At 51.2% G+C, this 136,587-nt stretch overlaps 9 protein-coding genes across 20 annotated transcripts in view; 3 read left to right on the forward strand and 6 right to left on the reverse strand.

Moving 5' to 3' along the window:
- The first annotated feature begins 240 nt into the window (after positions 1-240).
- Positions 241-6,747, forward strand: LOC146299502 (BRD4-interacting chromatin-remodeling complex-associated protein). The gene is made up of 12 exons (XM_084683158.1): positions 241-281; positions 427-469; positions 685-750; positions 1,001-2,485; positions 2,664-2,891; positions 3,538-4,009; positions 4,132-4,274; positions 4,356-4,417; positions 4,577-4,725; positions 4,849-4,943; positions 5,504-5,606; positions 5,999-6,747. Exons 1-12 carry the CDS (start codon positions 241-243, stop codon positions 6,745-6,747), a joined length of 3,636 nt encoding a protein of 1,211 aa, XP_084539284.1.
- A 2,168-nt stretch (positions 6,748-8,915) lies between these two features.
- On the reverse strand, positions 8,916-14,821 carry exd2 (exonuclease 3'-5' domain containing 2). 3 transcript variants are annotated; one of them, XR_014729802.1, is made up of 10 exons: positions 14,685-14,821; positions 13,678-14,102; positions 13,322-13,578; positions 13,075-13,201; positions 11,988-12,295; positions 11,734-11,840; positions 11,418-11,553; positions 10,885-11,250; positions 10,491-10,763; positions 8,916-9,111 (listed from the first exon to the last, which is right to left on the reverse strand). XR_014729802.1 is itself a non-coding variant. In XM_084673016.1 (9 exons), exons 2-9 carry the CDS (start codon positions 14,032-14,034, stop codon positions 10,547-10,549), a joined length of 1,860 nt encoding a protein of 619 aa, XP_084529142.1. In that variant the 5' UTR covers positions 14,035-14,102; positions 14,685-14,821; the 3' UTR covers positions 9,151-10,546. The 3 variants fall into 3 exon arrangements, 2 of the variants coding, with proteins under 2 accessions (XP_084529142.1, XP_084529130.1); XM_084673016.1 differs by lacking the exon at positions 8,916-9,111 and having other exon boundaries at positions 9,151-10,763; positions 13,693-14,102; XM_084673004.1 differs by lacking the exon at positions 8,916-9,111 and having other exon boundaries at positions 9,151-10,763.
- A 2,021-nt stretch (positions 14,822-16,842) lies between these two features.
- Positions 16,843-46,569, reverse strand: numb (NUMB endocytic adaptor protein). Of its 3 annotated transcripts, XM_084672973.1 has the most exons (11): positions 46,421-46,569; positions 33,209-33,345; positions 30,265-30,339; positions 24,650-24,682; positions 23,951-24,025; positions 20,003-20,143; positions 19,221-19,422; positions 18,617-18,919; positions 18,232-18,375; positions 17,836-17,967; positions 16,843-17,622 (listed from the first exon to the last, which is right to left on the reverse strand). In XM_084672973.1, exons 2-11 carry the CDS (start codon positions 33,332-33,334, stop codon positions 16,859-16,861), a joined length of 1,995 nt encoding a protein of 664 aa, XP_084529099.1. In that variant the 5' UTR covers positions 33,335-33,345; positions 46,421-46,569; the 3' UTR covers positions 16,843-16,858. The 3 variants fall into 3 exon arrangements, with proteins under 3 accessions (XP_084529099.1, XP_084529108.1, XP_084529117.1); XM_084672982.1 differs by lacking the exon at positions 24,650-24,682; XM_084672991.1 differs by lacking the exon at positions 17,836-17,967.
- A 1,490-nt stretch (positions 46,570-48,059) lies between these two features.
- On the reverse strand, positions 48,060-64,947 carry galnt16 (UDP-N-acetyl-alpha-D-galactosamine:polypeptide N-acetylgalactosaminyltransferase 16). Its single transcript, XM_084673028.1, has 15 exons — positions 64,619-64,947; positions 61,885-62,066; positions 61,576-61,674; positions 61,143-61,210; positions 58,963-59,028; positions 58,056-58,177; positions 54,573-54,660; positions 54,269-54,353; positions 54,010-54,113; positions 53,443-53,569; positions 53,166-53,258; positions 52,218-52,301; positions 51,498-51,624; positions 51,033-51,149; positions 48,060-49,001 (listed from the first exon to the last, which is right to left on the reverse strand). Exons 1-15 carry the CDS (start codon positions 64,823-64,825, stop codon positions 48,858-48,860), a joined length of 1,713 nt encoding a protein of 570 aa, XP_084529154.1. The 5' UTR covers positions 64,826-64,947; the 3' UTR covers positions 48,060-48,857.
- A 4,946-nt stretch (positions 64,948-69,893) lies between these two features.
- On the reverse strand, positions 69,894-86,363 carry vps39 (VPS39 subunit of HOPS complex). 2 transcript variants are annotated; one of them, XM_084673048.1, is made up of 24 exons: positions 85,770-86,363; positions 85,427-85,492; positions 85,203-85,267; positions 85,005-85,047; positions 84,796-84,890; positions 84,448-84,546; positions 84,195-84,287; positions 83,748-83,931; positions 82,938-83,058; positions 82,436-82,556; positions 81,324-81,450; positions 80,954-81,096; positions 80,711-80,851; positions 79,891-80,032; positions 78,628-78,714; positions 78,323-78,396; positions 77,907-78,123; positions 77,049-77,177; positions 76,731-76,833; positions 76,490-76,535; positions 75,136-75,285; positions 73,298-73,432; positions 72,474-72,565; positions 69,894-71,277 (listed from the first exon to the last, which is right to left on the reverse strand). In XM_084673048.1, the coding sequence occupies exons 1-24, from the start codon at positions 85,840-85,842 to the stop codon at positions 71,196-71,198; spliced, it is 2,628 nt and encodes an 875-aa protein (XP_084529174.1). In that variant the 5' UTR covers positions 85,843-86,363; the 3' UTR covers positions 69,894-71,195. The 2 variants fall into 2 exon arrangements, with proteins under 2 accessions (XP_084529174.1, XP_084529165.1); XM_084673039.1 differs by having other exon boundaries at positions 81,324-81,453.
- Positions 86,364-86,524: 161 nt separating this feature from the next.
- LOC146299507 (transmembrane protein 87A-like) lies at positions 86,525-94,913 on the reverse strand. Of its 3 annotated transcripts, none has more exons than XM_084673098.1 (21): positions 94,784-94,913; positions 94,432-94,487; positions 93,765-93,822; positions 93,531-93,628; positions 93,120-93,236; positions 92,367-92,414; positions 92,209-92,265; positions 91,678-91,828; positions 91,492-91,553; positions 90,891-91,074; positions 90,605-90,704; positions 90,100-90,193; positions 89,921-89,994; positions 89,569-89,675; positions 89,257-89,315; positions 88,599-88,702; positions 88,113-88,189; positions 87,967-88,031; positions 87,745-87,797; positions 87,321-87,351; positions 86,525-87,172 (listed from the first exon to the last, which is right to left on the reverse strand). In XM_084673098.1, exons 1-21 carry the CDS (start codon positions 94,875-94,877, stop codon positions 87,131-87,133), a joined length of 1,731 nt encoding a protein of 576 aa, XP_084529224.1. In that variant the 5' UTR covers positions 94,878-94,913; the 3' UTR covers positions 86,525-87,130. The 3 variants fall into 3 exon arrangements, with proteins under 3 accessions (XP_084529224.1, XP_084529239.1, XP_084529231.1); XM_084673113.1 differs by lacking the exon at positions 94,784-94,913 and adding an exon at positions 94,678-94,739; XM_084673105.1 differs by lacking the exon at positions 94,784-94,913 and having other exon boundaries at positions 94,432-94,624.
- ganc (glucosidase, alpha; neutral C) lies at positions 94,871-105,698 on the forward strand. 4 transcript variants are annotated; one of them, XM_084673062.1, is made up of 24 exons: positions 94,871-95,010; positions 95,206-95,268; positions 95,358-95,460; positions 96,832-96,962; positions 97,287-97,463; positions 97,610-97,625; positions 97,722-97,788; positions 97,870-97,966; positions 98,110-98,293; positions 99,500-99,644; positions 99,949-100,184; positions 100,377-100,503; positions 100,668-100,747; positions 100,833-100,976; positions 101,072-101,168; positions 101,329-101,430; positions 101,715-101,958; positions 102,131-102,195; positions 102,545-102,621; positions 103,738-103,812; positions 104,534-104,647; positions 104,834-104,946; positions 105,160-105,263; positions 105,532-105,698. In XM_084673062.1, the coding sequence occupies exons 1-24, from the start codon at positions 94,976-94,978 to the stop codon at positions 105,642-105,644; spliced, it is 2,709 nt and encodes a 902-aa protein (XP_084529188.1). In that variant the 5' UTR covers positions 94,871-94,975; the 3' UTR covers positions 105,645-105,698. The 4 variants fall into 4 exon arrangements, with proteins under 4 accessions (XP_084529188.1, XP_084529198.1, XP_084529206.1 ...); XM_084673072.1 differs by having other exon boundaries at positions 105,535-105,698; XM_084673080.1 differs by having other exon boundaries at positions 99,503-99,644.
- Positions 105,699-106,028: 330 nt separating this feature from the next.
- On the forward strand, positions 106,029-118,701 carry capn3a (calpain 3a, (p94)). Of its 2 annotated transcripts, XM_084673148.1 has the most exons (22): positions 106,029-107,854; positions 108,314-108,383; positions 110,095-110,213; positions 110,370-110,503; positions 110,760-110,928; positions 111,215-111,298; positions 111,377-111,471; positions 111,786-111,863; positions 112,177-112,337; positions 113,053-113,222; positions 113,337-113,348; positions 113,714-113,922; positions 115,523-115,559; positions 115,772-115,849; positions 116,039-116,096; positions 116,263-116,327; positions 116,991-117,059; positions 117,224-117,302; positions 117,477-117,593; positions 117,707-117,765; positions 117,855-117,908; positions 118,122-118,701. In XM_084673148.1, the coding sequence occupies exons 1-21, from the start codon at positions 107,603-107,605 to the stop codon at positions 117,879-117,881; spliced, it is 2,142 nt and encodes a 713-aa protein (XP_084529274.1). In that variant the 5' UTR covers positions 106,029-107,602; the 3' UTR covers positions 117,882-117,908; positions 118,122-118,701. The 2 variants fall into 2 exon arrangements, with proteins under 2 accessions (XP_084529274.1, XP_084529264.1); XM_084673138.1 differs by lacking the exons at positions 106,029-107,854; positions 108,314-108,383; positions 110,095-110,213; ... (6 more) ...; positions 113,053-113,222; positions 113,337-113,348 and having other exon boundaries at positions 113,709-113,922; positions 115,724-115,849.
- A 231-nt stretch (positions 118,702-118,932) lies between these two features.
- The window catches only part of znf106a (zinc finger protein 106a), an 18,789-nt gene continuing 1,134 nt past the window's right edge, over positions 118,933-136,587 (reverse strand). The window contains exons 2-22 of the mRNA XM_084673126.1: positions 135,497-135,577; positions 135,196-135,257; positions 133,524-133,718; positions 130,460-132,559; positions 129,116-129,617; positions 128,949-129,018; positions 128,285-128,439; positions 128,036-128,096; positions 127,333-127,629; positions 126,400-127,183; positions 125,247-125,296; positions 124,221-124,369; positions 123,871-124,005; positions 123,649-123,765; positions 123,290-123,481; positions 123,092-123,154; positions 122,192-122,311; positions 121,694-121,765; positions 121,523-121,594; positions 120,816-120,962; positions 118,933-120,690 (exon numbers count right to left, since the gene is read on the reverse strand). Coding sequence (XP_084529252.1) covers positions 120,637-120,690; positions 120,816-120,962; positions 121,523-121,594; positions 121,694-121,765; positions 122,192-122,311; positions 123,092-123,154; positions 123,290-123,481; positions 123,649-123,765; positions 123,871-124,005; positions 124,221-124,369; positions 125,247-125,296; positions 126,400-127,183; positions 127,333-127,629; positions 128,036-128,096; positions 128,285-128,439; positions 128,949-129,018; positions 129,116-129,617; positions 130,460-132,559; positions 133,524-133,718; positions 135,196-135,257; positions 135,497-135,550 — 5,451 coding nt within the window. The 5' untranslated portion in view covers positions 135,551-135,577 and the 3' untranslated portion in view covers positions 118,933-120,636. The remainder of the gene's footprint in view (positions 120,691-120,815; positions 120,963-121,522; positions 121,595-121,693; positions 121,766-122,191; positions 122,312-123,091; positions 123,155-123,289; positions 123,482-123,648; positions 123,766-123,870; positions 124,006-124,220; positions 124,370-125,246; positions 125,297-126,399; positions 127,184-127,332; positions 127,630-128,035; positions 128,097-128,284; positions 128,440-128,948; positions 129,019-129,115; positions 129,618-130,459; positions 132,560-133,523; positions 133,719-135,195; positions 135,258-135,496; positions 135,578-136,587) is intronic.

The raw sequence follows: 136,587 nt of genomic DNA on the forward strand, positions 1-136,587 counted from the left end.
CTCTCTCTCTCTCTCTCTCTCACACTCACACTCTCACTCTCACTCTCACTCTCACTCTCACTCTCACTCTCACTCCTTCTGTCTGTCTGTCTCCCTCCCTCTGTCTCTTTCTCCTCTCTCCTTCCATCTTTCATCTTTCTCCTCGCTTCCCCCTCCCCGTCTGCTCCCCCTCTCTCCTCCCCCTCTCTCCTCCCCCCTCTCTCCTCCCCCCTCTCTCCTCCCCCCTCTCGCTCAGTGGACATGGAGGATGAAGATGGGACTTGTCTACTTGATGTTTTGTGGTGAGTGTGTGAGGAAGGTAGGACCTAATGTGTGTTGTGTGTGTGGTAGAGAGGTACTCGCGTGTTGTGGTGTGTGTGTGAGGTAGAGAGTACCCAGTATACAGAGAAAGGCGGCTGGTTTGTAACAGCTCTTCTTCTGTCACAGCGATCCCCAGGCCCTGAACGACTTCCTCCACGGAGCTCATGAGGTAAGGACATCCACAGGTCTCCCTCCATCAAGACCATCAGGGAGACACACAAACACACACACAACATTGCCTTTCACACAGCCAGTACCAGCACATGTATGTAGAGAGGAGGTGTTTGGTGAGGTGGAGCAGGGAGTACAGGACATGATAGGACAGTCATAGTTACTGAGTGCTGATTAGGAGCATGGTCCATCTAACCCTGGTTCTGCCCCCAGCTACAGGATGAAGACGTGCTGCTCAGCTCCTCCTCTGGGGAGCCCTCCCTGCTCACCGACGCCCCGGTGAGTCTGTCAGGTCCTCCAGCCAGGGTCACATCGGTGTCAAACTACGGTCACACCAGGGTCAAACTATAGGGTGACACCAGGGTCGAAGGAACCTCTGGGGTCTTGCTGTCTGTCTGGGTCTTGATGGTCTCCTTTTCTCCTTGTGTTCCCCCCTCTCTCCCCCAACCTTCCTCCCCCCTTGCCCCTCACCCACACTCCCCCTTCTTTTCCCCCTCATCCCTGACCCACTCTCCCCCTCCACCCCCAGAGCCCTGTCTCTCTATTGGCTGAGGACAGCCCCTCCCAAGACACGCCCCCCCCTGGCTGTGTGGATCTGTCCTTCCTGGAGGAGGCGCTGCTGGCGTCCCCGGAGCCAGACGCCTCCCCAGGGGGAGTTGGGGGGGCAGCGCAGGCACGGCGTGCCGAGGACGAGGAGGTGGCCTGTGACATCCTCCAGCAGAGTCTCCAGGAGGCCGACATCACGGAGCAGACCATGGCTCTGGAGGCGGGCCTGGATCCCCCTGGGGAGGGCCTGTCTCTGTATGCCCCCGGCCCCCTCCTCTCCCCTCCTGTCATGCCCTTCCTCCCTAAAGTGGTTCCCTTCCCCCCGGCCCTGCCCAGGGACACCCAGGCAGCGGTGGAGCCTCCCCAGCCCTCCCTGCTGGCCGTGGGGCCGGGCTGCCCCTCTCTGAAGCCCACCGCTCCTCAGCTCATGGGTCTCCTGCCTGGGAGCGTGTTCCCCGCCCCTCCCCCCGAACCCTCCTTCTCCCTGAGTCCTGTCCAGGCCTCCAGCATGCTCCTCCAGAAGGCCCTCCCCAGCTTGACAGGGCGCCCCCTCATCGCCCCCAGCCTGAGGACCACCCCGGGCCCGGGAATCCTGCTCCAGAGGGGTCCACTCCCCATCCAGTCCAAGCTGCCCATCAGCATCCAGCCCCGTCTGGTACAGATTAGCCCCAAGCCTCCCGGGCACAAACCCACCTCGGGTCTCACCTTCGTCCCTGGGACCACGTCTCCCAACATCCTGCTGTCCCCTCCTCCGGGCCCCCATCCCCCCTCGCAGCCCCCACCCGGCCCCCAGCCCCCCAAGCCTGTCAGCCTGCAGCTCCTCAACCAGGGGGGCTCCTTCGTGCTGCAGCCCCAGGGCCTCTTTCAGGGCCAGGGCCAGTTCCTCCTCCCCAGCCAGGCCCCTGTCACCCTGTCCCAGCCTGTGGGTGCCCCTCGGTCCCTCCTCACACCTGGCCCCCAGGGCCCTCCCATCCAGGGCGTGTCCTCCTCGGCAGGCCACCTGGTTGACGGCTCTCAGATCCTGACCGTCCCCCACCGCCACCTCAACTTCAGCCCCGTGTTCACCACGCCGTCCGGGCAGCTGACTCTGCGCCAGGGCGCCCTGCTCTCTGGCCCCTTGCAAATCCAGCCGGCACCCCCTACAGTCTTCCAGATGCCGGCGCAGCTAGCGTCTGCCTACGCCCCAACGGGGCAAAGCCAGCGTGCCACGCTGGTCCACAACCCCGCCCTGGGGAACCACATCACCCTGATCAACAGCTCCACCATGCTGCCCCCAGACCTCACGTCCATCTCCATACTCAACGGTGGCCCCGTGGTGCAGGGGCTGCCCTTCGCCGCCCCAGCCCGGAGGGCGGCGGTCACGGAGGCCCAGCTGAGCCTGCAGCAGGCGTCTGTGGTTCTGCTCCCGGAGAGGCCGTCTCTGGAGGGAAGGAGAGGAACAGACGAGCGGGAGCAGCACCGGGGCCAGGTGAGACTCTCCACACGTCAAGGGTGTGAGGAGGCAGAGATGAGGGGATGCTGAAACTAGAATGAGTTTATTTTGAAGACCCTTTGGTCCCAAATCTACGTACAGGGGGAGGAGCTTCTCTTGCCAGAAAACCTACGCACAGGTGTTGATAATTGCTTTGTTGACTTTGTCCTTACAGTCAAACAGACACGTTCTCCAACACGCCGCTCAGCAGTCTCTGGTCCCAGGTCTCCAGCCCCCCTCCCCCCCTGTGGTGACCCTGCTGCCAGCCCCCCAGGCAAGCCCCCCGGGCCCCGACCCCCCACCTGTTGCGGCCCCCCTGCCCGAACACATGCTGCCCCTGAGCGACAGGAAGCTGGAGGAGGTGCCCCTGGGGGCCCAGACCTTCATCCGCCACGTTCTGCAGGTCTGTCCACCTCTCCATCATGTTGACTACCTGTCAAGTGTAACTAAACGCCAAAACCAGGTCAACTCCCATGGTTAATACTCACGCACTGAGAAATTCATCAATGCTGGGCATAATTCCGACAAATCTTTGCAAAAGCAATTTTTGCCCAGAGTGGTTAAAAACGTTTTTTACAAAAATTTCTTACAAATTAGAGCTTTTTTGAAGTATGATGTTGTGGATGATAATTGGCCATGTTCACTTCGAGGGTTTGAAGAAACCTTACATTTACACATTTAGTCATTTAGCAGACGCTCTTATCCAGAGCGACTTACAGTAAGTACAGGGACATTCTTCCCGAGGCAAGTAGGGTGAAGTGCCTTGCCCAAGGACACAACGTCATTTGGCACAGCCGGGAATCGAGCTGGCAACCTTCAGTTACTAGCCCGATTCCCTAACCGCTCAGCCATCTGACTCCCTGAAACGTTAAATGTTAATAAATGATCATCAAAAATCCCCCACTCACACCTTTCTCTTTATTAAATATGAAAGGGCAGGCTAAGGCTGCCATTTAGGTGTGGCGGTACTCTGTCATGCTAAATATCAAAACAAGCTGAAAGGATAACCTGCCTGTGCCATTTCCATGTGATGATTCTCTCCACCCCAGCAGAAGCATCTGTGTCCCAGCCCATCAGCTGAGGCAGTCAGGGCTGCTCTGCCCCTGGAGCCCGAGGAGCCTCACACCTCACCCCTGGCCAATCAGACAGAGGACCCGCCCCCCACGCCTTCACTCATTGGTGAGGCCTCCGGAGCCCTACCTCTCCTGACCAACCAGGAGCTGACCGGGGGACTGTCTGCGCTGACCCACCCCTGTGGGATGACCTCTCCTCTGGGGTCTGAGAGCCAGGACCCGGCCGTGCTCTGCTCACCCCTGGACCAGGCCCTGGACATCACCCCGCCCCCCAGCAGGGCTTCTCCAGCTGCTGGAGGGGGCAGCTCAACTCCCCAGGCCCAACTGGCCGAGTACAGCAGCCCCCTCGCTCTGGCCCCCAGCGTCTCCGGGCCTCTGGGACAGTCGGACCCCCCCTACATGTCTATGGAGGGGGGGCCCCTTGCTGTCCCGCAGCACACACAAAACAGTGAGTGTGTCTTGAGAAGCTCAAATGAATCCCTCTGTAGACGTAAAGCGATCTCCATTGTTTCCCTCCCCTAACTTCATGATTACCATTGTTGTCGTCCTCATCATTTTCATCTTTGGCAGCATCTTACATGCCACCAGCTGCTATCTCGGACATGGAGGGTATAACCTTTAGTCTTGAAGTCCACCTGCCTTCCCCTCCACCCCTGCCCCCCAGTCACCACCTCCACCATCCCCAGGCCCAGGATCTGCAGTCAGGGGTGAAGGTAAGAGAGACACAGTCTGAAGATGAACTACATTCCCCCGATGTGTTTGTCCTATAACGATGTCCTTGTAATGTCCTCCAGGTTCCAGGCCCTGCGGAGGAGAGATGGGAGGAGATCCTTACACCAGCCATGCGCAGACACAGGTAAAGAGAGGGGGGGGGGGGGGGGGAGAGTAGGGAGAGAGGGGAGGTAAAGCACGATAAAGTAGGTGCATTTCTTCAAGACGATTTACGTGATAGTTGTGCTGATGTGCGCGTGTGGTGTGTGTGCGTGTGGTGTGTGTGTGTGTGTGTTCTACCCAGGCTCCAGCAGCAGATGTTCTTGGACCAGGAGGCGGTCCACAACCCTAACCCTTGCATGCCCTTCTCCAGTCTAGAGGAAGCTGTGAGAAACCTGCTCCCTTACCACACCTGTGCTGGCCTGGGGCCCACACACACACACTTCAGCTCAGGTAAACCTGGAACCTGTATGTTCCAATGTTTCACTATTGGTTCAGTCAATAGTGAGGAATGCCCATGTTAGCCATCACATCGTTTGACTCCTGTGTGTTTGACCTGCACTGTGTTCTCTGCAGTGGACGAGCAGTTTGATTCGGTGTCGGCGTTTCTCCTGAACCGCACCAAGGACATGGTCAACAAGTACAGGCAGCTACTGGTGGGGGAAGCCCAGGTTAGAACAGCCCACCAGCCCCCCCCCCCCCCCCTCATGAACCTTCTCCACTTGCTGCCTGTTTGTCAGCAAGACATTCATGTTCTCCCGAGACTTGTTCTCACTGATTACAACATTAAGCTCTCTCTCTCTCTCTCTCTCTCTCTCTCTCTCTCTCTCTCTCTCTCTCTCTCTCTCTCTCTCTCTCTCTCTCTCTCTCTCTCTCTCTCTCTTTCTCCCTCCCTCCCTCCCTCTCTCTCTCTCTCTCTCTCTCTCTCTCTCTCTCTCTCTCTCTCTCTCTCTATATATATATATCTATATATATTTTTGTATTATTATTTAAAATTCTAAATGGCATTACCATCTTTGTCAGATCACTCATGAAATGCATAGAGTCTGACATTTACATGCCATTCTTCAGAAGCTATTTGCAGAAACATACGTATGGGCGTGTGTAAAAAGTACAGGCCAGAATCAACAGACTTTCTATTTTCCTGACAACTACAGTATTGTCTCACTGGTTGTGCTGTGAACCACCAGCACATCAAGTTTAGGTATGTTTGTTTCATGTGTTGCCCCAGCAGGTGAGCCCATCTGCAGAGATGGTGATGCTGGAGAGGCTGTTCCTCCAGGCGGAGCGCCTGGCGCTGGGAGAGGAGAGGAGGAGGGCCCGCAGAGACCCAGGTCAGGACCCCAGTCACCCCACCCAGCCCTGACCCAGCCCCGACCCCTGACCCAGCCCCCACCCCTGACCCAGCGCTGCCCCTTGACCTAGCCATGACTCTACCCAGCCCTGACCCAGCCCAAACTCCTGACCCATCCCCAACTCTTGACCCTGATCCTGACCCACCCCTGACCATGACCCTGACATAGAACCTTGACCCAGCCCTGACCCCTGACCCTGACATTGCCCTGACCCCAACCCTGTCTTGATACTAAACCTGACCTGATCCTAACCCCAAGCCAGACTCTGAATTAACACTGAATCCGACCAGAACCCTGACCTCAACCTAAATCCCACCATGATCCAACCCTAACCTATCCCACCCTAACCCACCCTAACCTTCTTATTACAGAGTCCTTCCTGATGGACCTTTGTGCACCATCGTCCGCTCTCCCTTGTGCCTACACCCCCTCCCCCGTCGTCCCCTCTGACAGCCCCCCATCCTCCCCTGCCTGGATGCGCCTGTCCACCCGCCCGCCCGGCCTCCGGACCTACCGCTCCAGCACCAGGGGGGGTCTGAGGCTCACCATCAAACATGAGTCTGGCTCCCGGAAGGTTGTCCTCAACTCCGCTTGTGACCCCTCGCGACGCTCAGCCCCCTCCGGCCTCAAACGGAACCACGCCGGGCAGCTGACCAATGGGAGCTTGATCGTCAAGGAGCAGAGCCCTCACGGGACCAATGGGACACCCTGTCCTCTGCCCAGGGCGGGGATATCCAATGGCGCCCCGCCTCCGAACGCTGCTGAGGAGGTTGGGCATCCCGGACGGACGGAAGTGCGGGCGCAAGCGGCGCCGCGAGCGCCCCCCAACGCCCCTCCTCTGTTGGAGCGCCGCACCGCCTGTGGGGCTCCGCCCCCTCCAGACTCCAGCGGCCCTACACTAAAGAGCTACAAGCCCCTACCCCGCCAGCCCCCGCCCGAGCCCCACGCGGCCGAGCGCCCCCCCCCAGAGGACCACATGCTTAGTGAACACCTGCAGAGTGCCATCGACAGCATCCTGGAGCTTCAGCGTCTACAGGGTCCTAGCGCCCCCACGCCCCGTGGCCAGCAAGCTCCCGCCTTGGACCAGGGGGTCACCAGCATCCTGGAGGGACACCTGTAGGAGGGGGGGGGGGCACTGGGAGGGGGGGGCTGGGAGACTCTGGGTTGCCAAGGGGGATAGGGGCACACGACAGCAGCACTATTTATGTCCTGTAGTTGTTAGATACTTCATTTGATGTACATGTTTGTGGAAAATCTATTTAAATAGGAGATATTTACAGTTTTAGTGGTAGTGTAAGGTCATCCACAGGTCAAAAACAGAGCAGGTGTAACCTTCATCAGCATATAGTATATAAGTAATAGTAAGGTGAAGAAGGAGAGGGGTAGACTGAGATTATTTAATAGTTTTCTAGAGAATTCCGTTGAAATGTGAAAGGTTTTGTTTTTTTGCTTTGCGCTAAGCCGCCAGGGTACTTACTTTGATCATCTGTGCCAACTGTGTTCAAGATGAGTGACGTTGATCAAGAAAAGCAGTGTGTGTGTGTGTGTGTGTGTGTGTGCGCCTGTGTGTGTTTCTTAATGTGACTATGTGTGCCTGGATGTGAGGGGCTGGGGAGGCTGATGACAGTTGAGATGGAGGGTGTCAGGGACGTTGCACTCTTCAAACCTGATCCCCCCCTCGGCTTGTCAGACCCCAAAGAGGTCATGTGACCTGCTCCATCCCATATACACCAGCGAACGTTGTGTCTGCCGTCTCTGGAGCACAGGAGCCTGTCCATCACAGCTCCTGGAGGAGGAAGCCAAGAGGGGGGAAACTCACAGACAAGGAGAGAGTTGACGTTCTGTCAATCATGCTGGAGGCTAACTGTGAACTCAATCTATAGTTTTCCATTTGGTTTCTGAGACAGGAAGAGCTCCTGTATATGTTAACCAGTAAGCAATAATGAGCATGGAGGAGGGGAGGGGGGGGGGGGGGGGTAGAGGGCAGGATGAGTTTGGGAAGGGAAGATGGGAGAAGAAGAAGAGAAGGCAGGGAGTGGGCGGAGGCAAAGGGGAGAGAATTGGGGGGGGGGGGGGGGGGGGGGAGGCTTGTCCTGCTAACACAGTTCATCTGCCCAGTACCAGGTCCTTTCTGTTCAACACATCTTTAAACAGCCTTTGACCAAAAAACGAGAGGTAGCGCCAGTTTCACAGACACTCATGAAGGGTTGTACTCTTTATAACATGCCTTGGTTTCCTTATTAGAATCTGGTTGAATAATCTGGTTTCAGATTTGGCGAGTTTTTTTTCATGTTGATTTGACAATCTCTTGAACGACCGGTAATTGACATGAACACGAGACCGCTGATCCCACCTGTGTGTGTTTTAAGGACGACTGCTTGGTGTGAGTGTCAGCACCTCCCACAGGAGCTGCGGTGTGGGTAGACAAGGAAGCACGACAGCCATGTGACTTCAACCGAGAAGATTACACCATCTGGTTTAGCTTTAGTTCAGCTTTATAACTTTAAGGGAACGCTATTTAACTGAACGTGTTGAAGCATTGCAATATGATAAGTATGTTTTTATGCGTGCAGTCATTTATCCTCCTTAATGGCGTTGAGTCCATGTGTGAACGCAACGTCAATGCATTGTATTGTTGTTTTTGACTGTTTAGAAACCATAGATACATTGAAATGAAATAGCGCTCTGAGCAAAAAGAGTTGGTGTTTCAGGGTTGAAACATTGTCCGTCCCCTCCGGTGTGACTGAAGGGTTGAGAGGGCGTGCGATATGCAGTAGCCTAATAAGCGGCGTTATGATCCCTGGCTGGTGATGCCAGGGAAACAGGAGTTTTGATGCAGTACTGACTTCTTGAGGGATTGAACCCCCAGGTACGGACTAATGTACGAGATTTTGTTCCAGATGTTCCGTCTGTTCATCTGCTGTGTTTAACACTGAATCTGAATTTAGGAAATGTGCCCATGTTTGAACTTTAATAGTGTCTTGAGAATGTGGTCATGTCTGCATGTTGAGCCATTTTGCATTTTTATATTTATTTCCTTATTTTTGTTTGTATTTGAACTGTGAAAGCAGGACACTGGAGCTCATGTTCTTCTAATTCAACAAGATCAAACCATTTGACTTCAGATTGTTCTAATGCCAAAATCAAGAGGCCTTAATTCAGCAAAAACAGATTGTAAACAAACAAAAAAAAAGTCATTACTGGTAAGAATCCTAGACTCCTTTGACCTGAAAGTTATGACGGTGATTCATATAATGTTAAGAACAGCTTTTGTACCCTTTTTACAGACTTATTTATTAAACTGTGATTTTGTACAAAATAAAAAATACGAAAATTGGGAGACCCTTTTTTTCTCCAGGAAATGCGTTGATCTCACCAATATAATATTGAATGATCTCACCAATATAACCGCTGATATCCTAGTCTGGTTCTGGGTGGTTCCATCCTCAAATGTTTTCCTGGCTATACGGTTTTGACAAATCAACTATGCAACATACGACAAAAAAAAAAAAAGGGAACAATATTAGAAACATGATCTTTATTTATGTAATTGACAATTTAAGGAAACAACAGCTTCAAGGGTTACACCTGGATAAATGTAAATAAATACAAAGCTGACAGTTTCTGAACAATAAATAAATGCCATCATGCTGGAAAACATGGAAATCTCTGCCTTGCACATGGGTTAGGGTTTCTTAAGGCCATCTTTCTAACCAGCAGAGTGAGTGACTAAGGTCATCAGGGTTGGCACTTGACTCTTGTTCAACATGGAGGACAATGGAATGGGATGAGGGTGGAGCAACGGTCCAGTCAGGTGGAGGAGACACATTAGCATGAGTGTCAGGAGGTGTCCCAACTGCAGAGACTCTGTCCAGGACGCTTACGTACCGGGGCCAAGGAAGGTTACGTTTGGCATGGCAACTAGTCTGTCAAACACTTCACCTCCATCAACCTGAGTGACTGGTCACCGTGACCCTGTCTGATCTGCTGTAGAGTGACTGGTCACCGTGACCCTGTCTGGTCTGCTGTAGAGTGACTGGTCACCGTGACCCTGTCTGGTCTGCTGTAGAGTGACTGGTCACCGTGACCCTGTCTGATCTGCTGTAGAGTGACTGGTCACCGTGACCCTGTCTGGTCTGCTGTAGAGTGACTGGTCACCGTGACCCTGTCTGGTCTGCTGTAGAGTGACTGGTCACCATGACCCTGTCTGGTCTGTTGCAGAGTGACTGGTCACCATGACCCTGTCTGGTCTGTTGCAGAGTGACTGGTCACCATGACGCAGTCTGGTCTGCTGTAGACTGACTGGTCACCATGACCCTGTCTGGTCTGTTGCAGAGTGACTGGTCACCATGACCCTGTCTGGTCTGTTGCAGAGTGACTGGTCACCATGACCCTGTCTGGTCTGCTGTAGAAGAGGCTGCTACTGTGTGCCAGAAGGGGACCTCAGAATACTGTTTACATTTTAAAATGACCTAAGATTCTTTGAGGAAAAAAGTATTGATTTTTTTTTTCTTTTTACACAAACACAAATGCATAGAAATGATTAAGGCCGTTCACCTGCAGTTCAAAGTTAGAGATTTAAGAGCAGGTTTCAGCTCGTTTTAAAATACAATTTCCATAAATTTGTGAAATCAATATTCATTTTTTTGTCTTTTTTTAACATTATTTCCCCCCCCCATCCATTTCTATTAAAAAAAGGTCCATATGCAAGTGTGTTCTCCAGACAGCGGTGTCAAGTTAAGAGTTCTTGGTGGCATGTCTGGTATTCAGTTGGTCATCAGGAGGCGGTTCGGTCAGTCTTTTCAGGGCCTGGATGCCAGGCTGGCATCACGTTTGGCACAGTTCTGTGTGACACCGTCTCACCTCGACCAAGGACGCCCACAGTGCCCTCTCCTGGTGCCTCCGGGCGCAGCAGGGGCTCAGTTTAACTGGATGGGGAGGTCCTCTCCATACTTCCGCAGGAACTTGTCGTGGTTGTGGTCGACGGCCCAGAGCGGAGGGAGGTGGCGTGGCTGCATGGCGGACAGGAAGTGTTGCCTCCAGCGGCGCTCCAGGTCCATCAGGCCCCTGAGGCCCCCCGCGGCATGCGCCCGCACCACCTTCAGCCCATGGGCCACGTAGCTCTCGTTGAAGATCCTGGGGACAAGAGACCAGGCGGGAGGTGAGGGCTCACGTGTGGGATTAAGACGGTCAGACACACCAGCTCACTCCTCAGTGGTGAGTCACAAAGAAGTCTCAGGAACACACACACACACACCTGGTCTCCAGGCCCGCGGCCTCCTGCAGTGCCTCCTCGCCGACCTCTCCCTCCTCGTCACCGTAGAAACTCCTGATGACGGCCTGCAGCTCGTCGCGGCGCGCCTCCGGGAGCCCCTCCCCCGCGGTCAGGAGAGCCCGGGCGGCGGAGCGCACGCGGCGCCGCTCCGAGTCCTCCAGCGTCCGCACGCCCTCCTCGCACCCCTGGGGGGCGCTGTGCTCCTCGGCCAGCTGCTGCTTCAGGAAGCCGTCGTAGACGTTGGACGCGGCGTGACAGGAAGTGCACAGCAGCAGGATGTCATGGGAGTTGTGGTCCTTCATCTCGATGGGGAAATGGCGTCTGTATTCGTGCGGGACAATGTTCTTCCTGTAGGCACCAGACAGAGTTATTAATGCTGCTGAGGGATGAAGGCAATAGACAAAAAAAGTTACTGATGGGATGATAGAGACATGTGGCATAAGGGCAGCTGGAAACATGCAGGCAGAGTTCTTGATGTGTGGATGGATAGCAGACATGTGTGGATGAGGGCAGACCTGATGTAGGAGTCTGCTTTACCACAGACTACACACAGGTTCTCCTTGGCAGTCAGGTAGTAATCCTGCTGGGAGTCTGGCCGCCCCGACGGCTCAAACAGCAGACGCACGATGAAGGGGTCCTCACTGAGCAGCTCTTTCAAGGTCAGATTCAGGGAGTCAGAGTCAAAGAGTTAAGAGTCAGATTCAGGGAATCAAAGAGTTAAGAGTCAGGCAGCAGACCGTTTCATCTTTCTATCCTTCATTCCAACACACACCTTCCGAAATGCCCAAGGCCTAACTTCCTTCCTAAAATGGTTAGAGTTGGTAAGTGTACCTCCTATTCCTTTATCAAGGTACCACTTCGCCTTCTTCTTGTCGCAGGTGCAGAGGGGCTGACCATCTGGTGCGTGTAGGAAGCAGTTGTCATAGAGAGGAGACTTCCTGTGAGATGCACCCAGCACACGCACACAAAGTACAACAATGAGGCTAACCCAGCCCAGATCTCACCTGGAGTTTCCCAACAATAATAATAAAAATCACTCGTCTGGCAGAGTATAATAATAATACTAAAAATAATAATCTCCTCACCTGGCAGAGTAGCCCACACCTAGTGGTTTCCTCTTGTTCTTGCGTGGGTCTGGAACTTGCTGGTCTCCAGACACTGGGCTCTCCACCGTGGGTTTCCTGCTGCGTCGTTTCCTCTCCCCTTCCTTGTCCTCCCCCTCTCCTCCGGCCCTGGCCCTGAAGGGCACGTCCACCAGGCCCTGGCAGCGCCCCCACAGCTGGGTGTGGACACTGCCGCCGTCGTCGTCCAAGGCCTGGACCTCTGAGCTGAGGCCCAGGAGGTGGAAAAACAGGGCGATGGAGACCTGGGCGTCCCGGGCAGCATAGGCCATCTAGGGTCAGTGAACCACCAATCAGTGAACCACCAATGTTTATCCGATGGCCCATCTAGGTTTTACTCGCCAGAATCATCTGGTTTATACCTTTGGCTCTCCATTGTTGATTTTAAATGTGCTCTATGAATAAATGACTGGTGGACTGACTGGTAAGGGTCGAGGGCCAAGGGTCATAGCTACGGCAACCTGCTCCAGGATTGTTGCTATTGCTACCTGCTCCAGGGTGAGGGTGCTGAAGGGTTGTTGCTATGGCTACCAGCTCCAGAGTCATTGCTATAGCTACCTGCTCCAGGGTGAGGGCGCTGAGAGGGGGGGGGGGGGGGGGGGGGGCGCTGCTATAGCTACCTGCTCCAGGGTGAGGGCGCTGAGAGGTGGGGGGGGGGCGCTGCTATAGCTACCTGCTCCAGGGTGAGGGCGCTGAGAGGTGGGGGGGGGGCGCTGCTATAGCTACCTGCTCCAGGGTGAGGGCGCTGAGAGGGGGGGGGGGGGGCGCTGCTATAGCTACCTGCTCCAGGGTGAGGGCGCTGAGAGGGGGGGGGGGCGCTGCTATAGCTACCTGCTCCAGGGTGAGGGCGCTGAGAGGTGGGGGGGGGGGGGGGCGCTGCTATAGCTACCTGCTCCAGGGTGAGGGCGCTGAGAGGGGGGGGGGGGGCGCTGCTATAGCTACCTGCTCCAGGGTGAGGGCGCTGAGAGGGGGGGGGGGGGCGCTGCTATAGCTACCTGCTCCAGGGTGAGGGCGCTGAGAGGTGGGGGGGGGGGGGCGCTGCTATAGCTACCTGCTCCAGGGTGAGTCTGTCGGCCTCCCAGTCACTGCAGCGCAGCTCTAGAGATTTGTCCAGAGAGACGCTGAGGAGGTCGGCTGCCAGAGACTTCAGACTCAAGCCGTTGTTCAGCACCACCTGCCTGTGCACAAACACAGCATATACAGATCTCTGTCCCTTCATGCATCAGTATACATGCATCTCTAACACACACACACGCACGCACGCACACACGCGGTTAGGAAGCAGAACGTGGGCGTACTTCTGTCTCAAGGCGAGGTATCTCAGGTCCAGGGTGCAGCCCAGGGACAGGCCGTAGTCTCGGGTCAGTCGCTTGCCATCCTCGTAGCAGCCGACGCCCACCTTCAAGACGCGGGGGTCGCGAAGGACCTCCGTGAGGCTGAGGGGCAGGGCCTGCTGACCGCCACGGAAAGGCTGCAGGCGCACCAGGACACAGCGGCCCGAGTAGGACGCCATCTGGAGGAGGGACACGGCCGAGGTGCGGCCCTTCACGGACACCTGGGGAGGAGGGCAGGACCAGTGTCAGGGTTAGAATCCCTCACAGCACCGATTGGTTTCCTTGGCCTTTTCTGGAGGACATGCAAAAGGTATCCTTACGCCGTTGAACTTAACCCATTCGCAGTCCAGTCCCAGGACAGGGAAGAGAGCCAGGTCGCTCTGCAGCGAGGGCCACAGCTTGTCCCAGTCCTCCTGGGAGTTCACCATCACGGGGGTCCCCCCCAGCAGCTGCTCTGGGCAGGGCAGGGAGGCGGGCAGCCTTGAGGGCTGGCGCTCCATCACCGGGGGGGCAGGCTCCGGCGTGACGGGTTCTTCCAGGGAACCCGCCTCCTTCCGTCCCTGCGGAAGTGACTTCTTCTTCTTCTGTGCCCGCAGGGTGCGCCATATGAGCAGACCTCCTAATGCTGCCCCCAGCAGTGTCACAACTGCTGTGGTTATGGGGCTGTGTCGGGACATCTTGCTTTCTGACTAGTGGAGGGAGGGGGTGTCTTGGGTGATGCTGTATGATTGTGAAGGGCTGGTCTCTTAAATAAACAAACAAATCACACAAATGAGGAACACGAAAAACATGCATGTGGGGTTTGTGTTCTTATTCAAATCTGTCTTAGATAGGCTACAAGGTTCAGGTCATCGGTGTAGTTAAAACACTTAACTTTCAGTTACAATGTTTACCAACTTCTGTCCAATGTCAATACCATCACACGTTGAAGTTATAACTGACGTGGGTTGCTAGTCACGTCATGCGTACCCGCATCAAGTCAAGGCAACACATTCATGATGAGGCCAGTGTTAAACAGAGAGCAAGAAGTATCCAGGACGATGAAGCGCAACTCATTTCATTTGGTTGGTGTCATCAGTTTCAATACATGTACATGCGAATTGGTTTGCCATAACAGAAGAATGTCACTACGTTAGGAGAACTAACGGTTCACCCGAGTTTGAGCTAACCAGCTGAGCTAGCAGGCTAGCTTGAGTAGCTAACGTTAGCTGCGTCAGGAGCTTGACAACAGGACTGTCTCACTCCGTTGCTCCAACATTCATTAGGCTAACACAAGTTAATAAGTGCGTGCATGTCTCACGTTTTGCAAGTTTCAAGTCTCACTTACCTGTGCGGTTACGGCGACTCCATAACACAACGCCAGCTGATAGCTTGCACATGTACACTCGATTCTCGTTGCTGGTGATCCATTTCCTCCGGCTCTATTTATGATGGTGACGGAAGCCAGGCGCGGGCGCCCCCACGTAATGTTCGGTGCTTAAAGGAAAATTATTCTCTGCGTCACTGCACCTGGCCTACTCATTTATTAGGTGTGCTTACATTACTATCAAAGTCACTTCAATATGTAAAAGACCCCAAAAATGAAATACGACAGCTTCTTTACTGTAACCCCTGTACCTTTATAATGACTTTATAATCCATTTGTATTCATTTTACTTCAAATATTGTCTTTATATAATATCTGACTGTATCTTATGTTTTTATACACACACACACACACACACACGTTTTTACACTTTTGTTCTTGTAATAAAAAAATAAAAAACAATTTAAAAAGGTGTGCTTGCCTTTGGCAACACAACCTATTGTAATCTCACATTTATTTATTATAATTTTCCCACCCCTAAAGATTTCTCAATATTTTCTTGAGATTTAAATTCATACAAGCCAGTGATTAGGTTGTTTCATTCAACAGGACTACAGTTTGTCACGTGTGAGCGAGTGACGTCATCATTAGACAACACATGAAGAGGCAAGAAAGACAAACCGTTTTCCTCTACCACCATCAATTTATTCAATCTTTTTAGCTTCAATATTTCTTTAAAGAGATGGAATAAAGTAATGAAATAATTACAAAATGGAGAAAAACTAGATCAGAGAATAGATCATATTCACAGGTTTGATTAAAAAAAGATTGACAGATTAGAGTGAGACCAACAAATGAATATCCTCCTCTCCTTCCACCGAAGCCTCAGATCCACACAAAGTTCAGAGGTCAGAGCGGTACTGTGGCCTCAGGGTGAACCTACCCACATCCACAGCCATTGACCCCTGGTCATCATTATCACCTGTGTGGCCAAATCATCCACTACTTTAGTGCTTGTGCAAAACCGACGGATCAACTCATGTAATGCAAAAAAAAAATGAAATACAAATAACGCTATGAAACGGGGAGATGGCAGATGACATTTAAAATATAAAAAAAAAGGTTGACGCACAAAAAGAAAATTAAGATGAGGTGCAGGGGGTACAATTCAGTGAATACTAAAAAGTACTACACCAGTAAAAACAATAAAATCCACGGCATGAAAGGAGAGATCAGTGGTAGTCGAGGCTGGCTCCACAGTGATTGTTGCAGCAATGATAACCTATTTACAGTGACATGCACATCCAATCACCGGACCCAAACAAAGCAAAAATACAGATAAAAAAAAGATAGTAAAACAGCTGTCCCTTCACTCAATCTCTCTTTACATCACATTACAAATCAGCACGGTCATGGGCTGTGTGTACAGTATAGATTCTTTATAGATATATATACATATATATATATATATATATATATTCATGTCTAATATATGGTCATTTCTCTTGTTCGCACACACATCCACTCAATTCATTGTAGCTAGCCTGTGCCTTTGGCAAGATTACTTACAACTCTTCTGTTAAGATTCCAAAGCTATTTAAAATATACTTAATGCATAAAAATAAAGATTTTGGCATTCTCTCTCTCTTCCCCTTCTGATTTTGAAGGCGAAGGAGAGCTTGTCGTCTGGAAGCTCAGTTCTCTACAGTGCTGCAGTCCTTCTGCCAGGTGGCTGAGAGCTCCCCCTCCAGCCAGCAGGGGGCGCTGTGAGCAGCACCTGGAGGTCAGGGGGAGCAGCTGCAGGGCGTGGAGGAAGTGGGGTGTCTCCAGAGATGGAACGGGGGTTCCCCTCCTCAGGGTCATGACGACGCCAGCCCCGGAGCTGAAGAACAACCATGAGGGAGGAGGCGGTGACGACACGCCGGGGAGCCACGCTGCTCGTTCCCCTTATGCTGGAGAAGCACGGCAGAGGACGCACCCTCCTCCCCTGTCCCTGCTCACCTCCTCTCTGCTCGGGTTGTCCCTCCAGACCAAGAAGGGAAGGAGGGAGGGAGGGAAGGGTTTGAATCTCCTCCCCCTCCCCCATCCTCCCCTCCTCCCCTCCCGCTCAGTGCTACAGTCTGTGTATCCAGCGCATCCTTCCCCCCCCCTCCCCTCCCCCCCCGCCCCCCTCCCCTCCTCAACACTCTCAGTCTCTATAGCTGGATCTCGAAGGTCTTGTGCAGCTCGCTGGAGAAGGGGTTTGTGGGTGAGGGCGTGGTGCGCTGGCGGGAGCGGCTCTCCAGGGCGGCCCACTGCGCCTCGAAGGCGTCGGCCTGGGGCGGGGCCGGGGGGCAGGGCGCGGGGGGCTGGGGAGCGCTGGAGGCCCAGCTCTCGGCGCCGTTGAAGGCCACACTGCCGTTGGGAGGCTGGAAGGGGCTGGAGATGGCGGCGGAAGGTGGGAGGGGCTTGGTGAAGGGGCTGAGGTGGCAGGGCGCCAGGCCATCGTACGTGGGTAACGAGGCCGGGGGGGGAGGGTAGGGCTGGGGATGCCCGGCCGAGCCGAACACGTTGGCCACCATCTGGGAGGGCGTGATGCCCACCACGGGTACGCTGGGCTGGGCATAGGCCAGCCCGTTGGACATGGGGTAAGGACCCGGAGGCTGGGGGTGGTAGACGGGCTGGCGGGGAGGCACCAGGGGCACCGCGGAGGGCATGAAGGCCACCTGGGTGGGGGCTGTCATCACGGGGGTGGGGAAGGGCTGGGTGGCGTGGTGGGCCGGAGCCAGGAGGGGTGAGTGCTGGGGGGCGGGTGGGGCTGGGGTCAGGAGGGGGGAAGGCTGGGGGGCACGGACCGACTTGGTGACTTCCTCCAGCCAGCGGTCGGCCTCTGACGGCGTGCGCCTGTGGGAGGGCAGTGCGGGCGAGGACGAGGGGGGCGGGGCCACGATCACGGGGCTCGTCCAATCGCCTCCTGCGGCTGGGAATGAGAAAGTGAATCAGGTGAATACATACGTTCCATGACTCCGACCCCAGAAATACTGTGAGAACGATGCACGTCTGACCCGTGATGATCTGCTGTACTTTCACCGTCTAATTCACGATTTGTGTGACGAATTAAATGTCAAATCTCCACACACACTGAATGGGTCAGACGGTTTATTGGCAGGGGGCCTCCCTCCGGACTCCTTACCTGGGTGGGCCGAGGCAGGGGCCCCCGCTGGGGTCTTGGCCCAGGGGTTAGTGTCTCGGGCAGGCAGTGGAGGGGGCAGGGCAGGGGGGTTAGCTACAGCAGCAACAGGGAAGGCAGGCGCTGTTCCACTCACTACAGCAGAGAAGAGATGGTAGCTAGTATAGGCAAGCAGGTGTATGTCGTGTACTGATCGTGTTAGAAAGAAACATCGCTCACATGCAATGGAAAATGTACAGATTAATAGTTGTGACGGAGATAAAAAGGATGAATAAATAAACAAAAAGGTTAAAAGCATGAACTCAGACAAGACTTTAGAGGCATCCTCACACACACACAAGCCCTCTCTCGTGCTCACACACAGGGTTAGGGGTTAATTGGCGGGGTCGGCATGGTTACCTGGGGCGACGGGAGACTGGGGCGAGGTGGCAGGTCTGGGCATGGGCGCTGAGGAGAAGGGGTCTTCGGGCGGCCCGCTGAACGCCGAGGTGATCTGGGTGCACAGAGAGCTGATGCTGTCGCCCTCGCCCTCCACCTCCGGCACTGCAGCACAACACAGCAGCCGTCAGCAACACTCACAGCTCTCACGCTCACACACACGTAGTCTCACGATCACACACACACACACAGGCACACGCACACACAGGCACACACACACACACACACACACAACTGTACGTGGACATACCAGAAAGCCCTCAGACGGGCTAAACAGACCTGTATGTGTGTGTGTGTGTGTGTGTGTGTGAGAGAGAAAGAGAGACAAGCTGGGGCCGGGTCTCACCTGTGTTCTTCATGGGGAAGTCGGACTTGCGCTGCATCGTGGACGGCAGCTCGCCGATGCGCAGTGACATCTGGCGCTTGAAGGGCGAGGTCTTCTGGCTGAGCGCCGGAAAGCCCCGGAACGAGCCCTGGCGGGCCAGCGCCTCCACGGGGGCGTGCCTGCGGGGGATGGCCTGGGGCCCGAGGCCATGCGCGGACAGGGGGGGAGACGAGGAGGGGGAGGGGGGCCCCTGGAGGGGGGCCGAGGAGGGGGGCACGCTCGGGGCCGAGCTCACAGGAAGTGACGTCTTGACGTCCGTCTCGGCTGGGGGGGGGGGGGGGGGGATCAGAGCTTCAGGAATCGGACACGTACGGGTACAGTAGTATACTGACATAGTTTTCCGTCCATTAATAAGGACTCAGAAGTTCAGTGACGCTCAGCTAATAGAATGCATATGAATGCATATGACCAGTCAGAGCAGACGTTTCAAAACTGCTAAACGGTAGCCTATCAGAGCAGAGTACACCCACCCTGTGTGGACAGATTGGTCGAAACACAGCTGCAGTGACAACCCATCGTGAGTCTGTGCCGTCAGAATGCTTCCTGGCGTCCCGGACACACTCACCTTTCTTCTCCTGCAGCTGTCTCATCACTTCCTCCCGCTCGGCCGCCTCTGTCGCCGTGGTGACGCGGAAGGAGCCCTCGCGGGTGAAGGTGGTTCTGTTGGCGTCGAAGGTTGCCGTGACGCCGCACTCCTTCTCCCTCTTCTGCTTGCGCTCCAGACAGGCGGCGAAGGCACAGCCCACGGCATGGCTCAGACGCTCTCCCTGGGGGGAACACGGAGCTGAGCTGGGCTGGGAGGAGGGCTGGGGGGTGGAGGAGGAGGGCTGGGGGGTGGAGGGCTGGGGCGTGGAGGAGGGCTGGGGGGTGGAGGTGGAGGGCTGGGGGGTGGAGGGCTGGGGCGTGGAGGAGGGCTGGAGGTGGAGGGCTGGGGGGTGGAGGGCTGGGGGGTGGAGGGCTGGGACGTGGAGGAGGGCTGGAGGTGGAGGGCTGGGGGGTGGAGGGCTGGGACGTGGAGGAGGGCTGGGGGGTGGAGGTGGAGGGCTGGGGGTGGAGGAGGAGGGCTAGGCTGGGAGGAGGGCTGGATGACCTGGTATCTGGTGGAGGCTGTTCTTGAGTTTTTTAATCTTTGTATTATTTTTTTTCTTGCATTTATTGTCTCGCTGTACTTTTTAATAATTGTGTTGTGTCCACTGTACTGTCCTGCCTGCAGTGTTGAATGTATCTCTGTTCTTAAGCTCTTGGTGCAAAACAAATTCCCCTCGTGGCAATAAAGGTTTTCATTCATTCAACATTCAAACGAGGCCGTGCTGGAGGCCGTCGTTGTGTTGGGTGCTGATCTCTTACGGAGTCTTTGATGGCCATGAAGCAGTGACAGATCCAGCGGCGCGTGGTGCCGTCCCTGCAGATGTAGGAGAACGCACGCTCAAAGTTACGGTCTGGAGCGCAGAACGACACCTTCTCTATGGTCTGGTCCAGGATCAGGTCCTGTTGATGGAAAAAAAAACCCATCAAAACACGAGAACGTCAACCACACCATCAGCATGGTGGATGGGTACAGCTTAGCGGTAGAGAATGTGACTGCTGATCCAGAGGCTGCAGGTTGAAATCCCCCTTTGTACGTCACTTTGGATGAAAGCCAAATGAACGCGGGTGTATCTCCAAATCAGCCGTGGGTTATGCGCCTTGTGCCGTTGACCAACACATCTCGTGGGTCATTGGAGAATGGCGATATAGCACACCCTATTGGGGTTTATTGCTTTAATATTGAACTGTTGCATCAGTGGGACATTTCTGTTACAGTTGTTGGAATCAGCTTTATTCAAAGGGTTTTCTAAATGAATGAAATTCTGGCAAGCTAACTTGCAGCAAGACAATATAAAGTGGATACTTAATGTTTTAGTAACGATGCTTCGAATTGTATTGACATGTTACATGAATTGACGCGTTTACTGATAATCCATGTGTATGCGCAGTAATATCTCTTATCAAACTGTGAAAAGCCTGATTTCCTGGTTGTAACTATACATATACTATTTATTAATATCAATCTATCAAATTCATAACACCCTTACAAACACTAAACTATCCACAGCATTTAGCTGACTGGAAATCAAGATGCAATGCCAACTTCTGCCTGACAGGGGTCAGCACAGCACAACATGTAAGAAGTTTCATGTTCATGTGTGATGGGAGTGTTTAACTGTGTCGTAAGGAGTAATGGGATGTGAAAGCGGAACCATTAAACGGTCACTGTCATGGAGCAGAGAAAGGCCTTAGGAAGAAAAGTGGCGCAGCTTCGTCATATTCAGAGACCCAGAAACCCAATCCTGTTCTGGATCTATAGAAGGGTTAGGACCATGACGAGAACCAATGAGGCTCAGGCCTCAGGACCAGGCCTCAGGACCAGGCCTCCGGACCAGGCCTCCGGACCAGGCCTCCGGACCAGGCCTCCGGACCAGGCCTCAGGACCAGGCCTCAGGACCAGGCCTCCGGACCAGGCCTCCGGACCAGGCCTCCGGACCAGGCCTCAGGACCAGGCCTCAGGACCAGGCCTCAGGACCAGGCCTCAGGACCAGGCCTCAGGACCAGGCCTCAGGACCAGGCCTCAGGACGATCGCTTGGATTTTTACGATACCGGTGTCGAACCGGTACTTTTAAAACGATTCTGATTCCTTAACGATTCTTATTCCGATTCTTGAAAAACTGAAGAATTACATCAAAGAAAGGCTCTTTTAGATTTTTTTTTTCTCAAAATTATTTAAATGTAACAATATATTAATGGTTAAAAGTAGCCTACTTAAATATATAATAAGTAAACCTATAGCCTAACAAGTAACAACAAAATAAATGTGGAGTTGGTATGCTAACTAAACCAGCTTCAAACTTTAGCAGTCCTTTTGCAGATATCACAGGTATGAGTACGCAAGGGAAGACAAATTGGGGAGGCGGTCTAGGGTGACCAGAAGCATGACCCTGTAAAGGAGGACAAAGGGTCAAAAAGTTTTCGACCGGAGGGGATGGGGGCCATTAGTTTGAAATGAAGACAATAACATTAGTCATTTTAGTAAGTCAACACTGCAGTCTAAACTCCTGTGAGAGTGGTGATGTTTCACAGCATGAAACCACCTCAGCAGCGGTTGTTTTATCATCCGCTGTTGTTGTGTTTGGAGCTAAATATAATGTGAAGGAAGAGTGGCCGGCAGAACTGGCATCACCCTTGTGCCGTTCTGTAGCGGCATGCCGCTCTAAAGCCCCTTTCCCCCGACTACTCACGTCTATATCAATGTGACAGAGCTTACAGAAAGCATGATATGGATCTGTGCTGCTCGCGTCGCAAAGTGGAGTTCTGAACTCCACGTAGGTTTGAAGGAGGTCTTTCTTTTTGGCACTAAAGCCCACACGAGTGGTAAACTGCGACGGTGGACAGGAAGGATCACAAAGGAGGACAAAAGGGGAAAAAAGGAGGACACGCAACAGCGGTCCGGACAAGGGGCTGGAAAACCGGACAGTCTGGACGAAATCCGGATGTCTGGTCACCCTAAGGCTGTCCCAGGACCAGGGACAGAACACGGTGCATCCCTCTGTTTTAAGAAGTATCCCGTGTGTTGCCACATGTTTCAATTCATTCGACTTTGTGGCCCAGTTGATCAATAGTGGTTGCTCTCAGACCACCATTGATCTTCTTCCCCCTTTGCACGTAATCGTTTTGAAACATTTGTCGCGTTTTGAGAATGTCCGAATCCTTGGCTGTGAAATACAGCCACACTTTCGCAGGGCTCTCAAGTTTTGAAGACAGGCAAGAGTGACACTCTCTCTCTCCCTCCCCCCCCCCGCTGCGATCTTCCACCTGGACTGTCTCCTCCTCTGTCTCCGCCTCTGTCTACGCCTCTGTCTCCGCCTCTGTCTCCGCCTCTGTCTCCGCCTCTGTCTCCGCCTCTAATGGGCCTACCCTTTCCACCACCTTCTCTGGGCCAGCATCCCCTAACCTGGCCTTTTTAGGGGGCTTTCCTCTCGGGGCTAATGAGAGGATGCTTGATTGCTTTTTACCTGACATCGTTGAAAGACAGATGCAATGATTAATGCATCCATGGCCATGATATAATTATAAAATATGACATGATTTGTGACCTATAACATCGACTATGCAATACACTTTAATTTATTTAGTGCTAATACAATTACTAAGTCTATTTGGAAAGAGATGTTTACAATGTGACAATATGTCAGTCATTGTGTGATCACGGAAATATAACTAGACCTAGACTACTTGTTCTGAGCAGTTTTTGTCAGTGAACAGGCAGTAAAACTGTTGACTACGTTAGAGGCACTCATGAAAAACTGATCCTAATTATCTGGGAAACAGTTGTCACAACAAAGTTGTCATTGTATGTGTCAAACAAGTTGTGAATTTGTTGCAACAATAAAACAGGAGATCATGACTCTGTGCTCAAAGTGATGGTCAAGCTCGAGTGGTTTCCTCTGTGGGTGAACAAAACTTTCGGAAGACGTTGTAGCAGAATCAGTGAACAATTCCACGATATGCTTTTTTTCCATTGGTTGTTGCGTTAAATCTTACCCAGATACAATAGTACTATTTTCTGATAGTTCCATAGTGAGAGTGGCGCGGCGAGAGACATGGTTGGGCGCTGCGGCATGTTCAATATAATAAATATATATTCAATAGTTTTCCGTGAGAAATACAATGTGTGGGTTAGGGTTAGGACCAGGCCTCAGGACCTCAGGCCTCAGGACCAGGCCTCAGGACCGGGCCTCAGGCCTCAAGACCAGGCCTCAAGACCAGGCCTCAGGACCAGGCCTCAGGACCAGGCCTCAGGACCAGGCCTCAAGACCCGGCCTCAGGACCAGGCCTCAGGACCAGGCCTCAAGACCCGGCCTCAGGACCAGGCCTCAGGACCAGGCCTCAAGACCAGGCCTCAGGCCTCAAGACCAGGCCTCAGGACCAGGCCTCAGGACCAGGCCTCAAGACCAGGCCTCAGACCTCAAGACCAGGCCTCAGACCACAAGACCAGGCCTCAGGACCCACCACCAGGCCTCAGGACCAGGCCTCAGGGCCAGGCCTCAGGGCCAGGCCTCAGGACCAGGCCTCAGGACCAGGCCTCAGGACCAGGCCTCAGGACCCGGCCTCAGGACCAGGCCTCAGGACCAGGCCTCAAGACCAGGCCTCAGGACCAGGCCTCAGGACCCGGCCTCAGGACCCGGCCTCAGGACCCGGCCTCAGGACCCGGCCTCAGGACCCGGCCCTGCCCCAATAGCTTAGACTTGAAACGTTACCTTGGTTTTGTCATCAACAACACGGAGGCCATCTGCAGACACCCACAGCACCGCCCTCACAGCCTTCTTCCCTGCCTGCAGAGAACACATACACACTGGTTAGAGAACACACACAGAAAGTTTAACCAACCAGACATCTCTTCAATCAGCTCCCTCAGCTGAAAATGACTCACCCGGCCCTAGAAAGACACACACACACACACACTTGTTACTCACTCACTAACTCACACACACATTTACTTGTTACTCACACACACTGCCTGAAAAGGGTTGAAAACAACAGTGTGTCAGAGAGAAGAGAAGTGCTGATGAGTTTGGGTGTTGTGAAAGTGGCCAAGCCGAGGCAGAGGAGAAGAAGACGGAAGGAAGAGGATGTGACACGAGACCCGCTCACGCTGGAGTGACCCGGAGCTGAACCGACCCAACAAGGAAACGCACATGGGTGCTCACACACACACACACTTAGAAATGTTGCCATTCATGTTTCGTAGAGGTAACCTGAGACACACACACATCAAATAAACAAACACACAGTGCCCCCCCCCCCCCCACACACACACACACATGCAGGCGTGGTCTGCTGCTGCTGGCACAGAGCAGGCCCTTCCAGACGGCACCCAGAGGATTTCCCAGCGAGGTCACAGTGTGAGGGGTTACCAGTGAGGGAAGATACACTCAGACACACAAAGCACAACTTACTTTTGTAAAGAAGCCCTTGAAGAATTTCCTGTCCTGGAAGGAGTGGAACGGGGGCGGGGGGGGGGGGGGGGGGGGGGGGTGGTATAGGGAAGTGGGAGGGGGAATGGAAGGGACAAGGCAGGAGATTGTTACCGATGAGGGCTTTGGGAATATCCTGCGCCCAGATGAGTGTGTGTGTGTGTGTGTGTGTCTCGGTGGGAGAGCGGGAGGACTTGAAGCCTGGTTATGAGTGAGTGGCGAGGAGGGAGGTGACGGTGAGGTGATGAAGGCAGATTGGGGGGAGGGGGGGGGGAGGTCATCTAGAACCATTATTAATGCTGTGATCTAGGTTAGTCATGATACTCTGCTAGCCAGCCTGGCAGGAACCCAAACACCACTCACACCCCCAGATTAGACACCCAGCCACCCCCAGAGCACCCTGCAGCCCAGCACCAAGCCTCCCTGCTGGGTCACACATGCCTCAGTCCCCCACCTTCACCCCACCAGGGGCTGGAGAAGGCCCCAGGTGGTACAGAACTACAGGCTCAGCTGTGACCTCATCAAAAGTGGCCTGACCGGGAAGAGAGGGCAGGGATCCAGGAGCGGGAGATAATCCCAGATGACGTTTTCTATTCTGGGACGGTGAGACACGCCACTCTGTTATCGACAAACACTGATTGGCTGGCTGGCTGGCTGGCAGGCAGAGAGCGCCGGGCCTGGGAGCAGGGTCGGAGAGCGACCACCATTGATCAACAGGGTCAAAGGTCAGGTTTAGGCCACTGCAGAGAAGAACCAGGGCCAAGCAGGTAAAAGTGAGCCGATGTTGCCCATGGGTGAGGCTGGGGGCTGTCAGCAGCATGATATATGGTTGGTAGCTCCGTGGAACATTTGACTCCAGATCAAGATACAAATCCCCCCTCTGTACATTGCTTTAAATAATAGCATGTGCTAAATGAATACATGTATTATTATTACGATGATCATAAAGCAGGTCTCCCAGCAGCAGGTCAAAGCAGGACTACCAGCAGCTTGTTCAAGCAGGATTGGACAGTAGCTATAGATGGAGTCCACAGGCAGGGGGCAGCATTAGAGAGTAGAGACACATGCTCACATTGCTAATGTCTGGATGAGGTAAGGGTTCATTCATCGAGAGTTAGTCTGGGTGAGGTCAGGGGTCACACTAATAGAGTTAGTCTGGGCGAGGTCCGGGGTCAGGTTTCATTCTGCTAGAATTAGTCTGGGTGAGGTTAACGGTCAGAGTTCACACTGCTAGAATTACGCTGCGTGAGGTCAGGGTTCACACGGCTAGATTTAGGCTGGGTGAGGTGGGGGTCAGAGTTCACACTGCTAGAGTTAGTTTGGGTGAGGTGGGGGTCAGAGTTCACACTGCTAGAGTTAGTTTGGGTGAGGTGGGGGTCAGAGTTCACACTGCTAGAGTTAGTTTGGGTGAGGTGGGGGTCAGAGTTCACACTGCTAGAGTTAGTCTGGGTGTGGTGGGGGTGGGGCTGGGGGGGGGCATTAGGGTGTGTCACAGGGACGTGAGGACAACCTGCTTAAAGAGACAAAAAAAATGCAATCCAAATGAAGACAAAAAACACAAGTCAGGCAACATACAGGAATAAAGAGGAAACATTGGAGGAGCAGCCCAGTGGAGGAGGAGATGGAGCAGGTCAAAGAGAAATGGTGTTTAGTCTTTAGAGAGATGGTCTCTAGACTTTACAGAGATGGTGTTTAGTCTTTAGAGAGATGGTCTATAGTCTTTAGAGATGGTCTTTAGTCTTTAGAGATGGTGTTTAGTCTTTAGAGATGGTCTTTAGTCTTTAGAGATGGTGTTTAGTCTTTAGAGATGGTCTTTAGAGATGGTGTTTAGTCTTTAGAGAGATGGTCTCTAGACTTTACAGAGATGGTCTATAGTCTTTAGAGAGATGGTCTCTAGACTTTAGAGATGGTCTTTAGTCTTTAGAGAGATGGTCTATAGTCTTTAGAGATGGTCTTTAGTATTTAGAGATGGTGTTTAGTCTTTAGAGATGGTCTTTAGAGATGGTGTTTAGTCTTTAGAGATGGTCTTTAGAGACATGGTCTTTAGTCTTTAGAGATGGTGTTTAGTCTTTAGAGATGGTCTTTAGAGATGGTGTTTAGTCTTTAGAGATGGTCTTTAGAGACATGGTCTTTAGTCTTTAGAGAGATGGTCTTTAGTCTTTAGAGATGGTCTTTAGAGACATGGTCTTTAGTCTTTAGAGAGATGGTCTTTAGTCTTTAGAGATGGTCTTTATGCTGGGTACACACCACAGGATAAACAGGCCGATTTCCCCCCTTCAGACAATCCTAGGTAATGTCCCGATTATCTTGATGGTTCTACATATTATTTTATCAGATGTTCCCATGGTGCGAGGCGTGTTAAGAGTGACCGAACGTGGTCGGGAAGGACGTCAACATATTTACAATCAGAAATCTTGATGTGTGGGGGGAGCAAAACGGTTAAGTCTAGGATTTTAAAAATCTATTAGTGTGTACCCAGCATTTGAGAGATGGTCTTTAGTCTTCAGAGATGCACTTTAATCTTTGGAGAGAAGGTCTTTAGTCTTCAGTAAGAGGGTCTTTAGAGAGATAATGATGGATATATGGTTAGGACATAAGGGGGATAGAGGGATGGCGATGAGGATATCAGGACTAACATGGAGGAACGCAAGGAGACCATCAAACACTGTGACTTCATCCTCAAACCACCCCCTTACAGGACCCTGGTCCACATGAGACAGGCCATGCCAGGAAACAGGAAGTAGAACGCCACCATTAGCACAGTTCCCTGGCCAACACAGGGGCACTGGCCAAAGTTGACAGGAACTGACATTGCAGGGACAAAGGGCAGCCTGGAGGTTGGTGGTGCAACAGTGCCGTTATGCCCTCTCTCTCTCTCTCTCTCTCTCTCTCTCTCTCTCTCTCTCTCTGAGTCAGGGTTCACTGAGGAGTGGGGAAACAATCGTTGGCCCCATGCAGACCAGTTAGCATGCTGGGAGGGATTGCAGGCACGGGGAGGTGTTTGTTTGTGACTTATATGTCAAGGTTATAATGATCTGCCTTACTACCTGGTAGACAGGTGCACAACCAGGTTACCTGGGAGACAGGTACAGGGGTCGCAGGGGACGGCCACACATACACAACATGCCAAGTTACAGAACCATTCAGAGAGACTCATAAACCGACACCATCCAAACACATCCGCCTGTGTACAGTGAAGGGTGGAACACACACAGCCGGATGAAGGCGGGAAGGCTACGTTATGGCACAGGAAATCTAATTAGAGAGGGATGAGGGTCAGGGACTCTGAGCAGGCCGGGGCAGACGGACGGGAGACAAGAGTGACTCTTTGGTGCGCTTGGTTCGTGTCTTGTCCCGTGGTCCGTGTTAGCGGCAGGGTAACTCAATAACACAGCATGCCCTCAGGGCCTGGGCCACATGTTTACATGTGTGTGTGTGTGTGTGTGTGCGTTTGTGTGGTGGGGGACTGTGGAATGCCTGGAGCTCCGATTAAAGTCTGGGCCAAACAGCACTGCACACCTGCAGGTGTGACAGACTTTAAACCTGCCTGGTTGAGACCCCTGGAGAGAGACCCTCCTGGATGTGTCCCAGGCTAGAGAGACCATCCTGGATGTGTCCCAGGCTAGAGAGACCCTCCTGGATGTGTCCCAGGCTAGAGAGACCATCCTGGATGTGTCCCAGGCTAGAGAGACCCTCCTGATTGTGTCCCAGGCTAGAGAGACTATCCTGGATGTGTCCCAGGCTAGAGAGACTATCCTGGATGTGTCTCAGGCTAGAGAGACCATCCTGGATGTGTCCCAGGCTAGAGAGACTATCCTGGATGTGTCCCAGGCTAGAGAGACCATCCTGGATGTGTCCCAGGCTAGACAGACCCTCCTGGATGTGTCTCAGGCTAGAGAGACCCTCCTGGATGTGTCCCAGGCTAGAGACACTCCTGGATGTGTCCCAGGCTAGAGAGACTATCCTGGATGTGTCCCAGGCTAGAGAGACCCTCCTGGATGTGTCCCAGGCTAGAGAGACCCTCCTGGATGTGTCCCAGGCTAGAGAGACCATCCTGGATGTGTCCCAGGCTAGAGAGACCCTCCTGGATGTGTCCCAGGCTAGAGAGACCCTCCTGGATGTTTCTCAGGCTAGAGAGACCATCCTGGATGTGTCCCAGGCTAGAGAGACTATCCTGGATGTGTCCCAGGCTAGAGAGACCATCCTGGATGTGTCCCAGGCTAGAGAGACTATCCTGGATGTGTCCCAGGCTCTCTAGCTCTTTCTCTTCCACCTTGCACACTTGTGTTTTTGGTGGATGTTTGCTACTTGTTTGTGTACCTTATAAACAGACAACTTTCACTTTGTAAAAGAAAACATGCAAACAATCGTAAAACCAAGTTCCAAAAATGTATTTCCAGTGAAATCCGGTCTAATCCAGTGAAATCATACATGATGACAACAAACTATGTAGACATAAATCCAATTAGAGGCCAGATTTAGCTACCGTAATCTTGCCATCCACCGTAATGCATTCAGTTAGCCAAAGCTGACACCAGTGTGCTGTCCAAGAGCTATTTGCTTCTGCTACATTCTCAAAGGCTCATGGGTGATAAGTGAATGTGTCTCATCCTTCTTGATCCTAGGACTTCATGGACAACCTTCAGAACTCCAGGAACATGCTGCTAAATCTCAGCTGCCAATATTCCAGTCACGAGTGCAGCTTGTTATGACAGAGTTGATGGTGGTGATGTCCCGGCCCCCGTATACCGATCATCACAACATGTTAACATGAGGGTATTAGCTAGCATGGGGAGGGGTGCTGGTACTGTACTGGCTGACTCTGAGCCAGACACTGAGGGGTCAGTGCTGTCCGCCCTGGAAGGGGGGGGGGTAAATGGTGGGGGGTCACTGCAGTCAGAAGCAGGAAGCCGTCGCCCAACGGCTTCCTGTTCCTTCCGCTGGAATCTGCTTTACGTAACTCCTCTGGAACGCACGGACACAGGATAAGCCGGGCTGACAGACAGGAAGTACGTACGCTGTCTATCTGCCGGGCTGACAGGCAGACAGGAAGTACATGCTGTCTACCTGCCGGGCTGACAGGCAGACAGGGAGTACATGCTGTCTACCTGCCGGGCTGACAGGCAGACAGGAAGTACATGCTGTCTACCTGCCGGGCTGACAGGCAGGCGTGTGAAGAGACAACAAGGTTGATGGGTTGGCTACAGCTCAGTGATAAGACCTTCTGACTGCAGATCAAGGGGTCAAACAGGTTCAAAATCCCTCCTGTACGTTGCTTTGGATAAAAGTGTCTACTAAATAAACACATTTATTTGTAAATGAGACACATTGTAATTACATCGTTATAAATGCCTCCACACAGCAAAACTACCTCCGCACAGCGGAACTACCTCCACACAGCAGAACTACCTCCACACAGAACTTCCTCCACACAGAACTTCCTCCACACAGAACTTCCTCCATAGAGAAGCAGGAGGAGAGGATGAGAGGAGGAGAGGAGTGGGGGTCACTCCAGGGTGAGTCCCCAGGGTAAGGTGGTGGTGGTGGGGGAGGGGTGGTGGTGGTGATGAGGCAGGGTCTATCTACAAAGGACCTACCGTCTTCAGCCTCTTCACAGCATCCTCACAGATGTGCATCCCTCTGGACTCCTCCACCTCCACATGGCCCAGGTACTGCAGACAGAGAGGGAGGGAGGGAGGGAGGGAGGGAGGGAGGGAGGGAGGGAGGGAGGGAGGGAGGGAGGGAGGGAGGGAGGGAGGGAGGGAGGGAGGGAGGGAGGGAGGGAGGGAGGGAGGGAGGGAGGGAGGGAGGGAGGGAGGGAGGGAGGGAGGGAGGGAGGGAGGGAGGGAGGGAGGGAGGGAGGGAGGGAGGGAGGAGTGAGTGTTTTAAGTGTGTGGTTTCCTGGTCAATGAGTGAGGTTTAGGGTTAGTATAGTCAATTATTTATTGCCATCTGTATATTTAGGAAGTTTCACTTATTTAAGCTCAGCATAGATGTAAAGTATGTTCTGTGTACCTGACAAATAAAAGACTTGAACTTGAGGTCAGTGAGTGACTGGCTCCTGTGCTGCTACTGTGACTGAGCCCCATCCTCTCTCTCTCTCTATCGCTCTCTCTCTCTCACACACACACACACACACACATCAGATGGAAGGAGCAACCCAACCCCCTCATACCCCCCCACCCTCTGGCGTGTCACCGAGGTGCCACGCCATGCTCCCCCCCCTCTCCCCCACCCCATGGGGACCATTGTGCATGGTGGCCAGAGGGGAAGCCCTCCCTTCCTGAACACGCCCAGCCCGTGACCCCAGCCCGTGACTCCCCCCCCTCCCCCCAGCCCGTGACCCCCTGCCAGGCTATACTTAGCCCCTGACGTCAGACCTCTGACTCACACCCTCAGCACTTCAGGGAGGAAAAACAAGGACTTACGATTATACGGCGTTAATCCTAAACTGTACATCAAGTTTGACCTCAGGTTACCTTATTCATGTTTTACATTACTATTGATTTTATTGCAGTCTTGCATCCTCTCCCCCATCCAACCCATGATTTACATTTGATAATATACTGAGGGCATTAGGAGCCGGCACAGCTAGCGTCTTACAGAGAGGAGACCAACCTGCCTAGAGCCTGGGGACATGGTAGCAAGACAGGCTGGCTGGGTGATACAGGTTAGAGGCTGGGTGGTAAAGGTTAGAGGCTGGGTGAGGCAGGCTGGCTGGGTGATACAGGTTAGAGGCTGGCTGGTAGAGGTTAAAGGCTGGGGGGTAGAGGTTAGAGGCTGGATGACGCAGGCTGGGTGGTGGAGGTTAGAGGCTGGGTGAGGCAGGCTGGGTGGTAGAGGTTAGAGGCTGGATGACGCAGGCTGCGTGGTGGAGGTTAGAGGCTGGGTGAGGCAGGCTGGGTGGTAGAGGTTAGAGGCTGGATGACGCAGGCTGCGTGGTGGAGGTTAGAGGCTGGGTGAGGCAGGCTGGGTGGTAGAGGTTAGAGGCTGGGTGGTGGAGGTTAGAGGCTGGGTGGTAGAGATTAGAGGCTAGATTTGTCCAGCTGGGTGGTGGAAGTTAGAGGCTGGGTGGTGTTTTTGGGGAGCAGGTGGGAGGCGCTTGGATGAGTTGAAACGACAACTTATAAAAAGGGAAGGAATCTCGACACACACACACACACACACACGGACACACACACGGACACACACAGTTGACCAATACAACCTTCCTTGAGCCAAGTCATCTTCTGTATTACTCACTAGTGGAAACTCCAGAGTCCCCCCTCTCCTACCCTTCCTGCTCTGATACCTACCATATGATGTGTGTGTGAGCATGCGTGCGTGCGTGCAAAGGGCCAGTGACGTGGAAAGAAGAGGTGTTCTATCGAAACAGTGTTTGGTGGTGTGGGGTATCAACACACTGTGGAGCTCATCTACTCTGTCTGGTACACTAGTCCTGGTTCTACACCCTACCACCACCCAGAGTATGTGAATATGCCTGTGTGTGTGTGTGTGTATGAGGTGTGTGTCAGTGTTTCCTCTGCCGCCGCGGTATCAGAAATAGGGCTGTACAAAAGGTCGTCTATCAGCAGTGATAGTGCATGCGCGAGCAAGCCACTGTGTGTCCTTGACAACTGTAAGTCGTATAACTGATGTTGTCAGTTCATTTAAGCCTGTTATTGTATACGTCTATAGTTCTTGCAAATTTAAATTAAGTTAACTGGTGATTTTCATTGTTTGTATTCTTCACCTGCTAGCTAAATTGCACATGGCTGTTGATTCAATAGCGATTGCTGAACGCCCTTGCTCACGTTTGTATTTTAGGTGCACTATTACTAAAGTAGTCACACTGCATTAAGATAATGTAATTAATAGTGGGTTTATTGTTATTATTTACTACAGAATGCTTAGCCTATATGTCAAGATCAAATTAAGCAGACAATGGACACGTGCTTTAGAGTGGTCTACCTTAAATTGATAGGCTAGGGCGGCTACTGACCATTTTCAATAAGTTGTTACGTCAATTATTAATTGGCAGCATTTAAGCAATTTAGACCATACTTCGAGTGGAAGGGTTGTCTTTAAGTAGCCTAACCTTATTGCTTTAGGGCAGAGGTCTTCAACCCTGGTCTTCAGGGACCCCCTGTCCTGCACGTTTTAGATGTTTCCCTGCTCCAACACACCTGATTCAAATGAATGGTCGTTAACGGCTTCTGCCTAACTAGATAACGACCCATTCATTTGAATCAGGTGTGTGGGAGCAGGGAAACATCTAAAACATGCAGGACAGGGGGTCCCTGAGGACAGGGTTGAAGACCTCTGCTTTAGGGGAAATAGGACTAAAATATGTGCAATATTACATTAACCTGCTCCGAAATAGAGAGAACTTTGTCTCGGCTGGGGGTGGGGGGGGTTATTCGGACAGACCCTGCCACCAAAAAAGGCTAAAGGAAACACTTTGTGTGTGTATGTGAGAGAGGTGTGTGTGTATGTGAGAGGGGTGTGTGTGTGTGAGAGAGAGGGGGCGGTGTGTGTGTGTGTGTGTGAGGGGTGTGTTACCTTGACAGCGAAGCTGCACTTGCCCGTGCGGACGGCCTCCTCATCAGTCTGCCACTGGTGCGGCCGGCTGGACTCGGGCACGTACACGTCTTTCTTCCTCCGGAAACTCTGGCGTAGCTTGTTCATCACACAGCCTCCTGGGGAGGGAGAGACCACGTCAGATGGCTGAGCGGTTAGGGAATCAGGCTATTCATCTGAAGGTTGCCGGTTCGATTCCCCGGCCATGCGATATGACGTTGTGTTCTTGGGAAAGGCACTTCACCCTACTTGCCTCGGGGAGAATGTCCCTGTACTGACTGTAAGTCGCTCTGGATAAGAGCGTAAATGAACACAAAGTGAATGACACAGGGACAGAGACACTCAGACAGAGAGTTACAGAGAGAGGCTATGTTCACACTGGAGCTGAATAGGGCCCATATCCTCATGTGACACAGGTCTGTTACTTGGATGACAGTGTGACCGGCCCAAATCGCATTGAATCTGACATTTTCAAATCAGATACGGGCCACTTTCATATGTGGCTTTAAATTGGATGCAAGTCTGACATTTGGCAATGCAACCCTCAGTCTGAACTTTTTCGTCACCCTTGATCGACACTCGTCACAGTTCTGCGCTGAACTACCTCCACACAGCAGAACTACCTCCGCACAGCAGAACTACCTCCGCACAGCAGAACCATCTCCGCACAGCAGAACTACCTCCGCACAGCGGAACTACCTCCGCACAGCGGAACTACCTCCGCACAGCGGAACTACCTCCACACAGCAGAACTACCTCCACACAGCAGAACTACCTCCGCACAGCAGAACTATGTCTGCACAGCAGAACTATGTCTGCACAGCAGAACTACCTCCGCACAGCAGAACTACCTCCGCACAGCAGAACTATCTCCGCACAGCAGAACTACCTCCGCACAGCAGAACTATCTCCGCACAGCAGAACTACCTCCGCACAGCAGAACTACCTCCGCACAGCAGAACTACCTCCACACAGCAGAACTACCTCCGCACAGCAGAACTACCTCCACACAGCGGAGCTACCTCCACACAGCACTGGGTGAGGCAGGCTGGGTGGTAGAGGTTAGGGAGTCACGATGCCACCACTCCTGGCTCTGACTCCACACTCACCTCTGACATGAACAAGCAGCCGCTGCTGCACCAAAAGGCGTCATAAGAAAGGTGGTTCTCCTCCTCCTCCTCCTCCTCATTATCTGCTCACACATTCTGCTGGCTTCCACAAAAAAAAAACTGCCTTGAAAACCTACTTCCCTGACCTCCACGTTAACAGGTGTGAGGGCGTCACTGCGTGTGAGGTGGCTGTTTTTCTTCTTTTGCCCATGCGGGGCAGTTCAGGACCGACGACCAGTTCACACTGGAGTCTGATATTGACCACATTTAAAATGACAATGTGAACGGATCGCCAACAGATCGGATCTGATCAATAAATCGGAGTTGAGAATGAAGGCTTGCAGTGTGAACGTAGCCAGACAGACACAGAGCGAAACAAAGAGAGAGTTAGAGTTCATACAGAGAGTCTATTGGTTTATGCAAACTATTCATACTGTACACTGTTTGCTTTGGCAATACACTGTACTTAACATGCCAATAAAGCTCTTGAATAAATGTTCTGCTGCTGTGTGGAGAGAAAGAGAGACCCGAGATAGAGAGAGGTTATTACCAGATAACACAGGATGTATTAACAGTTCTGTTCTGACAAGGCAACCACACTATAGCCTTGACTACTATCTGGAGAAGCCAAGACAACAGAGAACCCGCACTGCATCCTCCTCTTTTCTCTCTCTCCCTCTCCCTACCTCTCCCTTCTCTCTCTCTCTATCCCCTCCCCCCCCTAAGCTCCACCCCTCCCACCCCTCTGAGACCATGTGAGCCTGCTTCTTGACTAACGAGTTGTAAAAAAGCAGCCTCACAGAGTTGTACCAACTTCTTAGTTGATGAGGATCTGGTGGAATTAGAGCCTTTAATCCTGCAGGTCTGACTGTCACACAGCAGAGAGCAGGGAGTGGGGGGGGGTGCCGTGTGTGTTCCAGTCATAGTGAGTGTGTGTGTGTGTGTGTGTGTACCAGGCGTGGTGTGTGTGTGTATACTAGTCATTGTGTGTGTGTGTGTGTGTATATATACTTGTCATTGTGTGTGTGTGTGCACCAGTCCTGGCTCCAGGAGAAAGTCCACACAGCAGCTCTTATCTCTGTCTCACAGGCTGAAGTTTCAACACACACACACACACACACACACACACCCCCCTGATCAAACCAGACCCTCCTCTCCCCCCCGGGGTCAGTGCATGCACAGGTGAATGTGTGTGTGTGTGTGTGTCTAATTGGAATGACAGGTTCCATGCTCGACAGACACCTGTTCCATATGCTGCCCGGGGCAACGACACGGTGATACTAGGAGACGAGACAGGGAGGAGAAAGACACTCCCTCTCCCTGCCTCTGTCTCATGCTCGCTCGCCCTCCCTCGCACGCCGCACATTTATGTGGGTCATATCATGTCTCAGCTTACTGCAGGCTTTAGACGGGAGACTGTCACTGCAGAGACGAGGAGAGGAGGAAGGAAAGAGGGAAACCGATTCTTGTGCCCCCCCCCCCCCCCCCACCATTTCTCGATGACACATGCATATCCATAACAGAGAACACCAAGAACAGTGATGGCTTTACAGGCGCTGGGGGGTTTCGAACCGGCAACCTCTTGATCCGCCATCAAACGCTCGAACCGCTGAGCTAAACCTAGTGAGTATGTGTGGCTGTCCCAGCACTTCTAACAGCCCTTTCATCTATGTGCATGTGTGCGTGCATGCATGTGCCAGTGCATGTGCATAGGTCTGAATGTGTATGTGTGTGTGTATGTGTGTAGAGCGTCCGCTCTACTGGGGGGGGGGGGTTTGTGAACGACTGGTCATGTGAGACAGCTTTACACTGGACCACCAGACTAGCCAGATCTGACAGGAGGGAGAGAGAAGAAAAAAACTCTCAATTTTTTCTCTCAGCCTTGTCACCAGTCCCCGGGAGGCCAGTGGGGTTCTTTGTGGAGTGAACCCATGTGAGCATGGGGAGGACATGCAAACTCCACGCAGAAAGGCCTGGGACATAGGCCACCTGAGCACCGACAGGCCCCAGGCGGGATTCGAGCCCAGGACCTTCCTGCTGAGGGGCCGTGTGCCAGCATGCCACACTCACATGGAGAGAGGGAGTGAAAGATGCACTGACAAGCTGCACTGCGTGGAACAGAGCAGTTCAGACACTCCAACACTGCTCTCATTCCATGTTACAGCCGTTATTCATTAACAGACGCTTTTATCCAAAGTGACGTATGGATAGTGCCTACAGTAAGTCCACCAGAAGTGCGTACTTCAGTGTTTTGGTGGTCAGAGTTGGAGCAGTGAACCAGAGACATGGAGTGGGAACATGCTACCTCAGCAGGGAGTCAGTCACCAGGTCTGACAGAATGGAAATCCCTCACAGGGGGTTTGGGGGGAGAGAATGATGGGCTTCTGGAACACCAGAGCCCAGCATCACTCCACTCTTAATTACCACTAATCACAGCATGACTTGAAAGGCTGAACACCGGGAAGGAACAGCAGTCTGTAAGCCGAGTAAACATCACACCGAGCTAGTGAAGAACCAGCCAGTAAAAAGCACACTGAGCCAGCGGAGAACCAGTCAGTAAACAGCAGTCGGAGCTAGTGGAGAACCAGTCGGTAAACAGCAGTCGGGGCTAGTGGAGAACCAGTCGGTAAACAGCAGTCGGGGCTAGTGGAGAACCAGTCGGTAAACAGCAGTCGGAGCTAATGGAGAACCAGTCGGTAAACAGCAGTCGGGGCTGGTGGAGAACCAGTCGGTAAACAGCAGTCGGAGCTGGTGAAGAACCAGTCGGTGAACAGCACTCTGAGCTAGTGGAGAACCAGTCGGTAAACAGCAGTCGGAGCTAGTGGAGAACCAGTGGGTAGAGCTGCTGATGGGAACGCCTCTATGCTGCCTTGTCTGATGCACAACACAGTTACTAACCCCAGAGGAGAGACAGGAGAGAGAGAAACTAGCCTGTCCTACCAGACTCATCCGTTTCATTTGTACAGAGTCTGGGCTCGCTCCATAGACAAGCGTTAAAGATGCTGAAAAGTGGAATTGAAAATGATGGGTGGTTGTTAACTACCCATCCAAATTCTAATGAACAAAAAAAACACTGACAAGTATGTTAAATTGGGCTTTAAAATCGTGAGAAAAGGCGTGTCGCCTGAAGGAGCTGAAGTTCCGGCCCCTTGAATTTAGTAACAACAGCAACACTAACTAAATCAATAACAGAAACCAGAACAGCAGTTTCTGGGTGTTTCATGTGTTAATTACTTTGTCTTTGCATCGTACCAACTGAGTAACAGAATGCAACCGTCGGTGATCTGACATAGATAGGTGGCTGTGACGTAGCTAGGTTGGGTTTCTGCCCCGCCTATACAAAACCTGAACTGAAAACGGGAGAGAAACTGTTCAACGGTTTAACTCCACAATTTGGTGCGACAACGTTTTTTGTGCTTTGCACATGCTTTCAGGAACTCATTTCACACGTATATAATGTACTGAAAAGCAAATCATGGAATTTGCTTTACAGCATCTTCAACTTCCTTGAAGGCGGGTACTCTGTTGAAGTTTAAAACTATTGGATCTGCCAAGAGCCACTCTGGATCTGCCATAACCAATCGTTAATATTCGCCTAAGCCAACTCCTTCACCACTAACAGAGCTAGCTGGAAAATATTTTCCCAACCCTTGTGGGAAGGAGGGCCACAACATCATGGCCACCAACAAAACTCAGCTTTAACTTCTGGATATTCGGCAGCGTTGCCACAACAGACCGAATGGCTTCACTCGCACCTTTCTCCGCCGCCATTACTGAACTACAACTCAAACTAGCGCACGACATCAACGTCATCGTTCTCAGTCACTCCCTCTGTTCGCTGATTGGACCGCCAAGAATTTGGCTGGAAAAAAACAGCTAACATACTGCAAACCACAGAGTACTGAAGGAAAATGAAAATTGAGCGGAAGAGCGTAGGAGGGCGGAGCCAGGCTAGAGAAAAACAGAGGTGGGAAGAAAGAGGGTGGAAGAGAGAAAGAGAGTGAGAGAGGGTACAAGAGAGACAGAGAAAGAGAGAGAGAGAGAGAGAGAGAGAGAGAGAGAGAGAGATGGTATGAATGGGTGGTCTTCATACCCAGAGGAAGGAAACAGTGGGAACAGGAGGCTACTTTACCTCCCTCTCTCTCTCCCTGCCTCTCTCTCCGCCCCCCCCCGCCCCCCTCCTCCTTCTTCTCAAAGTGGTCAGGGGGCTCCAAGACAGAGATAAAGATTTAGTGTTGAGTGTGTCTGTTAGCATGTGTGATATGGATGTGTGTGTGTGTGTGTGTGTGTGCGCGCGCAGGGGGCGTTTCGACACACCTCTCTGTGTGATTCTATTCCTGTAGGTGTTGAGCAACGTTGCAGCTCCCCAGAAACAGCCAACCAGCCAGCCAGTGAACTAGCTAGCCAACCAGTCAGCCAGTGAACCAGTCAGACAGGTCCAGCAGCCCTCTGCACAGGGGCCTTGACCCTGTCCAGAAACACTGAGGCTTTGTGTAAACCTGGGATGCAATCAGCTACTCTGCTCCCCCACCCTCACCCTCACCCTGCCCTCCTCCTCTCTCTCTCTCTCTCTCTCTCTACCCCCCCCCCCACCCACCCACCCCACCCTGCCCTCGTACTGACTGTCTCTCTCAATTCAATATCCTTTAATGGCATGAATGTTCAGGTTACACAATGTCGCCAGGGCAGCAGACAGTGAAGCAACAACAACATGCCAAAGAAAACATACTTTATAGTACACCTACATACTGTGAACATACATGCAGGCCACATCTACAGGCACATTCTGTATTTATCTATACACACACACACACACACAATGCTCATTCTAATAGTCATTGCATAGCATGAATAAAACTGATGAAAAAGATGACTAAATGGAAATGAATTCCAATGTAATTCTAATGGAAAAGTATTCTCTCTCGCCCATCCTCACCCTACCCTCCTCTCCTGCTCCAGAGACACTACTCACCCTCTCTCTCTCCCTCTTACCTACGCTCCATTGCACCCTCAACCTCTGTTCCTCCCTCAACTTCACTCCCTCTCCCCCCCCCCTCCCCTCCCCTCCCTCTCCCCCCCCACCTCATACACACAATCTCTTTCCCTCCCCCTCTCCACGTCCCACAATTACTCCCACAAACCCTTTTCTCCCTCTCTCTCTTTCTCCCACGCTCTCACACAAACACACACACACAGTTCCGTTCCAAGGTAGCTGGCCTCTCTCGTCCTCCTCCCCATCTTGAAGCCAGTGAAAGCCCATGAGCACGAGCAGCCTAACCCCAACCCCTTCAGCCCGGACGACCGTCCATCTTCCTCCAGCCGACGCCCACACTGCCCCGGCCTGGCCCCCACCGTGCTCATCCTCCCAAGGACCGGCCCAGCGAGGCTAATGAGTCACCTATCACCAGACCAGACGGACTCGGCGGGGGGGAACAGCTGGAAGGGGAAAGGGGGCTTGATCTCCAAACGGGCCCGTGTCAGGGGGGGCTTCTCTCCTCCAATGGCGTTGGGTGCTGCTCTAGGCACAGTGTGGGTCACATAACTGTTCCTCGCTGTCTCGTCTAACCGGTCTGTTTATGTGTGTGGGTGCGTGAGAGAGTGTGTAAGACTCCTTTGTGTGAAAGCATACACGTGCAAGCACGTGTGTGTGTGCGCGCGTGTGTGTGAGCGGGCATGTCCCTATGCACACTCTCTTCTAGAGCAACCTCCCTACTAAAAGGACTCAGCCCAGACCACAGCCCCCCCTCCCCAGCACATATCTCCAGTACCCAGTAAAGCCACACCATGTTGGGGCTTCAGTCCTCAACTCACCCCTGGTCCACGCCCTGGCCGCGTTGGGCCAAGTGACGTGGCCCAGCTCTGCGCTAACAACACAGGCCAACAGGAGGAGCAGACCCTGTCACTCCTTCATCACCAGCTCCCTGCGCAGGGCCAGCTTCCCAAACCAGCGCGAGAACATCCGGACAACGTCCGGACGTTTACAACATCGTCAAACTTAATGGCGGGATTATAAATGATGAGCCGGCAGGAGTGTGGATCGGACCGGGGTGACAGGGGCGCATTTGGACTGGAGTTGAGATGCTACAGCGCGCGAGCGTGTGTGTGTGTGGGGGGGGGGGGGGGGCTGTGCTTGAGCAGCAGCAGGAGTGGTGACAGGATGGAGGGGAACAGGAAGCTCCTGCTGGGAGGACAGACACGCCAGCAGACCACAGACCAGCTCCTCACACCTCCCAGAGCAAACATGGTGCTCTGCTCTGCTCACACACACAAACACGCACGGTGCTTGGACGACACTGAAACGGCCAGGGAAGGCACCGAAGACTCCCAAGACTTCCCTCCACCAGGCACCATGGGCTATGTGTGTGTGTGTGTCTGTGTGCGTGCGTGTGTGTGTCTGTGTGCCCGCCCGTGTGTTGGTTTGGATTGAGGTGTGAGCATGTTTGGAGCATATGTGAACTCCTATTCCCAGAATCCTCACATTTACAGAGAACTCAAGATTCCCAGAATGCCGTAGGCGCTAGCGGCGGTTAAAGCGGAGGCTAGGTAGGGTAGCTAACAGTAACAGGAGACAGAGCGTCACGCAGCCAGACAAACCAGTCAGGCCACCTGAGCAACAACAAGGCCTGTGGTAGTGACTGACACACACACACACACACACTAGTGCTCAAGCTTTTTACTCAATGGATCTGCTGTGTGGAAGAGGAGGATGATGATGACTTGTGACAGATACGCCAGCCAGGAAGAGTTTGCATCACATGACCAGAGGGCAGGGGGGGGGGGGGGTTGTGGTTAAAGGAAGTGACATCACCATGTTCTTTCTTCTGCTGTTCGCCTGTGTACTTCATTAGTCAGGCAGACAGGCCGGCCAGCAGGGAGACACTGCAGAACAGAGGCTGGATAATGGCCAGGCCCCACAGTCAGCCTGGCTGCTTTGATGAGGCTGAGCCCAGGCCCCAATTACTGACCGGTGCTTCTGAGAGGCCTGGCAGGCTGCATGCCGACTAAAGACTGGACACTCCAGCTCCTAACCAGCACTGCAAAGGACCCTCTCTACCCAGCACTGCAAAGGACCCTCTCTACCCAGCACTGCAAAGGACCCTCTCTACCCAGCACTGCAAAGGACCCTCTCTACCCAGCACTGCAAAGGACCCTCTCTACCCAGCACTGCAAAGGACCCTCTCTACCCAGCACTGCAAAGGACCCTCTCTACCCAGCACTGCAAAGGACCCTCTCTACCCAGCACTGCAAAGGACCCTCCCTGAATGTGGTGTGAGGGCGGCCTGGGACGGTTGGCACAGCAGGCACATTGTTCTGGTGCTGCCGACTCAGCACTGTGGCACTCGGACAAGCCGGACAGTTCCCTCCGCCTGCTCAGGCTGTGTGTGTGTGTGTGTGTGTGTGTGTATGTGTGCACATGGTGGCCATATCTTTAGAGTTCTCTGTCTTTGGCTTGATTTCTCTCTCTTTCACACACACACACACACACACACACCTCCGGCCGTGTGGCTCAGATAAAAGACTGCAGTGCTGGAGGCAGGCCTTGCTGCACCCTGACGCAACACACAGGAAACAACCCCCCCCCCCCTCCACCCCTCTCCACCCTCCTCTCCTCCTTGCCAGGAACAGAATCCACATTCTTTCTACCTGACTTCAGCTCATCTGGGAGAGTGCGGACTGATGAAATACAGCGCGTGCGCGTCTGTCTGTGTGTGAGGCGTGCGTGCCTGTCACCCTCGTCGAACGGGCGAGTGGCAGAGCCATGTCTCCCTCTCCGCGAGGCCGCGCCCACCCAGCCAGCCCCGCCTGCGACAAGTCCAACCTGTTCACGAGCTCGTCCTCCTTCCCCGAGGAGCGCGCCAGCCCCCCTTCAGATGACGACGCCAGCGTGGGGCCGTGCCCGGCTCCGGGGAGCCCCGCGCGCGCGCCTCCCTGCCCTCCGCTGAGCCCTGCGGTAAAACAAACCCACCCTAGCCTCCTGTCAGCGGTCAGTAGCAGTGTCTCGTATGGCTCTGGCGTAGAGCAGGCGGGACCTGGTTATCTAACAGACCCTGGAGCCGCCTGGCTGGCTGGCTGGCTGGCTGGGCGACGGAGCTTGGACCAGACTCTTCTGTTACACAACACAGTGCTCCGATCCAGGTGGAGCTTCCGAACAGAACATGACTCAGCGAAACCCCGGCGGGGGCTCATGACCGGACTGCGTCTGGACGGGTGAGATAGCCTGCCGGTGTGTTTATATACACACACACACACACACAGGCCCGAGGCCAGGCTGCAGGAAGGGTGGAGCGGTGAATGGGTAGGAGAGAGCAGAGGAGGAGGAAGAATAGCAGGAGGAGAGGATGAACAGGAGAATGAGAGAGAACGCCAGAAACCCAGAAAGAGAGAGAGAGAAGCAGGAAGAAGAGCAGGAGGAGGAGGGGGAGGAGAGGTACTGCTCTCGGAGTGAAACATTCGCTGCACGGCTGGGTCAAATGCTCTCATCACTGCATCGCCCGGCAACCACCACCGTTACCAGGGAACAGGAGCCGTGGCGATATCACGCGCAGTCATGGCGATGAGGCCGACAGCCAGGGAGGCCAACAGGAGAAATCAGGAGAGACACTTCGTCCTGCCTAATCTGTCAGCCTTCTTACCTTGCTGGGGGATGGACAGCAGGTTCATGAGGCGCTGGTTATAACACACACACACACACACACGTATAAAGACACAGGCACGTGAATCCAGGTCATATCAGTCCTTGGACTTGCGTGATAAGACAGAGAGGCCTTGATCTACACTCTCCATGCTGAGTGGGAGGGCTGGGGGTGGAGCTGAGGCTGGGGCGGAGGCTGAGTGAGGCTGGGACTGGGCCTGGGGCTGGGGTAGGCCTGGGGCTGAAGCCGAGTGAGGCTGGGCCTGGGCCTGGGCCTGGGTCACTCCTCATTAACGCAGAGATCAGCAGGCTGAATAAAGCATGAGCCTCTCCACCACACAGGGCTCAGGTGTCTCCCTATAGGGGCCAGGGCTCTCCTGCTGACAATGAAGCCTCAGAGCGCCGTAGCGTCCACGGAGAGACAGGGGCTGAAAGACAAGGCGGTCCCTTCCTCAGAACGACATCACCCACGGCTGAGAGGGCCAGGCCAGCGAGAGGCACCGAGCCACCCGGGACCTCATTAAAGCTCCCAGACACCCTCCTTTCAAAAGGCAGGCCTACAACTGCATTAAGGGTGGTTGGATGAGCGCAGAAAATGCTCGATAAAAGACTCTTTGTTCTTAAAAAAAAAAACAGGTTGCTGACTTGTCATAAAAAAACAAACAAATCCCCCAAAATGATTGCCTACTCTGTCAACAAAAATCTGAATAAGGCTCCTGGCGTTGCAGCGCCTCTGTGGGATGTATTGATGTGTCGGCGCTGCGCTGTGCTGTGTCAGGTGCACAGACCTGACCGCTGTTCTGGTGGGCGCTGGAGCAGAGCGCGCCGGCGGACCTTGTGGGCCGCGCTTCCAGGAGACCTACTTGGTCGCTGGCTGCGCTGCGGAGAGCGAGGCCAGCGACAGAGGACGCGACGCTAACCGACGGCTCGCAGGGACAATACAAAGGCGACTATTCAGAGTCCCTGTATAGAAAAAACAAGATGTTTATGTTGATAGAACCTGTGGTTCTGGTTTGATGCAAATGACCTAGTAGTAGGTATACAGTAGTTACTGTATCACATAGACTTAGGCCTGTATGTAGGCTGTACGGATTCTTATAACCATGGAATTCATGCATGGTCTTCATGGATGCCTTTATCCAGAGCAAGGTACTGTACAGGGGAGGGGAGTCAAATGCTCTCCCACTGAGCTGTCCCCACCACAACCTGACACCCACTCAGAGGAAACATGTCCCCCCCCCCAGGGTTAGCCCAGCTGGGGGAGAGGGCGGCCACACAGACTCTGACAGGCCCAGCCGTCTCTTGAGAGCCCTCACTGACCTGCTCCACTTCAGGTCACTTCCCCATTCTTCCTCTCTGAGAGGTTATGGGGGGGGAGTTCTTCTTCGTCTTCTCTGAGGGTTTACATTTACATGTAGTCATTTAGCCGACGCTCTTATCCAGAGCGACTTACAGTAAGTACAGGGACATTTCCCCGAGGCAAGTAGGGTGAAGTACCTTGCCCAAGGACACAACGTCACTTGGCACAGCCGGGAATCGAACTAGCAACCTTCAGATTACGAGCCCGATTCCCTAACCGCTCAGCCGCCTGACTCCCCGTAAGCCCGCTCTAGGGCCTGATCTGTGGGCATCGGTGAAGCCCCGCTGTGACATTGCTGGTGAAAAGAGCTCTACGAAGAAGACAGGATGCCACATGAAGTCGTACACGGCTGCAGGCGAGGCAGGTGAGTGACAGACAGGTGAGTGACAGGCAGGTCCGCCTTAATCCAGACGCACACGTCCCTGGCCTCCTCCCTCCTCACCTTAAGCTCTCAGTAAGACCCTGGTCTGGTCACACACAGGACCGTCTGATTGAACTGAACCAAACTCGCTCAACGTGGTGCCACGCCATAGCAGAGCAGGCAGATCTGTCCAAGTGCTGCATCACCCACGTGTCACGTGCATGGAGCTTTGCCAGGAAAGAGGCCTACTGTCTGAACAATACCCCGCCACAGAAAACTCTCACGGTGTCAACTTCTACGCACCAAACCCTGGCCATGCTGCCATCCTCTGATGGAGAAGAGCACCCAGCACCTCCTCAATGTTCAAAGACAAACTTTTATATGAACGCTGCTTGTTTAGAATGAGGCCAGCCGAGATTGAGATCTAGGTTCATACATCTAGTAGGTGAAAACAAACCACCTCTAACAGAGTGCCGGAAGAGAGGAGGCACTAATTGCTAACTGGGGCACGATTCGTGGGGCACGATTGAACAGGATGTTTCAACAAAATCAATGCGTTATTGGTGTGTGTTCATCTCGGCAGACTATTAATAGCAAACAGTCAAACTTAATCAGAACACGCGAGGAAACTATCTTTGTTGATTATACGTTTAGCTAGTAACAGCAGCATTCACAGCATGACAAATGTTTATTACATAGCAATGTTCATGAGCATATTAACATTAATATGGCATTTGCAATTAGGTAGACGTTGCGGTATCCTAGCATGGCACTACAGGTAGGCAACAATTTATCAAAACGAGGGATATTCGGACTCTAAACACACACCGCCAGTTACCTATTGAACGTATTTTCAATGGCAGGTAGACCCTTACCTCGCTAACTCTAGCTAGCTAACTCACCTAACCTGTTAATTATTCTGGATACGTGTAAATTCGCTACCTTCCAATCAGGCAGTTTGAATGAATATAGCAGTCAGACAAGGTTAATTATTAGCATCTCGAACTAATACCTACCTGTCAACCGTTAGGAATCCCGTCTTTGCTGATTTGATTAACAATAACGTGAGCTGACTGGTCTCTGATGTTGCAGCAAGGCTGCCTAGGAAGCCAACTAATTTTAAGCTGCACGCAGAAGCTGAAAATGCAAGCTACCTAGCTAGCGCCGTATCATATTGTCGACTTAGTTAAACCTTCCAGGCACACATTGTTTCTACCATACAATACTGTCTTTCCATCAGGCCAACTAGCTAGCTAACCTGCAAGATCGCTAACTTTGCTCAGCTACTTCCTCAAACAGAAGACTCAAACGTTTCATGGGAAATGTAAATAGAGCTGGTCAGTCTAATGTTGGATCCTGTCTTTTATACACTAGCTAATTAGCCAGCTACATACAGTACATTCCTTCATATGCAGATAGTACATACGTACATACACCACCATCTCACGATTACATATGTATCTATATATATATATATAGAGAGAGAGATTTACCAGGCAATCTCCAGCATGGAGATTACAATTTCACTGGAATACCTTACGATTAGCTGGACCTTCAAAATAGACGCAACCACTGAAGCTATGAATGCTGGCCGAGTTTGCTATCGCTAGTAAGCTAGCTAGCTACGCTGCTAGGCTGGCTAATGAGCCGTACATCCAAAAACACCAAAACAACGTATCTTAAACATCTTGATTTTCTAGACGTGAAGCATATGTTACTAACATAAACGTACCTTGGGTCAGCGTCACGGTCCGGGAACTGTAATATGCTATCACCTGCCGTAAAGAACCGAGCCAATGTAATTAAAATTCCAGAAAAGTGTTTAGAATCACCACTTGCAGTCCTGTGGTTCACCTGCTAGTAGCGAGTCGTAGTGCTGATGATGATTCAACCAAACCTCGCCCTTAGCAACGGACCGCCCCCTGTCCATATCTATTGGATAATATATTCAACATCGGAATGAAATCTCAGGTGCTCGATTGGTGAGTACCTATGACAGACATACATTAGTGTCAAAGTGCAAAGAACCTAGGCCAGTAAATTCATAAACTAGTGGTGTTAGCCTAATTACTCATCATTTTTCAGAGACATCCGGCTTGGGTCAACACATAATATTGTAAGATTAAAAAAGAAACGTATGCATTTTTTAGTAACGTGTTTGAGTTTTGTCGTATTTCCAAAATCGAATTAAAGGTCCACAACTTGGATCAAACAAGTCCCATGTATCCCTTTATGTAGGCTATCAGTACAGGTTCAACAAGTTAACTGAAATGTTGAGTTTCTCTCTGTCCACCTTCTCCATGGAATTCGTGTGACCTATATTCATATTTTTACAACAACAAACGTCAAACATTTAAAAATAACACAGATTTTAGAGAAATTATGCATAGAGTAGCCTATGGTTAATCTCACACAGTCTACAACGAAACAAAATAACGTTTTGGATTATTTTAAAGTGATTGCAATTCACCACTATGTCGGGTTGTAACTAGTTTATACAACTAGTTATGATCAGCCCACCCCCTATTTTGATGAGAAACTGCCCTCTTTAAAGGCCAGTAGTTTATCAGTATCAGCCTGCATTCCACACATAGCTATGAGCGGGGATTGAGGAGTTGAGCTTCAAACCGGAGCCCAGTGAAAGGTTCTGTGGAAAATACTGTGGAAAAACAAAAAGAAGTATGATTGACAATGTTACAAAGCTGGATATGCTGTTGTGGGTTTATTTGTTATTCCCTCTCATTAATTACACACATGGGCTTGGGGCCCATGGAAGCGAGGGTCACAAAAAAGTGCATAAGATATTAGTAGCTTCCCTCCCTCCCTCCCTCCCACACACACACACACACACACACGCACACGAACACACGAACACACTCACAAATCTGGTCAAGGTCAAGGAGCAATGGAAATCAAGTAGGTTGGAAATCAAGTAGGACGCGGTCATTTTCTGTATGTTGGGTAAGTCTGCACTCTAGTGGACATTTTTGGCATTGACGATTTTCTGACAAAGTGAAGGGATAATCACGTTCGGGACTGCTTAATTTTAAACAGCCTCTTTTGGCTTGGCTTCCCAAGACGTAAAACCAATCTAGGTTAGCTAATTGCTTTGAACTCTAATTAGTTACCCACTCTGCTGTTAAAAGTATATGAAAAGGAGAATGAAATTACACGAATAACAATTAAATCATAATTGCTTTTATATAAGTATAGATAGATCTAGACTACATACTTTATGACCAAATACAGTGTCAGTCTCACACTAACTGGCATTTCCTCACGGAGTGAATCTCAATTGTATGATTTGCAGTTACATGGCTGCATGTTCCAGCAACTCTGATGAACGTTTGTGCATTAACAACTGTAAACACTTGGTGTCAGCACATTTTATTTTTGAAACCACATATGGATACTTTACACAAAATCCAAGCAGTTTGCATCAAATTTTTGTGCATCAAATATGTTCAGATATTTACATACAGGAAAAGCAAAACATTCTTGGGTCAGACCATGCAAAACAATAAATTATGTGCTTGACAACGTTTTGCACGGTGATACTTTTCAGCATGAAAGAAAGTCCAGATTTATGCAGACCATACCCACCTACAAAGCCCACCCAAAGCTAGGCAATAACAAAACAAATCAAAAATGGTGGTCATTGTTTACTGCAAGTGCACCCCAGTACACGTTCTATGGTATAATTAGCACTTAACCGTGAGGAGATGGTTATCATTCCTACTGTGGTCGTTAGTTGACCAGGACAGATACAGAACATGAAACATGAATTGTGTACCAGTTTTCAGCATAGACAACCTAAAAAAAACACCTCACCCAGGACAATAAAGAAGTGTACATGTATCCTCTCTCTCTCTCTCTCTCTCTCTCTCTCTCTCTCTCTCTCTCTCTCTCTCTCTCTCTCTCTCTCTCTCTCTCTCTCTCTCTCTCTCTCTCTCTCTCGGCTTCACAAAGGACTTTCATCTTTCCATTGGCACTCTGGTCACCCACATATACATCAGACAGGAGCCTCCAGTTAAAAACACCAAACTTGGTTCTTGACGTCATTCCTCTCCTCCTCCACCAAGTCGTCAGTGTTCAGGCGTGGTCTCCCGGGTCCTAGTGCACAGTCTGTATCTGCCTCCCCCCTCCGGCCGGCCGCCGCCCAGCCGGGCTCAAGTGATCAGCTGTGGCTCCCAGGCTTGGCTGGCCACCTGGGGGCGGCAGGGGCTGATGACTGGGGGTCCTGCCGCAGGCTGGCTGTCCAGACACAGTCCGCTGACCATGTGTTGCAGCGCGGGGCCTTTAGGTTTCCACTTCTGCACGTGGAGAGAATGAGCATCATAACATGGCCTCAGAACAACACACAGTGTCATCACAACACTACGCAGTATTATCACAGTTTCACACAGTTTCTCTCTCTCTCTCTCTCCCTCTCTCTCTCTCTCTCTCTCTCTCTCTCTCTCTCTCTCTCTGTCTTTCTCTCTCTCTCTCTCTCTCTCTCTCTCTCTCTCTCTCTCTCTCTCTCTCTCTCTCTCTCTCTCTCTCTCTCTCTCTCTCTGAGCTATTATCTTATGGTTAAAAAATGGAACAAAAAATAAACATTAAGAGCATGGAACAATAGGAATGTGGCCTGGCTGCGGGCGTGAGTGGTTCTGTTAATGGAGACCAGCTTGTTTCAGTTAGCAGCGAGTCCTGCACACAGAGGCAGGCCTGGACAGATGAGTGACAGAGTGTCTCTGAGGAGAATGGAAACCCCGAGCACGCCCAGCTGGACAGATCAGCAGCCTGCCATCTCCCAGATGGGCCAGTCCATCTCCTCTCCCACACTCCATCACCTCCACTCCTCCCCTACTCTCCTTCTTCTCTACTCCTCCCCTCCACCCCCTCATCTACACTTCTCCCCTCCTCCTCCTCCTCCTCCTCCTCCTCCCCTCCTCCTCCTCCTCCTCCTCCTCCTCCTCCTCCTCCTCCTCCTCCTCCCCCTCCTCCTCCTCCTCCTCCTCCTCCTCCTCCTCCTCCTCCTCCTCCTCCTCCCCTCCTCCTCCTCCTCCTCCTCCTCCTCCTCCTCCTCCTCCTCCTCCTCCTTATCCTCCTCCTCTCCACATCACCACCCCTCCCCTCGGCTCTTATTGGCTCCCAGCCACTCCATTGTCTTCATTCCTCCCCAATCCTCCTCTACAGTCCTCTCCTCCACTCCTATCCTCCCCTCTCCTACCCCCCTCACTCCCACTCCCCCCCTCCTCTCCTCCAGGGGGCTCCTTCACCCAGAAAAGGCTTCTCAGACTCTGCTGAGCAAGAGCAGTTGGCTTGAGAAATAGTGATAGATGGGGTTTTATAGAAAGGTTTTTCAAAGTGTTCCGTCCTGAAAACGCACATCAAGTAAAGGACAAAGTTAATCAACTCCAGCAGGCGGCTCTAATATCGCAGCTTTTCCACAAAGCGAAAAGGAGACGCTTGTGTTTGTTCCCGACGGTCGCTTAAACACTTTGAGTATCCTGAGTAATGAGGATGTTGACCTCTGACCTTCCATCGCCAGTGACAAATATGAGACATGGACATGGCCGATATAACTCCCCATGGGGCTGGGGTCTATTAGCGTCCTGTCGATAAATCCCTTGGTACGGTTCAGTCTCAGGGTTGGATGGTGAATTTGTCAGATCAGACCTACAATCCACTAACATCCAACAATGAGAGCAGAGGAAAACCATGTGGACTCTTATTGGGGTCTGAGAACAGCCTTACTGTTAGGTTTTTATGCATGTGTGTGTGTGTGTGTGTGTGTGTATAGTTGTGCACACACGTGTGTGTGGGCACAACCTGTTTGTGCTTGCACGTGCGTCAAACTCAAATGCAACCCACCAATCCTCATCAGCAGATTTGCGATGTGAAGTTTAGCACCAGATCACTGTGAGTTCACCGAGATAAAGTCCATCTGATAAGCAGAGGCTAAGGCAACCCCATACACACACACACACACACACACACAACCCCCCTCTTGTGAAAGGGAAACCTGAGCTCCCATTAGGATGAGGATGCAGGCCCTCTGAAGGGGGCCACAGTGGGATGAGAGGGCTGACTGGCCCTTGTCCCCCCCCCCCCACCCCACCCCCCCCCCATACACACATGGTCCCGGTTAAAGCTCTCGCCTCCCTCTCATCAATCACCAGTTGACTGGAGCCAGCCCAAGCCCAGAGGGATGGAGAGAACGGGGAGAGGCTGCTCAGAAGTCACCAGGCAGGTTGTTTTACCCATCAAAGGGCCCCAGCCCTGGTCCTGAAACCAGAGCTGTACTGGTAGGCTAGAGGGCTGTGATGGCTGCCCGCCCCTCTGAGACCAGATCCTCGTACCTGTTTGGGCTCTTTCACGCTGCACGCCTCCATCTTGACCCTTGAGCCCGCGCTGAAGGCTGAGATGGCGAGACAGAGGTCCTGCTGGCGAATAAGAGGCTCCGCCAGCTCCCATCTCTGGTGTGGTCATGGGGTCATGACACGACAAGATATAAAAGTGACTTACACAGCTACACAAAGGTCACATGGTGTTTTTACTGCACTGGACTATGTAATACTGTAACCGAGATGGTATTGTTGCACTGTAGCCTCCCATGTAATACTGTAATTGAGATATTATTAGTGCATGGTAGCTTAAATGTGGTTACTTTAGACTGTGCCTGGTACATACAGACCGTTCCTAGTCTCTGACCACTAGATTACTTTGCACTTCTGATCCTTGATTCTCTGATGTGCTTTCTGTATTCACTGTTTGTATGTTGGTGTGATGAAAGTGTCTGCTGAATGAACGTCGATCTTCCTGACCTGAGACTGCGGCCGGTTGGAGCCGCTCCCCCTGCACTCTGCCAGCCCCAGGCTGTCTGCACCCTGAGTCTCCAGACACAGCCCCCCTTGCCTCAGGATACTGGACACTGCACCCTGCTCTGGGATCCTGGGGGCAGGAGAGGAGGAGAGGAGAGGAGGAGAGGAGGAGAGGAGGAGAGGAGGAGAGGAGGAGAGGAGGAGAGGAGAGGAGGAGAGGAGGAGAGGAGGAGGAGAGGAGAGGAGGAAAGGAGAGGAGGAGAGGAGAGGAGGAGGAGGAGGAGGAGGAGGAGGAGAGGAGAGGAGAGGAGAGGAGAGGAGAGGAGAGGAGAGGAGAGGAGAGGAGAGGAGGAGAGGAGAGGAGAGGAGGAGAGGAGGAGAAGAGAAGAGAGGAGGAGGAGAGGAGAGGAGGAGGAGAGAGAAGAGGAGGAGAGGAGGAAAGGAAGAGAGGAGGAGAGAAGAGGAGGAGAGGAGGAGGGTTCGTTATACTACAATAGACCAGATGTAGAGCAGTAATCCGCTCCTCAATCTTTCTGTTCAATCTGTTGCCAGGGGAACATGCATAATAACAACAACAACCACATAATTTTCCAACAGCACTAGGCCGGTGTACACAATTACCACAGAAACAATCTGTCTCTTAAATAGCCTTGCTCTAAAACCAGCGTCCGCTAAATGAATAAATGGTAGAATGTTGTCCAGGGTAAGTGGGTGAGCCCTCACCTCAGCTCAGGGTAAACGTTCTCCATATACCAGCGGAAGGACTTGCAGTTCAGCTTGCGTCGCAACATCATTCGATCTGCAATGCTGCATGAGAGAGGGAACCATAAACGACAAACGTGAAGACGAACGGGGAGAGAGAGAGTCGAAGAGGCGAGAAGAGAGGAGAGAGAAAGAGAGAAGAGAGAGAAGAAAAGGGGTGAGGAGAAAAGAGGAGCAAATAGAAGAAAAAAGAGAGGAGAGGAAAGAGAGAGAACAGAGGTAAAGACAAGAAAAGAGAGAGAGCGAAAAGGACAACTATGAGAACCGCCCTCAGAACTAGGCATTTTAAGCCCATTCGACAGTGTTACACTGCAACACAAACTGTTCCATGACTCTGACCTCTGGTACACAGCTAGAACTATGCACTTCATTATCTACTGAACTTTCGATATACACTTCTTGTAAGTCTCTTTTGATAAAACCCTCTTCTAATGTAACCCAGTTCAACCGGTTAAACTCAGTACAAATACCGCCCACCCGCACCACTGAATGGCTATTTTCTTTGGTGGAGTAGCTGGCAGTGTTTATATAAGGTGGTCAGTTGCATGGGTGAGTCAGAGGACCCTGGTTTGATCCCCGGAGAGGGCGAGAGAGGGAGGAAGTGACACTGAGGAGCGACGCCATAACGGGGCTCCAGATAATAACGTGTAGAGGATAAGAGTGACTGACACCTGGTCACAGTAGAAGATCATACCGAGGTGGAGAAGGGGGACTGACACCTGGTCACAGTAGAAGATCATACCGAGGTGGAGAAGGGGGACTGACACCTGGTCACAGTAGAAGATCATACCGAGGTGGAGAAGGGGGACTGACACCTGGTCACAGTAGAAGATCATACCGAGGTGGAGAAGGGGGACTGACACCTGGTCACAGTAGAAGATCATACCGAGGTGGAGAAGGGGGACTGACCTGCCGAAGGCCTTGCCCTGAGCCGAGGGTCTGGCTGAGTAGTAGTACTGCTTATACTCATCCATCCACACCTCTGCTGCTCTCCTCGTGTTCCTACACACACACACACACACACACACACGCACACACACAGAGACACACACACACACACACAGATACACGCAAACGCAGACACACACACACAGACACACACGGAAAGTTGTCAGGTCCAGCCATAACACAGCAGTAGATGCTGGGAATAATAACAGCCCATCTTCCTGCCAAGGGAAAGGCTCACTTGATATAGGTGAGGGCGTTGCCCTCTGGGAAGTCGTAGGGGTGGCGCTTCCTGAAGACGTGTCCCACTCGGCTGCAGGGCAGGATCTCCAGGCTGCCCCCACACATCCACACCCGGAACGACAGCTCTGGAGGCACGCACACAGAGGAACGGAAACACACAGAAACAGAGGTCAGTGATCACACACACACACACAGCATTAAGAGATCACACACACACAGAGCATTAAGGGATCACACACACACACACACACACACAGGTAAGCAAATACACACACACACACAGAAGCACGTGGAAACACACACACATGCATAGACACACACAGACACAAACGCATTCGCACACATCTTTACTATCCTCATAGTGCATTGAGCTCTGTACCCACATCCACCTGGAACAGAGTTAAACCCTGCCCAGATACTACAGGAGAGGAGGGGGGGGGGGGGAGGGGGGTAGAGGAGAGGATTGGAGAGAAGAGGAAAGGAGTGGAGAGGGCAGAGCTCTCTAACTTCCAGTGTACTGCAGCAGCTCTGAACCGTCTAGCTCGACACCTGGAGGACGTCTCACCAAAGTTCTCCCCCCCCCAGATGTCCATGTGGGTGTCATACTGCCCCAGGTGGTTGAACCAGCTCTTGTCCATGACGAAGATGCCCCCGGCGATCACCGGAGTCCTGCGCGCAAGCAAGGTCAAAGGTCAACCTTCAGAGGTCAGGCACGAGGACACGCTAGCAGGGCAGCTGGGAGAGACTGGTAGCACAGCTCTTCCTGATTGGTTAAAAGTCCCAACATGGGAGACTGGGAGGAGCTAGAGGCAGTATAGATCTACCTGATTGGCTGCGTGGGGTCACTCCTCGCCATCTTCTGCTCTATGGGAATCTGCTCCCATTTGAAGTGTAAACTCCAGTCAAACCCTGGGAGGACGGGAAGAATGGAGAGAGAGAGAATGAGTGAGAGAGAATGAGAGAGAGAGAATGAGAGAGAGAGAATGAGAGAGAGAGGCAGAGACCGATAATCATGGTACAGAGAGAGGAAGGGTACTCTAATGCTGTGTGTGTGAGTGTTTGTGCCTGTGTATACGTGTGTGTGTGCTTGTGTGTGTGTGTGTACGTGTGTGGTGATGCAGCACTCACCTCCTCTCAGGTCTGCTGAGGCGGCCAGGTAGGCAAAGTTGTCCAGGCTGATGACATCGATGATGGGGCTGACCACCCGGGTGTGGTCCTGGGGAGGAAACAGGGACACGGGAAAAAGGAACCGGGTTCAGATAACAGGAACCAGGAGACAGGAGACCAGGGTTACTTACACAGCATCTCAACACTGACACGCTGCACGCTTCAATCCACACATCTCATGCCCAGTAGTGTTGACCAGTGTCAGAGATGGTAGGAGGCCCTGGGCTGAGGGAGAGAGGAATTGGGCGGCCAGATGGGAGGGAGGGGACCATGGAGAGGGAGGTGGAGGGACAGAGTGAGTGACACATACATACACATATACACCCCATCATTGTACTTCTTGTCCCTCAACTCTCCAGGCTTCAAAGGACCTCTCTGGAGGAGTGATCCTCCAGAGTCACCCTGACAGGGCAGAGGGGCTGGGGGACACTTATACACCCTCAGTCCGGCGTAGGCTGAACGTGTATGTATGTGTGTGTGTGTGGGGGGGGGGGGGCAGTGTGTGTGGGGGGGGCTGTGTGTGTGGGGGGAGGGCGGTGTGTGTGGGGGGGGACTGTGTGTGTGGGGGGGGGGCTGTGTGTGTGGGGGGGGGCTGTGTGTGTGGGGGGAGGGCGGTGTGTGTGGGGGGGGGCTGTGTGTGTGTGGGGGGCTGTGTGTGTGGGGGGAGGGCGGTGTGTGTGTGGGGGGCTGTGTGCATGTATATTTCAGTGTGTGTGTGTGTGTATGGGGGGGTGTGTGAGGTTGTGTCTTTGTGTACACACAAAGTTTATCTTACAACTGAAAAATCCAAAGGCCTGTTTCTAGTTAGAGGTATCTCTATTTGTACAGCGATTGAACCCGTGGTGAACTGTGTGTTCTCTGCATCAGAAGTGTGTGGGGGGGAAAGTGGAACAGCACTTTGCCAAAGAGCTTTGGGAAGCGGCACTTCCAACAGCTTGAACCAATAATCATTTTATGGAGTTTTTAATGAGTCACTCTAATCCCTCCGAGAAAAGAGGAGACTGTACATTTCCAAAATGGATCTCAATGATGATCATATCTCTTTTTTCTCCCTCCCTCCCTCTCTCTCCCTCTCGTTCTCCCTTGTTCTCCAGTGAGGTCACTTCCTGACCCTGCGTCACGTCCCTGGGGTCAGGGCGTGAGAGCAAGAGGAGAGAGAGAAAAAGAGAGAGGGAGAGCAAGAAAGAGAGGAGAAAAAGCATTGAGCGTGTGTGTGAGTGTGTATGTGTGTGTGTGTGTGTGTGTGTGTGTGTGAGCCAGCGCAGGGCTGGGGGGGAGGTCGTGAGTGTGTTTGTTGTTCCTACCAGCGTGTCAGATTCTTTCAGCACCTCCCTACAAAGAGACCCAGGTCAGAGACATTAGCCTGGGAGAACTCTGTGAGCTGTGTGTGTATGTGTGTGTGTGCTTGTGTGTGTGTGTGTATGTGTGTGTGTGTGTGTGAGAGAGAGAGAGAGAGAGAGAGAGAGAGAGAGAGAGAGAGAGAGAGAGAGAAAGAGAGAGGGGGGGGGGGGGTCTGCAGGGCTGTCAGACAGACGGGTGATAACAGAGCTTGGTGAGTCAGAACCAGGGAGAGAGGAGGAACTGATAGAGAGAGAGAGGATGGAGATTGAGAGAGAGAGAGAGTAAGAGAGAGACAGGGAGAGAGAGACAGAGGGAGATGAGAAGAGAGGAGGGGAGGAGGGGGGAGGTTTAGGTCAAACAAAACGGATGCTGAGACGGATGAGGGGGAGCCAAAACGAGTTCCAGTGAAGAAAAAAAGAAAAGAGATGTGGAGGAGACAGAGGGGGCTGAGAGAGAGGGAGAGAGACTAATGAGGCAGAGGAGGCAGGACAGTGCTGGGGGGGGGGGGGGCGGATCGCGGGGGGGGGCCACAGCTGTCAGGGTCACAGATGACTCGGGGAAAAGATATAGACAGGAACTCTGGCTATCATTCGTGAGTGAGGTGAAGGTTGCCCTCCACAACATCACCTCTCTCCTCGATACTGACAATTTAGAGGAAGATAGACAGGGAGAGAGTAAGAATGAGTGAGGAAGGAGGGAGGGAGACAAGGAGAATGAGTGGAGGCAGAGAGAGGGAGGAGGGTTTAGAGAGAGAGAGTAGAGGGGAAAACACTGAGAGAGAGAGAGAGAGAGAGAGAGAGAGAGAGAGAGAGAGAGAGAGAGAGAGAGAGAGAGAGAGGAAAGCTACTAATAACTTATGCATAACTGAATTCGGCCCATTCCCGCTTCTACTTAATACCCAAGAAAGAGTAATGCAATTTTCCCATCTTTTTGGTGACCCCCGCTTCTATGGCCCCCATGCCTTGACCTACCAGAGGGACACACAGCCTCACAGCCCTCAGACAGCTGGTCCTGTACTGGGCGTGACTACTACTCAGGGAGCCTCAGAAACAGACAGCCCTGCTAACAGCCTGTCCCCAGAAACAGACAGCCCTGCTAACAGCCTGTCCCCAGAAACAGACAGCCCTGCTAACAGCCTGGCCGTAGAAACAGGCTGTCTCATGCAGGCCTGGCTACCCAGGAAGGAGAGGCTGTGCTCTCTCTGCTCACAGGGAGGAGAGGCTGTGCTCTCTCTGCTCACTGGGAGGAGAGGCTGTGCTCTCTCTGCTCACAGGGAGGAGAGGCTGTGCTCTCTCTGCTCACAGGGAGGAGAGGCTGTGCTCTCTCTGCTCACAGGGAGGAGAGACTGTGCTCTCTCTGCTCACAGGGAGGAGAGGCTGTGCGCTCTCTGCTCACAGGGAGGAGAGGCTGTGCTCTCTCTGCTCACAGGGAGGAGAGGCTGTGCTCTCTCTGCTCACAGGGAGGAGAGGCTGTGCTCTCTCTGCTCACTGAGAGGAGAGGCTGTGCTCTCTCTGCTCACAGGGAGGAGAGGCTGTGCTCTCTCTGCTCACAGGGAAACGTGGAGACAGAGCTCCATTTCCTCACCAAATGTAATCTTTATCAAGAAATTCAAACAACGTACTTCCCCCCCAAATTATAAACATTTTTACAAATAGGGAGAAAAAAAAAATATTTAGTTGAAAACAAGCCCAACTGTCCAATTTTGGCAGCAACGTTTGTGGCAGCCTCTTATGACCTTAAGGACAGCCAGTGGAACACGGTATAATGCGTATGACATAAACATGTTTTATAATTTATTTTCTTTAAATCCCCTTTTCTGCGGTTCTATTTACACTATGTAATGACTCATTGGCTGAACAGTGTCTGTTCGTATACGTGTATTTATGTATGATCAGTGTATGTGTGTATGTACAGTATGTCTATATATGTACATATACACTGTATATGTAAAATAACATGTATGTTTGTATGTGTGTTGTATGTGTGTTGTATGTGTGTTGTATGCAAGTCTGCTGGACAGTATGTTGGCCAAAGCGGGCAGAGAGAAGAGAGGGAGCGTGTGTGTGTGTACAGAGCTCTAATTGCACAGTGTGAGAGACGTACCTGCTTGACCCTCTGGAGCATGGGCTGCAGCCAGTCAGTGTTGACCTCACAGTGGCTGTCCAGGAAGGTGAGGACAGGGGCCGAGGCAGCGCCCGCACCACGCACCCTGGAGCGGATCAGCCCTGGGGGGGGGGGGAGGAGCGGAGAGAGGAAGGCGGAGGAGAGGGGAGTGTGGGGAGGAAGTGTGTGCTGTTAGACACCACAGTCATCCACCCAAACAAGAATCTGAAAGACGGTTTCTATTCTATTGTGTGTTCTCTCTGTTTCGATTTCTTCTGTAACTGACTAGCGTGCCAGTGTTTTCCAGAAGTCCAGAATTCATCTAGGTACTGTACGTGTTGTCCAGTATAGGACATAGTTGTACAGTACATGTACTGTTCCAGCTTGTAAAGCTCAGCTTTGTCAAATAAACTATGATGTAATAAGATGTTGCAAGAATGTTCATGTAAATCAATTCTTCTCCTTTGCCTAAAAATCACACTTGTTTTTCTAGGATTCTGGTCTCCTCCCCCATCCTTGCGCCCTGCTCTCTCTCTCTCTCCCTCTTTCCCTCACCCTCTCTTTCCCTCCCTCCCTCCTCCTCTCCTTTTCTCCTTCCTCCCCTGCCCGACCTCCCCCTGTCCTCATCCCCTCTCTCTCTCTCTCTCTCTCTCTCTCTCTCTCTCTCCCTCCTACCCTCCCTGTCCCTTTTGTCCTCTCTCCCTCCCTCCTCCCTCTTGGCTCCTCCCTCCTCCCTCTTGGCCCCTCCCTCCTCCCTCTTGGCCCCTCCCTCCCCCCTCTTGGCTCCTCCCTCCCCCCTCTTGGCTCCTCCCTCCCTCCCCCCACTTGGCTCCTCCCTCCCCCCACTTGGCTCCTCCCTCCCCCCTCTTGGCTCCTCCCTCCCCCCTCATGGCTCCTCCCTCCTCACCTTCTCTTCGTCCGTTTCTCAGGCAGTGCACCTTGGGGATCTGAGAGAGCAGCTGGCAGTCATCAGCTGCAGGAGCAGAGGCGATCACGTTAGAGACGCACAAACACACACACCCACAGATGCAGTCACACAAAGACACACATGCACTCAGACACACACACTAACGTACGCACGCTCTCACACACACATGCACATGTATTCACACACATACACCTGCACGCACATGCACACGCACACTCATTGACACACACATTCACTAACACAAACATACGTAAACAAACATATACACACACACAAATACTCCAAATCAAATGCTTAAAATAACATATCTTAAAATAATACACTTTCCTAAAACACTTTATTACAGTAACACCAATCAGAAACCAATCAGCTCAATCAACCAACAGCAACACAAGATGTTGATCTGTCATCTGACTGGATAGCTGGGAGGAGAGCCTTTCTCTACCACACACACACACACACGTGCGCGCACACACACACACATACACGTGCGCACACACTCCAATCCCCACACCCTGAAGAGAGCAGGATTAGGAGCAGGGTCGACACTGACACAAACTCACATGTGTGAGCTATCCATTTGTGTGTGTGTGTGTGGGGGGGTGATATGTTCAAGAGGATTTGGGTATCCGTGTTTGTGTGCGTGCGCGACGGTGTGTGTGTGTGTGTATTCCAGTGCTGGTGATCCTCAGAAGGGGACAGCTGGTGTGTTATTTAGATGTTCACCACACACACAGAGGCAGTAGTAGCACACAGCCACCAAGCAGATGTTGCATACTTTTAACAAGTAAGCTTGTGTGTTATTGTGTGTGTGTGTGTACTGTGAGTGTGTGTATGTGTGTGTGTGCTGTAATGGTCACATGGTTCCTTCCCTCCCAGATCCTGGTCCTGATTGAGGACAGTCCTCTTCTAATAAAGGAGAACATTACAGTAACAGGATTACAGCGAGACTGGCCATCCCTGTGCCGTCACTGATCAACACACACGCATGCACACACCCACACCACACACACACCAGCCCAGGTTTCCTCTATGTCTGTCTGCCAGCACAACCCTGGAGAGAGAGGAGGGGGGAGGGAAGGGGGGGGGGGATAGGGGATGGGGGGTCCTGTCTCCTCTAATGCTCGTCCCAGCAGTCCCCTGGCAGAGACACACACGTACCACACACACACACCACATACACACACATATAAACTTACAGACACACGCACACATACACATTCATACACACACACAAACATACATACACACACATACACACCACACACACCTGCAAATAGGAGAAGTGAAGCATTAGACCCTAACACACCTCCTACTGCTTAGCCCCCAGGTACTGTAGAAGTGTGGGTCAGTTTTGTGTGTGCATGTGTGTGTGAGAGAGAGAGAGAGAGAGAGAGAGAGAGAGAGAGAGAGAGAGAGAGAGAGAGAGAGAGAGAGAGAGAGAGAGAGAGAGAGAGAGAGAGAGAGAGAGAGAGAGAGAGAGAGAGAGAGAGAGAGAGAGAGTGTATATTCTACAGCGCAGAGGTGACCATGAGACTGCATGGTTTTACTGTAATGGGGTGTGTGTGCATGTGGTGTGTGTAAGGTGTTGGTATACATGATTGAGTGTTTATGTGCAACAGAGAGCGAGAATATGTGTGTGAGAGAAATAGTGTGTGTACAGAGGGTCTGTGTGTGTGTGAGAGAGTGAATCCAGATGACCCCTGGTGCTGATCAGAGGGGTGTGTGAGATGAGCTCATAGAACTGTAAATGGAGCTACTATTGCAGAACAAGCAAGTCACCTCGAGCATGGCCAGACTCATGCCTTCTGACAGCTTCAATTTGAGTAATAATAAAGAAAATATTATTGTATTCGTTATTATAATTGTATATGATTGTAATACTGTGGTTTTGTTGGCAGACGCTTCTATCCAAAGAGAGGACCAAAACCTGCAACCTCTTGATCTGCAGCCAAGGAGTTGTACCCTATGGAGATGACCGACACCAATAACAGTCTGACAACATTCCAGATGTTTTTTTTGACAGTTTGTTTATCTTGCTTGTTCTCCTTCCACCTCTCCCAATCTCCATCAGCCATTCAAAGAGCATGGGAAGAGCAATCAGCCAATCACAGAGCAAAGGAGGAACAATCAGTCAATCGCAGACGGCAGGAACTCACGGTCAGAGCTGAAGTCGTCGATGAGGATGATCTCCTGGATCAGGGGGGCGGGACTACGCATGAGGACACTGAGAGGGGGGGAGAGAAGGTGGGGGGCAGAGGGAGAGAGACAGAGAGAGGGAGGGAGGAAGGGGGGGACGAAGGGTAGGGTTGGGTGGAAAAGAAGGAAGGTAATGAGAGAGAGAAAGATGCAGAGGGAGAGAGAGGGAGAGAGGTAGAGGGGAAGGGAGGGTGAGAAAGGGTGGCAGGACAAGAGAGAGAATGAGGGAGAGAGAGAGAGAGAGAGAGAGAGAGAGAGAGAGAGAGCGAGAGAGAGAGAGAGAGAGAGAGAGAGAGAGAGAGAGAGAGAGAGAGAGAGAGAGCATGTGGAAGAGGGAGTTAGAGACAGCTGGCTCCAGCCTGGACTCTGTGGTGTTGCCGCGAGGCTGGTTACCTCTTGATGGTGCGGAGTAGGGTGGAGCGGGCCTCGTTGTGGAAGGTGATGATGACGCTGGTGGACGGGAGCTCGGGGTCGTAGGTCACCGCTGCACACCTGGGGGGCGGGGCGAGCCAGGGTCAGCGGGCACCAGCTGGAGCACTCCCAAAGACATCTCAGCAGGTGCAGTGTGAGTGTGTATGTGTGTGCGTGTATGTGTGTGTGTGTGTGTTTGTATTTGTGTGTGCGTGTTTATGTCTGGTGGGAGTGAGTGTGTGTGTGTGTGTGTGTGTGAGTGTGTGTGTGTGTGTGTGTGTGTCTGGTCACCGGTAGTGTCGGGTGTCTCTGATGGCCCTCTGGCTGCCCAGACGGTCGCTCTCCTGCAGGTTGAAGGCGTGTTCGCGGTAGGGGTCATCTCCCTCCCTCAGCTGCTTGTCCTGCAGGTAGGCCTGCTCGTCGAAGCTGCCCACCAGCCCGCCCTGGGGGTCGGCGTGCGGAGCCTGGCTCACCTGCAAGGGGGGGGGGGCAGCACGGAGCGCACAGCTCAAAACACCAGCAGGGTTTTTTGGGGGGAGGAGGGGGGTCTGTGTCATCTTTACTGATCCGTCTGGGCGCTGTTGCTTCTGCTGTTGTAACAGTAACTCGACTGCGCCGTACTCTGTGCACCGCTCTGCTCTGCTCTACTCTGTTCTACTCTGAGGACAGCTGAGTGGAGGAGTAGAGGACAGAGAGAAAGGCCGGAGCAGGTGATGACAGATTATTGGTGGAGCAATGGGGGGGGGGGGGGGGTGAGAGTAAGAAAGCTGCATTCTTTAGACTTCTGTTATAAATGGTGTCGGGATGGAGGCTACCACAACCGTGACCTCACTTTCCATCTCTAACAGGGAAAAAACAAAATCAGACGTCGGCCCAGAAGGCACGTCTAAACTTAATCCTGAATTAAATATGATCTTTCACCGGGGGATGAACGTGGAATCTGTCTGGGCCTCACGCGCAGACTTCAAAGACTCTCCAAATCTAAATCTGAATCAGATCAGCCTGAATTTGGCACTGACAAATCGTTTCCAATCTTTGTCGAACATTAGCACGTGGTTGTCTGGTCTGGATGCACCTGAATGCACTTTATCAAGCTTCTGGGACAATCAAGTCACTTGGAGTGTGTTTTTAGCAACGCCTTGCTGCTTGGGAAGTCCTAGTGCTAGTCTCAGAAAAGAAGCGTACTGTTACTACGCTGATGTGTTGAAACTCTTGGCAGCTATGACCCAGTATGACGTGTCTGAACAGAGACTCGATCGAGTATTTCAGTCCACAGCAGCAGATGTGTTTTGGCGGACAGCCCTCTATAAATGTTCTACTAAACGGGCTTGAACACACAGCGGCCTCATCCATTGATGACACGACAAAGCCAGCGACTGTGTTGCATGGTGAGGTTAAAGAATGTGAAAGGAAGAAAAATCCGTTTCTGTGCAGATTTATGGATACTCACACCGTTTATAATGATGATCTAATAATATAAAACGCCTTGTGCCATTTTCGCTGAGTCAAAAACAAAAGTCCAAATAATATGCAGTGTTCCGAGGTTGAAGTATTAAGTGTGTACTACCGCCATTGTTTGCGGTCATGGCTGACCCATCTTTATACAGGTCAAATTACCTGCAGGGGGCCAAATAATGCCCAAAACACCAGGTGTTTGGGTTCTAGAGGAAATAATTTAACCAACTCCAAAGTGAATCATATAGTATATTCCGAGTTGTTCTGCTTGGTAAGATACATTCTAATGATCCAGTTGGCTTTTCTTTCATACCATGTTGTCTACATCTGTCCGCGTTTAAACACACGATGGGCGAGTCTGGCGGTCTTTTTTTTACCACCACAAAGGTTGAGATCATTTACAAGTATCCCATGTGTTTGTGGTGTAAGCTTTCTATAGCACTCTCTCCAATCTAGGCTAAAATATCTTATTACTTTAAAAAAGGAGCCGAGTGAAGCACCTGCAAACACCAATTTCAGGTGAAGCTCCCTCACATTGGACACACTTCCATTCATAACTGTTTACTGTAGGCCGAATAGTTGTTTACAAAACTGAATAGTCAGACAGTCGCGTGTGCCACATCAACGCGTTTCTGAGCGCGAGGCCCTAAACACAGCTGAGAGATTTTCATGCATCTAGTAAAAAATTCAGAGATAACATGTTTCATTGCGTTTTTCACTTAATCCGTATTCGTGAGTCTATTAAGCCCCCTTTGAATCCAACTACTTCCACGTCCGACCTTTATGAGGGTATCATGATAATCTAAAATATGTATATCTTGCTTTTCCTAAGTTATTCCTGATTTCTACAGGCCGAGACACGGCTTGTTTAACGTGTGGCTCGTGCAGAACGTTGTTCGTGCCAATGATAGTTGGTGAACACTCAGTCGGTCTCACACCTTGTCTATATCCTAAACCTGACACGGTAAGACGGGCAGGCGAACCAGACCTAAAACAAACAATACAACCAGAAATGAACAGACACCACGAAGACCCCGGGGACGTTCGGCCTATCTGTGTTTGCCTCTGTCTGCACAAATCCAATTTGGACATTGACCATAGAGGTTGTCGTCTACATACGAATCTTTTGTTTTAGCGAATGTGTTTAGCAAGGAGTGAGTGCAGCTCTTGGACTTATGGAAAGCCTCTTAGGGGCTAATCAAGGTCCTGCTAGGCGCAACACAAGATAAATTACCACAACTTGCATTGATAAACAAAGGTCTGTGGATATAGGTTCATTATAGGATATGCAGCCGTTCTTAGGGCTTGTCTGTTTGGCGTCGACGCTTGTTTTTTGCGCCACAATCTGATATCTATGAAGATGATAACTAGATCCCCTCTCCAGCTGTGCTATAGGCGATGTGGTCTACTGTACACAGACTACGATCCGCACATTAACATGCGACACACACCCACAAGCGTGCACCCTCACACACATTCAAACGCACACACCTGCATCTTTCAGCACATCAGCAATTCCTGAATCCTGATCCCCCATTTCTCCCGCTGCTTGCCCCAACCTGTCACTTACAATAAGCGGGATAGTCCTGTCTTCTCGGTGTATCTCCAGCCGCCCGACAGCGACCTTCGGTCCATGGCTCCGGCCGCCCGCGACGCGAGCCTGCGACGCCGAAGACGGGGATGTGTGCGGTTTATTGTCCTGCCACAGGTAATAGAACGTTCCCAGTATCCACGCAACGGTCAGAATTGCGATGGCGTTGGCCCGTATCCTGCGCATTGTAAGCCCATAGGGAGAGCACCGGAGACGAGCCCAGGCGGTTCAGGTCGTGTTTCAGGACTCCGAGAGTGATGAGCGCAGAGGGTGCTTCCCCGGTGATGGCTCGCAACCGCAGCGAACAGCTTCACTGGTCGCGAGCAATTCAACGGAGCTCTCGTACTGCTAGGATGTGCGCGCAGACAGCCAAGGTCCTAGCGCCGTGAGATCTCGCCCTCCTGTCACGGTGGTCGCCGACAGGCCCCGTGGCCTGCCTATAGGCTGCATATATAGTTCTGTGTTGTTTGCACATTTGTTTTAGAGATGATCACAGTGAATGAATGACTAATGTGATACATTAAGGCTAGGTACAATTTATAAAACGACAATAGGCTTTGTCTGTATGGTGCATTGATTGACGTAGTGCATACATCCACTCTTAATTCAAACAAATTCTTACCGAAAATATCGCAATTCAAATCTATGAATTACATGACAATGCAGATGGTGGGTCCACTAGGAGCAGATTGGTGCAGCTGCTCTTTACGACCTCCTGGGACTACACATTTAGATCAATACATCAGGCCCTCAAAAACACCCCTCCAATGCACTTACGTTATGAAGTATGGGATGAATTTGAACCGCACTCCGCTGAGACGACCCAGCAGTAATAAATGAGCTGGATAGCTTAGCCTACTTTGGACTCAGAAACAGATCCCCCCTCCTCTTAAAAAAAACGAAAAACCCAGCAGGTATGAGGTCATTCCCACTCCACCCAACTACAGTAAGGACGGTTGTTTAGTTTCACACAGCTGGCTAGCTACCACACCATTAGAAATGGAGAATGCCACGTCTTCCTGTCGGGAAGACAAACACAGGTAATGTGATGCGGAGTGGAGGAGCCTTTGCAGCACAGAGGGACCAGTCTGATACGGAACTCACACAGAACACAGAACATAGAACACACACAGAACACACACGGGACATAGAGCACACATAGAACACATGCAGAACACAGAACTCAGTCCCCCAAAAATCAGTACTCAGAAGGCTGGCCGGTGTGTCTTCAGCTGGACCTTAATTACAGAGGCGCCCAGGGACTGGACAGTTATTTATTTAAACATAACCCTGCTCCATATGCTACCATGTCCCATGGCTATGATCTGTGGTTGAACCTCACCAGATCTCAGTCTGCCGCTGCCTGGGTTCTAGAGGGGGTGACCTCCTCCAGTGCCGGGCTGTCTCATGGAGGACACGGCTGAATTAACTGTACTCTGGTTCCGATCCTGCAGCGCTCCACTGGAGTCGCTGGTGGAAGACTGTCGTCACCTGGAGACACTGTCTGGTGCTGCGCTTGTGCTCTGAGCACATAATCCAGTTATGTAAACCTGGAGATCAGCCCTGCGTCATCGTGAACCTGAAGACTTTCTGATAACCCCTCCGTCCTTGCAGGGTGATGGGAGGAAGGAAGCAGAATAGGCATGGCTCCTCCGTTTGTATTTCCTTCATTTAAACAGACTCGGCTGTGCTGTTTAAGGTTCATCAATATCAATCAAGATAGTTACCAACCCCAACCATATTACGAAAAAAACTTTGGATATTGTCATGTAAGATATGAATAAGGTACCATGAGGCGTGCTGCTGGTAAATCCTCCCACTTCTTAGCATTACTCTCGAGAGGGGAAAGAAAGCACCACATCTGGAGATTCCAGCATGGAACCCTGTGCCACTCCTGTCAACATGGCCTCTCCACTGTCCCCCCTCCGGAGGAGCTCCACATTCCCCCTGTCTGCCCCAGGCCCTCACCGCCCCTCCCAGAGGCCATCCCCGGCCCTTTAGCTCCATTAACTAACACTGCTGGCATTTCAGACAACCGTGCCAAAATGGTGATCTCCCTGGAAACCCCAAGAACAAAGACACAGGGCTCGTTCTTCCACCTTTTTTACACACAGGGTTTGGAACACTGGAATTCAGCTATGATAATAGTGGAAACTTAGCCAATGGGCCTTGGGTCTAACTGGTGATCATCCTTAGTGGCTGTCTGTAATACTGTATGCATGCCTGGTCTTGTGAGAGAGAGTGTGTAAGAGATTGTGTGGGTGTGTTTGAAAGGGTGTGTGTGTGAGAGAGAGATAGTGTGTGGGTGTGTGTGTGAATGTGTGCGAACGTGTATGTGTATGTGTGTGTATGCAAACAGTCTGTGTGTAGACACACAGCCAGGAGGAATTCTCCAGGCTCCTCTGCAGGTCACTGGTGCCTGTCTGGTCCAGAGTCTCAGCGCTGCTCTACAGAACAGAGCTCCAAGTACAGGCCTCCTGGGAGGTTGAGCTTCCAGAACCGTCATGCCAGTTGGCAGCAAATCTGGACCTTCGCTTTAGGGAACTCTTCTTGTTGTCATGTTTGAATCTAATCAAACTTTATTTATACATGCCTTTTTACAAGCAATGTCACAGAGGGCTTTAGTGATGCCTACAGATCAGCATGTATCACCAACCTCAACCCTTAGAGAAGTCATAGAAAAACAAAGACAAATCAGAGCAAGAGAATGGAAGAAACGTGGTGAGGAGCAGTTCAGAGAGGGCTCCCCTCCTCCACAGATGGCGGTGATGTAGAGAGGCAGCAAACCAGAGGCTGTACACATTATAGGGTTAATACAGTTTCTTTAGGGGCCCACTGAGCGAGCGAGCGGCACTGAGGGGAGCAGCAGAGCGCTGAGTTGTTTTAAGGCACACGGGGGATTATGGGAAATACAAGAGAGGCCACCAGTGTTATGGTTTTCTTCCTCTCGTCCCTCTACGAGTCTGCAGGGCTGTTCTTCCCACTGGGAACATGCCTCGTTCAATGTCCACCTTTATGTGACATTTGTAACAAGTACTAGTTACACAGTGTAGCTGAGAGGGATGGAATTTGACTGCACATTCCTGGTTAAAATACCCCCTCGTACATTGCTTTGGATAAATGTCTACTATATGAACACACAATATTATTATTACTACAGGCTCAAGTTTATTGGACGTACGGGTATATTAAAATTCTTGAGACTCCTCCTCTCAACTTTTTCCTATCCCCAAGTCTGTATGGATCTAAATCTCGTTAATTTAGCATAGCTTCGTTCCTCAAGCTAGTCTAACTAATAATAAATTGATGCATAAATAACTTCAAGGTGACTTCATGTTGTCCTAGTTCTGTGGTGGGCTGACTAACTCTAAGACATGGATGGTGTTACCCTCCCTCTGGCTTTGGTACAGTATGGCTTACTCTAAGCCAGCATGGTGTGTGTGTGTGTGTGTGTGTGTGTGTGTGTGTGTGTGTGCGTGCGTGTGTGTGTAGTTTAGTAATCAGTCCAGAGAGCTGAAGCTTTTCTGTAATCCTGGAGCAGGGAAAGTGGTGTGAGTGTTTATTTAAGCACCAAGACTCCTGAGAACTCAGAAAGGATATGTAAAAGCAATAAGTAGCCAAAAACAAGAACAATATGTATAAATAAAGATTATATTTCAATAAGTCTTCATTTCTAGGCCCAGGTGCCAGAGGCAGGGTTTAAAAGGCTGTAAACTACATGGCTGTGAATTAAAAGGCTGGATAAAGGATCTCTCATTACCCAGGCGGTGTGAAACCAGAACTGTGGACCATGAGAACCTAATGATAACATCAACGTTCTTCCAGGATAACCTTCTGATTACGTCAACGTTCTTCCAGGAGAACCTTCTGATTACATCAACGTTCTTCCAGGATATTGACGCATCAACGTTCTGCATACATGCACGGCTTTTCCATTCCCACACTGCAACGATGTGCCAAGACATTACAGCTCTCCAGCAGACATGAGCGGAGGGCTAAAACAACCCAGAACATGCTTGATCAATGTTCTCACGGCTTACACTTGTACATTACAATTGTAATGTGTTCATTTAGCCCATAGTCCTCTCCAAAACGACAGTGGAGGATCTGAACTTGCAACCTCAAGATCTGCAGTGAAGCGCTCTTCCACAGGGGTACAACTAAAATGGCAAAATCGACACATTCTGTTGACCCGGCACTGAGCAGACTCCATCAGCAAACCTACTCGGTGCGTTTGGTTTGAGTCCTCTCCTACCACCTTGTCTCCTCTCCTACCACCCTATCTCATCTCCTACCATCCTGTCTCCTCTCCTACCACCCTATATCCTCTCCTACCACCCTGTCTCCTCTCCTACCACCCTGTCTCCTCTCCAACCACCCTGTCTCCTCTCCTACCACCCTATCTCCTCTCCTACCACCCTGTCTCCTCTCCTACCACCCTGTCCCCTCTCCTACCACCCTGTCTCCTCTCCTACCACTCTGTCTCCTCTCCTACCACCCTGTCTCCTCTCCTACCACCCTGTCTCCTCTCCTACCACTCTGTCTCCTCTCCCTACCACCCTGCCTCCTCTCCTACCACCCTGTCTCCTCTCATACCACCCTGCCTCCTCTCCTACCACCCTGTCTCCTCTCCTACCATCCTGTCTCCTCTCCTACCACCCTATCTCCTCTCCTACCACTCTGTCTCCTCTCCTACCATCCTGTCTCCTCTCCTACCACCCTATCTCCTCTCCTACCACTCTGTCTCCTCTCCTACCACCCTGTCTCCTCAGGCAGTCCAGGTTCAGAGGCCAGATGAGTCATAGTCCCACTGTGAGCCCGGTGTAGACAGCATTTGGCTGACTGGCCTGGGAGGGAGAGAGGGAGACAGAGAAAGAGAGAGGGAGGGAGGCAGAGAGGGCCAGAGAGGCAGAGAGAGAGGCTGTGACTAACTCGGTTGCCCGGCAGTTGTTGTGATTCTGTTACTCAGCCTGGCTCAGCTTAGTGTTTGAGTCCATTAGCCAGACAGTAACAGTGTCCTGTGAATACTATCTGGTGTCTTAGCCTCAGACCATTACCACACCACAGGGAATCTGCACTGCTTGGAATGGAGAGGCCCATTAATACAGTCGCTTAGCTAAGACAGGTGAGGTAAGGTAGAAGTGAGGTAACGTAGGACAAGTGAGGTGCTAGAGTTGAGGTGGGACAGGTGAGGTAGGTGAGGTCGGGTAGAATAATGTTGCACACGTGCTTACGATCCACATATGGACAAAGAGAGTGAAAATGCATGTTTATTGAAGCAATACAGAATACATACAGTATATGTTGGATTTGCTCTTTAGAGTAAAACCACTTTGATTAGAACGCTTTCATCAATATTCTCTCAGTCCATATACAAACAGTGGTACCAACATCTGTAATAAAATCAGTCCAGACAGAGCGTGTGCAGCCTGTCTGCAGCAGGCGGTAAGGGGATTCAGGTCTGACCACCCTGGACAGCCTCGTTCTATCCAATAGTTTAGCGCATGATTTAAGAATAAATACAGGAGAACAGCCCATTTTAAAGTGTTGTATTTCAGATATCCACCTTGTTGCAAGTTAATTATGTGTACTTTGACTAAGGTAAAATACACACAAAAAAAGCAAAATATTAAATAAAATAAAAAATATTGAACCAGAAAAGGAAAGCATTTTGTAAGTGTATATTGAGACTTGCATGTAATCAGGTAACAAGCACACCAAAAACATGCCTAGACACTTTTGGTAAAGGTGGCCTAAATGTTAAACTGGTCTGGTTTCAAAGCCCTCCTCCGAAATTCCACCTAACAGTCAACATAAAAAGTGAGATGCAAACGACTGCTTTTAAGTGCAATCTTAAAAGTCACACAAGGCATTTAAGAAGAGATGCTGTTTCGAGTTTGTAGCACGCAGAGCTGTCTCTGGGATGGCACAAGTGAGGGAGACTGTGAGAGAGAGCGAGCAGGGGGAGAGAGACCACAGCACTGAGTCAGCAGGCTAGAACAGGCCTCTCACACAGGCCTGAGAACGTCAGGAGACGTGCTTCTCCTCAGGTGCGGAGCGCTGTCCAACATCTCTCTCCAGAGCAGTGGATCCTCACCCAGCAGCGGAACATGCTTGAATGTCAAATGTCTCTCCCTGGCACATCACACTCCATCAGATACACCCCCAACATTCCAACTGCTCCGTCAAGCACACATATACACACACACACACACACAAGCACGCACGCACACACACACATCCAGAGAACCAGCCAGAGAGATACAGTACTCCCGTCTTTAGACAGCTTCAGAGCTACAGGTGACCAAAGATCTGGAACTCCATACAGTATGTTCCAAAGTTCTAGAATTCCTTTACTTTCATACATTCTAGAACTCCTTGACTTTCCAACATTCTAGAACTCCTTCACTTGCCAAAATTCTAGAACTCCTTCCCTTTCCAACATTCTCTTGGCATCTTGCAGAGTGCCTGTAGCAGGAGTCCACAGGGGGGCGCATGTGTTAGCAGACGGAGGCGGAATCATCTCCCAGGGGGCCGTGCGGGAGGTGGAGGGGCATCACTGCTCCGTGGGGCAGACCGCTCGGTCCTTGCAGCAGAAGTAGTGGACCACCACGCCGTTGGGATAGCGGGCGAAGGCGCTAGGCAGCAGAGAGAGAGGCAAATACATCTCCTTTAACTGCAGACAAAGTGAACTCATAGATCAACATGGCCCTGGTCCTGGAGAGCTCTCAGTAGGTCCAGGAGCAGAGTGGAATGCATGCTGAATGAAAGCTGGGATAAGGTTGGTATGAGGGTGTAGCAGGGTGGGGTGAGGGCAGGATGAAGGCTGGGATAAAGGTGGGATGAGGGCTGGAAAAAAGCTGGGATAAGGGAAGGAAGAGAGTGTAGCGGGGTGGGATGAGGGCAGGATGAAGGCTGGGATAAAGGTGGGATGAGGGCTGGAAAAAGGCTGGGATAAGGGAAGGAAGAGAGTGTAGCAGGGTGGGATGAGGGCAGGATGAGGGTGTTAGCAGGGTGGGATGAGGGTGTAGCAGGGTGGGATGAGGGCAGGATGAGGGTGTAGCAGGGTGGGATGAGGGCAGGATGAGGGTGTTAGCAGGGTGGGATGAGGGTGTAGCAGGGTGGGATGAGGGCAGGATGAGGGTGTAGCAGGGTGGGATGAGGGCAGGATGAGGGTGTAGCAGGGTGGGATGAGGGTGTTAGCAGGGTGGGATGAGGGTGTAGCAGGGTGGGATGAGGGTGTAGCAGGGTGGGATGAGGGCAGGATGAGGGTGTTAGCAGGGTGGGATGATGGTGTAGCAGGGTGGGATGAGGGCAGGATGAGGGTGTAGCAGGGTGGGATGAGGGCAGGATGAGGGTGTAGCAGGGCATGATGAGGGTGTAGCAGGGTGGGATGAGGGTGTTAGCAGGGTGGGATGAGGGTGTAGCAGGGTGGGATGAGGGTGTAGCAGGGTGGGATGAGGGTGTAGCAGGGTGGGATGAGGGCAGGATGAGGGTGTTAGCAGGGTGGGATGAGGGCAGGATGAGGGTGTTAGCAGGGTGGGATGAGGGTGTAGCAGTGCAGGATGAGGGTGTAGCAGGGTGGGATGAGGACAGGATGAGGGTGTAGCAGGGCAGGATGAGGGTGTAGCAGGGTGGGACGACGGTGTTAGCAGGGTGGGATGAGGGTGTTAGCAGGGTGGGATGAGGGTGTAGCAGTGTGGCATGAGGGCAGGATGATGGTGTTAGCAGGGTGGGATGAGGGCAGGATGAGGGCGTTAGCAAGGTGGGATGAGGGTGTAGCAGTGCAGGATGAGGGTGTAGCAGGGTGGGATGAGGACAGGATGAGGGTTACCTGTTGCCTATCTTCTTCTTGCAGACGCGGCAGGTCTTCTCCTCGGTGATGACACACTTGACCTGCTGGTGGTATATCCGCTCCTCCTGGACCTACATACACACCTCACGTTTACTGGCCATGGCCAACACTGGGGAGGCTGGGACCTAGTTGACATATTCATATAGCCCCCGTCCCCCCAATCCTTTTTCTAGTGATGATCATAAGCGTGGGTGCGGGGTCTCCTGTGTGTGTGTAGGGGTCTCTGTGTGTGTGTGTGTGTGTGTGTGTAGGGGGTCTCTGTGTGTGTGTAGGGGTCTCTGTGTGTGTGTGTGTAGGGGGTCTCTGTGTGTGTGCGTGTATGGGGTCTCTGTGTGTGTGTGTGTGTGTGTGTGTAGGGGGTCTCTGTGTGTGTGTGTGTGTAGGGGGTCTCTGTGTGTGTGTGTATAGGGGGTCTCTGTGTGTGTGTGTGTGTGTGTAGGGGGTCTGTGTGTGTGTGTGTGTGTGTGTGTAGGGGGTCTGTGTGTGTGTGTGTGTGTGTGTAGGGGGTCTCTGTGTGTGTGTGTGTGTGTGTGTGTAGGGGGTCTCTGTGTGTGTGTGTGTGTGTGTGTAGGGGGTCTGTGTGTGTGTGTGTGTAGGGGGTCTGTCTGTGTGTGTGTGTGTGTGTGTGTGTAGGGGGTCTGTGTGTGTGTGTGTGTGTGTGTGTGTAGGGTGTGTGTGTGTGTGTGTGTGTGTAGGGGGTCTGTGTGTGTGTGTAGGGGGTCTGTGTGTGTGTGTGTGTGTAGGGGGTCTCTGTGTGTGTGTGTGTAGGGGGTCTCTGTGTGTGTGTGTGTAGGGGGTCTTACCCGGAGGAACTCAGCCTGCAGCAGGCTCTTCAGGACCTGGTTGAAGCGCTTCCTCTGGGCCGTGTCCTCCAGCACACTCTCCAGGAACACGCCGATCTCGCGGATCTGAGTGTTGGCTGGCAGCAAGTTTATCGCCTAGGAAACAGACACGTCACAGGTGTCATGGCGACGCTCCTCAGTATCCCTTCCTCCCTCAGTTGCCCACTCCAGAGTTCAAACTCTGAGTAGTGCTGACTCAGTCACCCACCTCTCAATAACAGTCCTTGAGCCAGCTAGGTTAGCCATTGGAAAGCTTGCTTCAATGGGTGGGAGGTGTTTGAGGAGTGAGTTTAACCAGTTGCAGTATTCAGACCTTACCACCCCCAGCGACGGCCCCTAGCGTGGGTATTGTTGTCAGGCTACTGGAGGAGACTAGGTTATGTTACTCTCCTTGAGGACACTCGGTCTGTTACTCTACTGGAGGACACAAAGTCTGTTACTATGGGGTAGGAAAGGGGAAGACAGGGTTCTATGTTATCAGGCTGGATTACATAGAGGAAACATGATCCCTGTCCTGTCTCTGGGGAGAGGAGAGGGGGAAGGGAGGAGGAACCAGGGGGAGGGGTAGATGGAGAGAGAGAGAGGAAGAGAGAGAGAGGGATGAGAGAGGGGGGTGAGACGGGTGAGAGAGATAGATGGCGTTAGCATCTCCGCCGGTGGCCGACCAGCACACAGAGCACGGCAGAGCAGAGTTTCTCCTCGCAGGCTCACGTCTAAAAGCATCCCCAGAGTCTCAGGTCCTCCCTCTCTCCCTCCATCTGTGCGCCGCCCACTGTTTCCCCTCTCTTCACGCCCGCGTGTTTCACCCCCTCTCCCCCCGTGCTGCTGGCATGGCAGGCTCTGGGAGCTCGGCCAGGAGACATGAAAGCCATGAACAGCCACATAAATGCCAATGACGGAGCGCGGAGCAGGAGAGAGGGGCGGAGAGGGGAGCAGAATAGAGGAGGATCAAAAGAGGAGGATAAAAGAAGGGAGAGAATGAGGGCAGAGCAGAGAGGAGGAGAGCAAGGCGAGAGGAGCAGGAAAGAGGAGAACAAAGGAGAGAGAAGAGGGGAGAGCAGATGAGACCCACCAACCCCCGGAACCTCTTGACCTCAGAACCTCCTGACCCCAAAACCTCCTGACCTCAGAACCTCCGAACCTCCTGACCTCCAAACATCAAACCAGTCATTAACCTGATGACCTCTAACCCACTTCCCCGGTGACTCCCTAACACAATACCTATCCTTGAATCCTTGAGAAACCACACGGTACATTTCACCAGCAGGAAGACTGACTAAAGGTCTCAGATAACATAGAAACACAGTTAACAGTGGAGGGATGCTGGGTTTGTCAGGATGAGATATGAAGCTTAAGTAAACAGCTGAGATATACAGTAGAACAAGGCAGAACTCCACAGCACCCAGTCACAAAAACATGTTTATGTTACAACATTTCATAGAGATTAAAGCATTTCACGCGAACAAACAATAAAACAAATTATAATAAACAAATACATTGAATACTAATGACAATAGTTCATTTAGCAGATGCCAAAGCAAGGTACAGAGGGGATTTGAACCTAGGACCTCTTGATCTGCAGTCAATTTCTCTACCACTGAGTTACAGCCATCCACCGAGTACAACTAAAAACATCAGGCAGAGTCGGAATAATAAAAACCAACCAGAGACAGAATTATAAAGTGATAAGAACATCTGACTGCAGATCAAGAAGTCCTAGGTTCGAATCCCCCTTCTGTACGTCGCTTTGGACGAAAGCACCTGCTAAACGCCCCCCCTAGTGGCTGTTCAGGCCTCACCTTGGTGGTGTTGAGCTTGCTGTGGTGCAGCTCCAGCACCTGCAGGGCGGCCTGGAGGTTGGGCTGGGGCTCGCTCTTCTCTATCTGGACGGGCCCCAGGCAGTGCACGTCAGGGGGGGACAGGTACATGCGCAGCAGAGACAGGTACACCTAGGGGAGGGGGGGGGCAGCCGGGGTTAGCACACATGTATGTAGGTGTGTGTGTGTGTGGGGGGGGGGGGGGTACCAGGAGGGGGCCATGAGGTTTGACATCTGAGTTCAATTGTGAAGACCTGTGTGACAGGTGTGTGAATAGTTTGATTGGATTAGACATGAGGGAGTGTTGTGTGAGAGAGAGGGGTGTTGTGAGAGAGGGGGGGGGTGTTGTGAGAGAGAGGGGGTGTTGTGAGAGAGAGGGGGTGTTGTGAGAGAGAGGGGGTGTTGTGAGAGAGAGGGGGTGTTGTGAGAGAGAGGGGGTGTTGTGAGAGAGAGGGGGTGTTGTGAGAGAGAGGGGGTGTTGTGAGAGAGAGAGGGGGTGTTGTGAGAGAGAGGGGGTGTTGTGAGAGAGAGGGGTGTTGTGAGAGAGAGGGGGTGTTGTGAGAGAGAGGGGGTGTTGTGAGAGAGAGAGGGGTGTTGTGAGAGAGAGGGGGTGTTGTGAGAGAGAGGGGGTGTTGTGAGAGAGAGGGGTGTTGTGAGAGAGAGGGGGTGTTGTGAGAGAGGGGGGGTGTTGTGAGAGAGAGGGGGGTGTTGTGAGAGAGGGGGGGGGTGTTGTGAGAGAGAGGGGGTGTTGTGAGAGAGAGAGGGGTGTTGTGAGAGAGAGAGGGTGTTGTGAGAGAGAGAGGGGGTGTTGTGAGAGAGAGGGGGTGTTGTGAGAGAGAGGGGGGGTGTTGTGAGAGAGAGAGGGGTGTTGTGAGAGAGGGGGGGTGTTGTGAGAGAGAGAGGGGTGTTGTGAGAGAGAGGGGGTGTTGTGAGAGAGAGAGGGTGTTGTGAGAGAGAGAGGGTGTTGTGAGAGAGAGAGGGGTGTTGTGAGAGAGAGGGGGTGTTGTGAGAGAGAGAGGGTGTTGTGAGAGAGAGAGGGTGTTGTGAGAGAGAGGGGGTGTTGTGAGAGAGGGGGGGGGTGTTGTGAGAGAGAGAGGGGTGTTGTGAGAGAGAGAGGGGTGTTGTGAGAGAGAGAGGGGTGTTGTGAGAGAGAGGGGGGGTGTTGTGAGAGAGAGGGGGGGTGTTGTGAGAGAGAGGGGGGGTGTTGTGAGAGAGAGAGGGGTGTTGTGAGAGAGAGAGAGAGAGAGAGAGAGAGAGAGGGGTGTTGTGAGAGAGAGAGGGGGTGTTGTGAGAGAGAGAGGGTGTTGTGAGAGAGAGAGGGGTGTTGTGGACTCACGTCTCTGTTCCCGTCAGTCAGCTTGTCGTAGTGGCCGTGACAGTACCTGAGGAGAGAACACCAGGACCTGTTACAACAGGAGCATCTCTTCAATCAACAGCGGTCAGCTAGTTGGGGGCAGTGGGGGGGGATGGGTACAACTGTGTGTGTGGTTTGTATATGTGTAGTGCGTGTGGTGTGTGCAAGTGTGGTGTGCATGGTGTGAGCAGGATGTGTGTAGCGTGTGTGCGCGCGCGCTCACTCCTCTGCCATGTGTGTGTCTTTCAGGATGTGGACGTAGATGAAGAGAGCCTGTTCGTGCTTCCCCATCCTGCCTAGCAACAAGGCCCTCTCCTCCAGCAGACCTGGAGAAACAGCAGGCACACAGTCAGGAGGGGACAGCCACAACACAGCCACAACACAGCACCGACACGGCCCCAACACGGCCCCAACACGGCCCCAACACGGCCACAACACGGCCACAACACGGCCACAACACAGGACCAACACAGCCACAACACTGCCACAACCATCCGGTCCTGCCATCCATCCATCCATCCAGCCGTCCAGCCATCCTCACCATCGAAGGGGAAGTCACTGATGAGCTTGGCCGGCTCGTAGGAGGTGGACACCTCCAAAAAACACAGCAGCTTGTTCCGGAACTCCCCCAGCTCGCCCTCCTCCTTCCCAGCAGCCACGGGAGGCACTCCTAACAGACAGAAGAGCGGGAGGGTGAGAGGAGTGAAGAGCTTCAGGTCAGCAGAGCAGGCGAGACGTCCGGCAGCAGGCACACACAGAGGAAGGCCTTCGACGTCAGACGAGGAGCACTGCAGTCACCCTTCACAGGGCCCTGACAGATGCCTAGGGGGCCCCTAAGAGGCCCCGAGAGCTAGGATCACTAGGAAGAGACATTGATTGATTACCCACCGTAGTCAAATGTTAAAGTAAATCCCTCCTGGATACCCATAGAAAGGTAGATACTTCACTGGCTGCTGCTAGCTCTATGAAGAGGACAATAACGTTTTTGGAATTGAATGTTGCCACTATGTGTCTGCCATGTTGGAGGGGTGAGAAATTGTATGTTATACTGGTTATTTATGTCTTATTGGAATCAAATTCAGTTTACTGGTTACAAGTATCAGGTTCAATTTCTTACACGTTTAAGAAACCAAATTTAATGAAAAGTGCTTCACAATTAAGAAAGTATTCGATTTTCTAGAGAAGTATGCATTTCTCATGACAAACTGTACATGTTTCACTGTACACGCGTCAAATGGCAGTCTCTACCTTTCTATATCCATGATGGACACCGACATGGAGCCGGCTTTGGCTACCGGAATGAGCTGCCAAATTTCACGAGCTACCGTTAGCGGTTAGCTCATCTAGGGTTCTGTCCGAATGCGGGCTGCGTGGACGTGGGCGGGGCCCCAGCACCTACCCTCAGGCAGGGAGTTGAGGTATTGCTTCATGAGGCCCTGCACCCTCTCCAGGTACAGCTGGACCAGCACGTTGTGGAAGTGGGGCCCCTTCTCCTGCCACTCGTGCAGGATGTGCTCCAGGTAGGGGACGGCCAGCTCCTGGAAGCCCTCCCTCAGGAAGCCCAGCACCCGGTCCCTGGGCAGCGCCTCCACCTCCGGCAGGTCCTCCGTGAACATCTGACCACCAGAGAGGAACACAGCTCTGAGTCGGGGGGGGAGGGGGGGGGGCTATATATGAGCTATAGTGGTAGGTTTAGCTTTGCGGTTGGAGCATTGGACTGCAGATGAAGACATCGCAGGTTCAAATCCTCCATCGATCGGTACGCGTGTCCATCCGTGTGCATGTGCAGCCACGCCTCCCCGGTCAGACTCTCACCTTCAGGCCGTCCTCGGGGCAGATCTTCAGCACCCAGGGGGAGAACTCAAAGATGATGCCCAGGTTCTCCATCCCTGCGGGGGAGCAGGGGACAGATTAGAGTTTGGGGAGTATAGCGTAGATGACTGCAGTATAGAAGCAGACTACGGCAGTTTTGTGTGGACGACAGCAGTTTCGAGAATATTACAGCTGTAGCCAATGGTATAGATTACAGGAGTACAGAGAAGATGAAAACAGTAGTAGTGTAGATGACAGTCGTTGTGTAGATGACAGCAGTCTAGTGTTGAATACAGCAGAGCGTTTACCTAGTCTCTGGAGGTACTGCACGGTCCTCTCATGGCCCTTCAGTGGAGAGTTGGCCTTGGTGGACTGGTCTAGTAACACCTGGAGGGCTGAGGAGAGGGCGGAGGGAGGGGTGGGCACAGGGTGGGAACAGACACAGACATGAGGGAACAAGGACAGGGCATATTCCGGATGATGATGGAACACTGGTGTGTCATACTTGGAGTGTAATACAGCTCTCCGTTTGCGTGGTTCAACTGAACATGGACCTGGCAGACACACCCAGGGTGTTTGCCCAAACCAGAACAGCTGGTCTGAGAAGCAGTAGGCAGAGATAACGGAACAGACAGAGGGGGAGAGAGCCATGGTGGGGGGGGGGGGGGGGAAAGAGCGAGGAGAGAGAGAGATCTGAAAGAGAAAAGGAGAGAGAGGGAGAGATTTTTGAGCGAAAGAGAGAGGTAGGGATAGCGTTGGGAAAGGGGGAGAGAGGGGGTGTGGGAGAGAGAGAGAGAGCTCTGAGCGAGGGGGACAGAGACGGATGAGAACGCGCGAGAAAGAGAGGGGAGGAGGAGAGAGAGTAAGAGGGAGGGGGAAAACAACAGGATTACGGAACATTACGTCACCCAAGGAGCTTGTGAAGGACTGATTAAAAACACACGCACCCACAGTGCACCACCACATAACAATCCAAACGACATTAAGGCAGCTATGATCTCAGAGGACAACACGTGTGGCCGTCAGACGGATGCTCCTCTCCAGGACCAGAGAAACTCCTCTCCTAGCCTGCCTGCTTCCAGAAGATCCCCTCAGAACAAGGAGCTCTGATGGGTGTAGCTCAGCGGTGGAACATTTGACTGCAGATCAAGAGGGCCCAGGTACGCCCCACCCACCCACCCACCCACCCCCCCCCCCCACCACACCACACCACACGACCCACCCACCCACCCTCCCAGCCCCTTCATACATTTCTTGAGATAAAAGCGTCTGCTAAATCAACACGTCAACTCAAACATCTCCTCCGGCCGCCACGGCCGAGACAACACAGCTGGCCTGCATCAGCATAAGAGCTGCATATCCAGCATACATAAAGACCCTCCATGTGTGAATCAGCTCTACTGCCTACTGGGGCTGTCAGTTTTCAAACCCTCTCTGGAGGAGGGGGAAGAGGAGGGGGATCCCTCGCCGTATCGCTCCCCCCCGAGGTTTCTTCCGCGGATGATCCGTGCGACGGCTCGTAAAACCGCCCCAAACCCCAGTGAGTCCTGAAGGCGAGTGGCGCAGCGTACCTTTCTGGTGCAGGCCCTTCTTCTCGTACAGGATGATGAGCTCGCTGTACTTGTGGGCCTTCTTCAGCACGTACTCGCTCTCCTCGATGTGACAGTGGTTGTTCTCCAGGCGCAGCAGCGGCGACACCAGCGCCACGTTGGTCTGGAGGGGGGGGAACACCGGCACCATCATCTTCATCATCCTCCTCACCGTCACCCTCGCCATTATCATCATCATCATCATCACCATCATCCCTGTTCGCCCCCCCCTTCCCCGTTATCATTATCACCCTCGTCATTATCATCATCTTAATCGTCACCATCATTATCTTCAACTTAATCATCAGTAGGGAGGTGTTCCATGCAAGGTTAGGGTCAGACTGGGTTAGGGTTCTAGAGGTGTTCCATGCAGGGTTAGGGTCAGACTGGGTTAGGGTTCTAGAGGTGTTCCATGCAGGGTTAGGGTCAGACAGGGTTCTAGAGGTGTTCCATGCAGGGTTAGGGTCAGACAGGGTTAGAGAGGTGTTCCATGCAGGGTTAGGGTCAGACAGGGTTAAAGAGGTGTTCCATGCAGGGTTAGGGTCAGACAGGGTTAGAGAGGTGTTCCATGCAGGGTTAGGGTCAGACAGGGTTAGAGAGGTGTTCCATGCAGGGTTAGGGTCAGACAGGGTTAGAGAGGTGTTCCATGCAGGGTTAGGGTCAGACAGGGTTAGAGAGGTGTTCCATGCAGGGTTAGGGTCAGACAGTTAGAGAGGTGTTCCATGCAGGGTTAGGGTCAGACAGGGTTAGAGAGGTGTTGCATGCAGAGTTAGGGTCAGACAGGGCAGCTAGGCGGTCTTACATGCAGGTAGCACTTCAGCAAGGTGGTGTCTATGATCTGCAGCAGCTTCTTCCTGCTCTTGATAGTGGGGGTTCCCTCCATGAGGGGGGAGGGGGTGGAGGGGTCTGAGTCGTTCAGCTGCTTCACCAGATGGCTGCGTTTCTGCAAACACACAGACAGTTCCATCAGCAGAACTTCTCGCAGGGGGTCAGTCCAACATCAACTTTCTCTCTCGCTCACTCTCGCTCGCTCACTCTCACCAACCTGGGTGAGGTAGTCTATGAGAGCCAGGTGTGCCTTCTCCAGCTCTGCTCCAGACAGGGTGGGTAGAGGGTTGGGGTAGTGCAGCTGCTTCCGGTAGTCAGAGGGGAGCAGATCTGGGTACAGCCCAATCACATGGGTCGGGTCTGGGAACCAGAAACACTCGCCATTAATACCACCATTAGTCGTCTCAAGGTCTCAAGACCCCCATTACAATCAAGTCTCTAAAGGCCATTATAATCAAGGTTAAAGAACGCCATTAAACCAAAGGTGATTGAAGGTATAGTAGAACCATTACAATCAGCTTCTATGAAGGTCATGAGAATAATTACAATCAAGTTCTTAAATCAAACAGAACAAAAAGCTACTTCACCTGTGCCAAGCTTGGCAAACACCTGCATGGAGTCATCAAACCTCCTCTGGCAGAACAGGTTGAAGGCATACAGGTTCTGGATGTGGTGGATCTGCTGGCGCTTGTCTCCATCCGAGTCGTCCTTCATCTTCTGGGAGACACACACACTGGGTTAGACTACGACAACACCTCCAGTCTGGTTCCACTCTCCACAGCCTTCTGGCAGGGAAACCCACTACAAAGCCGCTTCCTCCTGCTAGGAAAGGCCTGGAGGAGGCTGGACGGAGCAGAAATTAGGAGGTACCGTGTCCTTTCTGCCCAGATGAAGCTTGAAGATTAAATATAAAAAGTTTTGCTTTCGGAGATAGACCACAACTGTGTCTAGTTAAAATGCAGACAGTTCCTTGGCACAAACCACTGAAATACTGATTAAACTGGATTAAAATTAAATAAATAAAAAAAGATGTTGTTATTAGATCCATAATTTTCTGCTTTACTCCATCTGCAGTTTGTCTTTGTCGCTTTGGACAAGAGTGTGTCCAAAGCCAATAAAATGTAAATAACCCAGTTATTTAGCCCAGTGATGTAACAATTTCTCGTGATAGTTGCTGTGTTTGGGGCCGTGTACGGCTACGTATGGTGCTGGGTAGGGCTGTGTTTGGTGATGTGTTTGGGGTTGTGTGTAGGGCTGTGATTGGTGCTGTGTGTAGGGCTGTGTGTAGGGCTGTGTGTAGGGCTGTGATTGGTGCTGTGTGTAGGGCTGTGTGTAGGGCTGTGTGTAGGGCTGTGTGTAGGGCTGTGTGTAGGGCTGTGATTGGTGCTGTGTGTAGGGCTGTGATTGGTGCTGTGTGTAGGGCTGTGATTGGTGCTGTGTGTAGGGCTGTGATTGGTGCTGTGTGTAGGGCTGTGATTGGTGCTGTGTGTAGGGCTGTGTGTAGGGCTGTGTGTAGGGCTGTGTGTAGGGCTGTGTGTAGGGCTGTGTGTAGGGCTGTGTGTAGGGCTGTGTGTAGGACTGTGTGTAGGGCTGTGATTGGTGCTGTGTGTAGGGCTGTGTGTAGGGTTGTGTGTAGGGCTGTGTGTAGGGCTGTGTGTAGGGCTGTGTGTAGGGCTGTGTGTTGGGCTAATAATCTCACCGCCAGCTGCAGCGCCAGCTCAAACTGCTTGTCCTGCAGCAGCTGTCTGATCTGGCTGGCGATGGACACGGGCACCAGTCGCCACACAAAGTGGTTACTGGCAACATACACAATGTTGGGCCTGGGAATAGCAGGGGAGAGGAGAGAGAAAAGAATGTTTGTTGTGATAAAACGAAGCATAAAAGCATAAAGGCCATTATCTTAAAACGGAAGTTTTAAGATAATGAAATATACAATGGTTATCCCAGCATAACCTAGTAGTTGTTGTGGCATTTTCCCTGTTACCTCACTGCTTTAGCAGGGTAACAAATACAGTCAGTTTTTACTTTTGAGAGTACTTTTGTTTTACTAGATATGATTTTTGCATCATTTTATTGGTTGGTATCGTTTTATTGGTTAGGTTCTAATCACGTGTGCAGTGATCGGACATGTGATAGGCTGACTGGTGGTCGCCATCCTTCGTTAGCCAATCAGAGCAGAGCCATGAGGAGGGGTGTCTCACCCAGCGGAGGTGATGAAGCGAGGTCTCTGGAGCTCCACACTCTGGACCAGCAAGCGAGGCTCGAAGGTCCGGATCTCCACGTAGCGGGGCAGGACAGCGATGATGTAGGGGGGCTGGTGCTCTGGGGTCGGGAGGGAGAGAGAGAGAGGGGGATTAGACATCCAGGCTTCAGAGGCAGGAAATCCAGCTGGAGCCAGCCATCTAGACAGGCCTGGGAGGAGGCCCTGGGCTGGCTGGCTGCTCCACCAGGCTGCCCTGACAGCAGGGACGTGGATGACAGGAGAGGAGGGTTTGAGGCTGGCTGCACCTCATCCTGCCCTGACTCCAGCCAAAGCCACAACCTATGTCGGCGTTTATCACAAAGAGGAAATTGGAAACCTTTTTGAAACCTGAAGGCTTTAAGGCTTCATTTCCCCTTCCATGCAGTTATTTCTGCATTCCAATGTGAATGAAAGGGGCCTATAAGAAGAAAGGGGGCCTAACTTTGCATTTTCTTTGTCACCAAAGGTCATTGGAAAACTGGGCATGTTTCGTGGTCTCTGGGGTCTTGGTCGTGAGCCTGCACACTGCCCACGGAAAATATTGACCTTACACTTAACATGTGTGCGTGTGTGTGTGTAGAGGGGAGGTAAAGTTCCTGTGTTTAACACAGTGCCTGTATGTGGGGAAAAAGGGCGCTACTCATAAAACCGGCACCTTGCGTTACTCACAGCAAAAAAACGGCGTGACAACATTCCCCAAGATCCCAGTCACACCTGGCAATGCATTATGGGAAGAACCTAGACTGACAATCATTTCCCCAGTCTTTACCCATGGCAATGGGGATGTCTGTCCAGTTGAGGGCGCACTTCTGGGTGCAGACCCCATCCTCGTTCAGCACCACCGTGAGGTCATCCTGGCCCACCGCCACCTTCCCATCAGCCAGTGGGGCGACCAGAGCCTCCAGCTGCTTGCCGGTGGGGAAGAGCTCCTTGATGGAGCCTCGCCCGTCCATCTGACAACACAGGACACGGACGATCACGCACTGTCGTCAGTTAGCGGACACTCGTTATTAGAGTGTAGTGCTGGGCTCACATGCAGTCTAGTATGCGAGAACTGAACACCATTGATCGCGTCCATAGAATAAACATTCTGTGAACATGCTGGGCGAGTGTGGATGTGTGGATGAGTAGATGAGTGTGGATGAGTGTACATGAGTGTGGACAAGAGTAGATGAGTGTGGATGAGTGTGGATGAGAGGATGAAGGTCCTCCTCACCCGTATCAGGTAGTAGTCCCTCTTGAAGCCCACACAGATAGAGCTCTCGCACCATGCCATGGACTTGGGGATGTCTGGGGCGGCAAAATCCCCCTGAGACACAGGCAAAGAAAAGACTGTTACAAATACTATACTTTATTCTTGTCCTCTTTGCTTTAGTTCACTCTGCCCTCGTCCATGTGTCCTTGACTGACAGCCCCTGGCCCCAGCCCCAGCCCCTGGCCCCAGCCCCTGCCCTTGCACCCTCTCTCACCTGCAGCTCGTAGAACTCCCTGTCCTTCCAGTAGTACAGCTGCAGCTTCTTCTTCACTGCTACACACATCCTCAGTTTGGCCTCGCCTGAGCTGGACTGCTGCAAACCACACGATAAAACAGATAAATTACAGATAGACGGTAGAGATATACGACAGAGCTAGAAGACAGAGATAGAGGACAGAGCTAGAGGACGGAGATAGAGGACAGAGATAGAGGTTAGACATAGAGTAGATAGAGGACAGAGATGGAGGTTATGGATAGAGGGGCAGAGATACGTAAGGTCTCAGCCTACGTGGTAGGCACACTTAACCGGTGAGCCACTGCAACAAAAGGACCAGGGGTTTACCTGCAGGTCACAGGCAAACAGAGTTGCTCCCTTGGCCTTGGACACCACAGTGATCTGCTGGAAGGTCAGGAGGTCATGGACGTGGATGTTGTTCTCTGGGGAGGAGAGGAGCACATGAAAACACGGCGCGGAGGCGGGGGATGTACTGCGTGCTAAACACAGAGAAAGAACTGAACTGTCCCAACTGAACGAGGGAGTATAGAGTGTACCTAGGAGGCTGACGAGGATCTTGTACTGTGACACCACAAAAAGCTGCAGAGGAGGAGAGCGGGATGTGGTTGAGAGCGTACAGATGAAGATAATGTCATGTTACGCACACACACACACACGCCGCGGCTGTTTCTTATAAACCACTAACACGTCACACTGCGTTCTCAAACAACCCAGGTACTCGTTCAACATAGTACCTGCTGGATCTTCTTGGAGAAGTTCTTATTGGACTTCTCAAGCGTCACCTCGAACCTGTTTGTGCCTATTGGTGGAGAGAATTCAATAATATGTCAATAAGACATGCTGTGTACATGCAAGGTGAGTGGGTGAGTTTGGTATGAGGAAATGCTCCACTTTTCCATGAGCAGGAAGCAAAGTGGTGGATACATCAAGTCATTTACAGACAGCAGCACTGAGTCACCTGCATCCTTCTTTATTCTGTAGAGTAGGAGGTGTCCTGGTTTTGTCCCCACAAGAAGCCAGTCCTCTGTCCAACAGAGAACAGAAATCTGAGACAGCGTGTCTTAGTACAAACACAACAGCTCGAGGGGTGACATGTTGGAATTCATGTCCAGCCCAAGCACTTCTAAGTGATGAGGCTGGTAATTACAGCATTACCTAACCTGTTTACAGCTGCGACGGTCACCCCTGTAACGAGCTGGCCTCAGTGCCCACATTTACATCTTGAATGACCACTTGGTGGGCCTTTCACCCCTTCACAGCAATGTCATTGAGATAGAAAATGTTTGGTCGTGTCAACTTACCCCAGGCCGCAAGGCAGTCGATCTGTAGGGGCAGTTTTTCCAGAATAGGTACAGGCTCATAAGCGTCATGCATTTTGGAATATTGCTGATGATTGATTGCTTATTTTAGTGCAGCTTGATTATAAAAAGAGAAGCAGTTGTCTTCTAACAAGAGGCGGTAGGCACGCCTATGTGAACTCGCCGCCGCTCTTCATTATTATTCTACACAGTTGACTGTAAATAATACTTCATAGTTTGTCAAACCAGCTGTTAACAGTTTCCGAAATGTTTATACAGCTTATCTCTGATACACTTTCAGAAGACACCTAGTTTGCAGGGCTAGCCACTAACTAGCATCGTACAGTCACTTAGCTAGTTAAGGCTAGCTAACGTTAGCTTACACTAAGAGATCCGACAAACCAACCAGGAATAGTAAACCATTTCTCATCCCATGCTTGGCTGTTCCCGACCAACCGTATTACTCGGGTTCGCAAAGGAAATCAGAAAGGTGAAAAGTAAATCTGAACGCTGGTAGTTCAAATGTCTTTGCTTGTCTCAGATGCAGTGTCTGCTAGCTAGCTTCTCGCTGGTTCCTCAATGTTGTTGATATCTTAGCTGACTCGGGAAGGTTTGACAGGCACGTGACCGAAGTCAGTCACTCACGAGTGACGAATTAAAACAAGGAATACATTCACAGCTTTCAAGCATGGCTTTGTGGGGCAAAAGTATTTAACTGCAGTCACGTTCAAGTTTAACAATCAAAAGACCAAAACGGCTTTTAGTAGAAATGTTTAATTTAATACCCAAAAGCAATAAAGCAAAACAATCAGATCAAGTACAACGCAGAATATACAAATAAATACCTGTATTCACTTTCTGCAACAAACATCCCACAGCGTGGCCATTCGACAATACAAAACAATTTAGCTATAGGCTAATAAGTTATTAAGCTCACACTGACCACACCGCAGTAGAATTCACAAGGACAGCGGCAAGAGTCAGTTTACATTGAGGTGGCATAATATGAGCCAAGGAAAGGAGTTGCTGAAAAAGTGACACCTAATTAGAAAATAAATCTAGGCCTGTGAGGTGAGTGAGTATTAAACGTGGTAGGTGTCAGTCTCTGTAATTCACTGTGCCAGGAGTGGGACGGCAGATGCCTGATAGACATCACTTATCACTCTTCCGACAGGCCTTACTTCCTGTTCCCTACCACTCTACTCCTGGTTGTACAAGAGAAGAACTAAAATGAACCTAGGAGTGTACAACATGCCACGTGATTCCTTCACTACCTTGGCGCTTAGGTTTAACCGTTAATCATTCATAGTCGCCCAATCGCTGAAATCTCCCTCTTTCCAGTGTTCTCTTCCTCTTTTTTTTTTTTACTCCATTTTAGATCTCTCCATCTTGGTCTTGAGAATTTCCTGGAATGAGAGATCAGGGATTAGTGTGTGAGCAATGAGTCTCAGCCGAATGATGGCACATCAAACTGGGAGCTTTTTTTCTTCTTCCATGGACAAAAATGTGACTGTAAACCATGGGACAGCAGGGAGAACAAAGAGAGGCCCTTACCTCCTCCTCATCCAGCATAACAGGCAGGGCTCTGATGGGATAAGAGAAGGAGGGAGAGAGACTAACTGACACATATATCATGACTATCATGTGTTACTTGCAATGTATTACACCAGTGGTTCTCAACCCTGGTCCTCAGGGACCCCCTGTCCTGCTTGTTTTAGATGTTTCCCTGTTCCAGCACACCTGATTCAAATGCATGTTCGTTACCAGGCTTCTACAGAGCTAGATAACGACCCATTGATTTGACTCAGGTGTGTTGGAGCAGGGAAACATCTCAAACATGCAGGACAGGGGGTCCCTGAGGACAGGGTTGAGAAGCACTGTATTACACAATCACATCCATACAGCACAGTCTCACACCAGTGCAGCGTCACAAGACCTCGCTAGAATCACTAATGAAAATGATCACATTTTCACTCACACATCTGCGACTGTGGTGGGAATGTTCTCCTCCACCCACTTCAGATCCTCATCCTGAAAACATCCAACAATTCATCCATCATCAACATTTCGTACATTTGAATCCACAGCCTGTGTTGCCATGACACAACAAGTGCTCAGTTCCTTTTAATCATCAATGATTTGTGTGACATGATTCGTGAGAGCAGATGACATCATCCGTCCTGACAGTGGGCGGACCCACCTCTTTACTCAGCAGTTTCTGGGCACCGTTACTGTCCGGTTTTGCACCTCTCATCTTCATCCCCTCTGAAAAAAAGATGATTACCCTGTCAGGTCATTATCCTTGTTTTGATGTTATAGTGAATGTCATAGTCTGATATTTCTCACCAAAAGCTTCGTTCAGCATGGGCTCCTTGGCTTCATCTTCCTCGTCATCCTCATCAATGAGGGGGGAATGGGAGAACCTGCGGCACAAAACAACAAGTCGCAACACTGCATAGATGGACCGCCACTGAAAACACCTTCACAATGGCAGACAGGTCAAACATCAGTGAAACACCCGTTTACTCCAGGTAAACAGGGAAAAAAAACATTATGTAGGTTCATGGCCATGGGAACGTATTCTGAACAAGGGGTTCTGACTGGGGGTGGTGAATACAGACGCTTAACAACATTGATCCAATATACCGCCGCGGGTTGACTATGCGGTGTGCTTGCCAACCTTTATAAGAAAAACTAATATCCAAATAAAGCTGTCTTCCTCTAACTGAATATTATTTTATGTCTTTATTTTTGGCCAAAAACATGGGTGCTGCACCCCTACATCCCATGTCACTAAGTAGTTTAAAGGCCCGTGCCAGAATGCCCTCTGACCTCTGGCTGTTGGCGGAGGGCCTCAGCAGCACCATGATGACCAGCAGGATGGTGGAGAAGAGAAGTCTCCAGAATGCATCGTCCACCCACAGGTCCCTCCAGCCCTACAGGACAGAACAGCACAGCTCAACCCACATGTCCTTGGAACAACACGCAGGCACATACATGGGGATGATTGTAGCTCAGTGGTAGAGCACGGGGATGATTGTAGCTCAGTGGTAGAGCATGGGGATGAGTGTAGCTCAGTGGTAGAGCACGGGGATGAGTGTAGCTCAGTGGTAGAGCACGGGGATGAGTGTAGCTCAGTGGTAGAGCATGGGGATGAGTGTAGCTCAGTGGTAGAGCATGGGGATGAGTGTAGCTCAGTGGTAGAGCATGGGGATGAGTGTAGCTCAGTGGTAGAGCATGGGGATGAGTGTAGCTCAGTAGTAGAGCATGGGGATGAGTGTAGCTCAGTGGTAGAGCATGGGGATGAGTGTAGCTCAGTGGTAGAGCACGGGAATGGGTGTAGCTCAGATGAAGAGAACTAGAACTACAAGAGATACCATCTTGTAGTTCATTGCTTTAAACATTGTAACTAGCCTGAATCAACACAACAACCAGCTCATTTTAGAATCAGGTGTGCTAGACTGGGAACTCCTGGATTAGACTCAGTTACCGTTTGGCAGTCCACCAGCTTGAAAACTTTGGTTGTCCAGATGATGAATATAATAGAAGCTGTAAAAGAAGTAACATTCACGCATTCAGAGCAGACATTCACGTGAGACAGCATCCCTCCATGCACTTAAACCATGTTGAACCCTGTTTGTTGTTGCATACCGTTTGCTGCTGTTGTCTGCTTATCACGTATTTCATTCTTTGTGTATTATCATTGTATGTTTGTAAAATGCCAAACTGTATAAGCACTATGCTAATGTGGAATCTAATCTACCCCGATGTCATCCAGAGAGTTGCATGTCTTCCTACCCACCCAGGACGGAGAAGATGAGCGTGTTGGTGAAGTGCTGATACAGAGACAGCTTCACCACGTTCCTGCGCAGCTTCAGCAGACGAGTGGTCTGGGACAGGCTGATGAAAATGTGGACACAAGCTAAGGAACACAAGGTCCTGTAATATTACCGAATATTGTAACGCACGCGCAATGCACGGTAACATACTGTTGTAACACACACACACACACACACTGTACAGTAACAACTGCAGTAAGCTACACACACTGCACAGGAACGGTCTCAGGACAGGTGGAATGGGTGTGATGCCTAACCAGCTAAATGCTAGTCTACGTATGTGTGAACTGCCGTCGAAACAAATGCATAAAGGATATCCACCACATGACGCAGGAGTCGATGAGGGAGAGGCTGAGGTTAGCCACCAGTGCCACCGTTCCATAGAAGCCCTGGAACAAATGAGCTTAAATCACCACAACACGCATCTCAATAAAACACCACTGACGCTAGCAGCCAAAGCTAGCTGGTCCTGTCGATGACGAGTGAGAACTCACGCCTGTGACCCTCAGCACTCCCTCAACCGAGGAGAAGACCAGGTAGAGGAGGCCCACTGCTGCCAGCCTGTGCACGGTGGTCCCCAGACGAGGCCTGGCGGGAGAGAATCACAGGCCAGGGTTTTTTAACTGGCTTTGTGAGGTTTGTGAACTAGGTTAGTGAGGTTTGTGAAATCGTTTTGTGAAGTTTGGGAACTAGTGTTGTGAACCAGCTTTGTAAGATTTGTGAGCTAGCTGTGTGAAGTTTGTGAGCTATAGGTTTGACGTTTGTGAGACATTGCAAAGGACAGGAAATCTTTACCACAACCATAACTCTACCCCAAGTGCACAAGGTACAAGACAGCTTTGGAGCTGTTACAGTATAATTCCACCCTTCATACCCTTGCTTTAGCCAAACTCAAAACATATAAATCAATGGCTTTTACATTACAGACAGATTTATGGTGTGGTTGTCTGTCCCAGTGGAATAACACAATCGGAGTAAGTGTTGCGAGGTTGAACTAACTTGACAATGCCATAGCCCAGACTGACGATGAGAACCAGGATCCGAGCCAGGGATCTCTTCAGGGCGGAGAGAAGCTCAGCAAAAATCACAGCTCCTTGCACTTTGAAAAGAAACAGTGAAACGGTTAAAGAACTGAAGTAGGAATACAGGGGATAGGTAGAGCATTTTACTGCAGATTAGGAGGTCACAAGTTCAAATCCTCAGAATGTTTCTTTTGGATAAAAGTGTCTGCTAAATAAGTACATTATTTAGCATCAATATTCAAATATGACATGAGTCAACTCACCAAAGTCTCCTCTGTAGCGAATGCTCTGGTACTCAGAGTAGAACACAGCTTTCTCCAACATCCCCAGGATGATCACAGCCCCGATCCAGAACTGGATCCTCAGCAGATCCCTCCAGTAGCAGGCGGACCAGAAGAGCCAGAGGGCCCCAAACAGCACGTAGACGATGCACATGACCATGAAGAACTGTGGAAGAGCCAGGACACACAGACCTTCACCAGCAGGCCCACTAGACACAGACCTTCACCACCGGGCCCACTAGACAGAGACCTTCATCAGCAGGCCCACTAGACACAGACCTTCACCACCAGGCCCACTAGACACAGACCTTAACCAGCAGTCCCACTAGACACAGACCTTAACCAGCAGTCCCACTAGACACAGACCTTCACCAGCAGTCCCACTAGACACAGACCTTCACCAGCAGGCCCACTAGACACAGACCTTAACCAGCAGGCCCACTAGACACAGACCTTCACCAGCAGGCCCACTAGACACAGACCTTCACCACCAGGCCCACTAGACAGACCTTCACCACCAGGCCCACTAGACAGACAGCCTTATAGAGACAGGCTCAGACACCATGTAGGACAGAACTCTCACCATCATCAGAGGCCAGTCAGCAGGAGAGGAGTATTCACGAGGTCCTTTCATCTCCACCGTCACTGCAAACACACAGACAAGTTATTGCTCAACTATCAATAGAATTGAGGGGATTTCAGTGTGTGTGTGTGTAAGAGTGTGTGTGTGTGTGCAGGACAGGACCCGTATTAAACACAAGACTCTCACTTGTGAATGCAAAGCCTCTTGGAAGCTCGTTAGCCGCCACCTCCTCCTCTAATGCTGATCTCCCACTGATGGAGTCTGATGGCGCAGACTGTACCCTCACTATGAACAGGTACGGGCTGTCCGACCAGGCCTTGGCCACAGCGCCGATTTCCTGGTAGGGAGTTGACATCATTTAAACACAATACACATCCATGTAATGGAACAAATTGCCATATGCATTGCCCTCCATAAGTACTGGGAGGTCAAGTCCCAATTGACATTTTTGCTGTACACAGAAGCTTTTGAAAATATAATTAAAAGATTGCTGTGAAACAAAAGGACAGAATGTCATCTTTTATTTCTGGCAATTCCAACACATATATGTTTTACCAACACAGAATAACAGCCCTTTCAGAGATTCAATTCCCCAATATTTTCATATTTCTGAAGTGTACTGAAGTGTGCAATTTTGACTTTACTGACCCAATACTTACAGGATTGGACGGCATCTATAAACAGTATAAATATATTTATCACGGATAACAGACTCACTGGCTTCTCTGACCAACCCTGAGGGGTGGAGTGATTCGAAGGTCTGTCATCTTCTCTCTGTAACGACAACGTGACAGTAAAAATGACAGCTGTTTTTCAACAGCAAATTCCCCACTATATCCTGAGGAGAGCGTCTGTGTTGACGCTGTTGCACTCACCGACGGAATGCTGAGGGCCTGGTAGGGACTGAAGTCTGAGTAGTACACCTGTGTGAGCGAGCGAGAGAGGAACATCATGATTCGTACCTGATGTTGTACTACCTCAATCACCCCCGAAACCTCAAGAAAACACTAGTGCTATTGTTTTTGGAAAGAAAACTGTATTATATTGTTGCACTGTGCCTAGTAGCTAAGATGTGGTTATCCTGCACTGTGCCTGGTAGCTAAGATGAGGTTATCCTGCACTGTGCATGGTAGCTAAGATGTGGTTATCCTGCACTGTGCCTGGTAGCTAAGATGTGGTTATCCTGCACTGTGCCTGGTAGCCAAGATGTGGTTATCCTGCACTGTGCCTGGTAGCTAAGATGTGGTTATCCTGCACTGTGCCTGTTAGCTAAGATGTGGTTATCCTGCACTGTGCCTGGTAGCTAAGATGTGGTTATCCTGCACTGTGCCTGGTAGCTGAGATGGGGTTATCCTGCACTGTGCCTGGTAGCCAAGATGTGGTTATCCTGCACTGTGCCTGGTAGCTAAGATGTGGTTATCCTGCACTGTGCCTGGTAGCTGGGATGAGGTTATCCTGCACTGTGCCTGGTAAATACAGACCATTCCTTGACTCTAACCACCAAAATACTATTAGAACTATGCACTTCTGATCCTTGATCTACAGTTGTACTTTCTATGTGCCCTACTTGCGGGTCACTTTGAGATAAAACTATCACCGTAAATGCATTGTAACTGTCTCCCGCTCACCTTGGGCAGGAAGAGGGCAGAGCAGTTTTCAAACAACATGTAGCCTTGACTGTAAAAACCAGTCCAGCCGTCCCTCAACATGTGGTCCATCCCGAACATGCTCATTGCCTTGCTGTCCTGGGAGGTGAGAAAATGCATGAAACCAACGAGAGAGGCTACGACAGGGACATGCAGTCTGTGGAAGCACATCTGCACACACTGAATACATCCAAATGATAATAAGGATTTAAAGGGGACTTGGTTGCTATAAGACTGGCTGTGTACGACGCTATGTGTATGTCCGATACTATATTTGTTGGACGCTTTGCGTGTATGACTGTGTGTGTATGTAACAATGTGTGTGTGTGATGTGTGTGACAGTGTATTTGTGTGTGACTGAGCGTGGGGAACAAAGGAGAGGTGTGTACTCACGGGAGTGTTGAAGACCTCGTTGTAGCACACGGATGAGCGCAGGTACCAGCTGATGTTGAAGGCCAGGTTGCCGTCGCACATCGACACATCTCCTTGAACTGAGATGGAGAAAAACCAGCAACCATAGCAACATGAACGACTTATGTTGTTCATTTGGGAAAGGGATTTCGGGGAGCGGTTAACTGCATAAACATAGTTAATACTTTAGATAAAATGAAGACTTTCAGTACTCACACTTCATGAAGATGGTTGTGTTAGCATACAATGTCTTCCTGAAGACTAGGTCCTGGTCCTAATAACAGAATTTACAGATCCAGATGTTTTGGCTGCTTAGTGGCTTATAGTACAAGCCTAATGCAGTACAGTTTAGTAGCCTATGGTATCAGGCTAGTATTGTAATAGTCACATTTAGTATAGTGGACAGTTGCACAGTAGCTTAAAGTAGGGTATGGTATAGTATAGTATAGTATTCATACATTAGTACTCTGCGAGTCTTAGCCTGACTTACTAAGAATGCCCTGTATGAAGCAACCTAATGCACACATCAAGTGTTTCTAAAGGCATTTGCTGGGATCATGAATACAGCAAACGCTGTTAGCTATCTTAGACGTGGCTATACTCAGTAAAAATGAGTCTGTAATGATGATGGCACACTAACAGCTGGTGTGAGGGGATACCTATCCAATTACTGTACTCGAGTCACCACCAATGCTAATAATGAGAAATGACAATAAACAGACACAAACATTATGTCAACATGATGTTGAAAGAGCATGTCATGTGGTCTGGATGGCACGGGGCCGTTGAGGTCAGTGCTACATAGCTAGCCGTATATGGACCAGTAGTGTTTTGCATATTATCAGGGGTAATAAACACAACATATCGGGAAAAAAAAACTCACTGAAACGATGTCCACGTTCCATAGGGACACCTCTGCTGCGGTCCCAAGACGGACTACTGTAACAAAAAACAACAAACATAGCAGATTCGCCGTGATATACGGCATTTTAGCTATCTATCAAGCTAGCTATTTGTATCTATAAAGAACTTGTGCCGCAGTCAGTTCCGGGTTTGATGACGTGAAAGTACAGACAGCTGCCAATAGGAGGCAATGCTGTATCAAAACACTGCATAAAACATAACATACATTCAACAGAACACATTGGTTGTTGTTAGAAATTAAGTTGTATTTTAAGACTTTCAATCAGTGCTATTATGTCATAGACAATGGTACTCATTTTACGGGGTCTAACCTTTATACAGTGAGTTGTTTTGAACGCTAGAGGGAGCTTCGCGTGCTGTAGTGATCAGACAAATCTCTTGCGCAACAATACCACACACATGCATGTTGTATGTTGTGACAAAGTCCTCATGTGTAGACCAGATACCATATATTATGACTAGAAGTATTTGCAAGTACAGTCTGCGAGAAAATAACTAACGAAATGGCGGACGAAGGTTGTACTGAAACCATCGTGAGGTAACCAAAAACGTTTTACTGTGTTCGGACATTGACAGACTTTTGACTTTCGCTTCCCAGCATGCGCGTGATATGAGACATCCTGTGTAGGCAGATGAACAGTGGTCCATTGTCTACGGCCGTTTTAACTATAATTAATGTCACTGTCCACAAGAAAGCATTGTGTTCCCTTCTAAATATTCTACACATTTCCAGTGTTGTTCCTGATGATGAAGGTAAAGAGAAGTTCAAGAAATGTGACCAGATAGCTTTTCACAGGTTTGTTAAACATGTATTACATTAAAAACAATGATGGTGCACCATTATCGACATAAATGCTTAACAATATTGTTTTTATTGTTAAATAGGCGACAAGTGCAGGGACCCACCTTGCACTACTATGCTCTATTGGACACCCTTGTGCTCAAAGAGAAAGGGGCGACATTTGAAGTGTTGGAAGTAGATTCTCAGGTAATGAGTTTGTCTCTCCAGCATAATATGCATTTAGGAAATGTTAATTACCTGTCAGTCAACTGATGTCTGAGGATTAACAGCTGTGAGTGCTGTAAAGTGTTGCTAATCTAGGTGGAGAAGGATACAAGGTTAAATGCCAGACCAAGTACTTTGTAGTTTATTAATAAGAAATGATGCAATCAAACTATGAATACAACACACCAGGATGTCTTCAGTCTAGACCAGTGATACCAGTCGATGTTGCCAGTCTCGCTTCACAGAGTAAAGAGTCACAGAGTACAACAAACGAAGGTCTTCGTGAGAATAGTATTGACAGAAGTCAGAGAGAGTTCTGCCCAGTCCAAATTCTGCCCAGTCTACCTGCTCAGAGCACACAGGTCTTGTACCCCTGAGAGGGAGGTGTTTGTGAGGTCGTTGGTCAGAAGACAATGGGGAGGGGATGTGGTCATCCTATTAGGTGTCAAAGGCGTTCGTGGTCACTGAGGGTGTGCAGTCCAAGGGTCTGATGACATCACAAGGGAAGGGGGCAGATCAGACCCAAAGGTCTGATGACATCACAAGGGAAGGGGGCAGACCAGACCCAAAGGTCTGATGACATCACAAGGGAAGGGGGCAGACCAGACCCAAAGGTCTGATGATGTACGGGGAAGGGGGGGCAGAGTCTCCAAGGGGAAGGAGGGAATCCAAGGGTGGGCAGTATATCCAATGGGGGAGCAGAATTTCCAAAGGCGGGACAGACCAGATGGTCTGATGACCATAGTGGAGTCAGATGGCTGAGCGGTTAGGGAATCGGGCTATTACTCAGAAGGTTGCCGGTTCGATTCCCGGCTGTGCGAAATGATGTTGTGTCCTTGGGCAAGGCACTTCACCCTACTTGCCACGAGGGGGAATGTCCCTGTACTTTAAAGTCGCTCTGGATAAGAGCGTCTGCTAAATGACTAAATGTAAATGTTATGTCCAAGAGCAAAGAGTTACACCCTCCACGGCCCAATGCATCTCCTTATCTCCTGATGTTGACACTTTTACCCCCAAGAGCTGTGAGGCCCATTGTACCTGCTCCAGTCCCATAGTTTTATCATCTCTCTTTCCCTGTCAGCATGCTGACCTTCTGCATTCCTCCTCACACCAAAAGTTACATTCCTCAGAACATGGTTCACTTTTCACAAACTTAGAAACATTCTGGTGCATGAGTTCATCTGTTCTTATTGAAGCATTGATTACAGTTGGAATATGTTCAGCATTGTCATTACACATTTCGTATAATTGAGGTAGTGATTGTTATAGCAGCATTGAATTAGCAGTATAGATTTAATTCCTGCAAAGTGTGAGCCTCAGCGTTGACCAGAAACCTCGTCTTCCTGATCCCAGGTGAGACTGCTGCTCACCATATCAGCAATCAGTAACGGACATGCTGTCAGGATCCTCATCGATGAGCTCCAGCCCATTAAAGCTCGCTACCGGGTCCAAGATGTCCTGATTCAAGAGCCCATCTGTGAACCGTAAGAGCCACAGAGTCCTTCAGCTGTTGTTTTGATGAGATTGTTGCACCGTGCCTGGTAGCTGAGGTGATGTTTTTGCACCGTGCCTGGTCAAATACAAACCATTCCATGGCTTTAACCACTGAAATGTCGTTAGAACTATGCACTCTTGATCCTAGATTTCCTGGTATGCTTTCTAAATGCTGTTTTTGTATGTCACTTTGGATAAAAGCATCTGCTAAATGAACAACATCTATTGTTAACGGTTTCATTGATCCGACCCTGTTCAGCCCGGGTAGGTTTCCATACTGTTTTGGAGGTGACCTCTTCGTGTTCCTCCGGCAGGCTGAGGGTCCAGCAGAGGAGGGGGGACTCGGTGTCTCTCGCCTGGGGACTGGGCCAGCACCAGGCCAGGGTCTGGAGCCGGCCTCTCCGTGTGGAGGTGTTGTGTGGAGAGCAGGTGGTGGTCACATTCAACCCCACAGACAAACTGCGCTTTGAAACTCTCCAGAACCACTCCAGGTAAAGACAGGAGGGGGGGGAAGGAGAGAAGATCGGTTGGATAGAAGTTGTGGAGGAGAGGAGATGGAGAGGAGGGATGGGAGCTTAAGGAAACAAGCATTTTCTAATAGAAATCTGACCTCTTTTTCTAACCCTTTTTCTCCCAGAACCTCCCAGACTGAGGTGAGCATGTCTGTAAACAGTATAAAACAAAACATTCTTCTCCTCGCTGTTCATCTGGATCTTGTCTGACTTAGCCACACGGTTTTGTTCCCACAGAATCTTGACGACCAGTCAGGTTTACACAGAGAGACTTTCAGACAGTTTGTTGACATTCAAGCCAATGGTAGATCCACACTTTGATTAATCCAACTCAAACCCAGTCCTGACCCCTGACCCACTAGTGACCATCTGGTTCCCTCCGCAGGCCCCAGTAGTGTGGGAGCTGACTTCAGGCTCCATGGGTTCAGACATGTGTACGGACTCCCTGAACACGCCGACAGCCTTCTGCTCAAGGACACCAGGTTAAATCGTTTTAGTTTATATCTTGTCTAATGCCTACTGATGGTAGTGTTGCAAGGCTAATGTTAGCGCTGCTGGGCAAATACTAGCGCTGCTAGGCTGATGCTTGTGTGCTAGGCTAATATTAGTGTTGTGCTTTTCCCAGGGGCAGTGAGCCGTATCGCCTCTACAACCTGGACGTGTTTGCTTATAAAACCAACAGCCGTCTGGGACTGTATGGCTCGGTACCTCTGCTGCTGGCCCACAGGCCTGACAGAACCCTGGGGCTGTTCTGGCTCAACGCCTCTGAGACTCTGGTGGACGTCCACTACACCCCCAGCCATGAGGAGGTAACACACACATAGGGCTGGGCGATATATAAAAAATTTGATATCTCGATATTTTCAAAATATATACGATATTCGTTATATATCGCGATATGTATGCAAAATATTTTATTTTGCCCCCATCAGAAAACAACAAAAACAATTTAGATAGAACAGCTATTGTTACAAAGTACAAAATGTGTAGTGCAAATGTAACCAGTTGCCATAACATGGTACTTGCAACCTGACAAAATTGACTTCACATGGAACAATTCATGCAGTGGTCCTTATGTGACAGGACAAAAAGAGAGCAAAAGAGAGTGCCTGTGCGCGTGCAATTTGCAGTTTGTGTGTGTGTCTGTCTGTGTGAACACAGAGGAGCCAGACAGTGATCTTAAAACACAAGCAACACAAGGACCATAAAAAACAATATTCACGATATTTTTAAATTTTACATTGTCGTCAGAATTATTGCAATATTATCGCTAATATTCGATATATCGCCCAGCCTTACACACTGTGGAAGAAATTTAGATTTCCTGTGTGCTTACATTATTCACTAATCAAGAGAACTAGTCATTGGATACTAGTTAGTATGTTCTCATGTAAGCTTGCTATTAATAAGAGTAGATTGTGTCTATGTGTCAGGGTTAATAGATGTTTGAGATCAGGAGAAAGTACTGACTAAATGGTCCTTGTCATGACTACAAGGAGAGCTCCAACTATGAACTCTGTAGTTTGAGTGGTCATGTGTTGGGAGCTGTGAATCTCTTTCTCTGAGACTGTTGTAACGTCATTACTGCCTGACTGTCACTATCTATGTTTACATTCTCGTGCCCTATAAAAGATGGTCCTCTGTCCTTCAGAGCGGAGAGAGACTTGATTGAGACCTAAGCCTGGTGTTGTGTTGTCATTTATTGTCAGAGGTCTGGTTTTCTCTCCCAATCTGCAGATTGATAAATACTTATTAAAATCCAGAACTCAACTGAACTTAGTCACTCCGTTTATGAAGAGACGGACAAAACACTTTCTTCATCAACACACACACACACATACACATACACACACACACGTATACACACATACACAGCCATGAGCGGATAACACAGACACACAGCCATGAGGAAGTAACATATAAAAGTATTGCCTTCATATGTAACTTTATATTCCCTTCATGTTAACCTCATATGTATGTGTTCCGTTGTACCTTTGGTACTTTCTGGCCCCCAGAAGGAGGGTGCCCCCCCCGTGAAGAGGAGCAGGGTTCCTCCTCAGACGGACGTGGGCTGGCTGTCAGAGAGCGGGGTGCTGGACTGCATGGTGCTGCTGGGCCCCACCCCCTACCTCGCCTTCAGCCAGTACGCTCAGCTCACAGGTACAGCATGCCCCCCCAACACACACACACACACACACACCATTTTTGGATATTATTATTGTTCCTTGACTCTGACCACTGAAATACTGTTGCACTTCTGATCCTTACATTTTCTGCTGTACTTTCTTTGCACTTGTATGTCGCCCTGTGTACTAGCGTCTGTTAAATTGTGTAAACATATTAAAAGCAATCAAATTAAAATTGTCTCTCTGAGATGAATGCATGAGGCTCTGCTCAGTATTACTGCAACATAGGGTTCTTTTGTTCAGCTGGACATTAGAGTTTCTAAATGTGGTCTGGTCAGGCCCGCAGGCCCTGCCCCCCCTCTTCTCTCTGGGGTACCACCAGAGTCGCTGGAACTACGATGACGAGGCGGACGTGAAGGCGGTGGACGCCGGCTTCGACCTTCACTCCATCCCCTATGATGTCATCTGGCTGGACATCGAGCACACGGACGGGAAGCGCTACTTCACCTGGGACCCGGTCCACTTCCCCGATCCGCTCGGTCTTCAGCGCCATCTGGTGGCCCGAAAGAGGAAGGTCAGGGTGGCTCCTGTGTTTCTGCTTGGTGGATGGTTCCACAGGTTGAGGTTGGTTATAGATGCTGAGCTGTGGGCCTTTGGGAAGCCGTCTTTGACATTGCTGATGAACATGGCTATAGAAATCAAATATGATCGGATGTTTGTTGTGCTGCTGACACTAACATCTTGTCGTTGGTCACACATGCTGCAGTTGGTGGTCATCAGTGATCCTCACATCAAGATTGACTACGAATGGCCGTTATACAATGAGGCGAGAAATGGTGGCCATTTTGTGAGGGACAGAGAGGGGAATATCTATCAGGCATCATGTTGGCCAGGTTTGTTTCTTGTAATATAATATGTTCATTTAGATCGAAAGCAGCATACAGGGGAGGATTTGAACCACTTATCAGTGAAATGCTCTACCACCCTTCCCAAATCATTCTCAAATCATTCCATTTTGCTTTGTCCTTCTGCCCCCCCCCCCCCCCCCCCCCCCCAGGTGAGTCCTCCTACCTGGACTACAACAACCCCGCCACTCGGTCCTGGTACTCCAGACAGTTCAGCCTGGACAAGTACCCTGTGAGTGAGCACAGCACGCCTGGAACATGCCAGCTGACCAGGTATCTCTGGAAATCCTGACAACTTGTGTTTGCCTGCGGCCCAGGGCTCCACACCCTCCCTGTTTGTGTGGAACGACATGAACGAGCCCTCGGTGTTCGGGGGCCCAGAGCAGACCATGCCCAAGGACACAGTGCATCATGGGGGCTGGGAGCACAGGGACCTCCACAACCTCTATGGCTTTCTCCAGGTGACCCCCCCCCCCCCCCCCCGGCAGAGGCAGGGAGTGGAGTGCGTGACAGTGTGTGTGTATGGCGTGTGTAACACTGTGTGTGTCCCTCCCAGCACATGTCCACGGCGGAGGGCCTGGTGACCCGCTCAGCAGGGTCAGAGAGAAGCTTCGTCCTGTCTCGCTCCTTCTTTGCTGGCTCTCAGAGGTTTGGTACGTTTCCAACAGGGTTGCTTATGTTACAAACATGGCTGGTGCGTTACACACAGAGGTTTGGTAGAAACAAGACAAAATGAGGTAAAAAAAAGAGTCTGAATAACTCAGTTATGTATGTATGTATGTATGTGTGTGTGTGTGTGTGTGTGTGAGACAGGTGCAGTGTGGACTGGTGACAACGTGGCGTCCTGGGAGTATCTCCAGATCTCCATCCCCATGCTCCTGTCTCTCAGTGTGGTGGGCGTGGCCTTCTGTGGAGGTGAGGACTGGACTTGGGACCCGAAACAATACAGCAGTGACGTCACAAGGCGTGACGTCACGAGGCAACACCTTCAATGCCTTAACACATCATCAATGCCGGTTGTTCCAAATAGATGATCCTCTCTGGTTCACCTAAAGTCGCTGAAGAAAGTGTGACAGAATGGAATAAAGTCCTTTGACCTTGCCTGGTGTTTGATAGCCATCAATAGCTGTGGCACTAAGCATGCTAACTGCTAATAGGTGTTAGATGCTGACTAAACTGCGTGCGTGTGTGTGGACCAGCGGATGTGGGTGGGTTCGTGCAGGACCCAGACCCAGAGCTGCTGGTGCGCTGGTACCAGGCCGGCTCCCTGCAGCCCTTCTTCAGAGGCCACTCCGCCAAGACGGCACGCCGCCGCGAGCCCTGGCTGTTTGGGGACGACGTCACGGCAGCCATCCGCAGCGCCGTCCAGAGCCGGTACCGCCTGCTGCCCTACTGGTACACCCTCTTCTACCTCAGCCAGCGCTGCGGCCTGGCCCCGCTACGGTGAGGGCTGCCCCCTGCTGGGGGGGAGGGAGTTGTGAGGCCTGCACCTGTGCTGACTGGACCATCGCTTTGGATCAAATTCATAAATACATATTGTTATACGTGTTATACGTGTTGTTAATGTAAAAATGTCAATGTTCTGATTGATCTTCTACTCGTGTGCTCACCTCAGACCGCTGTGGGTAGAATTCCCCAGAGAGGAGAACACCTTCTCTGTGGACCGCCAGTACATGATCGGTGAGGATGGATCCTCATCTGTCGCTGTCAATGAAGGGAGACAATGGATGGATTTAGTGAAGGAAGAATCTATTTAGTGAATAGAGAAGGTTCTTTATGCATGACACGTTTTATGAAAGGTCGTGGCAAATGCAAATTTCGATCCTGGATGGACACAAGAGTTTTATTCCATTCAAGATGCTATTTTACTCTGCTATACTGTTATCTGCTCTGCTTCATTTGGCTCTACTCCATTTGACTCTACTCCAGCCTACTGTACTCGACTCAGCTCTATGATATTCTCTCTTCAGTCCTGCTGAATGCTGTACCGCAGGTAGACCAGTGTTGTAACAGTTGTGTGTCTGTGCAGGGGCTGCCCTGCTGGTCTGTCCTGTAACTGAAGCTGGGGCTGCAGAGGTCCAGGTGGTCCTGCCCGGCTCTGGGGAGGTAAAGCTGTCGCCTCCCTCTGGTCGTCCGTGGGCGCGGTGATGATTGTCGTTGTCGTTCATTGTGTCTGAACTGGTGTAGGTCTGGTATGATGTGCTCTATCTGCTGTAGGTCTGGTATGATGTGCTCTATCTGCTGTAGGTCTGGTATGATGTGCTGTAGGTCTGGTACGATGTGCTCTATCTGCTGTAGGTCTGGTACGATGTGCTCTATCTGCTGTAGGTCTGGTATGATGTGCTCTATCTGCTGTAGGTCTGGTATGATTTGCTCTATCTGCTGTAGGTCTGGTATGATGTGCTCTATCTGCTCTAGGTCTGGGATGATGTGCTCTATCTGCTGTAGGTCTGGTATGATGTGCTGTAGGTCTGGTACGATGTGCTCTATCTGCTGTAGGTCTGGTATGATGTGCTGTAGGTCTGGTACGATGTGCTCTATCTGCTGTAGGTCTGGTATGATGTGCTGTAGGTCTGGTACGATGTGCTCTATCTGCTGTAGGTCTGGTATGATGTGCTGTAGGTCTGGTACGATGTGCTGTAGGTCTGGTATGATGTGCTGTAGGTCTGGTACGATGTGCTCTATCTGCTGTAGGTCTGGTATGATGTGCTGTAGGTCTGGTACGATGTGCTCTATCTGCTGTAGGTCTGGTATGATGTGCTGTAGGTCTGGTACGATGTGCTCTATCTGCTGTAGGTCTGGTATGATGTGCTCTATCTGCTGTAGGTCTGGTATGATGTGCTCTATCTGCTGTAGGTCTGGTATGATGTGCTGTAGGTCTGGTACGATGTGCTCTATCTGCTGTAGGTCTGGTATGATGTGCTGTAGGTCTGGTACGATGTGCTCTATCTGCTGTAGGTCTGGTATGATGTGCTGTAGGTCTGGTACGATGTGCTCTATCTGCTGTAGGTCTGGTATGATGTGCTGTAGGTCTGGTACGATGTGCTCTATCTGCTGTAGGTCTGGTATGATGTGCTGTAGGTCTGGTACGATGTGCTCTATCTGCTGTAGGTCTGGTATGATGTGCTCTATCTGCTGTAGGTCTGGTATGATGTGCTGTAGGTCTGGTACGATGTGCTCTATCTGCTGTAGGTCTGGTATGATGTGCTCTATCTGCTGTAGGTCTGGTATGACGTCCAGTCGATGGAGCAGGTCAGAGGAGGCCAGACCGTGAGGGTGCCAGTGACCCTGGACACAGTGAGTTACATCACATCAGACTACTTTACATTACATTCAATTGTTATCGGCTGTTATTTGACGAGCTCAGAAATGTGATTTTAATAGAAATATATATCTAAGAGGAGACGTTCTTTTGTCCAACAGCAGCATCTAACATAAAAACATTCTCTCCTGTCTGCCTTCCACCCCGTGTCTCATCCCCTCCTTCCACCCCGTGTCTCATCCCCTCCTTCCACCCCGTGTCTCATCCCCTCCTTCCACCCCGTGTCTCATCCCCTCCTTCCACCCCGGGTCTCATCCCCTCCTTCCACCCCGTGTCTCATCCCCTCCTTCCACCCCGTGTCTCATCCCCTCCTTCCACCCCGTGTCTCATCCCCTCCTTCCACCCCGTGTCTCATCCCCTCCTTCCACCCCGTGTCTCATCCCCTCCTTCCACCCCGGGTCTCATCCCCTCCTTACACCCCGTGTCTCATCCCCTCCTTCCACCCCGTGTCTCATCCCCTCCTTCCACCCCGTGTCTCATCCCCTCCTTCCACCCCGTGTCTCACCCCCTCCTTCCACCCCGGGTCTCATCCCCTCCTTCCACCCCGTGTCTCATCCCCTCCTTCCACCCCGTGTCTCATCCCCTCCTTCCACCCCGTGTCTCACCCCCTCCTTCCACCCCGTGTCTCATCCCCTCCTTCCACCCCGTGTCTCATCCCCTCCTTCCACCCCGTGTCTCTTCCCCCTGTGTGTCCAGGTCCCTGTGTTCCAGCGTGGGGGCACGGTGGTGCCCAGGAGAGCAGGCTGTGGCTCCTGCACAGCTGACCTGGAGCTCCTCCCCTTCTGCCTCACTGTGGCGCTGGGCTCCAACGTGAGCACCCCCCGGCTTTATCAACCTGCCTGCTCAAATTTGAGTTCAAATAGATCAACCAAATAATCTTCAATCAAAAAAATGGCGGGAATATATTTGAGGCCCTACTTGATGACTCGGCCCATGTTCTTTGGACCGTTGTGAGGTAACTGGCATCCTGACTGCAGTTCTCCCTCCGTCCTGCAGGGCGACGCTGTTGGAGAGCTGTACCTAGACGACGGCCACTCCTTTGGGTACCGGGACAGAAAAGACTTCTGCCTGCGCCGATTCAGCATGCTGTCAGGCCGTCTGGTCTGCTGGTGAGGCACGCACACACACACACACACATATTCACACATGGACACGTACTGCACAAACACACACACTGCACATTCACACACAATGCACACACACTTTAAAAACACACACACACCCTGTACTCTAGCTATGAGAGAGTTGAGCACACTGACGGTGACAATGTAATCAACAACATTAATCCAAGACTGTTGTGGTGTTACCATGGTGACCTCCAGCTGTGCCAGCGAGGAGGGCCGTTTCGTCTCTGGCAGCGTGGTGCAGTCTGTCATCGTCATGGGGATGAGTAAGAAGCCCTCCAGAGTGACAGCACACATCTCAGGTGAGGCTCTGTGACATCCTGCCGCCATGGTAACTATGTTACTAAGGGCTATAGGTGAGAACGGCTGAAAGTCTAGCAATTACCCAACAGGTAAATACAGAAATTACTGTCATAAGAGGGATTCCTTGTTTTTACTTAGGTATAAACCTTAAGTAATTGAACAAAAAATTTTGTGAAATGATAACAATATGATACCTGTGATTCGCCAGCTGTGGTTGTGTATAGGGGCCTTCGCTGGTGTTCTAGTGACTCAGCGTTTTCCTTCCAGCAGGTTCCAAGTCCGTCCCTGTGGAGTTTGGGTTTGAGGAAGCGAGGGAAGTTCTGTCGGTGACAGGACTGAACCTGAAGGTGGAGGAGGACTGGGAGATCCACACAGAGTAGGGGGCCAGAGGAGGAGGAGTAGGGGCTGGGACTGGAGGAGCAGGGGGCTGGAGGTGGAGGAGTAGGGGCTGGGACTGGAGGAGCAGGGGACTGGAGGTGGAGGAGTAGGGGCTGGGACTGGAGGAGCAGGGGGCTGGAGGTGGAGGAGTAGGGGCTGGGACTGGAGGAGCAGGGGACTGGAGGTGGAGGAGTAGGGGCTGGGACTGGAGGAGCACGGGGCTGGAGGTGGAGGAGTAGGGGCTGGGACTGGAGGAGCACGGGGCTGGAGGTGGAGGAGTAGGGGCTGGGACTGGAGGAGCAGGGGACTGGAGGTGGAGGAGTAGGGGCTGGAGGTGGAGGAATAGGGGCTGGGACTGGAGGAGCAGGGGGCTGGAGGTGGAGGAGTAGGGGCTGGGACTGGAGGAGCAGGGGGCAAGAGGAGGAGGAGTAGGGGCTGGGACTGAAGGAGCACGGGGCTGGAGGTGGAGTAGGGGCTGGGACTGGAGGAGCAGGGGGCTGGAGGTGGAGGAGTAGGGGCTGGGACTGGGACTGGAGGAGCAGGGGGCTGGCGGTGGAGGAGTAGGGGCTGGGACTGGAGGAGCAGGGGGCTGGAGGTGGAGGAGAAGTACATTTGATTCACAAAACAAAAGCTTTTATAATACAAATAAAAATCTTATTTTGGGATATCTCATCTCAACTAAAGTGCAACCATAACTTCTTGAGGACAATATGACGTAGTAGCTTTGTAGTATAGTAATTCATAGTTTAGTACTTTTATAACATAGTAGTTTCTATAGTATAGTACTTTATATAGTATAGTACTTTAAAGTATAGTACTTTTATAATACTTGTTTAAATAACATGTACCAGGGATAGACCTAGTCCACTGCAATATGAAGAATATTTAAATGTTGTTTGATTGTGAATGAGCAAGAGGTTAGTGGTGATGAAAAAAAAATGCTGACTTTGTAATGATTTTGCACAGTTGCAATATCTTGCCTAAGAAAATAAAAACCATGTACGTTAAACATCAACCGGTCGCTATTCTGTTGTGAAAGAGGAGCTGGTTTGTGTCTATGATGCGTATCTGTCATGACCAGTAAAGAAAGCCCTGGCCTGGTGACCTCACCTGGTCCCAGGTGGATAAAGGTCAGGTACAGGGGTTTGGTCTGCTTTGTGTGCGGTTCTGTTGTTGCTGTGGGAGTATTGTGGCTAAGGTGGCAAAACTTAAAGGATAGACTTGACCTGTCCTCGAGGTTTGGGGTGGTGCTTAGTCCTGAAGGAGGGGTGGGTGTGCAACATGTGCACTTTGACTCGCCAGCATTGATGTCAAACAGCCCGTCGGCCAAATCCTGGCTGGTTCGCCATAAACGGCCTAATGAGTACTATCGTGACATCACTCTCCACCAGGGAGAGAGTATGCAATCCCCATCGTTTGTTGTGACTGAGGCGACCCGGTCTGCGGGCTGTGGACCGACACCCCACCACACAGTACTGAAGGATGAAATGACGGCCAGTGCTGGGAAGCTCGCTGGCTGACCGGGGCCTGGTTCTGCTGAAACTGCTCGATGCTGAGCTCCATTGAGAACAGGTTTAGACAGGTTTGAATGCCTTCTGCTGAGGCAGGCCATCCCCGGACCACCCTTTACAGGGCCTGGGATGCTGCCCACTGGCCTTTGTGTCACTCAACAATGATGCCACGAGAGAGCCACCACCAGGACCAGGTCATTGTGTCACTGACCAATGAGAACGCAACAAAAAGGTGTGTGTGCGTGTGTTGCGTTGTGCTTGCTGAATGTAAACGTGAGTGTGGAGTCAATGTCCCCCAGGTCTTGCTCCATGACCTCTGAGCACCACGTCACACGGACACGCAGCCAATCAGAGGTCAGCTGTTTGGATTTATGCCAGGGTTTTTAGGCTTGTAAGACTTTAGTAGAAGTGGCAAAAGCCAGTTAAAAAAAAAAACCAGGCGTGACAAAATGCCCTACACACCGGCTGGCTTCTTCTGTGACCGGTTGATCCGGGAGAGAGAGAGGAGAGATGGGGAAGGCTCGCTGAGCAAGCCCCTGCGCTTCAGCGGGCAAGACTACAGCACCCTGAAGCAGGAGTGCCTGGACAAGAAGAGCCTGTTTGAGGATGAAACCTTCCCAGCCTCTGTGGAGTCTCTGGGCTTCAAGGAGCTGGGCCACAAGTCCAACAAGGTCAAGAACATCGTGTGGAAGAGGCCCAAGGTAGGAGTCTGGGCGTGGGGTGGGGTGGGGTGGGGGGGTTGGTGACAGGGTAAGCTGGCGTGGGATGGCCTGCGCATGTGAGCAGGCTTACTGGAATGTTGTAGTGGATCTACAGACCCCAGCCTGGAGGTCTCAGGCCGGTGCTGAGGCTGTTTGAGAAGTGAGAATCATGTCTGTGGGGTTCTGGATATGAGTGTTCATGCAACAGCTTTTGGGAATAGTGGATGTCCCTCACTGTCCATGTCTGACTCTGCCGACTAAATTATTGGGAAACGTTTATGAGCGGGTTAGATTTTTTTTCCTTTTCAATATTTTACTTGATCATGTGCGTCTCTCCTTTTCTAATCTAAGCAACATCTGCTGTCTTTAGTAGTGGTTCTGTCAAGTTTGGAGTGGTTCATGATGCTTATGTAACCCTCAGTTGTGTCAGATGGTCCATGTTGATGTTTGTGTCTGCAGGAGATCTGTGAGAACCCTCAGTTCATTGTGGGCGGAGCCAGCCGGACAGACATCTGCCAGGGAGATTTGGGTAATAGAGTCCTCCTGCTCAGCACACAGACCAACTGCAACACAAATCCAGTCACAATCACAAAACACGTGACGCTCACCTCGCTCACGTAGCAGTTTGTTTACCTCATTGTTTTTTTGCGGGTGGACCTATGGAGACATGAGCTGAGCTGAGGAATGCTGGATGCCTGTATAGTTTATTATTGTTTATTGTGAAAAGGATCTCCATTAGTTGTCACCAAAGTGGGACGAGCTAATCTTCCTGGGGTCCAACAAAAAGAGAAGAAAAAAAAAGTTTGACAAGGCTGCAGAATAATACTGTGCTTCTGATGACAGATGTCTGTAACCTGTTTGGAGAGAAAAACACACACGCACACATACTTCACCAGCAGTGGCCTCTTCATATTGTGCTTGTTCTTTTGGAAAGGGAATCTGGCCGGCAGCACTTCTCATTGTTGTACGGCCCTGTCAGTGTATAAAAGGGCTCCAGGGGGGACAGTGGCAGGCTGTGGTGCTCACCCTACCTCCCCCCCTCCCTGCTCTACACTTACATTGTTCACCCGCTGCGACACTCTGTGGCACACACACCTGCACAATCCAAAACCGCTTGTGTCAGCATTCTTGATTGGGTCTTTTCCTCAGAAAGACAATTGTGATCATCACCCATCAACCCTCAGCTAGGACACCAACCCTCACCTTAGACACCAACCCTCACCTAGGACACCAACCCTCACCTTAGACACCAACCCTCACCTAGGACACCAACCCTCACCTTAGACACCAACCCTCACCTAGGACGCCAACCCTCACCTTAGACACCAACCCTCACCTTAGACACCAACCCTCACCTTAGACACCAACCCTCACCTAGGACACTGACCCCCTCATCACAGATCATTACATTTTGACTCCATCAGAACACAGCACTGTTTACATTTACATGTATTCATTTAGCAGATGCTTTTATCCAAAGCGACTTCCAAGAGAGAGCTTTACAAAGCGCATAGGTCACTGATAATAACAACAAGATAGCCCTAAAACATTGCGAGTAGCCAAAACATGAAGCATATATTGTGAACAACCAAAATAAGTGCCAAAAGGAAGAACCGCTATAAGTGCAAGTGTACCTGTGGAAAAACAAGCAACAATAAAACCAATATATCACAGCGAGTATAAAAATGTAGTTACCAGTTACCACTAACCACAAGTGCAACAAGTCTCTAAGCAAGAGTCAATGTGATCCTTGAGGAAACTAACATCGGGTCAAGCAAACAATTCCTAAGTACTGTTGTACTCCCGGAACAAGTGTGCCTTTTCTTGAAGGTAGAGAGAAAGTCAGTGTCTCTGATGGAGGATTGTTGTTAAAGTATAACTAAACCCCATTTTCTCTGTAAAAACACTTTAGTTAATACTCATGTGTGGCTAAACTAATTAATTGTGTCTTGATTATAACAAATCTTCTGCCATGTTTGGCCATATGAATGTATAATTTCACCTTCATTTGAGGAAGCCCCAAAAGTCCCCTACCCACAACTTTTCACTAGAAAGTATTTTTTGTAAATATAAATGGACTGCAAACGCTGAAATTGGCAACGTTTGTTTCAATTATCACAAATGTTACTAATGTTCAAACATTGTGTTTGGATGTCCTGTGTTTATTAAAATGAGTTGAAAGTTGTGTTGTTTTTGTCACATGGAAGTTAGTGACATGATGATATGAAAATGTTTTGTAGGTGACTGCTGGCTGCTAGCCGCCATTGCCTGTCTGACTCTGAACGAGAAGCTGCTTTACAGAGTCCTTGATCATGGGCAGAGCTACACTGACGACTACGCTGGCATCTTCCACTTCCAGGTCAGAACCTTCCTTCTCCTCAAACTCCTCTTTCAATGTATTCATATTTTTTTAATCAATTAATATTCATTATTATGTATACACAGGCACCTCTTGTGTGTTATCACGTTTCTTCATCCTGACTCCTTCAATCTTATCAAAAACCATCTCTCTCAGTTCTGGCGCTATGGCGACTGGGTTGACGTCGTCATTGACGATCGAATCCCCACCTTCAACAACCAGCTGGTGTTCACCAAGTCAGCTGAGAGGAACGAGTTCTGGAGCGCTCTTCTGGAGAAGGCCTACGCCAAGTAAGATCCTAGGCACAGGATTAGACTGACTAACCCTCGTTAGGCTAACTAACCCTGTTAAGAGCAACACAAAAATACACTATCAGAACAAACAACCAAGATATGTGGATGTCTGGGCAGAAACAATTGGTTTTCCCCAATTTTAATACTATGCACTATGTTTACGTGACTTTGGCTAAAAACATCCGCTGACTAACCCAAAAGTGGCATAAGTGGTGAGACTGACGAGCGGCGTGTTGGGCCCCCGTGTGGTCAGGCTGCACGGCTCCTACGAGGCCCTGAAGGGAGGCAACACCACCGAGGCCATGGAGGACTTCACGGGTGGCGTGACGGAGTTCTACGAGATGAAGGAGGCGCCCAAGGAGCTGTACAAGATCATGCAGAAGGCCCTGGAGCGCGGCTCCCTCATGGGCTGCTCCATAGACGTGAGTCTATTATCTTCATTATTATTAGGTATAGGTTCACCTGAGGTTAGAAATGATGACTCTTTCAGCTGACAGGCAGGCAGTAAGACAAGCGGTGAGACAGGCTCATAGGACTCTTACCAACTGGAAGACTTGGAACACACTTATTGTCCCACAGCTGGTTTTCCCACCGGCGTAGGAAACGTTGTTGGGCTTCTTCTAATCAACGTTTGTTCGTGTGATCCTCGTCTGTTGATGTCACTATGGGTGTTTTATGTGATCCATGCATATATCCTGGTTCTTCAAGTCACTGGTCCCAGCCCGGTTCGAGACCCGCACCACCACCGGCCTGGTGAAGGGCCACGCCTACTCTGTCACCGCTGTGGAGGAGGTGAGGAGCCCTCAAACATGCTGTGGTTTACCTTGACCCTGTTGTGACCCCTGCTTGACCCCTGTGTAACCTCCACAGTGTAAACACTCCCAGCAGAAAGAGTCGAAGGTGCGCTTGGTCCGCCTGAGGAACCCCTGGGGCCAGGTGGAGTGGAACGGCCCCTGGAGCGATAAGTGAGTGACCGTCTCTGCCCTGCGTCTCTGGCCTGCTGAGCTCTACACTTAGACAAGTCTGACGTCAGAAGGTGTTCAAACAGACGATGTACCACTGGAAACATGGTATTGGTGATGATAGAAATGTGACATGTGGTCATCAATGTGCTGTATTGAGTCTGATGACTTTTTATGAGTGTACCTGTGCTGCAGTTTGGTGTCTATGCTAATCATGTGTGAACCATGTCTGAACCATGTGTGAACCATGTCTGAACCATGTGTTAACCATGTGTGAATCATGTGTGAACCATGTGTTAACCATGTGTGCTCCACAGCTCTAAGGAATGGACCTCTCTGTCTAAGGGAGAGAAGGATAAGCTGCATCACCAGAGTGCTGAGGACGGAGAGTTCTGGTGAGACCCATCGTCCACCGCCACCCTCTCTCCTCCTCCAACCCCCCTCCTCCTATTCCCCTCCCTTCCCTTTTCCCTTCTCTCCCCTACTCCCCCTATCCTTCCTCCCCCTCTCTCCCCCGTCCACTCCTTCCTCACCCCTCACCCCTCCTTCCTGGTTTTTATTATCATTTCTACTGTCAATTCAGGGTTTTATACTGTCTAATTGTCATTAGCTAGTTAAGGTTTATTGTGTCTAGCTATGGTTTTGTACTGTCTAGCCATGGTTTCTACTGGCTAGTCATTGTTTTCTACTTTCCCTCTCCTGTGTCAGGATGTCCTTTGAGGACTTCAGGAAGAATTACACCAAGATTGAGATCTGTAACTTGACGCCCGACGCCCTGGAGGATGATAAGATCCACAAATGGACCGTGTCTGTGAACGAGGGCCGCTGGGTCAGGGGCTGCTCTGCCGGGGGCTGCAGGAACTACCCAGGTAGGAGACACACACCTGGGGGTTGGCCAGGTAGGAGACACACCTGGGGGCTAGCCAGGTAGGAGACACACCTGGGGGCTAGCCAGGTAGGAGACACACCTGGGGGCTAGCCAGGTAGGAGACACACCTGGGGGCTAGCCAGGTAGGAGACACACCTGGGGACTAGCCAGGTAGGAGACACACCTGGGGGCTAGCCAGGTAGGAGACACACCTGGGGGTTGGCCAGGTAGGAGACACACCTGGGGACTAGCCAGGTAGGAGACACACCTGGGGACTAGCCAGGTAGGAGACACACCTGGGGGTTGGCCAGGTAGGAGACACACCTGGGGACTAGCCAGGTAGGAGACACACCTGGGGGCTAGCCAGGTAGGAGACACACCTGGGGGCTAGCCAGGTAGGAGACACACCTGGGGGCTAGCCAGGTAGGAGACACACCTGGGGGCTAGCCAGGTAGGAGACACACCTGGGGGCTAGCCAGGTAGGAGACACACCTGGGGGCTAGCCAGGTAGGAGACACACCTGGGGGCTAGCCAGGTAGGAGACACACCTGGGGGCTGGCCAGGTAGGAGACACACCTGGGGGCTGGCCAGGTAGGAGACACACCTGGGGGCTTGTAGGGCTCTGTTCTCTGCCATATTGCTTCAGTCAAGGAATCCAACCAGGAGATTGTGGATCTGATCTGGTTGTTTCTTGCTTCTGCCCTCGGCCCCAACAGACACGTTCTGGACCAACCCTCAGTACCGCCTGCGTCTGCTGGAGGAGGATGACGACCCCGAGGACAACGAGGTGGCCTGCACCTTCGTGGTGACGCTGATGCAGAAGAACCGGCGGAAAGAACGCAAGATGGGCGCCAACCTCTACACCATCGGGTTCGCCATCTACGAGGTGCCGCCTCTGCATTCTGCATGTTCACAGCTGGTTACTGTAATGTTTGATGTCATTGAAACGGGAAGATCTTCTTCAGTTCTACAACTCACTCTGCTCTCCGTCTCCCCCTAGGTGCCCAAGGAGGTAAGGAGGCATAGAGAGGATCCCTCCATGGAGTCTTGACACAATATTAGTATATCCATTTCACCTTATGTGTCTCACTGCCTCTCACTTTCTATGTCTCTCTCCTCCTGTCTCTCTCCCTGTGTCTCTCTTCCCTCTCTCCCTGTGTCTTTTCCTCTCTCTTCCTTTGTCTCTCTTCCTTCTCTCTCCCTGTGTCTTTTCCTCTCTCTTCCTTTGTCTCTCTTCCCTCTCTCCCTGTGTCTTTTTATCTCTCTCCATGTGTCTCTCTCCCTGTGTCTCTCTCCCTGTGTCTCTCTTCCTTTGTCTCTCTTCCCTCTCTCCCTGTGTCTTTTCCCCTCTCTCCCTGTGTCTCTCCGCGGTTCCAGATGCACGGAAACAAGCAGCACATGCAGAAGGACTTCTTCCTGGTCAACGCCTCGAAGGCCCGCTGCAAGGCCTACATCAACCTGCGGGAGGTGACTCAGCGCTTCCGCCTCAGCCCCGGCGAGTACGTGATCGTGCCCTCCACCTACGAGCCCCACCAGGAGGGCGAGTTCATCCTCCGAGTCTTCTCCGAAAAGAGGAACACCTCAGAGTGAGTGGATGATGGAGGGAGGAAAGGAGGGGGGAGGTGTGTGGAGGGAGGGAGGGAGGGAGGGAGGGAGGGAGGGAGGGAGGGAGGGAGGGAGGGAGGGAGGGAGGGAGGGAGGGAGGGAGGGAGGGAGGGAGGGAGGGAGGGAGGGAGGGAGGGAGGGAGGGATGGAGGGAGGGAGGGAGGGAGGGAGGGAGGGAGGGAGGGATGGAGAGACAGAGGAGGGGTGATCCTGCGTAGTGGTTCTGAGGGGAGGAGAAGCCAGCGGTGTTGTAGCTAATCTACAGTGTGATTCACATGCTGACATGCTCTATCCATTCCACTGGTATCCAGTATTTGCTCTCCTTTTTAGACAGAAAATACTCCAACAGCATGGACATGTGACAGGGCCTTAGGTTGTGTCCAGATGGGGTGTCTCCCCCTGGAGTGTATGCTCCTGTGTCTGTGATAGGGGTACCTGTGTGGGGTGCGGGGCGGGGGTTAGGGACGCTTGGGGCATGTTTGGTTGGGGTTACAACCACCAAGGACAAACCATTTTAACAGCGATTTGATTTGTAGAACTGGAAGAAATCGGCCCCAGTTCGAAGCTGTTATGGATTCTTTTTTAGGACAAGCGACATCCCATGTGGGCATGCACCGGTAAACATTCTCTTTCAGTATTGAGAAACAGCCTGGAGGACTCCTGGAGGCACCTGCTCACACAGAGAAACTAGGAGAGCAGAGAGCCGCTCCGGAGTCACGATTGATACCTGATCTAGAGAGTTACAGGATATACTAGTTCTATAGAGTCGAAGCAGCACTAGAGAGTCACAGCACATAACTGATAGTCACAGCACATAGCTGATATAGAGTCGCAGCACATAGCTGATATAGAGTCACAGAACATAGCTGATATAGAGTCACAGCACATAGCTGATGTAGAGTCACAGCACATAGCTGATATAGAGTCACAGCACATAGCTGATATAGAGTCACAGCACATAGCTGATGTAGAGTCACAGCACATAGCTGATGTAGTCACAGCACATAGCTGATATAGTCACAGCACATAGCTGATATAGAGTCACAGCATCAAGATGAGAGTCTGTTGGAAAGCCTTGCTCCCCTGCCGTGCACACATGGAGAGGAACAAGCTCCTCTGGTACAGGAAGTTCACACAGGAAATGATCCCCCACAGCACAGGAAGTGCTCCACACAGCACAGGAAGTGCTTCAACCCAACGAAACCCATTGAGTGTTCCTGCTCAAAACCCAAACAAACCTACTCTTGTCCATAAAGCAGGTGGTATATAACATTGTGTTTACAGAATCACTGTGAGATGGTAAGAGTGTGGTATACCGGTCAATGATATAAAAGCACCTGCTAAATGAATAAAATATCAAAATGAATGGAACTGTGAGCCACCAACAATTTAATGTAGTATAATATAGTGCAGAGGTTTACAGAATAGACACCCTAACAGAATGTCATTCATTTAAATTCCAGGATTAGATTGTAATCATTCTTTATCATCAAGATAATCTCTCATGAGTACACACACTAGTTTGATCATGATCCAGATGACTGCTGTCATGGTAACTGCTGTTTGTTGGTCTTCACTCAGGGAGATAGAGAACAGGATCGAGGCCGACCACCCAGTGGTGAGTAGCCCCGCCCCTCTTCATCACACACCTTCTGGTCTCCCAGGAGATCATTTCTCTACTGTCTGGTTTCTGCTGTCTTTTCTAACTTGTCATATTGACCATTTCAATTGCTGATGCGTCTGTTGACAAATAGGTGACCTCAGATATTATATCAGACACAGGTCTCTCTTTCTCTCCGTCCCCCCTCTCTCCCCCCTCCTCTCCTCCAGCCTGCCCCCGCCTCAGTAGGAGAGGAGAGTGATGAGGACCAGCAGTTCAGGAACATTTTTCAGGAGATAGCTGGAGATGTGAGTAGAGAGAGGAGCCAGGGGAGGGGAGGAGGGGAGGAGGGGGGATACATGGAGGGATAGACGGACAAATGGATGGATGAAGTGTGGATGAACATCTCTGGTGAATTGAAGTTTCGGTGTTATTACGTGTATATTTACATAAATCTGGCGTCCATGTGAGCTCTAATTGCGTCCCTCCCTACACAGGAAATGGAAATCTCAGCCAACGAATTGAAGAACGTCCTCAACAAGGTGGTTTCCCAACGTAAGAGCCAAAGCTTGATCACCTTGGTGACTGACTGGATAACAGTTCTGGTCTCCTCACCCACAGCTCTCTCTCTCTCATCCATCGCTGCCCTCCTCACCTATCCTCCTTGTCCCTCTCCTCCCCTCCTCCCTCCCTCTCCTCCCCTCCTTCCTCCCTCCCTCAGATAAGGACCTGAACACAGAGGGCTTCAGTCTGGAGAGCTGCAGGAGTATGATAGCTCTGATGGACGTATCCTTTGTATCGAGTGCCCCAAGCGGGCTGTGACCCCTGACCCCTGACTGTATGGTCTACAGAGACAGCCAGCTGTGACCCCTGGCAGGGTCAGGAGTACCTCACTAACCCCGGCTGAACTTATCAAGGTTGAGACAACAACATCATTACAACATGGAAGGTTGGATTTCATGGGACCAGTGGTGACTTGTCACCTTAGCAACAGAACCTGAAACTAACTATAAGCTAGTCGTTGCTAATTGTCGCTCCTTAAAACAAACCAGAACTGCAAACAATTTGCCACCAGTAGTATGAAAATGTTTTTTGTCCCGTGAAACACATGATGACAACCAACATGTGGCATATATTCCAGTAGAGGCAAAATGTCCTTCAGCAAAATACACATAGGTAATGAGTCTGTGTCTCATCCTTCATAAAGGTATCCTAGTTACTAACCCGACAGCTCTACACCACACACACACGCACACACACACACACACACACACACGCACAACACAACCACACACAACCACACAGTGGTCAAAAGACCGTCCAGCTATGATACAAACATGATCAAATCATTTGGGACTGAGATCAGTAATACAGTTGGTTCCTTTGGGCCGGCAGTCTGTGGCACACACACACACACGTGCATGGTGGCGTCCTTAACTGTGTGTGTAGATGGACGGGACAGGCAGGCTCAACCTGCAGGAGTTCAGACACCTCTGGAACAAGATCAAGCAGTGGCAGGTGACCAGCACAGCTCAACACTAAGCCGACAGTCATCCAAACCAACATACTAGAAAATCCAGCTGAAAGTCTAAGATCATAGTTCGAACCGTATTTCAGTGGTCACCTTCATGTGTTTCCGGGTGAGAAGGTTCAGATTCAGAACTTTGTCTTTCCTTCGCCAGGGAATCTTTAAACATTACAACTCAGACCAGACTGGTAGCATCAACAGTTACGAGATGAGGAACGCTGTCAACGATGCAGGTAACACTCCCCCCCCCCACCCACACACACACACCCTAAGACCACAAGCAAAATCCAATAAGCGTTGTTTTCCAAAGAGATTTTCACAGCCTGTTCAGTGTGCTCCATGCATTTACATTTGACTCTGTAAATGTTCTTGTCACTGTACAGTCATGAGTCTTATGTTCCGCTCAGGCTTCCGTCTCAACAACCAGCTCTATGACATCATCACCATGCGCTACGCCAACGAGAGCATGAACATCGACTTTGACAGCTTCATCAGCTGTCTGGTGCGTCTGGAGGCCATGTTCAGTAAGTACCGCCCCCCCCCCTGTCAGCACACACCCCACCCACCCCCCCAGCATGCTTTCCCCCTGCCCCCCCCCGCTCCAGTTCCTGACGCCGTCTGCTGTCTCTCCCCACAGGGGCGTTCCAGGCCTTCGACCAGGAGGGCGACGGGACGATCAGTCTGAGCGTCCTGGAGGTAAGCTCCCTGCCAACGTGCTTCAGTGTGGAGGGCCTTGTGGGCGCGTGGGCGCTAACCCCTCTCTCTCTTCTTCTCTTCTGCTACAGTGGCTCCAGCTGACCATGTATGCCTAGACAGGCCCCTCCCCCATCCTCTCCCAGGTGAGGAGCCAGACAGCCTCGCCGCTCACTCAGAGCCGCACCTCTCCTCCAAGCACACTCCAACCCCCCACCGAGCCACCCTACACACACACACACACACACACACGCCCTCACGCCAGCCTTCTTTTACCATTCCCCCCCCCCTCTTCCTCACTCACTTCCTCCTGACCTCCCTCCTTCCCTTCCCCCTCTCTCTCCACTCCCTCCTTGCAGGTCTCAGGCTTCTTAGATATCTCAGCCTCGTCCTTCTTCCGAAGCTCGCAGTCTCACTGGAGTCATCCGCCTTGTTTTTTATTTTTATTTACCACAACCATACCACACGTTCCGTATCATTTTCTCAGGCATCAAACACACACAACCTCTCTTTTTCTGTCATTATACCTCTCAGCCTCCTTCTAGTCATCCATCTCTTTCACTGTTCATCTCTCTGAGAGACTTCTGCTTAAACCCCGCCCTCCCCCCACACCACCTTTGACCTTTCTCATACCAAACCGACCCAAAGCCCTCTCCTCAACATGGCTCCAGTGAGCTTCTCATGGGTGGACCGGGAGGAGTGTGGGGCAGCCTCCTTCACCTTCTCCCTGCCCAGGGGGCGAGGTGGCGGCCTGGCGGGCCCCAACCCTGCGCTCCGCCGGGGGAAGGAGAGCCGGACAGCCCCTGGCGTGAACACCAGAAGACTCCCTCAGCAGGCACACTCATGGTCACTATGGAGCCCAAGACGACATACATGGCTATGGGTTGGACATTTTTAGTTTTTTTTTTGTGGTTTCTCATTAAAGCTTTGGTCAAATGAGTGTATTGCATTTTTAACCCTTTTAAACAAATAATTGATTGTGTAGTTACTGGTTTGACTGTAACTGAATGGTGATGAAGGGGAGTAGTGTGGTTGACTTCTCTTCATGTAGGGGACAGGAACAAGGAATACCTGTGAACTGACTAGTGCTCCAAGTGACTAATAATGGATCATTAAACAAAAATGTTTTCATGCACATTAACAACATTGTAAATGAAAGGCAAAAATATATTTTCTTTGCGATATTTTATCGGAACTTTTATTTTTATTGCACTTACTTGCATATTTCGGTACAAAACATCTGTTACAAGTTAACAACTTTTGAAATAAACTTGTCAAAGAAACTCAGGAATGACAGGTAAGAGGTCAATTGCATGCTTTCCCCAGCCTTAAAACAGCGAGGAGACAAGTGGGGAGCCCGCCTGTGAAGGCCAGGGGGCTGGAAGGTTGACCGAGATCTCAACCCACCCAAGCCGGTCCGACCCGACCAAGCAAACCGCCACCATAGCAAGCGTGTCTCAGAACTGCTTCTCCATCACACTGATAAAAACTGAATGTAAAGGAGTTTAGTTGTGTTGTCTTTTGTTCAAAGCAGTTTTACGTTGATAAAAAAAAGGCGTATTAAGTCAGCTTTGCTCCGGTTCTATGTGTTGTAAGGGGTGAGGTATGGCACAGGGCCTTGTGTTCCTCCAGCATCTCCTTCACACACCTCCTCTACACAAACTTCCTCTCAGACCAGCCTGCTCTTCAAAAAGAAGCCTTGACTTAGTCCAGCTTCCTCGCATCTTCCTCATAAAAAGTATCCCAGAGTCAAGGAGCTCAACAGGATCACAGCTATATAAAATCAATACCCAAGATATAAGATCACTAATTCATGGGAATAACAGAAAGGGATTACTTCGTAATCATCTCTACAATGAGGACTAAATCTCTCTCACACACACACGTTCACACACGGAAACACACACCACTACTCCTCGAAACCGCCTCAAAAACCTCCGCTTAACTTTCACGGCAAACCTAAATCTCCACAGACCAAGTTACCATGTTGCACCAAATTATTTCATAACAATCCTAATATTCGGTGAGCAACATCCAAAACAAAATATTAAAACCCATCAAAAAATTACCAACAGAAGTTAGTCTAAGGTTTTCATGGAAAAAAAGAAATTAAATGGGTAAACTTTCTTCCACTTCAATTCAACTCTTCTAAACTCACACAAAAAGCACACCATTGCACTTATTATGGCCTTGAAATTCTGCAATGAAATCTTACAAGAAGTTTCATGCATTTATTTTACCACACTGACTGACTACATGACGATCAAGAAAAAAACTAAACAAAAAATGTGCTAAAAGTGTATCGCTCAAAACAACACGTCCCGGTTGTACTCAAAACACAAACGATTCTCTAAACCCATGCCATACAGGACACAACCGGGATGTAAAACGGGATTTGGTACGTTTTGGGCCGTTTGAAAGGAAAACATGACAATCACTCTTAATACCTGTACCCAAGTTTCTCTTTGATAGTTTCTGCCTGGTGTTTGGTCAAAGCGCGGCAGAGAGGACAGTACTGTGCACGTTTAGAGACACAGGATACAAAAGAGACAGAAGTGTTTGTGAAAGGTAGAAAACAAACAAACAGCATCCCTCACTGGACTGGCAACACATTTGGACTGGTGATTAGAGCAGGACTCCACTGATCCTCAGGGAGAAGAGAGTGAGTCCTGGAGGGGGGGGGGGGATCCTCCCAATATGGGAGGAGAAGGGGAGGAGATGGAGGAAGGGAAGGAGAGATGAGGGAGGGGAGAGAGGGAAGGAGAGATAGGGGAGGGCAGAGAGGGAAGGAGAGATGGGGAAGGCGGGGAGTAGAGGAGAGGGGAGAGAGAGAGAGAGAGAGAGAGAGGGGAGGACAGGAGAGGGGGGAGGCCCTCAGGACTCCAGCTGCGCCTCGTCCACGTGGTGCTGCATGTGCTTGGGAACGCTCTGTGGAAGCAGAAGCACACGTCACCCGTCTGGAGGTCCACACCTGAACACACAGACACCAGCACCGGGCGCCGCCAGGAGGACGGGGGGGGAGGGAGGGAGGGAGGAAAGAGGGAGGCTCCTACCTGCTTGGAGGCGTTGCGTGTGGAGAAGAACTCGTCACAGTTCCTCCAGTGACACTTGAGCATGGGGAGGGAGGGGGGGGCGTGGTCGCTGAGGAGGTGCTGCTGGAGATGCTGCTTCACCCCGAATACCAGGGAGCAGCCGTGCCACTGGGGAGGACACACGGGGTCAGGGGTCATCTGCCCACACAACATCCCCCTGGTCTCTATGGGCTACATGAGATAACTATCTAGCTCAGGGGTCCCCAAACTACAGCCCACCAACGCATTTGGACCGGCCCTCTGAACAATGCCAGTCTTGGAAAACATTTTTTTACACTGATTAAAAGTAAAAGTTTTTATTTCAATAGCAATGAATATGACAAACGTTATTCACAATATTAATAATGCTCTTTAAATAAGCTATATATATCCTCTGATATGTACGAATGTACGGTGCATAACATAGTAATAAACTAATAATAAATACATTTAAATTCATAACAACATCTTCACAATAATACTGGTAGTTACTCCGGCCCAAGTCATTTTCTGTTACTCACCGACCCAGGCCCACGTTAAAGAAAGGAAAATGATCTGGCCCTCGCAGACAAAAGTTTGGGTGATCCCTGATCTAACTGGACGCATCTGGTCACATCAAACCCTTTCCCACTGGTTTATCTGCCCACACACACACACACTCACACATCCCCCCCAGGCCGAGGTCTCACCAGGCAGCGATGGTTCCGCATCAGGTTCAGTCTGGTGGCTTGAACGCTGCCGTCGTAACAGCCTGTGTAGATCTGCAACAGAACGGACAGCAGGGTTGAGCAGGCTGCTGTGTTCCAGGGTGAGCCAGCAGACAGGCTCCCCTGTGTGCTGTCAGAGGGTCCTGGACTCACCATGCTCTTGTGGATGGACATACACATGACCATGTCACTGTGGCCTCCGTACACCTGCAGCCGCTCATGGGACTGTATGGGGAGACAGGACAGGGTCAACACCACACCTGACCACTACCACATTGGCCACTACCACATTGACATTAAGGAAGTTCGGATTTCATGGGTGCCAACGAGTCATCTTTAGCAACATAACCCTAAATTAACTAAAAACAAACAGTAACTAATGAGTAGGCAAACAATTGAAAACACTATCAAACTATTTGAACCAAAACTGTCTTTAATCTCGTGAAATTTGACATGAATATCAACAATGTAGACATAAATCCACTTAAAGGCCAAATTGAACTCATCTTCCATCCACCATAATGCATTCAGTTATCCAAAGGCCATGAGGGTAATGAGCCATGTGTCTCTTAGTCCACTGATCCTAGGACCAGACCAGAGGGAAGCAGCAGAGTACAGTAACAGTGATGTCATGACGCTGTAGATAGAGACCTGCAGCTCGTAGACGTGGACCAGCTTGTCCAGGCAGGCGGTGACCATCACCTTCCCCAGAACCGTCACCACGGTGACCGCATGGCTGTGACCCTTGTAGATCCTCACCAGCTGACCGGTCTGCAGCACCAAACACAGTTAGCACTGACACAGGACTGATACAGAACTATATAGCACTGACACAGGACTGATACAGGACTATATAGCACTGACACAGGACTGATACAGGACTATATAGCACTGACACAGGACTGATACAGGACTATATAGCACTGACACAGGACTGATACAGGACTATATAGCACTGACACAGGACTATATAGCACTGATACAGGACTGATACAGAACTATATAGCACTGACACAGGACTGATACAGGACTATATAGCACTGACACAGGACTGATACAGGACTATATAGCACTGATACAGGACTATATAGCACTGACACAGGACTGATACAGGACTATATACAGCACTGACACAGGACTGATACAGGACTATATATAGCACTGACACAGGACTGATACAGGACTATATATAGCACTGACACAGGACTGATACAGGACTATATAGCACTGACACAGGACTGATACAGGACTATATAGCACTGACACAGGACTGATACAGGACTATATAGCACTGACAGAGGACTGATACAGGACTATATAGCACTGACACAGGACTGATACAGGACTATATAGCACTGACACAGGACTATATAGCACTGACACAGGACTGATACAGGACTATATAGCACTGACACAGGACTGATACAGGACTATATAGCACTGACACAGGACTGATACAGGACTATATAGCACTGACACAGGACTGATACAGGACTATATACAGCACTGATACAGGACTGAAACAGAGAGATATAGACTTGATAGACTTACATGGATGTTGTGGGCATGGACGGTCTGGTCACTGGAGCCGCTGAAGACCAAGTCATTCGCCACCTGGGGGGGGGGGGGGGGTTCACATGAATGTCAGGTCACCTCCGTTTTTGTCATCCACACACACACTCATTCAGCGCAAGGTCTTGGTCCCCCCCCCCCCCCCCCCCCACACACACACACACACACCCCCTCTACCTTCATGCAGAGCACGGTCTTGGAGTGTCCCTCCAGGCTGCGCAGCATCAGTCCGCTCTTGGCGTCTCTCACGCTGATGGTGCTGTCGTACGAGCCCACCAATAGGATGCGCCGCGCACCCTCCTGGGCGGTCGCTAGGCAACTCACCGCCCGGGGCCCGTGGCACTCAAACACGTCCAGCTGCCTGTTGGTCTGCAGGCCGCAGGAGCGCGCTTACTGAGAGTCTCATAACATTTAAATAGTATTCTATTCTGAAAATCCTATTTTTAGAGCATTATTTACATATTATGTACATTTCTAAATAATAGGAAACTAAGTAACTAAAGAGGCCGAGGCCCAGAGGCAAGAGAGGTCCTCACCTTCAGGCTGAAGGAGACCACACAGCCGTTGGCCAGGCCGGCATACAGAATCTTCCACTTGCTGATCAGGCACAGGACGCGGTCTGCCAGAGAGAACTGCTCCACGCACTCCCTCGTCTGGGGAACACAGGGGGGCAGAGGTCATGACCAGGAGTCAGTGAGAGAAGGAGACGAAAGAGAGGAAGATAGGAGAGAGAGGAGGATGAGAAAGAGAGGGGTAACCTTGAGGCTGTAGCAGCGGATGGTCTGGTCGCTGGAGCCAGAGTAGAGGCGGTGAGGCAGGCCCGGTCCAGACGACACCAGCAGACAGTTCACCTTGGAGCTGTGGCCCTCCAACACAGCCACGCACTTACGGCTCTGAGCACAGCAAGCAGGCAGCTCGTTCAATGTTCAGAGACTGAATTTGCAGGTCATAGTTGGCAGGATTACGTGTGTCTCAGTCCACTTTGCTTGTATGTTGGGGTGTGTTTGACTGGGTGTACTCGGCTGTGCTCGATGGTGTGCAGGGGTGAGTGTATGTGTGTAGCCATGTGTGTGTGTGTGTGTGTGTAGGTGTGTGTATGGAGCCTCACCACCAGGTTGAAGGCGCGGACAGTGCGGTCTCCAGAGCAGGTGTACAGCAGCCCGTCATGGATCTGGAGGGCATTCACAGCCTCATGGTGACCCTCAAACACCCCCTCAGAGGGTACCTCCTCCTCGCCCGCGTCTGACGACACCTCCGCTACACGCACACGGAGAGGAGAGGGAAAGAAAAAAGGATAAGCAGAATGCCCACGATGCAGCAGCTTGGTGGACTAGGATGGTGCTCCTGGAGGGAACTCCTGCGTGGTCCTGAGGTAAACATCTCGCTTCTGTCTCGTCAGAGATCCACAGGCTGCCTCGACACATACACTCCAAACTGTCCTTCCATCCCAGGGTTAACCAGAAGTCCACACACCAGCCCGGTCACTAGCACATCTTGGAATACCTTGCCCTAAGAAGGTCATTTGGGGCCTTGACTATTCTGGGCTGGAGATCGTGTCGGAGGTCTAATTTGGTGTGTGTGTGTGTGTGTGTGAGACCCAAACACAGTCTGAGGAGATGGATAGACCCACATGACTGAGGCTGGCCAGCTCCTCTCTTCAGCCTGTCAATATAGCTGCATTAAAACAGTCGTGTCAGGTGTATAGTACTTCCTGTTTACAGTGTGCCATTCTTTTATTACCAGTGTTATGATTTTTTTTTGGGGGGGGGGGTGCTATTTATTGATTAACTTTGTGCCTTATAAATGAACCTGATAGACTGATTTCTGACCATCCCCCTATATCTCACAGACATGCAGTAGACCTAGATAGGGTCTAAATATCTAAAGATCTCCATGACTTGAAACACACTTTGCCAACAATCTGCTACATACTATACATATGTTTAGTCAGAGCGTCTGCTAAATGACTAAATGACTAAACATTAAACATACTATATATCCACATACTTTCTAAAGCATTATAACCCATTAACATGTTCAATTCCGAGTGTTTCCTAGAAAACAGAGCCACTCCCTAACTTCCCAGCCTCTGGAATCCTGGGAGGAGGAGCGCGCTGGCGACCATGTGACCTACCCGAGGACGTCTTGGGCATCTTCAGGAAGGGCAGGAGCACCTTGAGTTCACTGAGGAAGAGAAGAGGAGACACGTGTGAGGAGTGTCAGCCTTCCTGCTCCTGCGAGGGTCAGGGGCTGGCTGATGTGTGACAGGATGTAACTGGAGCCCACATGAAAGCCCCCCCCCCCCCAGTCTCTCTTCTCCCCAACAGGAAGAGGTGTTTGTCAGAACGCCAGCTGTCAAAGTCTCTGATGGACTCTCTCTTCATTTTCCTGCCATCTAATCTGCAACACCCTCCTTCAGCCAAACACACGCTCCTATGGCCAAAACCCACCTCTTATAGCCAAACCCCCCCTCCTATAGCCAAACACACCCTCCTATAGCCAAACACACCCTCCTATAGCCAAACACACCCTCCTATAGCCAAACACACCCTCCTATAGCCAAACACACCCTCCTATAGCCAAACCCCCCCTCCTATAGCCAAACCCCCCCTCCTATAGCCAAACCCCCCCTCCTATAGCCAAACACACCCTCCTATAGCCAAACACACCCTCCTATAGCCAAACACACCCTCCTATAGCCAAACACACCCTCCTATAGCCAAACACACCCTCCTATAGCCAAACACACCCTCCTATAGCCAAACACACCCTCCTATAGCCAAACACACCCTCCTATAGCCAAAGCCCCCTCCTATAGCCAAAGCCCCCTCCTATAGCCAAACCCCCCCCTCCTATAGCCAAACACACCCTCCTATAGCCAAACACACCCTCCTATAGCCAAACACACCCTCCTATAGCCAAACACACCCTCCTATAGCCAAACACACCCTCCTATAGCCAAACACACCCTCCTATAGCCAAACACACCCTCCTATAGCCAAACACACCCTCCTATAGCCAAACACACCCTCCTATAGCCAAACACACCCTCCTATAGCCAAACACACCCTCCTATAGCCAAAGCCCCCTCCTATAGCCAAACCCCCCCCTCCTATAGCCAAACACACCCTCCTATAGCCAAACACACCCTCCTATAGCCAAACACACCCTCCTATAGCCAAACACACCCTCCTTCAGCCTTCTGTCTGCTCCTGGGCACAGAGGTCACAGGTCACAGATTTAGCCCTAGAGGTCACAGGTCACCAACATGCCTTCATCCTTCTCACCTGATAGATGACACCTCCATCTCACTGGTGGACGACACCTCATTGCAGGCCAGTTTCTCGGGCTCCGACTTCAGCATGCTGGGGGCCGGGGCCGGGGCCAAGGCTGGGGCTTGAGGCTTGGGAGAAGCCGGGGTTTGAGGCTGGGGAGAGACCAGGATGTGAGGCTGGGGAGAGGCCGGGGTTTGAGGCTGGGGAGAGGCCGGGGTAACGTCCATGCCGCTGTCCTCTGGGTCAGACGTGTCGAGGGTCACCACCTCCAGGGGAGCTTGGGGGATTTCCACCATCTCCAGGGAGGAGTCTGAGTCCCCCTTCCCAAGTTTGGGGGCTGGTGACTGGGGCCCGGAGGCGTCCTCTGCCCCCTCCATGGTGGTGGACGTGGAGGTGCTGACCTGGGCGCCGCCAGGCCTCCTGCGTTGGCGGAGTCTCCTGTGGGGCCGGGAGGACGACTCCGCCTCCAGCTCCGTGTCGCTGTTCTGGCCCTGCTCCGGCCCCTGCGCCTGCCTCAGAACCCTCTTCTTCTTCAGCTTCCTCACACGCTTCCCCGTCTTCGCCTCTGGGGGGGGAGGGCCAGCGGGCTCCGGGGCCCCGGGCTGGGAGCCCCTCCGGCAGGGCAGGGGGGGGCCGGGGAAGGGCTTGGTCTCTGGGGAGGGGAGGGGCCTGGAGGTCTGCACGGCCCTCTCTACTGACTGGACCTTCATACCCGGCAGGCTCGCTCTGCCATCCCACGATCCCCCACTGAGTCTCCTGACAGAAGACTGGGACGACTGGGAGGAGAGACGAGGACCTAGAGAAGCAGGACCAGACAGATTGAACATATTTCTATACCGTCTGAACAGTCCACACCAAACAAATATGAAGTGGGAGTGAATGACTGTGTGTGCGTTTACTTATGGGAGAGGAAATGAGGGTGATTTCTGATGTGTGTGTGTGTACCTGGGGGAGAGGTGGTGGGTTCTGGGGTGGTACTGTGGGCCCCATGCGGGACTGTGCTCTCCTCAGGGTCCAGCTGTGTAGCCCCCATGTGAGGGGAGGGGGACTCCTGTTTCACCACCACGGGCAGGTTGGGGGCGGAGGAGGGGCGGGCCTGTGGAGGCTGAGGGCTGGGAAGGGGGACAGCAGCGTCGGTCATGGGGGAGAGCAGTGCAGGAATCTGTGGATCTGCTGGAGCTAAGGCCATCTCCTCATCCAGGGCCTTCCCCAGCAGCTCAGGTGACGAGCTGTCAAACTCGCCTGGGAAGAGATGTTTTTTACAGTTGCACAGACGTTTTAGCCATTTAGAAGACATTTTTATCTAAAAAGACGCACAAATAGTGCATGTAGAAAATACAGCAAATAATTAATTATCAGATAGTGCGAACAGTATCTGAAGGAGGTTAAGGGATGAAGTTCTCTGAGTGCTCACAATGAGCTCATCCCCTCGGTGGTGACAGGAGAGGGGAGGGATGAGTTAAGAGGTAAGGTAAATGGAGGTAAGGTGAGAGGTAAGGAGAGGGGTGACGTTAGAGGTGATGGTTAGAGATTAGGTGATGGTTAGAGGTGATGGGTTAGAGGGTATGGTGATGATGATGATGAGGGTATGGTGATGTTAGAGGTGATGGGTAGTGGTAATGGCCAATCATAGAGGTGTGGTCCTCACCTTGCATCCCCTGAAGCAGCTCAATACGCTTGCTTCTCAGGGTACTCATCTCCATGGTTACCTGCGGAAGCACCAAAAAAAGCTCGAATCACGAGACAGAACAGAGGGGGTTGGACAATTCTGTAGCCGGGCCCCTGTCTGCCGGGAATAGACCTGTCTGCCTGTCTGTTTGTCTACCGGGGTGAGCCCTATCTGCCTGTCTGTCTGTCTACTGGGGTAAGCCCTGTCTGTGTGAAGGAAGCCGCCTACCTTCTGTTTGAGCACCATGAGGCTCTGGACCTCCAGGTAGGCTTGCTGCAGGGCAGCGCGGGCCTGCAGCAGGCTGTCGTCCACAGCCTGGAGGTCCCGGCTGAGCTGCTCCTCACGCAGTGACACCACCAGCAGCTGGTCCACCTGCAGGCGCTCTGCAACACACCACATCCACACATCCAAAGTTCAAGGTTATATAACCATCCCAGTCTATGTATATATTATACGTTAGGGATAAGGATGAGAGGGGGTGGGAGATAAAATCATAATGAATACATGTTTTTTTACGTGATTTATAACTTTAATGCATATTTTCCAAGTCCAGGTTAAAGTTAATTGTCATATGCACATAACAGTTATGAGCAATGAAATTCTTGATTTTCATACTTCCTCAACAGTGCAAACAAAGTTAGACTTAGAGAATAAAGTAGCATTTAATGCATGTATTTTATGACGTTTGTATTTCACAAGAGAAAGCACAATCTGTTTAACTGGAAGAACCAGTAACCACTCACAGTCTGGAATATGTACCATTATAGACGAAGCTCGCTGATGATTGCTGAGCAATGGGTCCCTCGAATGGGTACTGCACTAGTATTTTTAAATGAGAAACTACATTTATCCTGAAGGGTCAGGGGAAGGAGATGGAGGGAAGGGAACTCACCTTTCTTCGACTTTGTTTTCCTCCTCTTGTTCTTTCGTTCCAGGCTTGGAATCTCAGGGGATGGCATGTCCTAAAAAAGAAAGTGAAAAAGACAGAGGTTTGAGGAATAACCCGCACATTAATAACATGATCTTTGTCTCCCATGTGGATCAGGCAAGGTCACTCACCCCGGCCGCCCTGCGTTTCTTCCCGGAGCCGGGGGCCTCACTGGGCTCGGTACCCAAGCTGCTGTACCCCACCATGGAGTCGGGGGCCCGAGGGACCCCTACTGGCTCCTGGAGGTCTGTTTGCGGTCTGGCCTCATTCTGCAAGTCTGTCTCCTCCTCCTCCTCCGGCTGCTGCTTGACTTTCACTTCCCAATCTGCAGGTGTGGAGGTCAGGGTGGGAGCCAGGGCTGTGAAGGGGGTGGGGGTCAGGGTGGAGATGGTGGTGGGGGAGCTGCGTCGGCCAGGCCGGAGCTGACTCTTCTTGGCTGCCCTCTCCTCCAGACCGGGGAAGAGGGAGCTCTCCGGGGCCACGCTGCTCTCTGATAGGCTGCGTTGGCGGGTGGGCGCCATGTTGGCATGGCCTATTAGCAGAGACTCCCATTGGAAACCCTCCGTCAGAGGAATGTCCTCCTCCTCCTGGCTCATACCCTCCTGGTCACATGACACCATCTCGATCCCGAACCTGGCAGAACACAGGAAGAGGTAGTACAGACGTTAGTACAGAAGTTAACTGTGACGATGTTGTTGCTTTACTTGCCGCACTGTCCTATCGTCAGATGTATCTACTGTTGCAGGTGAGATTGATGTTGCTGTCAGGCTTCTTGGTTCTATCCACTGAAATCCTGTTAAACTACGCCCTTCAGATCCGTGATCTTCTGCTGTACTTTCAATAAGCAATATGTATATGTCACTTTGGATAAACGTATCTGCTGAATGAATAAAACCTCAAATGTTATGTTAACTATTACTATGACAACTGAGCTATATTGATTATCCTAATATATTCATATCGTGTCCACAGGTATTCTGGTATGGAAAGCAATAATTCCACTTCACTGAGAACCTGGGTTAGGGTCAGGATTAAAGATAGCTATATCGGGTAATGATATCAGGGTTAGGGTATATTGGATAATGATCTCAGGGTTACGGTATATTGGATAATAACATCAGGATTAGGGTATATAGGGTAATCACATCAGGATTAGGGTCAAATATATGGGGTATACCAGTGGGTTAGGGTTAGCTCTATGGGATAATCCCAGTGGGTTAGGGTTAGCTCTATGGGGTAATCCCAGTGGGTTAGGGTTAGCTCTATGGGGTAATCCCAGTGGGTTAGGGTTAGCTCTATGGGGTAATCCCAGTGGGTTAGGGTTAGCTCTATGGGATAATCCCAGTGGGTTAGGGTTAGCTCTATGGGGTAATCCCAGTGGGTTAGGGTTAGCTCTATGGGGTAATCCCAGTGGGTTAGGGTTAGCTCTATGGGGTAACCCAGTCAAGATCACTGCTCCACTAGCTGAGGCTCACCTGGGCTGGCCTTTGCCCTGCTGCTGCTTCTTCCTGCAGACCTCCAGGTAGACCTGCTCCCAGTTGACGTTCCTGCGGGAGCCGGAGGAGCTAATGAGCTGCCTGACTGTGGGCTTCAGGCCCGAGTCCTTCTCCGCCTCCGCCTTCCGGGCGCCGCTCACGCTGCGGATCCGGCGGGCGATGTTCAGGTTGGGCTCGCACGCCCCGCCCTTGGGCTTGGTGCTGATGTGCTTGGTCAGGTCTCTCTTCAGACTCGGGGGAATGCCCGCTTTGAGGCTGGGAGCGGAGGAGGTGGTCTGGGCTTCCCTGCTCTTACAGACGTCGCTGTCTGAGCCCGGCCCTGTGTCTACAGCCTCCCTCACAGCAGCCAGGCCTCCTTCCTCCTCCCCTCGCTCCCTGTACTCCTCCTCCTCCCTGCCTGGGGCCTCCATGCTGGAGGTGCTGACCTGAACTGACTGGACTGACTGGCTGTTGACCACAGGTCTCCAAAACTTTGGATACTTCTTATCTCCTCCTCTGAGGGAACATTTGACTGGGGCAGGTGAGACCGGGGCAGGTGTGACTGGGGCAGGTGTGACTGGGGCAGGTATGACCGGGGCAGGTCTGACTGCGGCAGGTGTGATTGGGGCAAGTGTGATTGGGGCAGCTGTGATTGGTGCAGCTGTGATTGGGGCAGGTGTGACCGGGGCAGGTGTGATTGGGGCAGGTCTGACTGCGGCAGGTGTGATTGGGGCAGGTGTGATTGGGGCAGGTGTGATTGGGGCAGCTGTGATTGGTGCAGCTGTGATTGGGGCAGGTGTGACCGGGGAAGGCCTTGCTGGTGGGTTGGCCCCATCCTGACGATGGCCGGTGCTCTTCTTCCGTGCTCCGGCCCCCCTCGCTTGTGTCTCCTCCCGTTTCTCCTCGTTGTGACGCTTGGTCCACGCCCCTCGGCCAGAGGGCCGGTCCAGCAGCGTCTCCTTGGCCCTCCTCAGCATCTCCGCCAGCTCCCGCTCCTCCTTCTCACCCAGGGCCGAGGGCTGGGGGCCACTGGGGGCCGAGGGCTGGGGGCCACAAGGGGCCGAGGGCTGGCGGTGAGTAGGGTTCTGGCTGGAGCTCCTGCTGGAGGAGTTGGAACTGGATGCTGAGGCCTGCTTCTTCTCAGGGCGCTGAGCTCCCGGCTTGGCTGGCTTGGGTCTGGAGGACAGGGAAGAGCGAGTGGTGGAGGAGGTGCTGCTATCCCTCTGGGCACTGCTGTTGCTGCTACTTCTCTGGCTGCCCTCAGGCCTCTGCCTGGTCTTCTGGTCCCACCGCGACAGCCTGGAGGCGGCGTGGGCGTCCGTCGCTGGGTCCCCGTCCTCGCATGGGGCAGCGGCCCCCCTGGGGAGCTTCTCCGAGGGGCTGGGGTGGGCGTCCCCATGAGGCGACGGCTCCCGGATTTTGAGAGTTGGATACGGACTCCAGCGGCAGGTCTTGTCCAGTTTGGGGTTGCTGCCGAAGTTCTTGCGCTCCAGGCCTGGACCCTCGCGGCTCTGAGGCCTGCCTTGACGCCACTCCAAATCCTCCATCCTCGCCTGGTTCTGAACCTCAAAGTTCTGGTAAGAGTTCCATGGAGACGGCTGGTCGCTGGTGAAGTCCATCGTGTGGTCCGGCTCCATGGTCGACGGGTGGCACTGCTGCCCAGACAGATTCTCACGACCCAACCTCCTACTGCCACTCCAGCCAGGACGACTGTGCAAGCTTCCACTACTCCTCTCCCCACCATCCCAGGTCTGGTAGTCGGACAGCTCTTGGGCATGCCACGTGGCACTCTTGCCCTGTCTGCTCTGCTGGTGCCAGGTTCTTGGGTCCTCCTGGGAGCCCCACGCCCGGCCAGCCACGGTGCTGCTCCCCTCCCAGCCAGCCCCACCCCAGGCCTGGACGGCTGTTCCTGGGCAGTTCTTCTGCGGCCAGCCCCCCTTTTGACGGACGTACTGCTTGGTTTGATCCCACCTCTGCTGCAGCTGCTGCATCTTCCTCCTCCTCTCCTCCTCCTCTTCCTCCTTCTTCCTCTTCGCCTCTTCGATGGCCAGCTTAGAGGCAGCAAATTCTTTGGCTCGTTTGGAGGCAAGTTCCTCTAGTCTGAAAGATGGTGAAAAAAAGGTATTAAAAAAACAACAAATTCAAATAAAAAACACGTACGCACACACGCACACATACACACAATGAAGACCAATTCGAAAAAACCTAGTATTCATTCTCTAAGGTTGATAATGTATGTAGACTTGAGAAGGCGCAGTGGTCATTAATACTGTAGGGTAGGGGCAACAGTTAGTGTGACACTCTATCCCTGGCACGTCCCTCATACAGTTGGCAGCACTGAGATCTGGAGCAGCGACCTTTGACCTCCGAGGTCTGGCATGTGACTTTGCTGACAGCTGCAAAGCCACTTCTGCTGGTGACAATCAAAACGCATAGCGATTGCTCTGCCTTCCACCCCTATAGGGTTTCCCACGGCAACAACAGTCGGTTGGTCTGTCACTTTCTATAACCCAAAATGTCAGCCAGAGGCTTGGTGATAAGCTGAGGGGAGGGGTAGAAGTGGCATGGTGTGGAATGCTCCAGAGCTTGAGTGTGAGTGAAAGAGTGCAGTCGTTCTTTTTTTAGGCGGTGTGCCTGAAACCTGAGTCTGACCTGCGCCCAGTACACAGTAGCAGCATTTGGCTAAATGAGTTCAACCATGAGTGTGACTATACATGGTCCATAGAGACAGCCTAGCACCAACACTACCATAAACAACACTAGCATAAACAACACTAGCATCCAACACACTAGCATCAACAACACTCATACCACTGCAGTGTTTACAGTGTATTATCTGAGGGATGGGTACAGCTTAGTGGTATTGTCCCGGTTCAATGTCCCCCCCCGTACGTCACTTATGCTAAATGGACACATTTTTGGACTGGATTAAATACAGTATTTTTAACTGTCTCTACAGGGACACTAGAAAAGCTGACACCATTTTACTAATTATATATTTTAGCCTCAACTTGACACTGGAGATTAATCATTTGAGCGGTAAAACTGGATGGCAGAGTTTTACCTGTTCAGTTCCCTCCTCCTCATTATCAGCTTCACCAGCTCCTGGTCAAAGTATTCCTCCTCCTGGTCCTTCCCCGCGTGTCTGCGGTCGTGGGCCTCCACGCGCTGCTTGTGTCCGGGGCTTGAGATGTGGCTCGCGTAGTCCGTCAGGCTCAGCACGGTCACACCGCACGCGCGGCACTCGTGACCGCAGTCCCTGGGGAGGGAGGGGGACAGCGGGCGCTCGATGACTCCCTCAGGCATGGTTCTGGTCCAGTCTGGTTTCATGCAAAGCCTTCAACAAAGAAAGGCTCTACCGCACGGTACTTGGTTCTATCCAAAGGGAGAGGAGAATACTCAACACTCCTTGGTAAAAAAAAAAAACGACAATCTCCCAATTTCTCTTCTCAGATCAGGAGGTAAACTAACTTAAGTATTTTCTTCAGTTCAAAAACAGTAAAAAGGGGTCTTCCTGATCTGGCTGGTTTCTGAGGGGTCGGGGGTTCCGAGTAGGGGCAGCAGGCAGGCCTGGTAGCATGCTAGTGTGGCTGTGTTGATCCCAGTTGGGCCCGCTGTGGAGCACAGCGCTGGGGCGCGTGCAGGGGTGACAGGCCCGCTCTCAGGCAGCCTCAGCCTAGCACGTTCTCATGATGCTGTCTGCTGTGCTCTGAACCCGCGCACGGCCAGCGCCCCCTATATATGGCCCCGCCCCCTGGGCTGTAACCCCGCCCCCTTCCTCTGACCAGCAGCCTCCTCAGTGCACCAACTGTGGAGCTGGCGGCCTCATTGACCAATCCCGAGGCCCCTGAAACCCGAGCCCCGTGCAGCTGCACATGCACCAAACGCCAGCCTCTCCCAACTATGCCACGCGGTGACCCAGAGACAGGGACTTCACTGGCGGCCGTTCAAACTTGTAGAAGTGTGTCATGGCAGCCTGCCACGTCCTCCCAGCCCCACCAGGTCGTCAGTTGGTGAGGTTGTGGCGTATTCTTAACTGGAATTTCGTTTCATAAGAGGCCCGCACATAAAGGTTACCGTACACACACTGACCCATTCTCTGATCAAAACGTTTGACAGCTATTTTCACAATGAACTGTAAAATTACGAGAAACACCCAGAGGCTGAGCAGTTGATAAGACGGTTAGTTATCGGAACCAGTGATTCATATTTCATTTTTATTGTATTTTTATTTTACCCAAACCCTCACCCAACAGTGGTGAACTGAGCCAGGAGAAGCGACCGCCCAGTTCTCAGCTGCCCTTGTCAGCTCCTCCGTCTCTCACAACTCGGTCACATATTTCACTAATCTACAGGTCACAGAAGTGGCGAGCTAGCCTCCGTCAGCTGACCCCTGCCTGTTGTTCCAAGGAGATTGTGTGTGTCTCTCTCTATATATACATACACATATACTCTCTATGCCCCTCAGCCGAGACAGCTGCCTCTCTTCTTTATGAGATGCGATAGTGGGTCACGCGTGCGCATGCACCCACGTGTTCATAGCCTGAAGATCAAGAGAACTGGACGCACTGTAGTTAAGTTCTGACAACTCAACATCCCAATGACACTGAAGCCTACTGTAGTCCTTTCTTTACAAGGACATTTTCGGACCAAAGCTCGTCAAATGAATGTGTTCATCTCTTGTGTGAATATGCAATAATAATCAGTGCACCAAGTAGAAAACAAAGAGAACTCACCGGCCTTTCAGGTTCTCCAGCTCACGATGATGCAGCATGCTCCTCATGTGTTCATCCATTTCCTGCCCACACAGGAGACCCACAAAGCAAATCAAATCACAATGGTGCCAGTCTCATGCCAGCTACTCTCTGCCCATATACAGTAAATGCCTTTACAAAGCACTGTCCAGGTAGAATAATCCCCTCCCCCTCCATACGCAGCGACACAGCACTGGTCGTGTAGGGCTTCATCCCCATAGGAAGGTCCCAAGGAGCAGATCCTAAACACAGGAAGTCAGGGTGGATCCAGGAAGCACGTTACCTGTTTGGAGCTGTAAACAGTTTGGCAAAGGATGCATTTCCTCTCTCTCCCCATGTTGGACGTTGGTGTGTTAGGCCATTACTGTAAAACAATTATGAAAAATAATGTCTTAATTTTGCCCTTATCCAAAGCAACATACGGCGGGGGATTTGAACCCGCAACTACTCTATCTGCGGTGGCATGCTCTGCCGCAGAGCTATACACAGGGATGATATGATCAGTGAGTCCAGTTCCACAGACCCAGAGAGTGCTACACTGGAGGATTTAGTAACGCTGCTTATAAATAGCAAGCTTCAGCCTCAGCCGCCTGTGGTATTGACTATGTTAACGCACTAAATCTGTCCAGGTATGCAGGCCTGCTGCCTGTTATCATGTTAGCATCTGAGGCTGTGTGTGCAAGGGCACTGGTTTGAACATTGGTGGGGACAAGGGTTTTTCCTCGTTCTATTGGCTAACACCACCCCTGCACGGCTGGTAGTTATCAATCGGGACATTTGAAATGGTGCCTTGACATTGGTAGGGACATGTCCCCACTGTGTGTCCCTACAGCCACAACTATGAGTGAGTGGGACTGGAGCGAACCCTGCTTCCCTACCCAGGAGGAGAGCAGAGGGTTTCACTACCCTTCCCCCCACCCCCTTCCCCTCCAGACCACCTGGCTCTTCAACAACAGGCTCGAGTCAGTGCCAACCCCGAACAGGCCTGGATGCCAGTTCTGAGCCTGGCCCGGTCCACGTTCCAGCTCCAGTGTGCTGACCCAGCAGCTCCCGGGCCCAGGGTCCTGGGAGGGCCCACACATGCTCAGCCTTCACCGGGCACGGCGGGCCAACACTCTGGGCATACTGTCACCGTTTGGCAATCTGAATGCTTCACAATCCTGCGCTTCATCTTGACTGTGTTGAAAGTACAAGTTGGCCAGAAAGGCCACCTTTGACATGTTTGCAACAGAGTGGAAATCTATGTTGAAACAGCTTTACTTCAACAACATACACAACTTTATTTAAACACCACAGCCTATATGCTGATGAATGCCAGGCTCTGCATGCCCGCCTCAGATACAGGGTAATATCATCCCTACGTAGCCTTCATTA

This window comes from Hypomesus nipponensis, chromosome 3 (genome assembly GCF_054491055.1).
Source record: "Hypomesus nipponensis isolate SF chromosome 3, ASM5449105v1, whole genome shotgun sequence".
Lineage (NCBI taxonomy): Eukaryota > Metazoa > Chordata > Actinopteri > Osmeriformes > Osmeridae > Hypomesus > Hypomesus nipponensis.

Coding starts and splice junctions, on each gene's coding strand:
- LOC146299502 (XM_084683158.1), top strand. CDS start 241: ATGGAGGATGAAGATGGGACTTGTCTACTTGATGTTTTGTG. Junction 4,010..4,131: donor CCCGCAGCACACACAAAACA/GTGAGTGTGTCT, acceptor CATCTTTGGCAG/CATCTTACATGCCACCAGCT. Junction 4,944..5,503: donor TACTGGTGGGGGAAGCCCAG/GTTAGAACAGCC, acceptor GTGTTGCCCCAG/CAGGTGAGCCCATCTGCAGA.
- exd2 (XM_084673004.1), bottom strand. CDS start 14,034: ATGTCCCGACACAGCCCCATAACCACAGCAGTTGTGACACTGCTGGGG. Junction 11,554..11,733: donor CCTTGATAAAGGAATAGGAG/GTACACTTACCA, acceptor TGACCTTGAAAG/AGCTGCTCAGTGAGGACCCC. Junction 11,251..11,417: donor AAAGCAGACTCCTACATCAG/GTCTGCCCTCAT, acceptor TGGTGCCTACAG/GAAGAACATTGTCCCGCACG.
- numb (XM_084672973.1), bottom strand. CDS start 33,334: ATGAACAAGCTACGCCAGAGTTTCCGGAGGAAGAAAGACGTGTACGTG. Junction 20,144..23,950: donor TTGTTGATGACAAAACCAAG/GTAACGTTTCAA, acceptor TTCCATCAACAG/GACCTGATCCTGGACCAGAC. Junction 17,623..17,835: donor CCCTGCCTCGGCCCACCCAG/GTAAGGAGTCCG, acceptor TCTCATTCCCAG/CCGCAGGAGGCGATTGGACG.
- galnt16 (XM_084673028.1), bottom strand. CDS start 64,825: ATGCGCAGGATACGGGCCAACGCCATCGCAATTCTGACCGTTGCGTGG. Junction 58,178..58,962: donor GAGAAACGGACGAAGAGAAG/GTGAGGAGGGAG, acceptor CCCCCCCCCCAG/GGCTGATCCGCTCCAGGGTG. Junction 52,302..53,165: donor CAGGGCAAGGCCTTCGGCAG/GTCAGTCCCCCT, acceptor TCTCTCATGCAG/CATTGCAGATCGAATGATGT.
- vps39 (XM_084673039.1), bottom strand. CDS start 85,842: ATGCATGACGCTTATGAGCCTGTACCTATTCTGGAAAAACTGCCCCTA. Junction 83,932..84,194: donor GGGACTACTACCTGATACGG/GTGAGGAGGACC, acceptor CTGTGTTGTCAG/ATGGACGGGCGAGGCTCCAT. Junction 78,715..79,890: donor GAAGGGCCTGCACCAGAAAG/GTACGCTGCGCC, acceptor CCCTCTCCTCAG/CCCTCCAGGTGTTACTAGAC.
- LOC146299507 (XM_084673098.1), bottom strand. CDS start 94,877: ATGCATGTGTGTGGTATTGTTGCGCAAGAGATTTGTCTGATCACTACA. Junction 92,266..92,366: donor AGGCCCTCAGCATTCCGTCG/GTGAGTGCAACA, acceptor TTGTCGTTACAG/AGAGAAGATGACAGACCTTC. Junction 87,798..87,966: donor AGAAACTGCTGAGTAAAGAG/GTGGGTCCGCCC, acceptor GGATGTTTTCAG/GATGAGGATCTGAAGTGGGT.
- ganc (XM_084673062.1), top strand. CDS start 94,976: ATGGCGGACGAAGGTTGTACTGAAACCATCGTGAG. Junction 99,645..99,948: donor CCAGTACGCTCAGCTCACAG/GTACAGCATGCC, acceptor TGGTCTGGTCAG/GCCCGCAGGCCCTGCCCCCC. Junction 101,959..102,130: donor TGCGGCCTGGCCCCGCTACG/GTGAGGGCTGCC, acceptor TGCTCACCTCAG/ACCGCTGTGGGTAGAATTCC.
- capn3a (XM_084673148.1), top strand. CDS start 107,603: ATGCCCTACACACCGGCTGGCTTCTTCTGTGACCGGTTGATCCGGGAG. Junction 108,384..110,094: donor CATCTGCCAGGGAGATTTGG/GTAATAGAGTCC, acceptor AATGTTTTGTAG/GTGACTGCTGGCTGCTAGCC. Junction 111,299..111,376: donor CTGTCACCGCTGTGGAGGAG/GTGAGGAGCCCT, acceptor TAACCTCCACAG/TGTAAACACTCCCAGCAGAA.